The sequence below is a fragment of the Peromyscus californicus genome, unplaced genomic scaffold (genome assembly GCF_007827085.1).
Source record: "Peromyscus californicus insignis strain IS unplaced genomic scaffold, ASM782708v3 Scaffold_4__1_contigs__length_199733344, whole genome shotgun sequence".
NCBI lineage: Eukaryota > Metazoa > Chordata > Mammalia > Rodentia > Cricetidae > Peromyscus > Peromyscus californicus.
Window position 1 is genome coordinate 103,101,207 of NW_026294562.1, and position 101,788 is coordinate 103,202,994.

Sequence of the window (101,788 nt, forward strand, 5' to 3'; positions counted from 1 at the left end):
AATAGGATGGTTTGGGTTTTAAAACAGTAGCCCAGTGGGAACGGGATGAGTATCTGTCAAATGGGCAATCAGTTCCTTGGTGGGATCTCATCAGAATAGTTTTAGTGCATTTAGTGACTCCTTAACCTTGCTTAGAGACAATAGAGCTCTGTGATCTATGAATGTCACTGAGAAAGGGTCTGGGTCCCCTTCTAGTGTCTGAAAGAGGGCAAGCAAATCGCCAGTAGTGACCTATAGAAACGGCCTGATTCAATTAATGTCTCCCAATGGCTTTTGAAGAGCACCTAGCATGATTTGATTAGAAATTTGAAATTAAGGAGGGTTTACAGATATGATGTGTAAATCCATAAGGGATCCCAGAAGATTAAAAGGCAAAATTTGCTGTATTTTTGTCAGAGGCAACTTTGAGACCTCTAGTGTTTAAACTGGTCAGAGCTAATTGAAAAATTTCCTCTAATTTGTTAGAATCATAATGAGCAAGCAAAATATCATCCATATAATGAATAAATGTGACAGAGGGGTCATTTAACAAAGGATGTAAAGCCTGAAATACATAATGTTGACACATAGTAGGACTATTTTTTCATTCCTGAGGCAATACTTTCCATTGCCATCTTTGAGCGGGATATGCATTGCTTGGCACAGGTAAAGAAAGAGCAAACCTTTCCCTATCCTCTTGTTGTAGTGAAAGCAACCTTTGATATCTAAGACTATAATATATCTATTAATATGGATGGCAGTACCTTGTGGGAGACCAGGCTTTAAAGACTTCATTCTTTCATTTGTAAATTAATAACTCTTAAGTCATGTAATAATCTCCATTTTCATTTAGCTTTTTTGTTTTGAATGACAAAGATAGAATTCCAAGGAGTGAGTCTTGGTTCAGTATGCCCCAGGTATTTCTGTTCTTATACTAATTCCTGAGCATGTTGCAGTTTCTCTTTACTTAAAGGCCATTGTTCTACCCATACGGGTTCATCTGTTTTCCATTGAATGTTTATGGGCTCGGGAAGTGAAACAATGGCCCCTAGTATTGGGGGTGAGGAGGCAGTTCCTTTCTCATGATCTCTAGGTCCTCATAAAAGGCTTTATCAGCAGTGGTAAGCACGGCCCCAGCCATTTCTAATACATCTCTTCCCCAGAGATTATTAGATATGCCTTCAAAAATCAAGGACTTAGCTTTTCTGGTGGGCCTATCAGAGTCCTTCCATGTAAGAAAGGTCAAGGGTGTTTTAGAATGGACAGGACCAATACCTTCCACAGTAGGACCTGCAGTTAGAACCCACACAGGGGGCACCTCCTCTGCCCTAATAATGGAGATATCTGCCTCTGTATCTATAATACCCTTAAATAGTTTTCTTTCCCAATATATAACCATCAGGGCTTTACTGACTTGATAGTTACAGTCCAGTAAACCATAGGTTGTGACCTGTTCATATCCATCTGACTTGAGAGAGTCTTTTGGGGAAGGACCCTCAAATGTCTTTAATCCCAGTGCTTGGGAGGCAGAGGCAGGTGGATCACTGAGTTCAAGGCCAGCCTGGTCTACAGAATGAGTTCTAGGACAGCCAGGGATACACAGAGAAACCCTCCTTGAAAACTAAAACAAAAAAAAAACCGAATAAACAAACAAACAAAAAGACCATCTTGTGGGCGGGGCTGAGGGCTTCCAGGGTGGTGGTGGGGGGTTATAGGAACCAGGAGCTGTCTATCTTACCATATTTAGATTACAATCTTTTACCCAGTGCTTGCCCTTTGGACATCTGGGACATTTAGTAAGTGACTCTTTGGAAGTACCCTTTTTCTGCTTTGGGCAGTTGCTCTTAAAATGTCCAGTTTGTTCACAGGACCAACAGGAGGCATTAGACTTTAGGGCTGCCCCAAGAGCTGTAACACAAATTGCTAAATGGTCTTATTAATAAAAAACCTGGAGTCAGATATTGGGGTGAAAGCTGAAAGATCAGAGGAATACAACAAGCCAGGCACAAGTTCTTACCACTTAGGAAATCCTCAGCCCAAGAGAGCTACTTCCTGTATACCCACACCTCTATACCTTTCTGTGCCCTGCCATCTTACTTCCTCTCTCTGCCCAGCTACATCACTTCCTCCTCTCACCCAGCTCTATTACTTCCTGTCTATCTGTACAGACCTCCAGACCTCTATGATTAACTAGTGCTGGGATTAAAGGCATGTGCCACCACGCCTGGCTTTGTTCCCAGTGTGGTCTTGAACTCACAGAGATCCGGATGAATCTCTGCCTCCGGCATGCTAGGATTAAAGGTGTGTGCTACCACTGCCTGACCTCTATGTTTAGTATAGTGGCTGGCTTTTTCCTCTGATCCCCAGGCAAGCTTTATTTGTTAGAACACAAATAAAATATCACCACAAAGAGCCTCTGCAAAGACAGTGGCAGTATACATCCGAGTCCCTATTTCTTGAGATGTCAAGATCCAGTCACCCAGAGGAGCATTCTTTATTGGACCATCTGTAGCTGTGGTCCCATCATAAACAAGTGGGCGCACCAGCATGCCAACCGCCTCAATATGCTGTACTTTCCATTCCACAGAACTTTAGTCTCACCAGAAATTTAGTAAAAGGCTCAGTAGGTCCCTGTCTTAAATCTTTGAAATTTGCTGTGTCCCCTGAAGAGGGCACAACCTTCCAAGCTCTTAGGGCACACAGACAAACTTGGTTAAAACACTGAAGAGATCCAGAAGCCTGCTCAGCAGGTGGTGAGAATGTTACTTCCCTCTGTAACATCTCCACATTCAATGCTACACCTGAGTTTCCATTTCTCTCAGCCTGAAGTTCACATTGATGGTAATAATGTGCCTTCCAAATCAAAAAAATCCTGAGGGTTCATACACCCTCAGACCAGCTGTTTATAATCCTCCGGTGTTTTAATTCATGCTTATGGATTCTAATAATTGCATTACATATGGAGACTGACATCTGTCATCTCGGCACAGCCTGCAACTGCTGGATGGTTTTAAGGTCATGAGGATGCCATGTTAAATAAAGGTCTCTGTGGGGCAGAATTTAATTTCACTGGAAAAGCCGAGACTTTGGGCTGCACATTTGGCCGGCAATCATCACTACTAGCACAAAGCCATGAAAAAAGGATCTAAATGTGGTAGCAGCCGAGATTCCTCACCTTCCAAGCTACAGCGTTCAAGCAATGCAATCAAGGGAGGGTATAAAGAAGAAGGAGTTGCCGAGCGGCCTTCACCTGGACCACTCTTCCCACGCCTTACTGACTTCCTCCTTCTTGCCAGAAGTGTCCTTTCAGATGCAGCAAGAATTTCTATCAGCGCCATCTTGATTTCCTCCCTGTTCTTCTTCACTGACCTTATCTCTTTCTGCTACTAGAAAAGCTACTCCCTTAACTACGCCCCCACCCCCACCCATAGCCCCCACCCCCACCCCGCAGATATCCGATTATAGCCATAATAATGGGATAGAAAGATCCAGACAAGGAACGTCCAGTCCTAACTTCCTGCCTCCGTGTATTATTCAAAGCTCCCTGCCACAGCTCTAGATCAAAAAGCCCGTCTATAGAAAACCAAGGATTTATCTGTAGGAACTCAGACCAAAACTTTGCTAACTCCTCTTTTAGCAGGCGCTTTACTACCTGAATTTGAGCTGCTCCTTGACCCGGTGGCAAATTGCCCATTCTGCACCCCTCCCCCACCCGCCCGTTTCCTCTACCAGGGGCTGCCTTTACCCTATGTACTCACATGCCCCCACATTTGGGCACCAAATTGCTATGGTTACTGGGGTGTCCCCCAACAAGACAGCAGTGCCCGTGGGTTGGTAAAGGGTGCAGATATAAACCACTCCTGAGATGGTTTCAAGGGAACAGCAATTGCTTTAGCACACGTGAACAACTGCTTATACAGTGAAAGTCTAGCGACTGAGATTGGTTAGCATAACCTTGGACTGGATAGTGAGCCCTTATACTGTACGGGTTACAGCTCTGAGGGGAAAGGTTTCCTCAATACAAGTGTTGCAGCTTGAGGGGGAAAGGTATCCTGGTAGTCAGGAGCCAAGGAATACCACAAAGTCACACAGCACAACAAACTTCACGTAAGATTCACTGGGAAAGACACAAGAGGGTGGTTGCCTCTGCTTGGGCAAGAAGCCGCAAAGTGCTGAGCTGGAGGCAGGCTTTTTATAGATTTCTTGGGGGGTGGAGCTTTCCAGGATGGGCATTTCCAGCATAGGGATTGGTGGGATTTCAAGTCCTGAGCTTGAGAAGACTCAGGGATTGGTGGGTTTTCAAACTCAGCTGTGAGCTTGGATCTTTTACCCTGCACAAACCACCAGGGTCTCCGTGTGAAAGAAGTACATTCAAGGAGATGTGGAGAGTGCAGACTGGTTGGCAGGCCGGCTGCTGCTTACTGTGCTACTTCAGACTTCAGTGCTGCGGCTTCTGGGAATACTCAGGAGCGTGGTGGGCCCTGCTTCTTATTTAGAAGTGCGGTATGCCAAGTAGGCTGGCCGCCAGGGCATGCCTGCATTTTCTCCTACAGGTGCTGTCCATTCTGAGAGGTTACCAATGTGACTCCTGTCTAGACCTTGTGTTGCTCACCGATCCTTTCTCCCTGTTCTTTCCAATGTCCTAAATATCTTAATGAAGCTACTAGCCATTGCTGATAGACTGGCATGCACCCCTATCTCTTTGGATTTCACTTTTCAGGAGGCTAAACTTAGATGAAAAAATCAGAGACCCTCTCATAGACTGTGCCCACTGACAGCATTCATTTCTTTTGTTGGTGCCCCTCAGGACCCTCCTGCGTGGGGTTGTAATGCTGTCCTTGTTCATTTTTTAAAAGCCTCAGCATATTTTAAAGAAAGACTTGTAATTCCTTTCCTGAGGTCCACCTCCACCAAAGGATTTGATTCTAGAGATTTTCCCATGAGGCGATTGTAAGGATTATGTCCTTAATTACGTCACTAGCCTGTGATGGCGTCCCAGCCTAAAAAGCGAGCGTGCTCTTTCTGTGCTCTCTTTCTGTACTCTCTGCTTCCATTCTCTTCCCTCCACTCGGTCTCTCTGTCTCTGTCTCTGTCTCTCTCTCTCTCCCTCTCTCCCTCCCTCCCTCTCTCCCTCCCTCCCTCCCCCTCTCTTCCAATAAAGCTCTAGAAAGGTAACTATGGCTCGTGATTCTTCTGCCAACCAGCACTCACCTCCGTTGGCATGGCTGCCACAGGCAGCCAGCCACGAGCACCACCCCTTAACCAACAGCAATAGTTAGAGTTAGTTGAAAAATATGAATGCCATGAGACTGGATATCACTGAAGTCTGAACTGCCTGCTCATGCACCTTATGCCTTCTGGGTCTGTTTGAGCCTAATTATGACATCTATTCTACTTGATCATGTGGTGCTTTTGTACGGGTCCAATTTCCTATTGTATGTTCAAATTAATAACGAATTCATGGGCAGTAACTGGAGGCCTATTAGATCTGAATTTGAAATGTGCCCCACAGTTCATGTGTGAATTCTTGGCTCCTAGCTAATGTTGGTTTTGGGAAGTTCTAGAAACTTCCTATTTGGAGGAGGTAGGTCACTGGAGGTGTGTCTTTGAAGGTCATGTCTTGTCTTGGTCCTTTCATGCTTCTCCCACTTGGCTTCCTGTCTGTTAAGAGTTGAACAGCCTCGTTCTCCACATGTTCCCACTGCTGTCTGTTCTGCCTGTGTGCATGGAGACAAATCAGCACAGAGTGAGTCTTTGAAATCCTGAGGAAGAGAATCTGCCCTTTACGCTCTTCTGTTGGGTATTTTGATCACAGTTATAAGAAAAGTGACTAGTACAAATGTAGAACTTTTGCTGTCCCTAAACATGACCATTGCGTATCAGAAGCTAAGCGTAATGGGTGACTCTTGCCTTTCTGCTGAGCTACGTCCCCAGGGCAGTAGTATGCCTTTTTGTTTATATTTTTTCTGGTAGGATGTCTTTTGCCATGCAGATTTGTAAAAACTCTGTGTGTATTTGATCTGTGTGCATTTTTGTGTTTTTGTGTATGGTGTTAGGCACAGACATGCCCATGGCACTCGCCTGTAGAGGTCAGAGGACAATGTCACCCATCAGTCCTCCCTTCTACCTGGAGATGGGAGCTCTTGTTCACTGTGTGTGGCATGTTCTAGGCTAGCTGCTCTGTGACATTCTGGGAATTCTCTTTTCTCCACTTCCCACCTTGCTGTAGGGGTGCTGAGAGTCCAGATGGTGCTGCCACATCTAGATTTATGTGGATTCTGGTGACCCGAAATCAGGTCCTCGTGACTGAATGGCAAGTGTTTTACACACTGGGCCATCACTCTAGCCTCCAAGTTTTATTTTATTTTGTGTTCTCTAGGTGAATTTCTTGTTTACAATTTTTTATTAATCCATTTTTTGCATGTATGCAAACATCCTGACCACAGTTTCCCTTCCCCCCTCTCCTGCTCCCTCCCCTCCCCTCTCTTCCAGCCCCTTCTCCCATCCCCTCCTCTTTTGGCTCCCTTCAGAAAGGGAGTCAACAAAGCATGGCATATCAAGTTGAGGCAGGACTGAGCTTCTCCCCCAGCATCAAGACTGAACAATGTAACCCAGCATGGGGAATAGGTTCCCCAAAGCCAGCTCAAGTGCCAGGTCCTGCTCCCACTGCAAGGAGCCCCACAAACAGACCAAACTACACAACTGTGGCACACACACAGCGGGCCTAGGTCGGTCCCATGCAGGCTCCCGAGCTGTTGGTCTAGAGTCCCTGAGCTCCCACAAGCTGGGGTCAGCTGTCTCTGTGGGTTTCCCCACCAAGATCTTGACACACACACCTCACCCCTACCCCTGCTCTACAAGTCCTCCTCCCTCTCTTCAGGACCTCTTCACAGGACCCCTGGAACTCGGCCCAGTGCTTGACTGTGGATCTCTGCATCTGCTTCAATCAGTTACTGGATGAAGGTTCTGTGATGACAGTTAGAGTAGTCACCAATCTGATTAAAGAGATGGCCAGTTCAGGCACCCTCTCTATTATTGCTAGGAATCTTAGCTGGGCTCATCCTGTGGATTCCTGGGAGTTTCCCTGGCACCCAAAATGAAGACATCTCTTTCAATACTCTCCCTCTCCATCCAGCCCCTAGCCTGCCCAACTCTATCCCTCATGTTCACCCCCCACCCCTGGCCCCAGTTTACCCAGGAGATCTCTTTTATTTCTCCTTCCCAGGGAAATCCATGCAAACCCCTTTGGGCCCTCCTTGTTACCTATCTTCTCTGGGACTGTGAATTGTAGCCTGGTTATCCTTTAATTTACACCTAATATCCACTTATGAGTGATTTTACATACCATATTTGTTTTTCTAGGGCTGGATTACCTCACTTAGGATGATTTTTCCCCCCTAGTTCCATCCATTTGCCTGCAAATTACATGATGTCATTGTTTTTTTACAGCTGAGTAATATTCCTTTGTGTAAATGTACCACATTTTCTTTATCCATTCTTTGATTGAGGGGCATCTAGGTTGTTTCTAGGTTCTTACTCTCGAATTTTTAAAGTACACTTTGCTTATATAGAATTTTTTCTTGCCATGCATATTTTTTTTTGCTTTAGTAAATGTTTTGGAATTACCCAGTAGTGAATTTTTATACAACTTCAGATTCTTATAAAAATAAAGGTTAACATGATTTCATTGCACAAAGGAAAGAAACCTGAACCAAACTATAAAGACTGAAGTTAGGGCTATTTGCTTGAGTGAATTTTTATTGTACAGCATTACACTCATTAATTTGGCCATTCTGTAGTATTTATTGAGTTTCTTCTCTGAGCACTGGACCACTTAGAGTCTTCTTCTCTGAGATAAACATGGCCGGTTAGAGTCCTAGGGGTAGAGTTAGCTGCGTTAAGAGGCCAAACATTCACGTCACATTTTTGATATAAACAATTTTGGTAATGGCTGCTTTGACATCCTTGTTCCTCAGGGTGTAGATAAGAGGGTTGAGGATTGGTGTGAGAATAGCATACGCCACATTGCCCATGATGTGGAAGTCCAGGGGCAGGTCAGCCCTGTAGGCCACATAGGCTACAGCAATGGATGAGTAGTAGGTGCCCACCACCAGGAGGTGGGAGCTGCAGGTGGAGAAGGCTTTGGAACGCCCTTCCCTGGAGTTGATACGAAGCACTGAGGCCAGGATGCAGGCATAGGAGAGAAGCACCAGGAGGAGAGGGAGGAAGGATACCACCATGGCGATGCAGAAGCCCATGAGGGTCTGGGGGGTGGTGTCTGAGCAGGAGGACTGGACCAGAGCCAGGTGGTCACAGAAGCAGTGGTAGATGTAGGCGATGTTATTATATACCATCTGAGAGGTCTTTACTACTGCTGGGACAGGCAGGAGGAGGGCGGTGATCCAGGCACTGGCTGCCAGTGCAGTGTTTGTCTGTGGGGTCATGTGGACAGGGTAGTGCAGAGGGCGGCAGATAGCCACATAGCGGTCATAGGCCATGACCACCAGGATAAAGGCTTCTGAACATGTGAAGCTTTGGAAGAGGTACATCTGCAGTAAGCAGGAAGGGAAGGTGAGGAAGTGATCTCCCAGCAGGAACAGGGACAGCATCTTAGGGACAGTGGTTGTGGTGAAAAGGATGTCCAGGGCGGAGAGGTTGATTAGGAAGAAGTACATGGGCTTGTGGAGGCTGGGCTCTGTCACCACGGCCACCAGGATCAGGGTGTTCCCCATCAGGATGAGCAGGTAGAAGAGGAGGAAGAGGAAGAAGACAGGAAGGTAGAAGGGCTCTGGCAGAGAGGGGATGCCCACCAGGTAGAAGACAGTAGAACCATCTACCGATCCATTGCAGGTTGTAGCCTCCATAGTGGAACAGAACTGGAGGTCTGGGTCATGGGTGACTGGAACATCTGAAAACCAGAAAAAGAAACAATTCTGTTGTAATAATTCCATAATGTTTATCCTTAATTAATCTGTTATCATGTATTTATTTATATAAATAATATATATAAACAGTTATTTATAACCAACTCCAGAGGACTGGGGGTGGCCTGTGAGATTGGCTTCTACCATCTGAGCCCCAAATCTGTCAAATATCAATCAACAGTCTACTGTAGCATGAATCTTAGAGAGTCTTATTAATAAAATCAAACCTGAGGCCAGTTATTGGGGTGAACACTGGAAAATCAAAGAGCCAGAACAAGCCACAGCTACCTCACCTCACCAGATCCTCAGCTGGTCTTGTTTCCTCAGACTGGAGGCTACTGAGTCCTCATCCAGAATGGGTCTCTGCTGAACTGCTGCTCAAAAGCCTGAATGCTTAACTAGCCAAATGCTTAACCAGCCAAATGCTTAACCAGCCAAATGCCTTTAGTTTCTGGTCCTCAAGCCTTATATACCTTTCTGCTTTCTACCACCACTCCCTGGGATTAAAGGCTTGCTTTCTGGGATTAAAAGCATGTGTCACCATGCCTGGCTGTTTCCAATGTGGCCTTGAACTCACAGAGATCCAGAGGGATTTCTGTCTCTGGAGTGCTAGGATTAAAGGTGTGTGTGCCACCATTTTCTAGCCTCTGTATCTAGTGACTGTCTGTTCTCTGACCCCAGATAAATTTATTAGGGTACACAATATTTTGGGGAACACAATACCACCACAGTCTACCAAACAGAAGTTGTCATACATTGTTCAGGTGACAAAGCAAGAGAAGAAGACAGGACCAAGTTCCCGGCTTTCCTGTGGGAAAATCAGTTGGTTGGTCATTGAATCACTGTCATGAATGTGTTTGGAATGACTCCCTCTGGGGCTTATCTCAGACTCTACACTACATGGTTTAGGTTGGTGGATCTCTGACACCAAGTTCTTCAACCCACACTCTACTTTTGCACTCACTCAAAAGTTCCAGCATGTGGCTTTGGAGGGACAGCTTTGTCCAAGGTTCTCGGTAGCGCACTGAAGCTCACACATTCATCAGGCCTCCTCCTCGCTTGTGCTCCTCCACCTGGGACTCTTTGGACTGCATGGGAACTGGGTATCCGATCCTCTTCCTAGCAAGGTGTGGTAGGCCATGACAACCCAGCACCCCACTGTAACAACTAGGAAAACCTGGATAAACAACGTAAGTCGTCATTTTGTTGAGATAGGGTCTCACATAGCCTAGCCTGGCTTTGCATTCACGATGTATCTGAGGCTGATCTTGAACTCCTGATCCTCTTGCCTCAGCCTGCCAAGTGCTGAGATTACAGGCGTGTACCACCACATTCTAAAAATCAAACTGAAGAAACACAGATTCAGTAAGGATGGGATGAGTTGGACTTCCACAGGCTGGCGGACCTTCCAGAGTGCAGTACAGTGAATATACTTTCAGAGTGAATCTTTTTTTCCCTCAGAGAGTATTTGACTTGGTGACTATCATGGGGCTGGCTGGAACTAGGCAGGGGAACTTGGGTATGAGAGAAACCAGCAAACTTTGTCACTCAAAGGAGACTTCCAAAGTAGATTAGACAGTCAAAGTACTCTGAATGTAGGATTAGTCTTTCCCATAAGTCATCTGAATTCTGGGGCTGTGCAGAGGGGGCTGGAGGGCTAGGCTTTACCGTTCTTCTAGAAGACTAAGATCTCTCCAGGAGCCACTGATACTTAAAAGGCCAGAGGGGAGGGCTTGCCCCTCACATATACACTGCTCTTCTCTCAACATTTCCCAAAGATTTGAAACTGTGTGTATGTGGGAAGGCAGGGTGTGGAGGCAGGTGGGAAGGACAGCTAAGGACCTTACTGGTAGCCTCCAAAATGAAGCATATCTCCCACAGGCATCACTGAGGAGACAGAGCCATACCCCAGGAGAGGTTAAACTCTGGGACTTAAGCAACCAGAAACCTAAAACAGGCACCAGTTACACTGCCTGCCTAAGAGAGAAATGGGAAGTGTGACAGGTGAGGCATGTCTGTCATCCAAAGCGTCCGTCCAGTGAACCTACTGTTAATAATGTTCAGCCCATGATAATATTATTAGATATGCAAAATCAGGAAAATATGACCAAGAGGGAAAATACACTCTAAATGACATACAAATGATCTAAGGCTGAGGGTATACAAGTCCCATGGTAGGTAGAACATTTACCTAGCATGTACAAGGCCCTGGGTTCAATTCTCACTATTGCATAGTAAAATGAAGTAAAATGTAAAAATGGATTAATTTTAGAAGTCTAACTACCTGAATGAGTAAACAAAGACATTAGTACGAATGCTTATATTTTATAGAGGAAAATTTTGTAAAAATGACTAAGAAATAGAGAATTTCCACAGGAACTTGGAGTCTATTTAGAAATATCCCAGAACTAAAGTGTCCAATATTTGAAATTAAGAACTTGATGAAGAGGTCCAGGTCTGATTCAACACCGCCTGTCAGCTCCAGTGCTAGGACTGAGCCTGGAGCTCTCCCTACAGACCCTGTGTTTTGTCTTGCTCTCTTAGGGGGTCTGGATGGATGGATTCCCTTACTTTCTCTATTCCTGTGGCCAACGGTGCCGTTTCATTGGCGAATCACCGTGTTTCAGAGGACATCTGTCAGTCTCTTTAAGTGTGGAGTGAAGCCTGTATCTCCATTAACAATGAAGGCTGGTGACATGTTTTTCTGGCCCTTAACAAGCCCTATTGGAAGTGTCTGGGAGTCCCCTCCACGGTCTGAGCAGGAAAGCAAAACAGTAGAGAATTAACCCACAATGACCTAGACCCAGCCTGCCTGGGCCTGCCACCTGATTCCCTAACGCTGAAGAGAGGCAAACTTCATTTTCCTGAATGCCTTGAAAACTCAGAGAAGTCAACTGTGCATCAAATGTCATGGTCTTGGGTCAAGTTGGGTCTCAAGGGACAGAAATTCCAAGCTGTTGAATCCAACCGCATCCTCTCCCCCTCCTCTGCTCCATCTATTAAACAGTGAGAGAGGTCAGTGCCGAGGCTCAAGGCTAGAAATGGAGAAGCCAGCAAACTCCTTACAGAGACAGACTTGAACCCCAAATGTCCCAGCCTGATATTTTGGCCACCCACAAGCCCTTCCTCTTGCCCCATACTTCTGTGACACCATCTCAGATGTCACCTCCTTCAAAAGCTGTCCCCAGTCCTGCTTGGCTCAGAGGCTCACAAAGTCCCTGTGCTTCCCTTCATCACCATCAAATTACTACTGTGGCTCTGGCTGCACCAGCCAGGAGCACTTTCAGGGTAGTAATGGAGTCTGAGTGTTTCTACTGAACAAGGCACCCCAACCCTTCCCGGGAGCTGTTACTGCAGGCAGGAACCATCATGTGGCTCACTTTGCTGGTGCTCATGAGACAGTGATGAAGGAGCCATTAGTGATCAGATTGGTTTAACCCAACCCTTTCATTATATGGAAGGGGACACAGAATGGGGCTTGGAAATGGGCTGTGATTGTCCCAAGATCTCAGGGGAAATGGATTATCAATATCAGAAATGGACTATCAGCAGGTCTCAGTGATCAGCCCCCGCCCCTCGAGCCAAGGATAAGTCTTCAGTGAGCCTGGCTGCCCTATGGATCTGGACCACTGGGCAGCCTAATAAGTTGAGACTTTTCTGCAAGTTAACACTTTTGTGCTCACCCCCAAAGCACTGGAAGTATTTGCTCCCCTAAACTGCTGTTCTGGTGGAGTGTGCTGAAGCTCACAAGGTCTGGGAGCTCTAGCCAAGAGGAGCCCAGAAAAGGCTTCTGAAAGAATTTGGCATTTGATACCATATTTTAGAAAGCATTGGCATAGAGCTATATCATTAGATCCCTTCCTCCCTTTATTCTGTAACTCAGAGTAAACTATTTTATTCTGAATTGCACATTCCAAAGGTGTTTTGGGCACTTCAGGTTACTAAAGCTGTGAAGGGGCCATCTCTCTGATAGGGATTTCCCTGCTGGAATTCTCTAGTAATCCATTAGTGAGCCAGAGAGAGGAAGAGAGGACACAGTCATCCAAATGCCCAGGCTGATGCTGCACTCCGCAGACAGCATCCCTACCACACAGTCCTGCTGGGGAGTGGTCATGCTTCCCCAGAAAATGAAGGAACAGAGGTCAGAAGAGGTCAGACCCTCCTCTGAGGCCACAGCCAGAGAGGTTGTTTCTTTAGCCAGCCAGTCAGTCACAAAGCTCTGAACCCACCTGGTAACCAAGAGTTCTGGCTGCTGGGCCAGCATTCCACCTTGATTGCTGTCTTTGGGCCTCTGAGCTCAGTCTTCACATCTGTCAAATGAGCATTTAGAGAAGATGACCTCCTCCAATTCCATAAACCTTTTTGAGGTCCTCTGTGCAGCTGGCTGAAAAGTTTAGAGGTGGCTATCTCACGGCCCAAGCCCCTAAATATGTACACCAAGAACCTCCCCACTAGTTATTGAGTGTGTGTGTGTATGTATGTGTGTGTGTGTGTGTGTGTATGTGTGTGTGTGTATGTGTGTGTGTGTGTGTGTGTGTGTGTGTGTGTGTGTGTGTGTATTCAGTGTGTGTGCACTTGTGGAGGCCAGAGGTCAATGTTGAGTGCTGTCCTCAGTCTCTCTCCTTGCTTTTCTAAGGAAGATTCCCACTGAATCTGGAGCTCACTGATCCAGCTGCACGGGCTGGCCGGGAGCTCTGCAGAGGCCCCCCCCCCCCGTCTCCGTCCTGCCCTTCCCCTAGCACTGGGGTCATAGCTGGGGGCTACCATGCTGTTTTAACATGGCTACTGGGGATCCGAACTCAGGTCCTCATGCTTGTACTGTAAGCACTTTCCTGACAGAACCAGCTCCCCAGGCCGGGCTCCGTTTTTAAACCCCATTTGCAAGCTTGATTGTTCAGTCACGGGGGCATTGCACTTCACTATAATCTGGAACTCCACACATGCTCACACAGGCTCACAGAAAAGGTGCGTGAAGCCCAGAATGTAAGTCTATTAGCTTCCGACTTAGACCTGGTTTCCATCCTGGCTCTACCACTTCCCTCTTTTCCTCTCTGACCTGAAGTTCCTTCACCATGATTCTGAGTTGAATGTGCTTCCATTAAGTACCTCCAGGTCTCCACAGTCATGGGCTTTGCCTCCTGGCAAGTCCCTCCTCCCAGACCTTTAGTTATCTACAGATGCACGTCTCTGATTGGCCTGCCACAGTGTCTGATCCAGGGTCACATAGACCAGATACATAGCTGATGTGCCTTTGGGGACCAGGATATCCACACGTCAGGTGGGTGTCTCCAGATTGTACTCTGGCCCTACAAGTTCCCAGTGTCCTTGACTTTCTCCTCCACCCTAGCCTTTGTCTGTTTCTGGGTCCTCCATCCCCAGCCAGCTCACCTGACAAATCTGTTCTACCCAGTGATCTTCTGTGGAGTTGTCACACCTGGACTTGATGGAAAGAGCCAGAGAGGAGCTGAGCCTTGACTCATTAAACCCTCATCCCCTCCCTTAATCAGACCTGCTGGGACTCTTCCTTCAAGCTGGCTCTCCTACGGGACCACAGAGCTGGCAAATAGCCAACAACTTCACGGGGTACAGTAGGAGCGCTGGCTCTGGGGTTTGCTGATAATGAAAATGGCATCATTAACAAGCCTCGTGGGTCCAGAATCCATCACCTGAAACAGTGCTGTGCTTAATTTCTCATCTCAATTTCATAACCACCAGGGAACATGGCAAGACTGTCCGCCCCTCCCTTTTAAGTTTGAGGCCAAAGGAAGGCGTTGAGGGTGGCTGTCTCACGGCCCAGCCCCCTAAAGATGGACAGCAGAACTAGAGAAATGGAGCAATGTGTGCAAACTCACAGGAGCGCAGAGTGCCAGAGCCAGGGTTTGCACCAAGACTCAGAACCTTTTCTCAAAAACACATTTTCCTAAGCTTTTATTAGTTTTTTAATTATCATACAGAACAATGAGTTCCATTATGAAATTTCACACATGTATGTCATTATTCTTTGCTCCTAGTCACCCCTGCTACCCTCTGTTGTGCCCCATCTCACTAGTCATTCTCCTCCAAATTCTGGGCCAGCAGTTCAGCAGTATGTCATCTATTGACCGGGACCTGAGTTTCACTGAGCCTCCAATTCCATATATGCACAAAGGGCTTAGTGATTTCATGATGTTTCACATTGGATCCCCTGGAACTGGAGTTACATACAGCTGTGAGCCGCCATGTGAGTGCTGGGAACAGAACCCAGGTCCTCTGGAAGAACAGCAGTGCTCTTAATTAATGAGCCATCTCTCCAGCCTGCCCCCATTGTAGAATATTGAATCAGTGTGGAGCTTTGTTAGATAAAACCCCCCACTTTTCACAGCCCCTTTGCTGCCCTTCCTTTCCCGAGGTAATCACCCCTTGACTTGGAATGCTTCTTCCAGACCTTTCTCAGCATTTTTGTCTATGTTGTTTTTCTTTTATCATAAATGAAAACAATTTGTAGCTACTGACTGCTGACACGAACAGCTGGCAGAATCTCTCTCCCATTCTGTAACCTCTTTGCTCCATTAACAGTTTCCTTTTCTGTGTCGTTTCGTGCAGGCTCACTAGCCAATGCTTGCTATAACTTCTGGGTATCAGAATCCTTTCAGCAAGTCTGTTTATTCTTGCACCTTGAAGCTTTCCCCTGTGTTTTCCTCTAGCGGGTTCAGGATCTCAAGTCTTCCATTGAAATCTTTGCTTCATTTTGAGTGAGTTTTGTATAGAGTGAGAGGTAGGGATCTAGTGTCATTCTTTTGTAGGTGAACACCAGATTTTCCCACCACCATTTGTTAGGCAGGCCATCTTTTCTCCAACGTATGCTTCTGGCCCTCTTGTCGAAAACCAGATAGCTTCCTTTTTTTTTTTTTTTGTTTTTTGTTTTGTTGGTGTCTCTCCTCTCCTTCTCTCTGTGTGCCTTTGTTAGTGAGGGATGTTTCTTCTAGACAATAAACAGGTCTTTTCTTTTAAATCCAGTCTCCCAGTCTATATTTTCGAATCACAGCTTTAAGATTTTTTGCATTTAACATTATTGTTGAGAGGGATTTGCTGATTCCTGTAATCTTGTTGATCATTTCATTTCCTGTAGGATTAGAATATTCTTTGTTCTTTTCTTCTTTGCTTGTCTTAAATCTGAGCTCTATTGATTTAGACTCTTCCACCTCTGCCATACTTTAAAAATTATTATTTATTTTAAAAGACATTTATTTTTATCTTATGCACATGAGAGCTTTGTCTTCATGTATGCATGTGCACCATGTGCATGCCTGGTGCCTGTATAGACCAGAAAAGGACATTGGCTCCTCTCTATGTGCATGCACAGGCAAGCACAACTGTGCACTTGCATATATCACACACATTGCCCTATTCTGTCCATAGCTACTCACTCTTTCATGAATAGAGACTCTGGGGTTTGAGATAAATTTGTCCTTGTGGATCTTTGTTTTGGTGTCACAAAGGTAAGTATTGAGCTTATTTCAAGAGAGTTCTACTTACCCTTAAGTTAAAAATAATTTGATAGATTTACCAGACTGATGATTCTCTTGCTTTGTTTCTTGTTCCTCAGACATTACTACAGGGATCCCTAATCAGCGGTAGAAAGCCACCATTTGACAGCACAAGAATACCTGGTGGCTTTTTGGTGTGTGTCACTGAAACTAGGAAAATGACATAGGCTAGCTGAGCTCACAAGGAGGCAGAATTGTAGTAAGTAGGAAACAAATAGACAAAAACAAAGCTTTAGATTTCCTTTTAAAATGTTTCTTATGTTATTCTGTTTTCCATAAGATAGAAAAATGTATTGGCAACAATTTCTTTGTGAAAATACAACATTCTAAGACTGACAGTTGCTGGATTTCTGAAGCATCTTAAAGAGACGGAAGGCAGAATAGTCTAGAGCCTGGCACCAGCAGACTGTGCTGTTTGTTTCAAACATCGAGGGGCAGACACCGTGGGAGAGGGATGTTTGCCAAAGGGAAGGGGATACACTTGGGCTTTATATAGGAGGCTTGGGGAATGGGAAGTTAATGCAGCTTCAGGGAGCTATGTACCAGCCCACAGTTTCTCTCTCCTGGAGTTGTTTATCCAGACAAGGCTGTTTTATCCTTAGAAACTGTCTTGCCCTGTGGTGGTATTTTACTTGTACTGAAATGTGATTTTAATTGTATGTTAATAAATAAAGTTGTCTGGGGGTCAGAGCTCTTAGAGCCATAGCAAGTGCGTGGCGGTGGTGGCGCACGCCTTTAAGGACCTGGAGGGCGGTACATTCAGGCAGTGACGAGGCAGTCACATGTTTGGGTTTACAATCAATGAGAAGGCAGAACAGGAAGACTTTAAAGACAGACACACAGGAAGTAGGTCCCTTTTCGGAGAGCTCTCTTGGCTGGAGAGGGTCCCTGAATCAGGAAGGGTGAGGCTCTTAGCTCTGACCTCTTGGCTTTCTTCTCTGAATTGGCTCTGTGTTTCTTATTTTATAAGACCGTTGGTTACATCTACATTTGGCGCCCAACGTGGCAAGAATCCATTAAAAACCGCTTAACTTGGCTTGGCGGCAGGTCCGGTTTCCCGCCAGGGCGGCCGGCTCCCTAGCCCCGGCCCAGGTCGGCTTGGCCTCAGGCCAGACTAACCTTGAGCTACTTGCTTAAAGCCGGTGCTACAGACAATTCAGGCCTGCCCTGCCGAACAGGGTCCCTGCCTGTAAAGCCAACGCACGTGGTTGGAGCTTAAGGTAGCCAGAGCCAAGGCTTGACTAGGCTCAAGCGGGAACACGTGGCTGGATTCAAGCTCTTAGGCAGAACTTGTGGCTACGGTTCTTGCGTGTTCTCTCTCTCTCTCTCTCTCTCTCTCTCTCTCTCTCTCTCTCTCTCTCTGGGTTCACACCTCGGACACTAGGTGGCTGTTTTGAAATTCCCTCGGATTGGTACTGTTCTAGGAGGACTTGGTAAGTCACTTAACATATCAGATATTTTAAAGGAAACTATTTAAAAGAGAAATTTTTTTCCACATTTAAAAAAAATGGGTTTTCTGTGTTCATTGGAAGAAAATTGGGCTTTGTTTGCAATTTTAGACAGTCTGACAATGGAACAGCTATATGAGAAGATTAATGTTGACCGAATTATGCATTTTATTACTATGCTTATTCTCATTTTACTATTTAAAAAGATAGTCAATTTAAGTGCCAGGGTGACAGCTTTGGAAAAACTTGATAAACCTGTAAAAACTCAGACAGAAGAAACTAATAGTGAAGTTGCTTCAAGATTGGATCATAGGGTTACAGAAAGAAAGCCTGTTTTCACACAGTCACCCTTAGTTTGTCCAGTAACTGTAAAGCAGTTGCCTGATCAAATGACTACACAAAATATTTGGGCTCCAATTGAAATGTTAGATTTACGAAGGTTTAAGGAGGCAATAGTATCTTATGGCATGCATTCCCCATATGTAAAGCAAATGTTAAACTCTTGGTCAACATATAATAGGATTGTACCACAGGACTGGCGGGAGCTGGCACAAGCTGTTCTTGAACCCAGTCAAAGGCTTCAGTGGCTAACTTGGTTCAAGGATGAAGCTAAAAACATAGAAAAACAGTGGAGGGATAAAGGAATACAAGTCTGCCAGGATCAGCTTATTGGAGAAGGTCAATATGCTTCAGCACAAGCACAAAGTTTATATGATGTCCAAACCCTAATTTTATGTCGAACAGCAGCCTTGAATGCATGGGACAGAGTTGAGGAACCAGGAAAAAAAACTGAGTCATTTACAAAGGTTGTACAAGGCCCAAAAGAATCTTTCACAGATTTTTTACAAAGACTGGCTTCAGCAGTAAAGAGAATGGTCCCGGATTCAGAAGCTAGTAAGATAATAATTGAAACTTTGGCCTTTGAGAATGCGAATGCAGCATGCAAAACAATAATCAGGCCGTTAAAGGCAAGATCTGCACCTTTGGAAGATTGGATTAGAGACACGGTTAATGTTGAGGCTCATGACTATGATGATACGTGGGTAGGAGAAGTAATTTCAAAAGGTTTGAGGAATGTTAGATGTTTTGGATGTGGAAAGCAAGGACATTTGAAAAGGGACTGTAAACAGGTCATTCCTAGAAACAATGTTTCCTCAAGGAACAATGGCAACAGAATGCCCCTTCCTTCTGGAGTATGCAGAAGGTGTGGTAAGGGAAAACACTGGACCAACGAATGTAGATCAACAAGAGACAGACAGGGTAATCCTTTGCCTCAGTCTTTGGGAAACTCCCAGAGGGGCCTCATGCAGGCCCCAATAGCAAATCCAGTTCAAACCTTTCCTGCAGTCGTAGAGGAAACCCCTACTCAGAGCAATTAAATAACCAAATGCCTATTGGAATAAGTCATGCTGGTCAGGATGATGAAATGGAGAGAATAGAAAATTCAGGAGAAAACATAAAGAAAATTTTTTGGCAAACTTCTATTAATGAACAAAGACCAAAATTATCGATAAAAATAAATGGTGTTTTGTTGTCTGGTCTGGTAGACACAGGTGCGGACGTTACCATAATTGCACCAGAATTTTGGCATTCAACTTGGCCTCTTCAGGAGGTAAACATTCAACTGTTAGGAATTGGGACATTATCTCAGGTGAAACAGAGTGCAAGATGGCTCGAATGTATAGGTCCAGAAGGACAGAGAGCAAAATTAAAACCATATGTGGCTAACATAGCTATGAACCTGTGGGGTCGAGACTTGTTACAACAATGGAATACTCAGATTAACATCCCTCCAATCTCAGAAACAAATCATAAACTAGCACATGTTTCTGAGAGAAATATTAGAAGGCATTATTCTGAGTGGTCACCAGCCATCCATATTATACAAGAACAGGGCACAACAACTGATGATCTTCCAAAAACAACAACAGCTCTACCCTTAAAATGGTTAACAGACAAGCCTGTATGGGTCCAGCAATGGCCTTTAACAACAGAGAAACTCCAGGCTTTAGAAGAGCTGGTAGAAGAACAGTTAAATGCTCAGCATATTGAAGAATCAACCAGCCCTTGGAATTCTCCTGTATTTGTTATTAAGAAGAAATCTGGTAAATGGAGAATGGTAACAGACCTTAGAGCAATTAACAAAGTAATTCAGCCAATGGGCTCTCTACAATCTGGAATTCCTTTGCCTACTCTGTTACCAAAAGGATGGCCTCTCATAGTTATTGATTTAAAAGACTGTTTCTTTTCAATACCCTTACAAGAAAAAGACAGAGAAAGATTTGCTTTCACAGTGCCTACTTACAATAATTCTCAACCGGTTAAAAGATTTCAATGGAGGATCCTCCCACAAGGAATGTTGTATAGCCCAACTCTGTGCCAATATTTTGTACAACAGCCATTGGAAGTGATACGTAAAAAATTTCCTAAATCTATAATTTATCATTATATGGATGATATTTTACTAGCTGACTCAAATGCAGATACTTTAGAAAGAATGTTTGAAGAAGTAAAGAAAATTTTGCCTTGCTGGGGATTACAAATTGCTCCTGAAAAGATACAAAGAGGAGATTCTATTAATTATTTAGGATATAAAATAGAGCTACAAAAAATTAGACCCCAAAAGGTGCAAATTAGGAGAGATAGACTACAGACTCTTAATGACTTTCAAAGATTATTTGGAGATATTTCTCATCTAAGAACTATTGTTGGGGTAAAAAATGATGAACTGCATAATTTGTTCAAAACCTTTGAAGGTGACAAGGACTTAAATAGTCCAAGAGAATTATCACCTGAAGCTGAGAAAGAATTGGCCTTGGTAGAAAAGAAAGTACATGAAGGGCACGTGGATCGTATTGATACAAAGCTGGATTGCATTTTGGTTATTTTACCTTCTCGACATTCTCCTACAGGAATATTAATGCAGAGGGAAGATATTATATTAGAATGGATATTTTTACCAAATAAACCAAATAAAAAATTAAAAACTTATGTGGAAAAAAATCTCTGACTTGATTTGGAAAGGAAAATTGAGACTTCGTCAATTAGCAGGAATAGACCCAGCAGAAATTGTCGTACCTTTAACTAAGGAGGATATTGAAAAATTATGGACAGAAAGTGAACCTTGCCAAAGAGCTTGCAGTAATTTTTTGGGAGAAATTAACAGCAAATATCCCAAAAGCAATAGAATTGATCTTATAAAGAGAGCTGATTGGATCTTGCCTCGAATTGTACGGGAAAAACCCATATCTGGAGTTCGTACATTTTATACAGATGCCAACAAACAAGGAAAGGCAGGTTACAAATCAGAAAATTTAAGTAAAGTGGTTCAAAGTCCTTATAATTCAGTTCAAAAATCAGAATTGTATGCTATTCTGTTGGTATTAATGGATTTTTCAGAACCTCTCAACATAGTAACTGACTCTCAGTATGCTGAAAGAATAGTATTACATATTGAAACTGCAGAATTTATCCCTGATGCTTCAGAATTAACTTCACTATTTATTCAATTACAAGATACAATCAGGAAAAGGAGTCATCTTTTATATATAACTCACATCCGATCCCATACTGGTCTGCCAGGCCCTCTAGCACAAGGCAATGATGAGATTGATAAATTATTGATAGGAAATGTGCTGGAGGCCTCAGAATTTCATAAAAAACATCATGTCAATAGTAAAGGTTTAAAAAAGGATTTTTCCATAACCTGGCAACAAGCCAAAGAAATAGTAAAGAAATGTCCTACTTGTTCCTTCTACAATCAAACGCCATTACCAGCTGGATGTAACCCAAAAGGTACTCAAAGGAATGAAATCTGGCAGATGGACGTGTTTCACTTTGCAGAATTTGGAAAACTGAAATATGTATACCACACTATCGATACTTATTCAGGATTTCAGTGGGCAACTGCTTTGAGTTCTGAAAAAGCTGATTCTGTAATCACTCATTTGCTCGAAGTTATGGCCATCATGGGTATACCTGCACAAATCAAAACTGATAATGCTCCATCATATGTCTCTGTTAAAATGAAACAGTTTTTTGCTTATTACAATATAAAGCTTATTACAGGCATACCACATAATCCTACAGGTCAAGCAATTGTAGAAAGATCAAACAGAACTCTAAAGGATATGCTAAATAAACAGAAAGGGGTAACAAAAACCCCCAGAAACAGACTGCATAATGCTCTATTAACTTTGAATTTTCTTAATGCCAATGAGAAAGGAACAACAGCTGCAGAGAGACATTGGATAATAGAAAAAACTACAGAATTAAATCAGCCTATATACTTTAAGGATGTGCTGACCTCAGAATGGAAACCAGGGTTGGGGACGAGGCTTTGCTTTTGTTTCTACAGGAGAAGATAAGCTGTGGGTACCATCAAAATTGATAAAGGTTCGATTTGAACAAGAGAAACCTCTTAATTAGAGGAGGTGATAGTTCTTCAACCAGCATGAACATCCAATTTAAACTAACTTATACCAGTAACACATGTCTTTTCATTTAATCAGATAATAACTTGCCAAAAAGGAACATCCCCAAAATTAGTCTTGGAGAAAGGTTTTTGTTTTTGTTTTTTAGGAGAATGAAGGTTAAGGAATCTGAAGAACACTGGACAAATGAGACAACTGAAGAAAAGGGACAAATCATCTATCCCAGGAAACAGAGTGAAATGGCGTATGGTTATATCATCTAAAAAAATTTATAAGTCTTCCTAAATGTTTGTTTCTGCTTTTCTCTAAAAATTTAACACTATTGGTCTTCTAATAGTCCCAGTTCAATTAAAATTTAAAGCTGACTTTAGAGTTGGAGAATGGCTCTCTCCTTCTTTAAACTCAAGCATGTTGTTAAAAGGAAAATGCAAACCCCCTGTATCATGCCAGAATAAAAGAGTCATCTTCTGCTATTTGACAGGAGAAAAGCCAAATTAACTAAGGGACTATTCTATTACTAATCTCAACTCTTTGATTCTATTCTGATTCTTTAAAACTTTTCTTAAAGTATAAATTTTATATCAAAATTTACAAGATTAATATATATAGATATATAGTTATATATACATTTTAAACTTTAAGATATGAATGGTCATATAGAGTACTAATTAATTCTAGAAAAAAGGCTTCAATTAGCTGCATATATATGTCTTTGTGTTCGAGTCTCTTATCAGTTTTCTGCAGGAAATCACGGCCAGGCCTAACATCAACTGAAGTCTCCAGGAAGAAGTTGGGGCCCTACAACAACAACAATTCCACGTGGACAATAATAACATCATTAAGCTGACAAACATCATCTACAGATCAGCTTTGAACTACAAGGTGCTCATAGCAATTTTGAGATGACTAGCTGAGATGATCCAGTCTCAAAGACTACTTGAATAAAGACTTGAGATAAACCCTGAACTTTGGCATTATACACAGACTGGATAATGAAGGATATGGTTACCTTTCCTAGAATTTGACAATTAACCTAAAATTTTTCTTTCAGGATAAAGATAACTTCGCCCATACCCAGCAGGAAGCAATTTTAAGAATATGACGCCCACATTCCCAAAGAGGTGGTGTGGGGCGGGTGGTTTTTTCGTCTTTTTAATGGGTTTTGGGTCTGGGATAATTTTCATTGTTTAGGGGGTTGGTTACAAGTTGTTGTCAAGGGTTAGGAAAAAGGCTAAGCAAAAGAGATTAGATTTAAGGTTCTTGTTTAAAAAAAAAAGAGAAAGAAAGAAGAAGAAAAAGACAATTACTAGTTTTAAATACTTTACATTGGATTGGATTGTTTTATATTGTATACAAATTATATATATTGAAATTGATATTGTTAGAAAATGCTATATGTATATTTCTAATTGTACTTAATACCATTCATTTAACAATGCAATTTTCTGATCCTTGAATGTTATTATTACCAACTATTAGGATATAAAGAAATGAAAGTTAGTAGTTAGACATTACAATAGAACTTGTAGTTATATTAGATATGTTTTAAAAATTGAGCAGATATATTTTAGACAGGTCATCTTCAAACCCTTCAGAGATCTACAGAATATGGCATTTAAAATGTTTTAATAACTTAGAAAATTTTTCTTTTTTGTTATGATTATGAGACATGTCGGCTCCTGGCAGTACCAATCTACTTCAGAGAAAATATGGGCATTGAAGAAACTGCATATGGAGTTAACTTTCATTGTGGCAAAAGTTAGCCACTGGACAACAAAGTATCCTCGAATCAACTGCTGACAAAATGGACAGACAGGACATGAAACAAAAAACTACTGATTCTTGCCAAAACAAGTGTGGTTATGGCTTTATCAAAAGGCATCTTCTGAGGCCAGGACAATATGGCACCATCCCTGAAATGGCCTTCACAATTCGGAAAAGGTACAGTGCCCTTTTCTTCGAAGGCAGCTGAATAGGCAGTGGGCCGATGGCTTCTGATGTGCAATGGAACAGCAGCTGAAACGGTTATTCTTGAAGAGTAAGTAAGCTCACGCCTCGCAATAGTAAACTGGCATTTGACAGAGGGATGTGGAGAAGAATGGGATGCTGAGATGAAGCCATATATACACAGCCAAGAAGAATGGACAGCTGAATTAAAAAATCAACAACAATTTCCAGAATTTAAAATCCTGAATCATGACATGACACTAGTGGAATTCAGGTGTTTCTGGTACATGGACTGCTCTCACCCAATGTGAGGTTGAACTGTTGACCTTGTGTACATCCTACTTCACAAATGAGTCTGTCAGATATGCTAAGCCTATAGGCTGAAGATGATGCCCCAGCATTGCGGAGAAACCTCAGGTGACTGTCCAGGCAGCTGGCTATTTCTGTCAACTCACAAATTTTTTGGAAGTTGCTTGCATGCACTTTCTGTTTTTATTTTTGTTAGCTAATATTATTTCCTTCTTGGGTCTCTGAGGGAGTTGAAGATTAGGTAGTTATAGTTGAAGGTTAGTTAGTTATAGCTGAAGATTAATTAGGATAGAAAGTGAATTAGATACATTTTGGACTTAACAAAATAGGTTAGATAATGAAATTATTTTCTCTGAATTTGTCAAATACAAATGGACTAGACATTGTTTAGACATTTATTACTTGTATATATTGTATATAGTCATTGTACTTTTGTATATAGTTTTTCTTTTGTTAGTTATAACCTTTTTCTTTTTTTTTCCTTTTTATTAAAATAGAAAAGGGGAAATGTGGTGGTATTTTACTTGTACTGAAATGTGATTTTAATTGTATGTTAATAAATAAAGTTGTCTGGGGGTCAGAGCTATTAGAGCCATAGCAAGTGCGTGGCGGTGGTGGCGCACGCCTTTAAGGACCTGGAGGGCGGTACATTCAGGCAGTGACGAGGCAGTCACATGTTTGGGTTTACAACCAATGAGAAGGCAGAACAGGAAGACTTTAAAGACAGACACACAGGAAGTAGGTCCTTTTTCGGAGAGCTCTCTTGGCTGGAGAGGGTCCCTGAATCAGGAAGGGTGAGGCTCTTAGCTCTGACCTCTTGGCTTTCTTCTCTGAATTGGCTCTGTGTTTCTTATTTTATAAGACCGTTGGTTACATCTACATTGCCCCAGCTATCTGGATGTGGGTCATAGTGGGTGACTGAATTTGGCAATTGTAGAGTTGGGGAAGGTGCTGGAGTTTCAGCATAGGGCCTTGGTCAAGGTCTGGAAGAGTTTGTTCACAGTTTATTCCAAATACTATTAAAATTCTTATATCTTATGAGCTGAGATAGGATTTGTTCTATTTCTTCTAAGAATAATACTGCTCTTGTTTTCTATGAAATGACTGACTGCAGTAATAGCAACAAATATCAGAACTTGTTTGAAACTTTTTGAATTATTCACTGATGGCTCCAGGCAAGCATACATACTCTGGAAGCTGGTCTCACAAACCATTTTACTCCAGTAAACACTTCTGCAGCTAGAGGTGAGCCAGCCCCCAAAGACTCCTACCTGGAAGGCCAACTCCTGGTCTAAATATGAAACTTTCAACATAGCCTCATGGACTGTGAGCCTGGTTGCCAGCTGCTGGAGCTTGGGGAAGTAACTGGGTTCTTAGGGTCTTGACCTAATCAATGGATTAGTTCCTTTTGAGAGATGGCAATGAATAAGAAGTGGGGTCTAGCTGAAGAAAATAGTCTGTGAGAGCTGTTCTTGTGACTTACCTTGGCCACGTCATCTAATTCTCTTCTCTCGCCCATCTCCTATCCTCCTCTTGGCTTCTCTTTCTCTCTCTGCCTCTCCCTCTGTCTCTGCTGCTCTCTGTCTCTGTATCTCTTGTTTCTGTCTCTCTTTCTCCCCTTCCTATCTACATTCTCCCATGATGCTCTGTTCAAGCACATACAGCTAATCAACCATAAACCAAACCCCCTGAAACTGTGAACCAAAATAAATCATCTATCCCTTAAGTTGTTTCTGCCGGGTATTTCTCTACCACCATGGGAAAGGTAAATACACCCTATTTCCACAGCCCTGTGTAATAGTAGCCAGTGGGGCCCAGAAGCAGACTGTGCCACACAGTACAGCATCCCCATGTGTAAGCTACTGTCCATAATCCATTTCCTGTTTCTGTGACAAAATACCCTGACAAAGCAATATACAGTATTTTACTGTAGTTTAGATCTGGAATGGTCCCTGAAGCCTGTATGTTTTAGGCTTGTTCCTCTATTAGAACAACTAGAAAGTGCTGCAAACCTTTAACAAATAAGAACCTTAATGAGAGGTTTTAGAGATGTGCCCTGGAGGTGACTATGAGTCCTTGGTCTCTTCCTCTTCCTCCTCCTCCTCCTCCTCTTCCTCCTCCTCCTCCTCCATCCTCCTTCATCCTCCTTCCTCTTTCTTCTTTCTGAGATGGGGTTTCACATAGCCCAGGCTATCCTAGAACTCACTATGTAGCTGAGGATGACCTTGAATTTCTGATCCTCTAGCCACCCCCTCCCAAATTCTGGGCTTATAGGAATGTATTGTCACACTTGGCTCCTGTCTTAGTCAATGTTTTATTGCTGTGAAGAGACACCGTGACCACAGCAACTCTTACAAAGGAAAACATTTAATTGGGGCTGGCTTACAGTTTCAGAGGTTTAGTCCATTATCAGCATGGAGGGAAGCATGGCAGCACGCAGGCAGACATGGTGCTGGAGAAGGAGCTGAGAGTTCTACATCTGGATTTGCAGGCAGCAAGAAGAGTAGAGACTCTGGGCTTGGAATGGGCTTTTTGAAACCTCAAAACCCCAATGACACACTTCCTCCAGCAAGGCCCCACCTCCTAATCCTTTCAAGTAGTGCCAACTCCCTGGTGACCAAGCATTCAAATCTATGAGCCTATGGGGGCCATTCTCATTCAAACCAGCACAGCTCCTCTTTTTCTTTTCAGATCCTGGCCACAAAGTAAATAATTTCCTCTGTCCTATGTGCTGTCTCAGACCCAGAACAATTGGATTAACACACAATGGAATCAACTTTCAAATACTCTGGAGCAAAAACAAGACCTTCCTCTCACTGAGTTGATTTATCTGGCATTTATTATAGTAACACAAAGCTAACTAGCATATGTCATTTTGAGTCTTTATCCTTTTGTGTTTCACTGCAAGATCTACCCGTGTTGTTGCACATGTATGTAATTACTTCATCTAAAAACACTGTGATTGTGTTTATGTCCATGAGAGTGCAGGTGTCCGTGGAGGCCAGAGGTGTCAGCTCCCTTGGAGCTGGAGTTACATTACAGGCGGTTGGGAGCTGCCCAACATGGGTAGTAAGAACCAAACCCAAGTCCTCTGGAAGAGCAGCAAGTGCTCATACCTGCAGAGCCATCTCACCAGCCCCAGTTCTCTAGTTGGTGTGTTTTCTGAACATTTCATAAGCTGAAGAAATGCTATTATGCTGGATCAAACAGTACCTGACTTCAACAGGACAAAATCATGTTTTCTGAAGTAATTGTACAGCTCTCAGCAGCATTACCCTGAAGACCAAGTCTTCAGTACCTGGGCTTTTCAGGGACATTCACCATCTGAACTATAAAAAATTGTCCACTACTGTAAGGTGGGATGTACAGGTGGAGGAGGGTTTTGAACACCCTGGGCTGGAAATGATGTGAGCACCAAGTTTGTGATTCAGACACAGAAAAGCAACACCAGGAAGATGGGGAGGAAGGACATCACCATGGTGATCTAGAACCCATGAGGGTCTGGAAAGTTTCTAAGCAGGAGGCTTGGGCCAAGGGTAAGTGGTCACAGAAGTAGTGGTAGATATAGGCAATGTTGTCTATACTCTCTGGGAAGTCTATACCAGTTCCAGAATGGGCAAGAGGAGGGCAGTGATCCAGACATGGCTTCCAGTACAGTGTTAGTCTGTGGGGTCCTGTGGATATCAAAGAGACACAAAGCAGCCATGGGTCATGGCCACCAGGAGAAAGGCAGGAGAAACTGTGGAATGAATACATCTGTAAGTGTGCAAGCAGACGAAGTGAACCCTGAACTTGACATGCTGTCTTTAGAGAGCAATTTTAGCAGAGAGAATGCCTAACTCTGAGAAGTTGATGATAAAGAATTATGTGGATGTCTTAGTTAGGGTTTCTATACCTGCGACAAAACAACATGACAAAAAAAAAAAAAAGCAAGTTGGAGAGGAAAGGGTTTATTGGGCTTACATTTCCATATCACTGTTGATTATGGAAGGAAGTCAGGACAGGAACTCAAACAGAGCAGAAACCTGGAGGCAGGAACTGATGCAGAAGCCATGGAGGGGTGTGGCTTACCGGCTTGCTCCTTATGGCTTACTCAGCCTGCTTCCTTATAGAACCCAGGACCACCAGCCCAGAGATAGCCCCACCTACAAGGGGCTGGGCCCTCCCACATCAATCACTAATTAAGAAAATGCCTATGGAGGCATCTTCTCTACTGAGGTTTTCTCCTTTCACACAACTCTAGCTTGTGTGTCAAGTGAACATAAGAATAGCCAGCACCATGGGTTTACGGACCAGTCTCTGCCGGCAAGATCAAGCATTCCCCACCAGGAGGAATGGGTAGATTAAGAGCAAAATCAAGACTGGTTGGTGGTACATGCCTGTAATTGCAGTGCTTGGGAGGCTGAGGCAGGAGGATAACAGGTGGGGTGGGTGAGGAGTCCTCTGGTTCATTACAGTTCTGCCATGAGTTCTTTTTGTACCTGTGACCAAATAGCAGCTCAAAGGAGGGTTTGTTAGAGCCAAAGTCTCAGGGGTGTCAGCCCCTCACTGGGACCTTTGTGCTTGAACAGAGCAGCATGGTGGCGGGAGCATAGGGCTTGAGCTTGAACCAGGCTTTGTCTTTTGGGGGACCACCACCCAGCTCCCAAATAAGGACACAGAGACTTCTTATTCTTTGTTATAAATGTCTGGCCTGTTTATGGCTAGCTCTTTTAACTTAAATTAACCTGTTTCTCTTTATCTACCCTTTGCCTCAGGGCTTTTTACTTTTCTTTGCTTCCTCATATCTTACTTTCACTGCTTCTTGTGTCTGCAGCCTAGTGGCCGTCCCGGCACGTCCCTCATTCTCTCCTCTCTTTTTCTGTTGTTCCTCTCTTCTCACTCGAGCCTAGAGTTCTCCTCCTATTTATTCTCTCTCTCTGCCAGCCCCGCCTATCCTTTCTCCTGCCTAGCAATTGGCCATTTAGCTTTTTATTAGACCAATCAGGTGCCTTAGGCAGGCAAGGTGAAACAAATGTAACACATCTGTACATAATTAAACAAACGTAGCATAAACAGAAATAACACACATTTACACAGTTAAAGTAATATTCCGCAGCATAAACAAATATAACACATCTTTACCCAGTTAAAATACTGAGCACACAACATGAGCACTTACCTCAAGGAGGACAAGAAGCACAGGAGACATGGACTGAGAACCATGGGTAACCTCAAAGACACCTTCCTAATCACCTACTCTCTCCAACCAGGCCCCAGCTCCTAAAGTTTCTACACCTCCCAACGTAGCACCACCAGCCCGTGACCCAACATCCGGGAAGTGACCCTTTGGTCATAGTCAACCTGTAAGAGCCTTCCATGGTGTTTCAGAGCTGGGGGGTCAGCAGATAGAACTAGGGAATCAGGACAAATCTGGGAACCAGAATAATCAGGGGATGCTTGAAGGCTTTGAGTAGACGCCACATCATCTTTCCAGCCATCATTGTTATCTAACATTTTCTGTGGGTGTGTTGGGGTAATACATGTGAACGAGGACAGCAAGGACAAGGACAAGGAAAGCAAGGATGAGGACAAGAACACCAAGGACAAGAACAACAAGGCAAGAACAACAAGGACAAGAACACCAAGGACAAGAACAACAAGGACAAGAACAACAAGGACAAGAACAACAAGGACAAGAACAACAAGGACAAGAACACCAAGGACAAGAACAACAAGGACAAGGACAAGAACAACAAGGACAAGAACAAGAACAACAAGAACAAGAACAACAAGGACAAGAACAACAAGGACAAGAACAAGAACAACAAGGACAAGAACAAGAACAACAAGAACAAGAACAACAAGGACAAGAACAAGAACAACAAGAACAAGAACACCAAGGACAAGAACAACAAGGACAAGAACAACAAGAACAAGAACAACAAGGACAAGAACAAGAACAAGAACAACAAGGACAAGAACAACAAGAACAAGAACACCAAGGACAAGAACAACAAGGACAAGAACAACAAGGACAAGAACAACAAGGACAAGAACAACAAGGACAAGAAGAATAAGAATAAGAACAAGAACAACAAGAACAAGAACAACAAGAACAAGAACAACAAGGACAAAAACACCAAGGACAAGAACACCAAGGACAAGAACAAGAACAACAAGGACAAGAACACCAAGAACAACAAGGACAAGAAGCGCTTGTTCAATCGTGCAGCTGCCGATCAGAAAATCAAGTCACTTCTTTAAGGACATGGTCAAGGCTAGTTCCTGCTGCCATGGAGGAAGGGCCATTCTGGTGTGGACATGTGGACCTGTCTCCTTGGATACAAACCCGTCCAGTATACATCCCTGCATAGTTGCTGACGAGGAATCTTCAAACTGGGGCCCTCTGGAGGTAGCAGACTCGCCGGGTAAGAGTGAGTGAAGTTAAGTCCTGGGCGTGTGGGGTGGGGTGGGGGTGATGCAGTTTACTCTGTAGTTCTCTTAACTGTACCTGTTAGCCCGGAGGAGTGGCACTGGCCTCGGTGAGGACTCAGCTCAGGAGGTGTGAGGCATGGCCGACATGCTCCCCTCTGCAATGGATTCCATTTCTCTTCTGACCTAACTTTCCTCCCCATCTGTGTGGGTGGGAAGATGCTGACCCAGTCTTGACTTGGCTTTGTTGCTTTGGCAGCTGTCCAGGGCAGGTCATGTCGACATCTGGATCACTGCTGCTTCCTCTCCTGTGATGTTTGAGCGGTTGCGCTCAACACCAGCACCGCCTGCAGCTTTCTCCCTTCTAGTGAAGACTCTTTCCAGCGGAAGCGTGGAAATGGCCCCACAGAGAACTGTGCCTGTGCCCTTTCTCATGACTGCACAAATCAGGCTGTGACACGGTGGCATAGATGTGTCACTACCCCCCAGAGTAGGGTCAGTGTCAGATCTTGCCTAGTCACCAGACTTCCCGGCCATGGCATTCGCTCCTTCCCCAGCAAACCAGTCTGTCTGGGCAGCTTAGACAGTCTTTCTGGTTTCTACCCAGAGAGAAATGAGGCCAACAGTTTTATTTTCTCCTCGGTTTCTCAGGCTGATATCTGAGACAGGTATAAATTGCAGTTTTGCTCTGAGAGAATTTACAACAGGTTCAGATGGCCTGGGTGATAAAGAGGCACTCTAAATAGTTAGGGGGAAAATGTTCTCAAATGTGACTTCAGGAAGAGAGAGACTAGTCATGTCTTCCTGAAGAGAAGTCCTGGAAGCCACTTCACATCTGGAGGGTAAGTGCTTGGCACCTGCAGCCCGGGTCACCATGAACCCGTGGCAATATTTTTTTATTGGTGAATTCATTGATAAAATGCCTAAGCTTCCCCCATAGATCAGTCAGCAGACCTGTTGCATCTTTTTTTTTTTAATTTTCTTTGCTTTTCTCATCTCAGTAAACACAAACCGGTACCTTCTCCAAAAGTGACAATTCTGAGAAGTGGTTCCTGCCGACTGGGACCATGTGCCAAGTTTTCTGGGAGAGTCTGGAACACCAGAGCCAGGGTTTTTGTTTTGTGTTTTTAAGCAAGCAGTTTTGTACAATATACCACTGGCATTTTCCCCTCCACCTAGCTCCCTCCACCCAAATAAAAATAGCCCAGAGAAGGGAGTGACTTGGTTGAGGTCACACAGGGAGTTGGTGGCACATTAACCAGAACCCGCACACCTTCGGCCTGCCCAGCCTCCCTGGGGCCCACTGTGGAAGAGGCACTGAAGCCCACATGTCTAAGGATTGCCTACCAGCTGTGCATCCATTCTCTCACCATCCTTGGAGGTCCTGGACCACTCCCTATAAAGCCAGCCTGCCAGTAATACTCAGGTCCTCGGCTTCCCACAAGCGGAGATTGGGCACTGCTGTCTTGACGGCTTTAGGGCTGTGTAGGAAGTTCTGCTGTAGAATTGGTGGCCAGTAAACTGCAGAGAGACTCTGGTCCAGCTCCCTTGCTGCTGCCAACGGGTCAGGGAGGCCCGGAAAGGGCTATGGCATAGTCTAAGACACATGACAACATCAGAGCAGAGCCAGGCACCAAAAATAAATCAGGGCAGGAGGAAGCAGCCATCTCCCTCCTCTGAGAGTCCCCAGATTCCTCACTGTCTGCCTCCCAGACATGCTCTCCCAGACCTGGGCACCTCCTTGGGCTCTACCCAGTTCTGGACATGTTATTTTATTTTATGTGCATGTCTTTTGCCTTCATGTATGTATGTGCACCACATGGATGCCTGGACCCAGGGAGACTAGAAGAAGCCATCAGATTCCCTGGAAATGGAGTTGTGGGTGGTCGTAAGCTCTCACACGGTGCTATGTAACTGGGTCTGGGTTCTCTGCAAGAGCAGCAAGTTCTACTGGCTGAGACATCTCTTCAGCCCCAGAACATTTGAACATTAGCTTTCCTATCTGGGACCTGTGTAGCTTGTCCCATGTCGGACCCAACCCAAGATGCTGTAGTGGATCCTTTCTCTCCCATCCAGTGCCATGGGTCTCCTAAGCACTCACCCTTTCTAGCTGCTGCCATCTTGGCCTTCAAGGATCTCTTACTGGGGCTTTGATTTACATTTTAGGGGTGCTCTTGGGTGGCTTGTTAGCTGCTACTACTGGGCTTCGTGAGTAGAACAACAAGATTAATCGTCCTCACTGGGACACAGAACTTTGTGTCCTCTGGGGCTCCCCCACCCATGGGGCAATGGCTGGTATCATTACCTAAGGATGCCATAGATCTGAAGCCCCACATTCATTAATTTCCCGTGTAGCTTCCATGCCACATGGGGATGTAATGAGAAAAGGTGTGAGGATTCACCCTGGCAGTGTAAAGTGCCCGTGCTCCTAGACCGTGAGGACCCTCAAGTGTTCTGAAGCTACAGGAACAGGTGTGACAGAATGGAGAGCCACTCAACTCCCAGGCTTCACTTTCTTTCACTCACCTGCCTGTTCTCTCTTGTTCACTCCCACTCTTTCTCAGCGACCTTATGAGTAGCTCAAGTGCAGCCTCTACCAGGGAGCCCTCCATGACTTCATCTTCCTCCAGCTGCGGGTGTGCTCCCTCTTCTCTGGAATAACCAGGCCGAGCTGTGAATGCTGCTATTTTAAATCATAGAGAACTCTGGTTCATCAACCATGATGTCTTCAGTGAAGCTGGCTTGATCATGGAGGACTGACTGACAATGGAGTGGAGTGGCCAGTGTCCAACCTGGCATCCTCACTGTTATGATCTGTGCACTAGGGGGCCCAGAGAAGGGAACAAAGCCAGCCCATGAGGAAGAGATCAGCCAAGCCACGGAGGGTGGGAAGCTCGGGAGGAGTGTTAGACAGATAGGTAGAAGTTTTTTTTGGAATGCGATATATGTGTCTTGTGTTTCCACACGTGGCCTCATGTAATCCAGGCTGGCCTCAGACTGACTATGCAGCTAAAGACGACCTTGAACCCCTGATCTTCCTGCCTCTAACTCCCAAGTGCTGGTTTTATAGGTGTGTTTCCCTCCTTCCTCCCTCTCTCTTGACAGGGTGTCCCCATATAGCTCAGGCTTGCCTGATTCTCACTACTGTACCCTGGGTTGCCCTCAATCTCTGGATCCTCCTGCCTCAACCTCCCCAGTGCTGAGGTTAGAGGCCTGCACTGCCACACCGGACCTGCTATCTGTGATGCAGCTGAAGGCAAGGGGAGACTCTGAAAAGATGAGGCTGAAGTGGACAACAAGCCAAAGAGAGAAGGGTCTCTAATTCCAAGAGTGAGAACTCATCGTGCGGATGTTGGGAACCTGCACTGGCTGGGTTTGTGCGTCAACTTGACACCAGCATCAAAGAGGAAATGCCTCCATGAGACCCAGCTGTAAGGCATTTTCTCCATAGTGACCAATGGGGGAGGGCCTAGCCCACTGTGGGCGGGGCCATCCCTGGGTTGGTGGCCTGGGTTCTATAAGAAGGCAGGCTGAGCAAGCTATGAGGAGCAAGCCAGGAAGGAGCATCCTTCTGTGGTTTATGCAACAGCTCCTGCCTCCAGGTTCCTGCCCTGATGAATAGCAATGTGGAAATGCAAGCCGAATAAACCTTCCCTCCCCAACTTGCTTTTGGTCATGGTGTTTTGTCTTGGCGATGGAAAACCTACCTAAAATAGAGCCAGACCCATCCTAAGCGAGACTAACACAGCCAGCTACAGGTATCGAAAGCTCACGGCTTTTGTGGCAAGGAGAGTAGATTAGAGCAGGAGAGGCTCCAAGAAGGAAGCCTGGCAGGATGCATGGTGGTGAAGGATGGGACAGGGACATAACTGGCCTCAGGCAGTGCTGACTTATGCCAACAACTGTGCCCTAGTACTCGCATACTTAATTTAACATGAGCAGTATTAATTTTGCTATATAATATGATTTCTGGGGCTAGGAAGATGGCTTCATTGGTAAAGGGCTTCCTATGCAAGCATGAGGACCTGAGTTTGAGTCCCTAGCACCCATGTAAGAGCTGAGCACAGCAGAGCATGTCTGTAACTCCAGCATTGATATGGGTGAGAGCACAGAGACAGGTGGATCCCGTAGTCCACTGGCCAAATTCAGTACTCCAGGTTCAGTGAAAGGCCGCATCTGAAAATAATGATAGTAATAAAGAGGAGGGTAACCAAGGAAGATGCCCAACATCAACCTTTGACCTCTACACACACACACACACACACACACACACACACACACACACACACACACACACATGTGCATGCACATGTGCACCATGTGTGAGTATGTGTACACTCACACACACGTGCACATGCCCAAATAAACACATTTGTACACAGCAAGAGAGACAGAGAGAATGTTATGTGACATGTTCCACAAAAAGACTCGTGTATTGCAGGCTTGTGCCTCTATTAGTGACACTCTGAGAAGCCAATGGATCACGAGGGTGCCAACCTCATCAATAGATGAATCTATTGGCACCCTCGTGGCTGAATAGGCGTTTAGGAGGTAATCTCCAGTCAGAGGAAGAAGGTCACCGGGGTAAGTTAGCTTTCCTTTGATGGGGATATCTTATCCTCAGATCACTGGCCCATCTCTCTTGGATACAGTGAAGAGAGCAGCTTTGTTCTGCCACATCCTTCCTCCCATGATGCTCTGCCTTCCCATAGGCCCATGGTGATAAGCCAAATGACCATGCACTAAAGCCTCTAACCCCATGAGCCAAAATAAACGTTTCCCTATTTAAGTTCTTTGATGGGGTATTGTGTTACGATGATGGAAAGCTGATTATAACACCTTGTTTCACCAACAAGAAAGGTCAGAGAGGTAAAGTACCCAAGCCTGCCAGGGTCCTCCTGATGGGCCAATAGTGTGTTGTTGTTAGAGTTCAATCCATCAAGAATTTCTGTGCCCTTTAACCATCAAGGATTAGAGACACCATGAAGAAATAAGAGAGTCGATTGTGGAAGACTTTGACGTGTTTGGGCTTGGATGGAAAGATAGACAGTATCGACATTGAGCGAGACTGAGAACACGTAGTAGGGAGCAGGCAGCTGAAGTGAGGTGGAGGATTTAGAAAATGAGGATGAGTTAGGCTTGGGACACACTGCATTTGGGGAGTCTGGGGGATATCCGTGAGAAAGCACTGAGATGCAGGTTATAACCCTGGGAAAGCCAATGTGAGGCTGAGACAGGCAAGAAATACCTGTAAACAACTTCCCAGAGAGGGCAACATGGACATAGGGGGAGGGTGTTGTAAGTGGAGGAGAAGGAGCATGCCAAGTTGAGTGCCATCGGGCAGCTGTGCCAGCAATACTGCACAACACTGACAGAGGCAATCACAGGGGGCACACATCTGTAATCCCAGCACCCAGGAGGCTGGCTCAAGAGGATTTAGAGTTCAAAGCCAGCCTAGCTACATATCAAGACCCTTAACTACCAACCAACCAATAAACAAAACACTACTACTGATGGGCCCAGAAAGACAACATCTGAACGTGCCTGTGAGATTTAGCAGAGAGGTCCCTGGTGACCCCAGTATGATGGGGTATCGTAGTAAAGAAGCTGTGAAAGTTACCCAAGTGGAGAGAAAGTAGGTAACACCTTCCAGATGTCTGGCTGGAATCCGAAGTCTCTAAGTACACCCTAGTTGCTATATCAAAAGACTTCAGCCTGGGCGATTGATAGGTAGCAAGTCTGGGAAGCTCAGGGTCAAGTGTCAGTGATTCCTCAGCTTCGGCTTCATAAACGCCGTCTCCTAGCTGGGTCTTCGCATGGCGGGGCCAGACAAGCTCCTCCTGGCACTTTGACAAGGCACTGGTTGCCTGTGAGGGCTCTGCTCTTATGACCTAATTGCTCTTCTCCCTGACACGCTGGCTGGGTTTCAGTGTCTGACCTTGTGGGGAACACTTTGGAGTTGAAGGTTGGTGGGATGACTGTTCTTGGTTGTCAACTTGACTGCATCTGGAATTGACCAAAATCCAAATGGCTGGGCACACCTGTGCAGAGTTTTTTGTCTTAATTAAAGTCTTTGAAGTGGGAAGACCCACTTCTAATTCGGATCTCTGAGGTGGGAAGATACACCTTTAACCTGGGCCACCCCTTCTGCTGGCAGCCTGTATACAGGACATGGAAGGAGAAGACTTGCCCTCTTTGCCTGCTTGCTCTTGCTCTTGCTGACAAGTCCAGTCCTTCACTGGCTTTAGAGACCATTTCTTTGGGATTCCAGTGTACACTGAAGACCAGCTGAGACATTCAGCCTTGTGGACTGAAAAACTACTGGATTCTTGGACCTTCCAATGGCAGACAGTCATTGCCAGACTCGCTGGACCACAGCCTGTAAGCCATTCTACTGAACCCCCTTTCTGCTGTTAGTTGGTAGGGAACCATGAGTAGAGGGTGAAGTGGGGCGGGGGTGTCAGTTGCTTTTCTTGGTGCTGTGGTAACATACCTAACTATGGTAAGGAAGGAAGGGTTTATTCAGGTTCTCGGCTTGTGGCTGCAGTCCTTCATGGTGGGGCAGGCATGGGAGCAGCAGGATCATGAGGTAGCTGGTTACTCTGCATCCACTGTCAGGAAGCAGAGAGCAATGGATGCTGGTGCTCAGCTCACTCTGTCTATTTTAAACCATCTGAGCCCCGGGGAATGATATTGCCCACATTTAGGGTAGGTCTTCCCATGCAAGTTAACTCAATCCAGAAACTCCCTCATGATGGATGCACCCAGAGCCTTGTCTCCTAGGTGACTCCTTTAATACATTTTGTCAAGTCAGCAGTATTAACCATCACTGGGAAAAAGGGATGGTGAGCAGAGCGTAAGATCTCTGAACCTAGGATCTGGGCTCCAGGCCCCAGGTCGGCAGAGGCAGGCAAAAGCAGAGAGAACTAAAGGGCTGTGAGCTGAGGTAAGGATTAGTGGCGAGGCTCCTTTGAGACCTGAGTGAGAGCAGAGGCTGTAAGGCACATATGACCACCACTCAGTGGGCTCGGAGACAGGAGTGGACCAGGCTCAGATCTTGGTGCTGAGCTGATTTAGACCCAATCCTTGCGCATCTGATAATCTGTTTCCTTCACTATGAAACAAAGGACTGTTCATCAAGTGAGGGTCTCTTAAATGTTATCTCTGTGCTGGTACCGTGCAGGTTACAAAGGGGTGAAAGGTGTAAGCAGACACCACAAACACATCTCATCCACATCGCTCTCCTCCAGGACCACAGGAGGTCCACATGCTCACTGTCCCTTCTCTCCCGAACTGTGAAATGGAGAGGTCCTGAGATGTCTCCAGGAGGAGTCACACATCTCAGGAGCATGTATACACTCCAATCAGAAAATAGCCTGGGGGGCCAGAGAGATGACTCAGTATATCAGGGCCCCTGCTGCTGAGCCTGGTGACTTGAATTCAAGCCCTGGAACCTATGTGGTAGAGGAAAAGAGCCAAGTCTCATGAGTTTTTCTTTATCTTACACACACACACACACACACACACACACACACACACACACACACACACACTAAATAAAATAAAGATGGAAAGAAGGAAAGAGACAAAGAAGGAACAGAAAAGAAAGGAGAGAGAGAGAGAGAGAGAGAGAGAGAGAGAGAGAGAGAGAGAGAGAGAGAGAGAAACCCTTAGCTCAAACAGAGGCCAGCTGGTCAGCAGGCTGTGCCCCGCCTGGACACCACTCTGCACTGGGAGAACTGAGATGGTGACGAGCTGTCTCTCTCTGTCTGGCTCCCACTGCTCCTCATCATCACCTCCACCCCCTTAGAGGTGTGAGGTTCTGACAGACATGACAGGCTGGAAAAGGAAAGTGCCAAGGAAAAAGGGAGTTAAAAATACATCTCAGGAGAGCCTGGGTTCCTTCCCAGCCATGGGCAGGAGGTCCACAGTGCTCTGTGGAGCAGATCAAGCTCAGCACTCTGAGTCGGGGCCTCTAGTGTGGCTGTCCTTGTCATCCTCACTTCCTCCAAGAGCCAGTGTGACCAGAGCAGAAGTCCTTTTGGCTCCAGGGCTAAATGCACCTGGGTTGGGATCTGAGCACCACCAAGCAGCTGTGCGTCCTGGGCACACTTCCCTCTGCCCTTCTTTACCTTTTGTAAGTGAGGGTGGTCAGACCGTCAATGTTGTCTTAAGTGAAAATCTAGTGAGATGCTTTGTGTGAATGAATACTTTGCAAATGGAATAGCAGAGCAGTCCTCTGTGCAGCCCTCACACCACTGCCACAGAGAGAAAACACACACACACATGCACACGCACATGCACATGCATGCAAACTCACATGCACACACACACACACACCTCCCTCTGAGGCTTTGTGCTGAAATGGCCGAGATGCTCCACTTGGTTTTCTTTAGGGCTGTGCTGCCCTGTGATAAGTGCCGCCAGGGTACCTCCATCCTTAGCCTAAGGTCTTAGATGAGGAAGAGACATCAGAACTCTGGCTTCACTGGGAAGACCCAGACTGAGGGCAGAGGAGCTGACTCAGGAGGTTTTGTGATGGGTGGGGCCAGACCACCAGGTGCTCTTAAGCCAAGGACCTAGGGACAGTAGGTGAGCCTGACTGCACCCATGTTCTTCCAGAAGCTCAAGAAACATTAGTCATCTGGGAGCTTAGGTGGCCCTTGAAGGATTCCGGAAGCGTGTTTGATCAAAGGAACTGCTCAGGCTCAGGCATGGAGATTGGGGGTGCATGGAGCAGCTCAGGTGTGAAGACAGGGTGTATGGAGCAGCTCAGGCATGGAGCCCAGGGGTACATGGAGTTTCGGTGAGGCTAGGAGAGAGCTTATAGCTTGGAGGTGATGAGTTTGAGTGTTGTGTTAAAGAGCAAGCTTTGCTCCATGGAGTAAGCTGGACACAGGAAGTTGGGGGCTTGGGGATGCATGGGAAGGTGCAGAAGATACCCTGGGATCAGGGACGTTGGAATTACATAAAAGAGAGATGGTTTGACAAGGGTCTGGGAAGAAAGTGAAGTGGGCTCTAAGTAAGAGGTGGGACAGGGGCAGATAGGAAAGTGAAGGACGTTGCCACGTAGGTTGAGGGGAGAGACGATGGCGGGGGATAGGCCTGCTTCTGAATAGATTTGGGGCTTCAGTTCTGAAAGAGCAGTTTCCAGGTGAGCCTTGTGTACCTGAGGTTGACACAGAGTGAAGAGACACACAGTTCGGGAGGGCTCTGCCCTGGAGCAGGTCCCTTGGAGTCACTAGCTGGGGTTATGCTACCTGTCATATGTGGACACCTGAGATCTGACACGGGAAGTGGCAGGCCTTGATCTCCCAGACAGTGACCCGTGGATCAAGCCTGGATCCTTGTCAACAGCATTAACTCAGTACTCAGCTCACCAGTACTCAGCTCAGCACCCACCCCAAGATGTGAGGACTAGTGGCTGACCACCCAGTTCACGACTGGCCATTGACACAGTTAGGACGCTGACTACGCATTTGGCCACACTGACTAGGTTCTGGTCCTGACCTGCCCATTGCCAGCTGCGTGACCTTGAGCAAATGCTCTAGCCTCCCTGTGCTTCAGCTCCCTCGTCTATAAATTGGAGACTCTAGTAGGGGGTTGGCAGCATTACCTGAGCCGATACATGAACTGAGAAAGAACAGCGCCTGACATATGGTGAATGTCAGTCATCATCAATGCTCCCATTTTTATTACTTTGCTTATTTTGGTGATTTTTGAAGCAGGATCTCACAATGTAGCCCAAGCTTGCCTCAAACTTGTCATGTAGCCCAGACTGGCCTCGCACTTAGAGTGAGCCCTTGCCCCAGTCTCCCGAGTGCTGGGATTTCAGGTGTACAGGACAATGTCTGGCAACACACTGATTTATAGTCAAGGAGTCAGAAGCTTAGAAAAATCCAATAACTGCTCGGTGTCATGCAGCTAGTTATTGGCTGAGCTCAGGCCTAAATTGCTCCAAGGACTAGATCTGCTTGTTCACACGAAACTGCTTTGCTGCCTTGCTGCCCAGTTCTAAAAGGTGGTTTCATATTTTTAACCTAAGAGACTGTGGGGCTGGTGAGATGACGGAATGGGTAAGACGCTTTTAAAGCAAGCATGAGGAACTGGATTTGGATCTCTGGAGGCAGTGTGAAGCTTTGCACAATGGGGTGAGTCTGTAGTCCAGGCACTCCTGCGGTAGCAAGAGAGGCAGAGACGGGGGAATCCCTGGAAGCACTGAGGCCAGCTGCCCTAGCATATGCTGGAAGAGATGCCCTCTCAAACAAGGAGCAGCGTAAGGATCTGACACCCCTGGTTGTGCCCCACAATGCTAACACACACACACACACACACACACACACACACACACACACACACACGGGGGTGGGGGGATCCTCCATCCAAAGGCAGGATTCTGAGGCCCTTTTTTTGGGCCAGTTTTGCGCCCAGCTCTCATTCTAGCACCCACCGTCAGTCCTACTTTCTGGGGCAACCCCCTGCCCTTGCCTTGGGGAGGCCACTCCATCTGAAAGACCTGAGACCTGGTTTCTTTCCATGTGAGGGTCATTGGGTCTGCTCTCCCTAATAGTGAAGAGAGGACAGCATTTGCATAAGGCCAGCCTTACCCAGGACACTTTAGACATGTGTTCCAGAACCTAAAGTGACCTTGTGTGCTGGATGCAGGGCGTGTCCTGGGGTGATGGAAATAAGGCAGTCTCCAGATGCGAGCTGACGAAACCCTGAATAAACAGCAGTGGTGGAGATGAGGACCCTGGCCCAGCTCCCGCCTTTCCTTTCGCCATAGTGTTGGCAACAGCAAACAGGTACCCTGCATAGCCCAGCCTTGGCTCCAATGCCAGGCCAGTCCTTCCAGAAGTGCCGTGTGACCCAGGCCCTCTGAGTGAGCAGCCCAGAAGCCACTGCAGCTGTGGATCCACCAGGATTCTCGCCTTCCACCCTCAGACTCATGGGCTCACAAGCCATCAGGGAGGAAGTGAATCATCTTCCTGGATGAAGCTGGTGGTATGCTTCCCAGCAGCTGTCATAACCTTTGAGAGCCTGGTAATGAATGCCGCAGCACCGTGGCCATGGGTTTCTAGACATCCCTGTTGCTTTTAGAGAGGAAAGCAATTAATTGTGGTGTTGGATGAACACCTGATACCCCTTGATAGCTCCCCACACAGCACAGGTGCTCAGTGCCACCGAGCTGTCCACCTGAAAGTGGGCAAGATAAGATGGGCATGGTGGCACCCACCCGTAACCCCAGCCGCGGGGAGAGAGGAGGATCAGGAGTTCGCTCCTAGCTTGGACTTACATAGTGAGTCCAAGGCCAGCCTGGGCTCCGTGAGACCCTGCTTTAAATATACAGTAACGACAACAAAAAGGTGGAGTGGAAGAGGCATGGCAAGTTGGCTGCGGTAGTTCACACCTGTAATCCCATCACTCAGGAGAATGGATGCGAGTTCTAGGCCAGCCAGGAATACAAAATGATTGAAGACAAAATACAAAAAGATAAGAATTAAAAAAAAAATTGAAGAATGCAGTGGTAAATCTCGTGCATGCTTCACTACTATAAAGTGAAGTAAAGCGGCTGACAAGCGGAGACGCCAGAGCTCCCACAAATAAAGCATCCTTGTTTGTTTGAGGCTGGTGCTTCCAAAGGCCGCTTCTGCCTTTCCTGGAATCTGGGAGGAAAGGTCAGGCTGCAGACTTCCTCTCTGCCTCCAGGGGGCAATGTTGCAAAAATCTTCGGGGGAGCCAGGCTTTTCCTCCAAGCTCTTCCTCCCTGGCCTACTCTGGTTCGCACTCTACCCCACTCCGTCCCCACCCTCTCTCCCACCCTGCGTCCCTCCAGCTTTGCCGAACCTCTCCGTGTCCTCTCCCAGGACACAAATTATTAGTAACTATAACCCCACACTTGACTCTTTTGAACACATCAGTTTATGTCATCCTTCCAAGGTTAGAGAAGAATGAGACCCCTTCCAGCCATCTCCCCATTTTATAATAAGGAGGCTGACAACCGGGCAGAGGCAGGACCTGGCCAATGCCAGCATAGAGATAGCAGAGTGAAAGCTGGGGGTCCCAGGCTGCCCAGCTAGATTCCTGTGAGCGACCCCCCTAAAGCACCCACAGAGCTCTAGCTGTTAACACTGGCACCCCCCAGCCAGTCTGCTGAGTTTCCAGTTTGCCCTTGAGCTCCCTTCCATCCGGTGGGGGCGGGGAGGGGGGCTTCCTTCCTGGTGATTTATTGATGCACACCTGCTGTGATTGACTCCTCCTTCCTCTGCTTCCAGAATCTCAAGTCATCACCGTCGTCATGGCTGCCATATTAATAACGAGCCTGCGTCAGCTCAGCTTTCAGAACTTAGCAAGCACTAATCCATCCATCAGCTCATCCCGGCCTTGACAGCTCCAGAGAGGCATTTCACAGACAAGGGCATGGAGGATCAGAGAGGGCAATCAACTGGCCCCGAGTCACCCAGAGAGAGCCTCTCTGGGGAGAGAATCCTGCCTCCTTGGAGAGAAGCTGCCCACTCTCTAGGGAGATGGGGCACAATGATGACGTTCTGTGTGGTCCTGCCAAGAGGTTCCTTATGTTTTTTTACCGCCGAGGAGGACACCGGCCCTCAGAGAATTCTTGCTGGGTCAGGATTGAAGCATCTAGTGCCTAAAAGGTATCAGGTGACCAAACTCCTGCTCTCTGGGAAAGAGGTCTGCCACTTCTAGAGGAGGATGCCGTTTCTAGCCCAGCATGGAGGCAGTGGGACCAGAGGAAGGCTGCTGAGACGTAGAACCTGGGGCGACACCCCCATAGTCTAGGAGGTGGAGAACAGTGTTCAGGTGAGTTAAGCCGCCTCAGCAGGCACAAGAGTCTGAGCAGGTTGAACGTGCCAGGGGCTGTGCTGAGCCCAGTGAAGGAGTTCATGGCACAGCTATTCCCAGAGCCCCTTCATCCAGCTGGCCTGCAGACCATGATTTGCTGGAAACAAAGCTGTGTCTTGTCAGGATAGAGAGGGCCAACAAAAGGGGAGGCCTTGACTCTTAGCAAGATGGAGGCTGATTCTCCTCTACTGGCCAGGTAGAGAAACCCAGGGAGAGGTAGACAGCTGCTCCTGTGCTCACTGCACACCCATAGCCTCAGTCTCCCAATCTGAAGAAGGGAGAATTGAATTGAATGAGCTCCCCATTCCTTCCCACACTGACCTCAACGCAATACACCCACCTTTGATTTCCTTAACTCACAGCCCACCTCCTGCTGTAAAGAAACTAGAGAGAGAGAGAGAGAGAGAGAGAGAGAGAGAGAGAGAGAGAGAGAGAGAGAGTGTGTGTTGGGTTGGTTCTGAGCAAGTCACCTTTTTGAGTGGCAGTGTCCTCATAGGAGAAGCAAGCATGACCTTGCCTTCCCTGGACAGAGCTAACGAGGCATACATGGAGCAGGACTATCGAGCAAGGATCTGAGCCAAAGTCTGCTTGTGAGGCTAGGAAAGCCCAGGCTCCCCAAAGACCTTCATTTGCCACCCAGCTAGCCTAGAGCTCATTTATAGATATCCGCTCCCGGACTGGGAGGCCAGAAGGAAGTGAAAAGGAAGGTGCTGAGGGCGCAGTCGGGAGTGTTTGGGGGGAAGGCGCCTCTAACGTTTTGTCCCCTTCTTTATCTTCTGAGCAAGATCATGGTGATCATCAGGACCTTCTTGGAGGTTGGTGGTTTGAGGCCAGGATTATTTAACAGATGGTAAACCTGGGTCCTAAGGAGCAGAGGATTTGCCCAGTATCCCGCAGCAGGGCTGTGACAGAGCTGGGACCAGAACAGAGCTCAGGAATCTAGTTCCCGCATCCTTCCCCTGTACCCTGCAGCAGGTGGCTCCACAGATGAAGTCTCCTGTTGTGTCAGGTTTACAGAAAGACCTGTCTCTACGTGGGCTAGCTACTCAGAGAGAAGAGAAGGGCTCAGCTTCCGCCAACAGCTCGGGGTTTACAACAGTATCAGGCTTGGCGTGAGCCACCGGGCTGTGAGAACGTCAGGGACCCTGGGAGCTGCAGCATTTTGCAAACCATGCCAACAGCAGGAGACACTAAAAAAGGCATCAAGTTTCACAAACAATGGGAATCTGCAGATGGTGTGGAGATCGCACGCCCAGTGGGGGCGTGAAAAGCACAGGATACAGCAAACACCGGTGTTCCCAAGTACACTAAGGCACGGAAGGAGGCAGGCTCATGAAGCTTAGCGCTCCTGTAGATGGACTCTCCTGTCGATGGACCAGGAGCTGGTCTGAGGGCCTGTCAACTCAGGTTTCATAAGCTCATGTAGGTCCCCGCCCTTTGCTCCAGCTCCTGAACTCAGGAATAGTCTGGTTCCATATAAAGAACCTCTGAGGCCAAGCCAATGATAAGAGAGCTTCTAGAAGTCTAAAGGGACCCCCCCTTCCTGCCACTGTGCACCTATGACTTGAAATCTGGAGGGTTCCCGCCTCTGCCAGTCTCTAGGAAGACTTGGGGCCGACTGCGGACTGAAGGGCTGAGAGCCCAGATCTAATGTGGCTTCCCAGGCGGGACTAGAGTCCGTTCTTTCTGTCAGTCCAAGACAACTGTTGGCCTTCCTCCACTGTCACATGCTCACATGGCTGGTCCTTCAAGGACACCTTCATCCAAAAGGTGTTAGGCATTCGGCTGAGCGCCTTGTAAGTGCCAGGCAGATCTGTAATCCACATGCCCCTGCTTTCTATGGCCAAGTGGGCTAAAGAAAGCTTCTCTCTCATTCCAGAGGAAGCTAGGCTCTAAACCCACATCCCTATTGTTTGCAAAGGCCCTCTTCTGGAGATGGCCTTGGGCTCATTTTTGTATCTAAAATCTGGGCAGAAACTCTTCCCCTGAGAAGACAGCCTAGGTTGAAGGGTGGAAAGCCTGATTCTAGCAGCAGAGGGCCAGGACATGCTGCCCCAACTAATGGGGTACTCTGTAGCAAGTGACTGAGTGACTCATCTGTGAAATGGGGGGCGGGCTCCCAGCCTGCTGGGTATAAAGGGCCCTAGGGAGCCTCACATGCAGACTCTCTATGCAAACCAACTGTTTTCTCCCCAGCCTGGGAGTGGCCCTGCCTCCTGCCATGCCCTCCAACTCAGCCTCTGGCCTCCAGGCTTGGCCTCTTTATGTATTTATTGCCTCGCTATTCACATCAGCCCTGCAAAGGAGGACTTCTCTTTGACAGATGAGGTTACTGGCACTCAGAGAGGTGCAGAGACTTGCCTGTGACTCCTCGTTCCTTGGCTGGAGCCAGCTCTGGGATGGGACCGTTCCTCCAGCTGTCCAAGGCAGACATCGCTAAGAATTTCACATTCACCCTTTTGTCTTACTTCCTTCTTCTCTCACTTCCTTCCTCCCTCCATCTAAGTGGCTGTGCCTGATGGCGCTTTGGGGGCCCATGATACTTTGAGGGGGCAGTTGTTCGTTAATCTGAATCCTTGAGGTGGATGGGAAGGGGCAGCTGTTAGTGAGGGATGAGGAGGACAGGGACAGGAGTGTGGTAAAGGAGGACCAGGGCTCAGTGGAGGCTTGCTTCAGAGCCCATAGACGACCAGGGAGACAGCAGCCCCACAGGAAAGGCGGCTCAGATGATTGGGACTGCAGCAAAGAGACTGAATGTTCTGGAATATCTGTCTTCTGAGTGGCCCTGGATTTAAGAAGAGCCATCAACAGCTTCTTGCTCTTACTTCTGCTGCTTTCCAAGGGAAAGAGCTAGGAAGTAACCCACACAAGTCTCAGGGCGGGAGCCGCTTCCTGCCAGCCTGGGGGCTGGACCAAAACAAACCCGCCTCTTTTACAAGTCCTGGACTGTCCCAGCCAGAGATCAGAGGAATTAATTCATGGAGCTAAAGAAGCAGACACAGTAAGGGTCAGGGTTAAGAGCCGGACAAAGGAGCAAGCGCCCAGAGACAGGAGCTCTCAAGAAGGGCTCAGATTGAGCAGGGTCCCCACCACCTCTGCCTTGAGGGCAGCTGCTGTCCAATGTGGCCAAAGAAATAGCCTGAGGGACAGCTGCTGCTCCCTGCTGCTGCTCCCTCAGAAGCTGTCTCCAGGAAGCCACTGACGAACTCACTTGCTCTCTGCTAAGCTCCAGGTTGAACTAGAGGCCACAGTTCTCCGAATTGCCCCATGGGGCCCAGAATAGGTAAGTGCAGGTGAAGGACGGGAGGGAGCTGGGAGGGAGCCTGGAGGCTTCATCGGACATATGAAAGTGTGAGACTACAGTGCCTTGTTAGTGTGCTGGGAAGACAGAGGTTCAGTTCTGCATAGAGCAACCTACCGGTCTGTGGAACACTGGGACGGGGTATGAGTGAATGAGAGGGGCAGGAAGGGAAGCCATTTACTCAGCTGGAGGCAGGGAGCCCAGCCAAACCACCCTGGTAAGCGAGAGTCCTGAGACCTGCCCAGCCACCATCAAGCTGATGCCCCAGTGTGAGAGAAACAATGTAGGGATGAATGGTCAAGGCCGAGAACCACAGAGACAAAGGAGAGAGAGCGAGAAAGGAGGGGAGAGAGCATGTGCAGAGACGCGGGACCAACAGGTGTCAGCAGAACTAAGGGGTAGCCTGGGAGGGTGGCCCTGAAGGAGGAGACTCGGAGAGAGGCCTGCGTACACTTAGCTAGGTAGATGGCAATGGGGTGTGAGGAGGCTAGAGGGGGAAACGTCTGGAAGGCTCCAGAAACCAAGCTTGGCATGGCATAAGAAAAGCACCAAGTGGCCAGGGCAGAGTGGCACACCCACCTGTGACAGGGTGGCTGGGCTAGATGCCCTGCAGTAACCCCTGGCCTCCCTGTCTGCTGCAGTGTCAACCTCGCACCCGGCCAGGCGAGGCCAGGCTTGCTCCCAGGTGGCCACACGAAGGCGTCAGGCCAAACAGACTCTGCAGAATCACAGACACAGCTTGGGGACCCTGGCACACCAGGAAGGGTGGGGATGGATGCTTCCTCTCGGGAGGCCTCATAGAAGAGAGGAGCATGAGGTCAGGTGTGAGGGGATAGGGTGGGGTTTGTTTTGGTTTTGGTGACACAGGATTTTGCTTGTCCAAGGCTCATCTCCAACATGCTGTCCTCTGGCCTCTGCCTCCCGTGTGCAGGGAGCACGGGCGGGCACCACTGAACCTGGCATAATGAGATGGTTTCAATGGGCTTATGGGCCATTGACAAACAAAATTCCCATTCATCTTCTCAGTATGAATGTGGCGGGGGGGGGGGGGGGCTTGGAGACCCATGGCATGGGAAAAACTAGCACCCTCAGTTCTGTACGTGCCTCTGCTCCCCGTAAAGGCTCAGCTCTGGGTCCTCTAGCGAATCCCTGACACACATGTGATAGGAAGCTGTCCCAAGCCCTCCCACGGAGTCACCAGAAGCCATCTCCAGCTGTGCCTCCACAGCTTCCATCCGGCTGTGGCCAGGCTCACTACAATGGGTAGAAGGATGAAGGAACGCAGTTGGCACTCAGTCTTCGAAGGGTCCAGGGCCAGCTGCTCCACTAGGGACAGACATACGTATCTCCCACAGAGGTGGCCTGCCAGCTTGCAAGTGCCCTTAGACGGCAGAGTTCTCCTGTGTGTATAGGGAGGAAACTCAGATCCCCACACTGTCCCCACGGTGAGATCCAGGGAAGCCACTCTCTGGCCTCGGCACCCTTGTTCAGGGAGTCCCTGCCCACAGTCTTTTCTTGGGAAATTTGATACTTCCAACACCTCCAAATGAAGCGCCTTCCTCCAAGCTAGAGGAAGCCTGTTAGCCCCACCGCACAACGGACACCCGCCCCCCAGGCCATCTTTCCTCACTCTAGGTGCTTGCTCCCTGTGGCCCTCCGTGTTCAAATGAGGTCTTCCCAGGGCAGATATGGGAGGGAAAGAACCATCAGCCTCATGTTGGAATCCCGGCTCTGCCCATGGACAATATGAGAACTCAACAAAATCTTCCCTCTATTTTAATAGGTGAGGAAGCAGATACTCAGAGAGGGCAACTGACCAGCCCAAGATCACCCCGTAGCTGACCCGCAGAGTAGAGGCCAGAACACCAATCTTCCTAATATTAAGGCCCTCTCCTCTCTGTCACTTGCCTGGGGCTTTCTCTTGCCTCCTCACTCCATATCAGTGAACTCTGGCCAATGTTGTATACTGCTCCACTGGCTCCTCACAAAGCAAATTATTTTCTGGGTGCCACTGACTGGGGAGCAGATGTGGGGGTATGTGTGTTATTTCCCCCCTGACTGGTCTAGGAAGTGCCAGGTGGTGAGCTGGCCTTGACCTTAGCATAGGGCACCACGTGGTCAGTCAGTGCCAGTCTGCCTGGCCCTGTTGCTTGCAGGGACTGTTTCTCTATGTTCACAGTAGGTGGCAGGGATAGTCCCTTGGTCCCCAGTGTGTTTATAAGCTTGTTCTGTGGAGGGGGCAGCAGAGCAGAGGTTTCTCTGCAGGGACTGGCTGGGCCTTTACATCGGTGTGGGTGACTTATGCATGGGGAGCCATGAGAATGGTGTTGCACCCCCCATAGGCTGCAGTCAAGGCCTAGCAATTGCTCTGGAATGTTAAGGAGCCCACCCCAGTGAGCCGAGAGGGCTGGAGGATGAGGCTTGATTCCATCCATTCTTGAGGCCTTGGACCCATCCAGGACTGGACAGAGCTGGGATGATAAGATTGTTCAGTGAGTAAACAGCTCTGTGTCCCGGGTCCCAGCTCTGTGATGCCCATCTGTGGAATCTCTGTGTCCCGGGTCCCAGCTCTGTGATGTCCATCTGTGGAACCAGAAACACAAGCCACATGAATAAAAATGCCGAAGTTTTCAGCGCCTGTGATATAGGCCTGTCATCCCAGCTACCCCAGAGGCTGAGTCAGGAAGATTGAAAGTTCCAAGTCAGCCTGTGAACTATATCAGTGGTAGAGCATGGGCCTAGCATTTGTGAGGCCCTAAGCAATGCCCAGGATCATAGAAAAGATAAAGAAAAAAGAACACCAGAGAAAGGGGAGGAGAGGGTAAACAAATATATCCTCATGGAAGAGAATATAAAACTAATTGTTTTCCTAATTTCAATTATTATGTTTTTCTTTTTTGTGGTGGATAAGTGCCTTAAAAATATAATTGATAGTGAAAGCGTAAAACCCTAAGCAAAGCTCCATGGCTTCAGAATGGCTTACTTCAAACTACACAGAAGTTCACTGAGATGTACAGTTTGGAACTGGGCAAGTATTTGAGTGACTGCTTTAATCTAACTGCGTGATATCTTTATTTGTAATTCCATTACAATAAAGTGATTTTTGTTTAAAAATAGTACCGAAAAGAAGAAAAAGCCAAAGTATGAAATCGGCAAAAACAATTGGCCTGCAACTGGGAGGGTGGTCTATCCCCAGAGCGGGTGGAGGGTAGGAGTCTGGGCAGAGAGTACCAGCAAGGTTTGAACAGATTGTACATTCTAGAAGGGCAAATGGACTGGGCATGTTTGTGGGCTAAGAGAGCAACCAGATTAAGGGACGAGGTCACTAGGAGCTATCTCAGAAAATTAAGCCAAAGCCAACAAGCGCTCTGACATGAAGAGCCCATGTGAGAGTGTCACAGAGACTAGCTTAGAGGCCGTTGGGGCTACAGAAGAGGTGACCATCCTTCAGTGATCTGTGTTCTAGGGGTGCTCCCCAGAGCACTACTCGTGTGTCACAGTTTTGTGAGTCCAAGTGCAGACTTCTGTCCAGATGAGGGAAACAAGCCTGGGGGGACCATGACCTGCCTCAGGTCACACATCTAGAGGCAGAACCAGAGACTCCCGAGCGCCCTCTGGAGTCTGGGCTCTCAGTGCCGTCCTCTTCAGAAGTGAAGGCTCCCAAGACTCCACCTGGTGCTCCTTGGGGTGACCTTATGTGGCCACTGAGCCTAACCAAGGTCCTCAGACTCATGCTGTGGTGCAAGAATGAGTGAATGGATGACCTGTGAGGTCAGCCCAAGCCCTGAGAGTGATCGATGAGCTCCTCATGTGAAGGAGAAGCATGGCCTTGGGCCAATAGTTTCTTGTTTAGAGCTAAGGAAACTGTCCTGCTTCCCCATGGGCTCAGAACCCCCCTCCCCAAGCTCTAGTTGCTAAAGGTCATCATGGGTTTAGATGGGGTAGTCAGGGCCAGAACTGGGAACAGAAAGTCCCAGCACAGGGTCCCTGACCCAACTCGGAAACCACCAGATGCCTGCCCCCCCTCCCCGCCACCCCATCCTGACAGAGCTCCTTCAAAAAGCAACAGCTAGACTTCAAGATCCTTTCCCTGCTGGCAGGCCACCCAAGGGTCCTTCCAGAAGGAATTTCCCAAAAATGACAGCCAAGCCCAATTCCTGTCTGGAGACTCCCTCCCCATTTTCTGCCTTTGACTCTTCCTCCTTCACAGTGCTGGGCTGGGTCACACTGCAGCTGGAGCTTCAGGCCCCACAGTCACCCTGTGTCACCACGACTACCCCCACCTATAGCCTAGGCTCCAGTCTTGTTGGCTATCTCATTTGGGTGAGCTCAACTCAACAAGCTTGCTAGTCAGCTAGGCTGGGGCTGAGAGGGGAGACGTGGTAGGCACAGGTGATGAGAGGCGCAGGTGATGGAGGTGGTGGGGGTGATGGGCATAGGCAGTCAGTCAAGGGTGTGGCATGTACAAAGGCCGAGGGCAGCATCTGATTAGTTGGGGAATGGCAAGAGTCTGTTGGGGCTGGAGTGTTGTGTTCTATAGGAATGGGTAGATGAAGCCTGAGGCTCTCAGGGGCCTTGTACTTGAGACTGGGATGACTCAACCACTACCCACCACCTAGATGCCACCCTTCCCAGGCTCAGACACTGTGCTTTTAGTGCTGGGAGCTAGTAGCTTTTCTGGTGACACCAATCCACTCTCTTGAAAGGTGGATCTATGCTGGAGGTCCTCTTTCTGCTCTCAGCTGGGGCGCAGAGTAGAGCAGGTTCAGACACCGGCTTGTTAATGTCAGCCTCACAGGACTCTCAAACCCCTAGACAAGTGACTTCAGCTCATACCTTTTACCTGGAGGCATGATTTCCTAGAGAAACCCCTTCCTATGGCTATTCTACTCCCCCAACCTCATGTCCAGTGCTGAGCACACTGTCATTCTATCGCCCCCGGCTGTCAGGGGCCAAGCTCACCAAAACAGTACACCAAGACAGGCATCCGAGCTCCCCTTCAGCTTGCCCCGTCACTGGGTCCCTCCAACTCCTCCAGCCCCACACCTCTTCCGTTCTTTAGTAGTAGTAGTAGTAGATTTTGTGTGTGTGTGTGTGTGTGTGTGTGTGTGTGTGTGTGTGTGTGTGTGATATGTGCACACATACCATGGTACACTTGATTGTGCACTTGCAGAGGTCAGAGGACAACTTGCAGGAGTCTATTTTCTCCTTCCAACATTTGGATTCTGGGGGTAGAAAAGCAAGTGCCTCTCCCAAATCTTTGCTCTCACTTCTAGAACCAGAAGAGCACCCCCTCTCTGCCTGCCATAGTGTTTCTGGATTAGTTCTGGGCTTCCTGGCCTGGCTCTCCACTTTCAAAGTGGTTTTCCTAACCCAGGAATCATGGCCAGGGAGCTCCCAAGCCCAGGGTCGCTGAAGACGGACGACAGGGAAGCCCCCAGGCAGGTGAAAGGGCCCCAGGAAATGGGCCCCCACTGAGGTGCCAGCAGGGCGAACTGCTCTGAGCAGGCACAGCACCATGGACTGCTGAGTCCTCTCAGAGGCTCTGCATGCCAGATCTGCTGATCTTTCAAGACAAAAACATAAATCTGCAATTGGATGTGAAATTTCCTGATTTTTTAAAAATGCTGGCAACTGATTTTAAAAACATTCAGCAAGCCAGCATTTTGCAGGCTTCCAAACAAGTCCCAGGGCCTGAAGTGCCTCCAGGCAGGGAGTATCCAGAGGATGCCATCTGTCTCAAGGGACACCACTGAGTGGAGGTCTTGGGCCAGAGTTTCCCAGTCACAACCCCTGCCTTATTGTCTGTGTGTTGTGTAGGTCCCTTTGATGGCCTGGCTTGGTGTGTATGTGAGGGTGGCACAGTGTGTGTGGAGTGGGGTGGGTGTGGTGTTTCTTCTTGTACACCAAAGTTAGAGAGAAAAACAAACAAAGGAAAAAACAACCCCTGGAATGCAGCTGAAGAGTGCAGAAACTTGAGGTAGAGGCAGTGTGGAGACTGGATGGTGGGAGGGGCAAGGAGCTGGGGCGGGGCGGAGGGGGGCGGGGTGCACTTCCAGTGGGGTCTGTGCGTCTTCCTGGATCAGATGAAATGGAGTAAGCTGAGCCTTCCAGAAGAAGAAAAGCAAGTTGTTCGAGGCCGGGTGGCCAGACTTACAAACAAACTAACTGTTGAGTTTGGGGCCGAGGCTGACAAAGCTGGCCTCAGTGAGTCCCTTGGGAGTTGCCCAAGCACCTTATCCCACGCAGCCTCGCAGCCTCGCAGCGGGTGGGAAGTGGGTTTGTTGTTCTTACCTTACTGATCCTCGGAGCTGACTGTCTGATCACCAGCCACCAAGTCCCGGGATCTCCATGGTCCTAGGTCTTGCTTTCTGTAAGGTACTGGCCAGAACAGTCTATAGACAGTATCATGCCTTGACCCTCTCAGATAGTGAGTTTCAGGCCGTCAGATCTCTGTCTCAAAAGAAAGAGAGAAGGAGGAGGGAGGGAGAAAGAGAGGAAGAAAGGAGGGAAGGAAGGAAGGAAGGAAGGAAGGAAGGAAGGAAGGAAGGAAGGAAGGAAGGAAAGATCCAGAGAGCCCTATCCCTAGTGGGGCCCTACTGCTGCCCACAGAGGCAAGCTTCAGCCTAGCTCTCTGGTTCTGTAGGTACTGATACTTGGTGCTTCATAGAAGCAGGTGGTGCCTCATGGCAGGACAGACAGCTGATAGTAGGGTGGACTCCCTGACAGGGAAAAGTGTGCCATTTATCAAGCACACACCACACACCGTAGATTGTGTCAACACCAAACATGGCCAACAGGAGTTCCCAATGAGGTAAGGTTATTGTGAGCTGCAGCTAAGACCCTGAAGTGTCACTCTGTGCTTTGTCTATACCCCGGCCAGGCTGAAAAACTGGAAATCTGATTTGAAACCTTTCAGTGCAGTGGGGGAAGGGTGGCCAGAGACCAGAAGGCTGAGATAAGAATCGGAGTATGACAGTTCAGGATTGGCGGAAACTATAGAAAGATGTGGACTTGGGGCAGGAGAGATCAAAGACTCTGAAGAAGCTGGGTGTGACAGAGCATGCAGATAATTCTAGCACTCAGGAGGTTGGGGCAGGAGGCTTGCAAATTTGAGGTCATCTTGGGCTCCACAGTGAGACCCTGTTGACAGGAAAGAAAAGGTGTGGGGGGGGGGAGAGTGAAGGGAACAAGAGGGAAGGAAGGGAGGAAGGGAGGGAAGGAGGGAAGAAAAAAAGGGGGGACTGGGGTGGGGGGCAAGATGGAGGGAGGGACCTGAAGGCCAGTACTCTGCGGACGGCTCCCCTTGAAGAATGGATCAGATTAACGAAGTCCCAAACTGAACAGTTTAGCCATTTGCTTGAACTGGACGAACTAGGAAGAGACTACGAAGACCACAGAAGAGCAGTGCCATGTTAGGAGGGACAGGCAGTGGGTCTGGAGGCTCTAGAGGGGGGCCCCGATGTGCAAGTAGGCAGGTTGGGCTCTCGGGGTGCCTTCTGCCCTGGAGAGGAGGGGCTGCCGTCCCTGCCCTGCATGTGAGAAGCCAAAGTACCCCCGAATCTAAGGCTACAAGGCTGAACTGCAGCTTGCGCTCCAAACCTGGGTCGTTGCCTCTAGGGCCACTGAGTGTACTGGGGGAGAAGAGTGTGGTTCTCTGGGTTTTGTGGTTGACTGGAGCCCGGATGAAAGAGGGAGAGAGGCGACCTAGAGGTGGACAATGGCTCTGCCAGAACAAAGAGGAGAACTTGGGAGCAAGAGGCAGCTCCAGGTGAAGGGTACTCTCTAGGACATTTTGGAAGATTTATCTGGAATTAGTGAAAAATGGCTCCTGGTGGGTGTCGGTCAGAAGGCCTGCCCTGATAGAGACCTGCCTCATGGGCCTGAGGCAGTAGATTTTTCTTTCCTTCCCTGATCCTGGCTTCATGCCGGAGACAAAAGACAGATTAGCAAGATAAGAAGTTCACAGAATTATTTAGTCCAAAGTTCATAAGATATGAGAGTCTTCAGTAGAAGACATGAAGAAATGGAGAAGTGTGTGTGTGTGTGTGTGTGTGTGTGTGTGTGTGTGTGTGTGTGTGTTTATGCTAGGTCTGATGAAATATCTAATTGTAGAGAAGCACAATTGAACAAATGGAATACGACCTGATGGTAATAAACCAAAGGGATCTAGCCAAGCCTGCTTTGAAATGCTTCAAAGGGGAGGGGAGGGGAGAAGGTCAGTGAGTAACTTGCCGAGGCCACTGACCTGCTGCAGGGGAGGGGGAGGGGAGAGGGACATCTGATTTCTGCTGTTCATTGCCCACATGCCATATTTGGGAGCAGCGTGTCTTGGGTCCTGTCTGTAGATATTGTCATTCATAGCTGTAAGCTGAGGAAAATTGGGGCTCAGAAAGACCAAGAGATATGTTCAGGATCACCTTGGAGGCTTGCTGGGACCTGGGAGTTCAACTCAAGCTTGAGGAAGCCTGTACTCAGCTCTACGATTTCCTAGGGGTTGCCTTTTGCAACCTGACCCTGGGACGGACGTCCTATGGGTTGGGCCTGAGTCTTTCCCGGAAAGAATGAGCAGAGAGGGAAGGGGCAGGCTGGTCTCTGAAGTATTGCCCCTTGCCACGTGGCTGCAGCTAGACTGAGCTCCAGCTCCTGTTCATGAGGAGCACGCAGCCTCGCACCAGAGGCTTGCACTGACCAGCTCCGAGGAAGCAGAAGTTTTGGCTAGCAGATATTCCGGGATATGACTGCTCTCAGAGCCCAAAGCACATTGCTGGGCTTCCTCCCCAACCCAGAGAGGAAAACTTTGGACTTTGTGGGCCAGAAACCGTCATTTCACTAACGGATAGAATAAACCAGGAAGACTTTTTGGCAGGCGAGGCTGAAGTGGAAGCTTCAGGAAGACCCTGGCGTGAGGCTGCAAGTAGGCGCTTACCTAAGGCAAGTGAACAGAGCTCTGTGAATGAGCAGAGGAGAGGGCCAAGAGGGAGGGATGTGACTGGCATACAGGGAGGACTGTCCCCAGGGTCTCAGGAGCCCAGGCTGAGAATCCAGGGTCTGGTCTTGGGCTGGGGGATGCACGTGCTGAGGCAGCCCCCTGACCTTCCTTCCCTCCCCCTCTCTATCCCTTGCATTTCTTTCTGAGCTGGAACATCCTGTCAGTGACTTCAGACCTTCCAGCCTCAGCTGCAGCCCTGCTGTCTGGTTGACCAGGCTCTGGGGCATGCCAGCACGGCCGCCAAGGTGACCTGACTAGCTTAGAGTGGACCAAGCCAGAGAAGGGCGCTGTGCGTCCTCCCCCTGTTCAGACCTGTCCAAGGGACGTGGAGGGCTGTGGAGTTCAACATCTGGACTGAGCTGTTGGGAGTCCTCAGAAGAGACACAGAGGACAGAGGACACAGAGCTCTGGGGAGCATTCATGTGCTGGGGATGCATGTGAAGACCTAGATGGCAGAGGTGACAGGCCTTTCTGGTGACAGGGGCTGAGGTTCAGAAGTCGTGCCCTCGGTGTCTCTGGGGACAGTTGCCTTACAGGCCCTTACCCCCTCCTCTTTAGGTGACCCCTGCCATCTCCTCCTCTTCCTCTTTCCCAATGGCTCTCCGCCCCAACGCCCCTGCCAGGTGTTACCTTCCTTTGTTTCCTCTGGATGTCTGTACCCCCAAAGGAACTCCTCCCAGATGCACGCATTTCCGTTTCCTCAAATTCTTCCAGTTACTGTCTAGGCATTTCTCCGGAGAGTCATATAAATGACAAATATGAACATAAAAAGATGCCTGCCATCATAATCAAACCATACACGTCACCTCACACCTACTTGGGTGGCCATCACTGAAAAGACAGACCGTAACACACGAGAAAAGGTATAGCGAGACTGGAACGTGGTTGGCGGGCTTGTAAAATGGTGCATCGCTCCACAGCCCTTTCTCCATTTGGGCCGCTCAAACCTAGCCAAGTCACCGCACCCCCTTCCCCGCTCCTGCTCCCCGCAGCAGTGCCAGCATGCCCCGGGGCCCCCGCCAGCATGCCCCAGGGCCCCGCCAGCCAGCACAGGGCTGGAGCCAACAGTTCAGTGGTTCCTCAAATAGCCCAACAGAACTGTCACAGGACCCAGCAATTCCCCTCCCAGCGTATATGCCCGAGAGGACTGAAAATGCAGGCCACCCACGTAAAACGCTGTAATGACTGTTCCCAATACCCCGAATCACCCAACTGTTTATCAGTTGAGAAGTGCGTGAACGAAAAGCAATCCAACCACACAGAGGAGTGCCAGTCATCTGTAGAAAGACATGAAGCACTGACAGTTGCTATGATGTTGAGCGCCCTTGGAAATATTATGGGCTTTTAAAAATTAGTTACAGGTGACCAACCACATGTTAGAGTATTTCATCCGTGTGAAATGTCCACAGGAGGAAACCCACAGAGCCAGGAAGTAGATTAGGGTTTCCAGAAGTCTGGTAGGGAGGAATGGAAAGTGACCGCTAGAGATGCCAGGCTTCCTGCTGTGGGAAGGAAGAGTTTTAGGACTGGACCGTGGTGATTGCTGCACAATTTTGTAAACATACTAAGATCCGTGGAGTGTGAGCTTTGAGAGTTTTATGGCCTGTGAATTATATATCACATCAGTCATTTTGCTAGTTAGAGTCAGAAATACCTGACCATAGAGCAACTGACAGGAAGGTTTGTTTGGACTCATAGAGTGAGGCTACAATGTGTCACCATGGAAGGCGCAGCTGCGGGAGCACAGACGTCAGGTTACATTGTATCTACAGTCAGCAGACAGAAAGAGCTGAATGCCGGCTCGCTGGTACTTCCCTGCTGTCAGTCAGAAACCACAGCCCACAGGATGGGCCATCACACTTTGAGTGGATCTTCCTCAGTTAAATCTCTCTAGAACCATTCTCATAAGCATGCCCAAAGATATATCTCTTAGGTGACTATACATCCCATTAACTGGACAATCACAATTAACCATGATCGGGGCTAATAGTTCTCAGGGCTGGAAGGATAGCTTGCTTAGTGGTTAAGGAAGTGTACTGCTCTTGTACAAGACTTGAGTTCCATACCTGTCACCCACATCAGGCGACTCACAAATGTTTGGAACTCCAGCTCCAGGGAATCCAATGCCTCTGACCTCTATGGACATATATATGCGCACATGCATACACGCACACTTTAAAAAATCGTCTGCAGGCTCCAAGCTACCTTGTGTGAGGAGCACAAAACCTTGGCCTATGGAGGTTCAGGGTCTCAGGAGCCCTTTTAGGTTTTCTTCTGGGTATGGAGATGAGCTCCACGCCTGAGAGGTGTTCTGAGTCTTTAGCAGACCATGTGAAATAAAAGGAAACTGTAGCCTGTGGTGAGGGAGACATGGAACAATGGAAGAGGCTAGCCACAGGAAATGGAGGGGGGGTTAGAAGGGAAGCTCTGGTCTCCAGCTGAAAGGATGCTGTACTGCAGGCTGGAGTTCTGGGGTTTCCACTGAGAGCCAGAAGCAGGACAGAGTAACGGACGTGTTTCCATAGTTACTGTGTGAGAAAGCCACCATGACCGTGAGATCGGGAGTCCCAAACAACTTTGCTTCCTGATGGGCCTATTTGTCCAGAAGAAGATTCCGTGACATACATCTGAATAGCTGTGTGCTCTGATGTGTGATTTGCAGTCTTGACTGCTTAGCTCTGTGGCTACATGTGAGATGGTGTCCTATGACAGCAAGGGGTCTCTGTCTTATAAAGGGAAAGCCTTTATCCCTTGGCTCTGGACCCAACCTTGACCCCACCCCTGACCTAAAGCCTACTGAAAGACTACACAGCTCATACTTCATGTGAGGGTGGATGCTCCAGAGCTTGCTGTGGGGTAAGGGAACTGCTCCTGTTTAGGAGGTGTGTGTCTGAATGGAGTGAAGGTCTCCAGCAGGAACACATGGGACCCATGGCCTCTCAAGAAAGTCCCTCCCAAGGGTCTTAGAATCAGAAAGGCTAATAGACTGACTCTCAGACCCTCACAACCACCCAGGTCACGTTCTCCAGAAACTGTTTGCTCCTGAAGTCTACCTGGGTCAAGGACTCTTATCTGGGATTTTATCTCATCACCTGGTTGGATATCCCATTGGGCCCACAGGTGAGGGGCCCCAGATGCCAGACAGAGACACCAAGACTACAATGGGCACAGAAGACATGCCTGAAAGCAAAGTCAGCATGGAGCCTCGGGACTTACATCAGGATTCACAGCCCCGATGGCTGTTCCACAACATCAAGGTAGGCACTGTCGGGCAAGGCAGGGAAGGGCCCGCCAAGGCCAGCAGTGTAACACCAAGCAGCTTCCTTCTCACTTCCTTGCCTGTAGGGTGGGTTTCTGGATGACTCAGGGAAGCTCTTAGCTTGGCTCTGGGCACAAAGAAAGTGGACATGTTCTCCTTGCAGATGATGGGGGGAATGACCTCTTTGCCTCTCATTCCCTTGGAGAAATGGAGACATGCTCTGCATCCTAAACTTGTGTGAATACTGGAGTTCTGGCTCCGCATCAAGAGCCCCAAAGACTCACCCAGGAGGTGTCCAATCCTGTGCAGGGTGCTGCACACCTGATCTCTTCTCTTATTGTTTTAATGACAAGGATGGAAGTCTAGATCTTGCACTTGCAAGGCCAGTGTTCCACCACTGAGCCCCACCCCAGCCTTCAAGATCTGAGTTTCCTCGGTAATCCTAGGAGGCGGGGCCCTTGGCCTTGGTCTAATGAAGAGGCTGAGGCTCCAAAGTATTGAGCAAATGCCTTAAGCTCTGGCCTAAGTGCTCTTAGATTTTGGTTCTTTGAAGCAAGTTTTTCTTCCTCTAGGAATTCTGCCAGCTTTTTCCAGGCAGGCTGGGTTGTTTGGGGGTGAGATGAAGTGGGACAGCTTAGGGAAGTCGGAAGAGGGAATGTCTCCATAGCAGTTCTGTGAGAACTGGGTGAGAACAGGGTGGGGATGGGGTGGAAATGGGGTTGGGAGATCTAGGAGAGTCTTCTGGTGAAGGGAGTGGTGGTACAGAGCAGGGAGAAAGGGCCAGCCTGATGCCTGGGGAGATCAGAGGGTCGAAAGGGCTCTGATGCTCCTGTTTTAGTCAAGTGTGTCTCTGGTAGCACCCCTGTCCATAAGTTCTACCTTAACTTGTCAACCTGAATGAGATTCCACGGGTTACTCCAATTGACTCTCTCTCTCTCCCTCCCTCTCTCCGTCCCTCCCCTCTCTTTCTCATCTCTTCACTTCCCTCCCTCTTTTTTTTCCCTCTTCTCATATATCTGCCTCCCCTGACTTTGTTTACCCAACTTCTCTTCCTTGCTCATCTTTTGGCCTCACTGTCCCTCTGACCCAAACTCTGTCTCTGTCTCCCTGACTTCTGACGGTGTCCATCCACTGCCACCGTCACCTCTCCTACAGTTCTTTGTCCTGTGTCACAGTATACTGCAACTGGCACAGCTCATGATCTCCGGCTACCTCAAGAGCTCCATCTCCACGGTGGAAAAGCGCTTTGGACTGTCCAGTCAGACCTCAGGGCTGCTGGCTGCCTTCAACGAGGTACTGTCATCCCTAGCTTCGCCTCAGGAGTGCATGCTGGGGGAGCCCTATACTCCCACCTCTGATAGCCTCCTTTCCTACACCCGTGAACATTTCCTCCCTGTGCCCCCATGCAGCCCCCAACACTGCCTGCTCCCCAAAACTTTCATAGCTCCCCTCTCACAGCATGTTGGCCTAGGGTTGAAGCCCAAAAAAGCTTCCTCCTGCCCTGGATCATCCTAGTAGGAAAAAGGACCCAGCCATCATGCCCTTAGGAGCCCTTTGCTAGGGGACGCTATTGGCTGTCCCAGGAAGGAATCACAGAAACTCATTTCTACTGTCCCAGAGAGAGGCTTGAGTTACCTCCAAGACACCCTCTGACCGACCTTGGGGTGACAGAAGGGAGGGGTGATGCTGCGGCGGAGGTCTGACCCCAGGATGCCCTGGATCCACAGGCCCCTGCCTGTGGCCCTCAGCCAGGCAGGGAGAGGCTGAGCTGCTCCACGTAGATTTGGTGGAAATCAGTTCTGCTGGGCCTCAGCCATCTCTCACAGATGTTGTCTTTCTCTGGGAGGAAAAGTCTGTTCTCCCCAGTCCCATGGGATTTCTGTGAAATTCTCTTCCCTGGATAATAAACCACATTCTTCTAGACCCAAACCACCAGCTGCACAGTGTCCCATCCCCAGATGAGTCTCAGCGTGATGCTACTCCCAGATCTCACATGTGGGGAGGGGAAGTCAGTCCATTTGGTAAATGGGGATCATCCCTCTACCCCACAGTCAGTACCCGACAACCCTTTGATGTGGCTCACTCCTTTGAGGACCCTGGAGTTCACCCACCCGACTCCTAGCTCCCTGGGATTATGAGTCTAAGACTTGAAATTCCAAGCCTCAAACCCTTGGTTTCAGACTATTTGCGCCTCTCATTCTTGAGGCCCCTGAAGCTCCAATTCCCTTCCCTCAACTGCTCACCCGCCTCCAAGATGAACTTGACCAGCTTTCCTCATTTTTCTCCTCTAAAGAGGCAACGAGACCCTTCCCTTTCCTAGGAAGACTCAAAATCTGCATGATATTGTCAGTTTGTGTTGTGTTTGTTGTTGTGGAAACAGGGTCTCACTATGTAGCCCAGGCTGGCCTTGAATTCCCAGCCATCCTCCTGCCTCACTTACTCTCTGGAGTACTGGGGTGACAGGCATGAGCCATCATGCCTGGCTCAGAACCTCCATTCAATACATATCAGGATGGTTCTTTTTCAAACTAGCCAGTCTAGTGTACAGATGGGAACACTGAAAGGAGCCACAGAAAGGAAGGACTTTGCCAAGCTTTAATTGCTACTTCATCCCATTGCAGGTTGGGAACGTATCCTTGATCTTGTTCGTGAGCTACTTTGGCAGCCGAGTTCACAGGCCCCGTATGATTGGCTGTGGGGCTATCCTGGTGGCCCTGGCAGGTCTGCTCATGGCGCTCCCACACTTCATCTCAGAACCATACCACTATGACCACAACAGCCCTGGTAAGACATTGGGAAAGTGATGACTGAGGAACTTCTGTCCTGAGCACGGGGCCCTTCTCCAAGCCTGCATCCAGGTTGGATGTCACTCCAGTGTACCCGATAGACAGAGGCAGGTGGATTGCCACAAGTTTGAGGTCACCCTGGGGTGAGTTCCAGGCTGCTTGGGATACATTGTGAGCTCTTGTCTCTTATTTTTTAAAAATGCTGAGTGGGTATCTAGAGCGGAGAGGATAGTTGTCAACAGGGCATCTTAGGATGCTGAAAAGTAAGACTTCCTGTTTCTTTGCCCACAATTTCTGCTTTAGCAGAGAATTTTCTGTGCAAGGTCACACTTTGTCCTCCCTGCCAGCTCTGGGCTCTTCTCCTGCCAGAGCCTCAGCATTCACAAGATCAGGTCAAAGTTTGCTATGACCCTCTCCCTGCTCTGACATGCACAACTCTTTGCTCACTTTATCCTTTCTGCGGTAATCATGCAGCTGTGGGACAGGACAGGCCATCTACAAGACCCTGGACACCCAGGGACAGTAAAGGCAAATGTGACCTCTAGGATGACTATTGTATGTAATGTCTACTGGGAACGGGACACCGCTCACCATGGCATCAGTGTTCCCACGGGGCAGAGGTTACCACGATGGCCTCAGGACCCCAAGGCCGAAGAGGGAGGTGCAAGCCCAGGCCCACAGCTAGAACCGTACCTAGACCCCACCCAGAAGTATTCTGCTTTTAAACTTCTAATGTCTGCAGAATGTCTAATGTCTGGGAGACTCGCTTGAGGGGTGAGGACCAGAGAGGCAAGGGTCACACAGTGGGACAGCCCCTGATGACTTTGGTTGCATGGTTCTTCCCAGTACCAGGTGTGGCTCGCCAGGTGAGCTTGACAGCCTTGTCCCTGCTGACACAAAGGGATGGCCACTTCAGCAGGCTGGGGGCAATAATAGAACGAAGGTCTCACCAAATACTGGTGAGACCAAATATTGCTCACCAAATATTGGTCAAGGAATAAATAAATGTCTGGTACTAAATTAAGAAAATGCCCTTTCCTGTGCTCTGTTTCCATGTCCTGAACTGACAGCTTCTTCCCCAAAATGAATGCCAAGGACATAAGAGCCCTGCCTGTAGCCCCAGCCTGACCCTACTCTGTGACTTGTTGTCTGGAACATCTCATTTCAACACTGTGTCCTTTTGAGGCCCTGGGTTTACCTGACTGTGAACTCTCCCAGGAATATCCCTCCTTCCCTGTCTTTCTGGAAAATTCTTATTTGTCGTTCTCCACCCAGTTCAAACTCTACCTTTTTTGGTCACCCCTGTCCTTCCACCCAAAGAGCCACCACTGTCATGACCCTTCTGAATGTCCCTGCTCAGGAAGGTGACCTGTAGCAAGTTAAGAACAGGAACTGTGAAGTCAAACTGCAGAGCCCAGCTGGTTGACATGTTTCTGGTCTGTGAACCCTAGGTTTTGGGGGTGTTGAGTGACTTATATCCAAGTACTTACAACAGTTCCTTACATTTGGTGAGTATTGTTCGTCTTAGCTATGGTTGTATTCTTATTGTCTTCTCTCAGAAAATAGGTCACAGGACTTTGAAACTTCCTTGTGCCTGCCCACGACTGTGGCCCCAGCCTCTGTCCTTTCCAACGACAGCTGCTCCAGCCGCACAGAAACCAAGCATCTAACTATGGTGGGGATCATGTTCACAGCACAGACCCTGCTCGGCATAGGTGCTGTGCCCATACAGCCCTATGGTATCTCCTACATTGACGACTTCGCCCATCAAAGCAACTCACCCCTCTACGTGGGTAAGGATGGTCTCTTCCTTTAAGCTCTGAGAATGGGGCCAGGCCCAGGCAGGAAGAAGAGAGGTCAAGCATGAGGATGGGCCAAGAGAATTCTGGAGAAGCCCTAGAGAACTCCCCATCCCTGACCAGGAGACAGGACTGCTCTTGGAAGACTGGGTAGGCAGAGACCCACTCAGGGCAGGCAGAGATACCTACTCAGGGTGGTTAGAGACACGCTGAGCATAGGTAGGGACCCAGTAAGGATAGGCAGAGACCCACTGAGGTATGACGGAACGTACTGATGATAGGCAAGAGATGTTGATGGCAGGTGGTGCCACGGGATGCCCACCAAGGCTTTGTATTGCAGGGATCCTGTTTGCCGCAACCACAATGGGGCCGGGCATGGCCTACGGGCTGGGCAGCTTCATGCTACGGCTTTATGTGGACATTGACCGGATGCCAAAAGGTGAGTCTATAAAATGTTTATTCATCCTTAAAAGCACGCGCGCGTGTGCGCGCGCGCGCACACACACACACACACACACACACACACACACACACACACAGAGTAACTGACCACTGGTCTTACGGGAGGCACAAAACCAGGAACCCATATGGGAGTCCTGTCAGCAACACTGGCCATGGACAAACCTTTTCCTTCCCCTCTCTGGGCCTCAGTTTCCTCATTCTTGAGATAATTTCTAGCCTCTTGTCTCCCAAGAGTGTCTAGAATCTAGTGAAGTGTCAGAGATAAACTGTAAAGTGCTATCTTCTGAGGAGCTGTGCCCTCTGTCACCACCCTACCCTCCTGCATACCCTCCCTCCCCCAGGGGCACAGCCGTACTGTTGACAGACAATAATACAGGCTCCCTCTTAGCCTGTAGGGAGCACCATCTTCAGGAGGAAAGGCTTCCTAAGACCAGGGCCATAGCATGCTGAGAATTGAGGGTAGAGCTCGGTGACTGTGTGTTCCCCCGGGTCTCTCCCAGTTGAGACACAGCCTGGAAAACCTCAAAGACCCTTTTAGTGAAGGGACTACCTCAGAAACTGAGAAACTGCTGGAGGTATCATTTGGGAAACTAATCTCAGAATCAGCTAGAGGTCAGAATGGGCCAAGGAGTCTGGCTAAAGCTTGGTCTGAAGGTGGCCAGGAAGAAGGTGTGTAGGGGCCTCAGAGCCCTGGATCCCTGCATGTGCCGGGGGATGGGGCTGGGTGGGGTGGGGGCGTTCTATTAGAGCAGGTCACTGTGGCTTCTTAGTTGACTGCTTGTCATGCCAGCATGTGAGTTCCAGGTGTGCCTTCTGTCTCCTACTGCTCAGAAGTTCCGTCCCTTCCTTAGAGAGCCAGCAGCCACACATGTGTGACTGGGTGGTCATTCTCTAGCTTTTCCCCACGGGTTTCCCCAGTCAGGACAGGTCTGGACAATTCTGCCCGTATCTCTCCCTTCTAGAACACTGGGCCCCAACACCAGACCTGAGCTCTGTTACCAGCCCCTTGATACCCTGAGGGAAAGGCCCTGGGAGTTGGGGTGACCTAGGTTTCCTAGTCACCTCCACTTGGGAGACTTCTGCAGGGACCCAGGGCTCTGAGGCCCCTACACACCTTCTTCCTGGCCACCTTCAGACCAAGCTTTAGCCAGACTCCTTGGCCCATTCTGACCTCTAGCTGATTCTGAGATTAGTTTCCCAAATGATGCCTCCAGAAGTTTCTCAAGTCTCCCGCTTGAGAAACAGAATGTGTTTCCTATTACTGTTGATATCATCTTGGCATACAGGGTAGATGTTGGCTCCAAGCCACCTCCCAGGTCCTTCTTTCTTCATGGGGTGGGTGGTTCCTGCCTGCTGCAGGCACAGACTAGCCTGTGCATGAAGAGGAACTAGGCTCTGTCTGACATGCGGCCAAGGCAGACAAGCAATAAGGAAGGCACTGAGTTCCATCAGTGGAGAAGCCACCCCATCCCTGCTCTGGAAATCCATTTGCTAATTGTCAGCTTTGCTCCCTCATCCCCTGCCCGGAGAAGCTCAGGATCCAGCCCCTGGAGAACAGGCTGTGTGAGCTGCTGGGTGGTGTTGCCGGGGACTTGTATTTTTATAAAGTACCTGTGATGCTGGGGTGTTGTGTGACTTTCCCTGGAGAGAAGTGAGCGAATGTCTTCTCAGCTCAGATAGGGCCGTGATGACAGACCAAACTTAGGCGAGCTTGGTGAGCCACTGGGTTCACTGGAGTTACTCAGAGGAGCGTGGAGGTCTCAAGGGCATCCCCCAGAGGCCCACGACAGCGTATATGACAGCACGCAGAACCTGTCTCCCTGGAGCTTCCTACACAACTTGCAGACAGTTCTGCCAGGGAGGCTCCTCCCACCCAGAAATTGCTTATTGCTTTCATAACTGTGGAGAGGGGCTCTGTGGCTCTTGTAGCTTTCTCAGCCTCCTGAGTCTGACAATCCTCCCTTCAGTTCAGAGAAAATAGCTCCCCGACACAGGGAGACCGAAGGAAGATGCCCCCACCTCAGCCTTCTGCCTTAGAAGTTATACAGACAGTTATGCATCATGTTCTAATTAAGACAGGCAAGGGGCCGAAGCCATGGGGACAGGGCTTGCCAAAGGAACACATTCATTAGCTCCCTTCCCCCCAACCCTGTGGTCATTTGAATCATGTCTTCAATAACATCAAATATTTCTGTTAAGCAGTCCTAGTTACTTTAAACACGAGCATCGGAAAACAGCAGCAGTCCCACCTTCATTTGATTCAGTAGTAATACTTCATTTGATAGTGGAAATTGCACTAGGAACAGAAGCAGGAGAGGAGGAGCATATATATATAATATATATATTATATATATAATATATATATATATAGAGAGAGATTAGTTTCTGTAATTTTCCAAACAACCCTATCCTATGATGTATAAAACTTCATCTCCTAGTGTTATTGATACCTTTATGTCACAGTGGAAGAAACTGAGGTACAGAGATATGTTATCACTGGGTTCCAGGGATTCCCCTCAGCACTCCATTGGCTTAGTGGTTAAAGGTACTCAGAGGTAGAAATGACTACCAACTGTGACACTAACACCATCATTTTTCTTTTTTCTCTTCCAGGAGGTATCAAGTTGACCTCAAAAGACCCCCGATGGGTGGGCGCCTGGTGGCTGGGCTTCCTCATCTCTGCTGGACTGGTGGTATTGGCTGCCAGCCCCTACTTCTTCTTCCCCAGAGAGATGCCCAAGGAGAAACACGAGCTTCACTTAAGGCAAAAGATCTTGGCTGGTGCAGCGTCCATTGTCAGCAAGGTAAGTACCCCCACGTTACTGGCCCCAGCTCAGGCTCCAGAACCCACCATAATGCTTCCTGACACAGGGTTTATCCTTCCTGAGCAAGCTCCGCTGCCTGCTCCCAACGGGCCTGCACAGTGACCATCATGGGCCCCTTCCATAATCCAGATGTGGGGCCTGAGGTAGAACGAAGTGTGCAATTTCAACAGCAAGTCAGGGAGTCCTGTAGTGAGAACACAGGCTTGCCGGGGCTCACGTCCTTCAGTGTCGGTCACTTAGAAATTCTGGAGATTCCTACTGTGCTGGACAATGCTAAGAAGTGGATGTTGTCAAGCTTCGGTATAGGAAGAGTTCCTGAGAGCAGAGGGATCTGAGCTGGACACAGAAGGACACAGGCAAGCACAGAGAGGAGGGTCAAGAGACAAGAGAGTGCAGACGGCTTCGCCATAGGGTTCCACAGCAGACATGAACCTGGCCCTGTAAGGCACCATGATAGGGTTAAGTACACATTAAGCACTCTGGGCCAGGCTGGTGGGAGGCCTGGTCCAAGGTCACACATCTGACAGAAAAGCCAGGAGCTGTAACCCACAGGGCGGGATAGACGAGTCTAAGCCAAGGACTCCCAGTTTTCCTGGAATTCACAAAAATACGAGGGCAGAAGACAGTAAGTTGATTCCAAGTAAAAAAAGAAATGACAAAGAAAACACAGCTCTTTCCCCCCAATACTGGGGTGTGACCCTCTCAGGCCTTGCACATGCAGGACAGGGGCACTGTGTATGCCTGGCCCTGGACACAAGTTTTAAAAGTTTATTTTGACAAGATAATTTCAATTTCATTAGTATTTTTAATACATACACACTTGACTACATCAGAGGCTTTGTACAGTGTTTCCTCTTTTCCCAAATACGTAAGGTACTTGTTAAAACCTCCAACGTATAAATTAAGTAAGGTGCTTGCTACTAAGTCATCCTAATTACAAAAGAACAATTTATGCAAATCCTGCTAAATGTTCTGCAGCAAAAGGAATTCTACTTTCCACAGCCACATAGTGCTTTGCTTCTGGGAGTGTTGACTGCCGTGTGGGGGAGGGCCTCCCTCTTAGAACAAGAAAATTTGACCTAGGAAGTGGACCTGAAAAGGCCATTTCTTTTTCATCAATTTTTTTTTTTTTAATTAGCGGTCAATTTATTAGAATGTGAGTTCAAGTCTGTCTAAGCCCAGGTCCGTCTGCCCAGCTGAGCCTTGTGAACCACCTCACCCCAGGGCCAAAGACAGCTCAGGCTAGGACAGTCAGCAGGGGCCAGAATCACAAAACCTTTGCTGGCTTCAAGATCCTTGTGTATCCCTGGAGGGACCGGAAGTAAGGACTATCCAGCTGCTTTACCAGGTGCTGTGTGCAGAAGGACTGAAGGCCAGGAAGAGTGTGTAAAGAGAGGCCACTGCGGCCGTAATGGCCATGATGGGAGCAGGCAGCAGAGCACCGGAGGGCAGGGAAGAGAGTGGACACAAAATCTCCTGCTCTGGGACAGGACTTGCTCAGAAGTGGTGCTATTCTGCAGTGGCGACTCCCAGGCATAGTGAATGTCTGGGCTTACAGTACCTGTGCTGGCTCAGAGGCAGGGGGAAGGCATTTCAGCAGAAAATGAGAACTTGGCATCTCAGTTCTAGCTAACTTGGCCTAGCTCAGGCCAAGATTCAAATTCCCAGAACCTGGAGAGGAGTCTTTGGAATTAGAAATGTCCCTTAGGAGGACAAGAGGCTGTGTGGCTGGTGACAGATACTCCGAGTGGGGCCCTGTATTTGGACAGAGAACAATAGGAGTGGGTGGCTGTCTGCTGGACTCAGTCACAGGTCAGCCATGTGCTTTTGCGGCAGTCACTTCCCTGTGCTTGCTGTCATGTGTGGTGTGTATAAGGTGCAGAGGTCACACTGCTGGAACCCTGCGCAATTGCCTGGGGTTCTGAGAATGTGCAGTCCCGGCAGCTGTGGTCCCTGGAGTCTGCTCAGAGAGCCGTGTGCCGTGAAGCCTTGTGACGCTGGTCCCGATTGTGTGCCTGCCTGGCTGTCTGCATCCACGCTGTCAGCTCGTGGGGTTCTGGGAGACGAGGAGCTGAGCGGTTCTTAAGAAAAGATTGAAGGCTGAGAACATGGTGATCTGCTTCCAGCAGCTCTTGGGCAATAAATATTGATGTGGGAGGAATCGATCCTCTGCCTCCACCTCCTCGAGGCTGCCAGGGCTGGCCAGGCTGCCTGCAGTAAGATTGGCTGGCCTGGCCCCTTAGGGTCGCTAGTGAAGAGCCTGGAGGAGAAAGGGTCCCATAGGGTGAGGTTGGCCGCTAGATCCTGCATGTGTCTCTCCTGCAGGGAGGGGGATGGGTAAGAAGGAAGCAGTCAAAGCCAGTCTGTTTGGGAAATCTCTTCAAATGTCTTCTCCTAGACTTAGGGCCCAGGAACCCCCTAAGTACCCTAAAAATAAATGCAGCCATTAAAAGTATCCAAGAGATTGAGGTACACAATCTAAGGCTTGTCTGATCATGAGAAGGTCTAGCCTGTGTCTAACGGGTGGGCCACAAGTTAGACAATAACTACCAGATCTACAGACTGAGGCTATGTCCTCTAACTGGCTCCAGGTCACTGGGTTGTTTTTACAGGGGAGTTGAGGGAGACACCCATACACCTGCCCTGAGGAGTGGAGGATGGCCAGGTGCGGGGAGATGGGTGCTCAGGGATGAGGGCTCTGCAGGGTCTTTGGAGTAAAAATAGCCTCTGAAGGGCTCTTTGGCATTCATCATCATCAGATTCCTGGATGCATTTCCCCTTGGGTAGTGATGCCGCATTCACGCATTCACGGCACTCTCCACTGTTCACAGGTCCCCTGCTCTTGGGGCTGAGCCAGGAACTGGGAGGAGCCTGGCCACCTGCTTCCCTTCCTGGCAGGCCTCTTGCTTCTTGCATCAAGGCTCCTGGCCACGCCCAGACTCTGAGCACCACTGGGTGCCATGGACTTCTATTTGGTCATATTTCCAGATATCTCTGTGTGTGGGTTATTCCTACAATAATTCTGAGTTTAGAATTCCAAAGGTATAGTCTTAGTGTTCTGGGTTTTGTGTTTGCTGTTGACTGGTTGGGGTTTTATTTTTTAGACACTTGGGCCTCAATCTGGGCTAGCCTAGAATTTACTGTGTAGCCCGGACCGATCTCAAACTCATGGTGATCCCCTGCCTCACCCTCCCAAGTGCTGAATTGGGAAGTCTGAGCTACCACAACCAGATGAAGTTCTAATAGCTGGGGATTTTCAAGTGCTTGTCTTCTAGAATCAGAGGACCTTGTGTGTGTGTGCCTGTGCATGCAGGTGTATTGTATGTGTACCTGAGCATCTGTGTGTACCTACTTGTGCAAGCATATGTGTGTGCACTAGTGTGTATGTGTGTGTGTGTGTGTGTGTGTGTGTGTGTGTGTGTGTGTGTGTGCAGATGTAGGTACATGTGTATGTGCATGCCTGTGTAGACCAGAGGACAGCCTAGGTTGTCTTTCTTCGGTGTTTGAGACAGGATCTCTGTGGCTAGGGGACATGCCTATCTCCACCTTCTCTGTGCTGGGACTACAGTGTGTGCCACTGTACCCAATTTTTCACATGGATTCTGGGCATCAAACCAAGGTCCTCACATTTGCATGTCCCATATTCCCCCTGGGACTTCTGGGTTCCTGCCGCAGTCTCTTAGAGTATAAAGTGACACTGACCTCCCTTGTCACCTGTGCCTCCCCTTGTGGGCCCTGCTCTAGATTCCTCCCCACGAGCCTTGAAGCTCCCTTGTATCCCCCCATCCTGGCTGTGCAGGACTGAGACTGCATCCTTACATTCCCTCTAAGCCCCAAGACTTGAGTGATCATGCAGCCCCTTCTCCATCTCATAGGAGGAGGGACTGAGGCCTATAGAGGGGCCCAGCATGTGGTAGCCCTGTGTCTGTCTCTGTGAGGCCAGTTTCTGACCCAGAATGTCAAAGAAGAGTCTCCCTTTCCTCACATCAGGGCTAGAGTTCCTTTTGGGGTGTACTTGAATGGACTTCAAACTGTACCCCATATAATACCAAGGATGACAACATAGAGAATGAAGAATTCTCTCTCTCTCTCTCTCTCTCTCTCTCTCTGTCTTTCTCTCCCCCCCGCCTCTGAAATCCCACTTTGTGTTTTATAGTAATATATTTGCTTCTGTCTGTCCAGCGCTGGCTTCTGGTCTCACACACACTAAGCACATGGTGTACCACCCACGTGTCACAGCCTTTATCAGACATCACAATGAGATTTCAAATTGGATGAAGGTTTGTGTTGCTCAGAAACAGCTGGTCTAGGCACACCACAGTTTGGCAGAGAAAAAGACTGAGGCTAAAGAAGGGATGGAACCAGTTGTGGCGTCTCCTGCTCGTAATCTAAGCATTCGGGAGACTGAGGCAAGAGAATAGCCACAAGTTTAAAGCCATCCTGGCCAATGTAGTGAGTTCCACTCTTTACTGGGCTACAAGGTGAGACTCTGTCTCAACACACACACACACTAAACAACAGAGAGAGGGACTGCTCTGGCCAAAGAGGCCCCATGGAAGTCTCCCTGGCATCTGAGCAGCAGGAAGCAAGGCCAGGAGGAAGGGAGAAAGGTGGGGTACTCACGATGCCTGTGCCATACTGACCCGGCTCTGCCGCTTACTGACCCTGGAATCTACAAAGCATCTACGTTTTGGAATGACATAAGAATGAATGAGGCAAAGTGTGGGGTTTAGGTGGTCCAGTGCCTGGCCCGGGCTTAGTGAGCAGGGGGCTTATTCTTAGCACTTTTCTCTATCAGGTCAGACTTTAAGGGAGAGAAGAAAAACAACAAAACAGAAAACTACCTTTTTTCTAATATTCTTAAATGCTTTATTTTTTCCCTAATTAAAAAGACATTAGTTGTTTATTTGTTTGTTTTTTCAAATTGATTTTTCAACAGGCAAGTAAAACGTGTGCCTATGTCTGGTACACCAAACATTTTGATCTGTGTAGACAGGAGGCCAAGGCTACACCAAACTGTCCTGCAGATGGCTGTCTGGTGTGGACACTTAAAAATCAGTTCTTTGAGTGATCCTCAAGTTTCCAATACTATGCCGGGTTGCTTCGTCACCATCACGATGTACAGCAGTCCTCTTGACCTTGTCCCTCCTGTGGACCTGCGCTTTGTGTGCCCTCTGCGGCAGCTCCCAAGTCCTCCCCGACAGCCGCTGGGAACCACCACTGCACCCTCCCTTCCCTGAGTCCAGTTCCTTAGACTCCACCTACAAACACCTGTTTGCATCAGGCTTCTTACACTTAACATAATGTACTCCACCATCCTGAGAAATGAAAGTATGCTGTTCCTTGTTGAGAACAGTCTCACCTGGTCTTCATCCATTCACCTGCTAATAGACTCTTGCTAATACACTTAACTTGACTGTGACTCTCAGTAATTGTGAATAATGCTGCAGTGAACATGGGCATGCAGCTTCCTCTAACACCAGACATGGTTGATTTATTTTACTTGACTAGTTTACTATTTACTTTAGGGATTAAACCTAGGACTACATGCGTGCTAGACAAGCACTCTACCACTCAGCTAGATCCCCAACCCTATTTTCACCTTTTTTTTTTCTTTTTGAGACAAGGCTCTGTGTATTCCAGGCTCTTTATGTAGCCAAAGAGGCCATGAGTTCCTGATCTTCCTACCTCCACTTTCCATGTGCTGGGAAGACAGGCATGGGCCACCACATCCAGTTCATGTGGTAGTGGGGCTCGAACCCAGGACTTCGTGAATGTTCTCCAAGCAGTGTACCCAGGCCTATTTTTAGTTTTTGTGAGGCACTTCCATACTTTTTGGCTTACACTAATTCCCATTCCCACCAGTGGGGTGCGAGGGTTCCTTTCCCTGCAGCCTCACCAGTGCGTGCCGCCTTTTTTGACCAGCCACTCTGACTGGAGTGAGGCGATTGACCACTGTGTTCCTTTGCTTTTCAAAATCTTCCTTCCATTATATCCTGGAGAGCGTCTGAGCGCTCCCTGCAACCTCAGGTCTGGCGCTAGGTACAACAGTAGGAGTTAAGCTGACGGTTATTGTTTTTCCTGTCACTTCACTGGGTTCTGCCTGTGTGTTGTCTCATCCTACTTTTCTCCCACTGCCTGCCTGTGCTGCTGAGACAGTTCGGATGTTTACCCCTGAGGGACTTGAGTTGCAGAGAGTAGATAGCATAGTCACAGGGCTTGTAAATGCCGCTGAGGTTCAGTTCCAGGAAAACCTATTCCCATGCCCGTTCTCAACCGGTCAATCAATCAAGATGAAAGAGTAGCAGAAACATAAATATGAGCGAAGGGTTTGTGGAATGAGCGAGTAGTATGCTGATACATGAGTGGAGAGATCAACTCAGGAATGGCAAGTGAGCTGTTTAGTTGACACAAAGCTTCTGATGGCCAGCTTCAGTCTCACCGGATGCCCTGGTGCTCTGCTCCAATCCTCTGCCCCGCCCCCTTAGAGGGCCACCAGCTCTCGGAGAGCTGGTGCCTGTGACGACTTTCTGGGATGACACAAGGTAGGCATTGAGAGCTGGCAGCCCAGCTCTGGCTCCATAGGACTAGAACCCAGCCCTAGGATGAAGCCTTCAAGGACCCCACTGCCCCTAAAGATAACTTCAGGATGGCTGGAGGCCCACAGCAAGTCCTGTTTCACAGCATGTGTGTGCTGGAGGCTTGCAGTTGTCAGCACCAAGCCCCAAGAGAGGAAGTTCTACCAGGCTTGCTGACCTGGGCAAACCGCAGGCCAGATGGGCCACCCCGAGCTCTACTTTGAGCAGCACAGTGCTTCCTGTCTGAAGAACTCACTATTAGTCAGCAGTCCTCAAAACAGATGAGGACTGGAAGGAGAAACAGATTGAAAGCATAGGGCGCACGAATCTGGGGTGTTGGGAGAATAAAGTCTCCATCTCTTCATCTGGCCCTAGTCTGTCACTTGTCCCCAGCTGCTGCCCCCAGGGAGTGCGGGTTGTAGTCAGGTTGCAGTGGTGGCCACGGTCTGCCTCGATGCAGGCTCCGGCTCCCTCCACGCCTCAGGCCACATTGTGTCCTGCTCTGTCACCTTTTCTTCCCAGCCACACTGCTCTCTGAACCCCTCTTCTCACCCCCTGAGCCCCAGCAGATCTGTCTCTCCTCTCCTGTCCCCGACCCCATCTCCTCTGTCACAGCATGTATTGGGGGCTGCCAGAGAGCCTGAGTTTGCTGGCCCGCTCTACCACATCTCCTTGGTGGCATTTCACACTCAGGGTTGTCCTTCAGCAAACCAGTGCAATAAGAAGTCGGGCCTCAAACAGACAGTACCTGCACTGAAGTGACAAGGCAGATGTGACAGTGCAGGGGACCGGACAGGAATGTACATGCAAGGAGCGGGTGACACTGTGACCCGGGCACAAAGCTCACAAGGCTCCGCCCGCTCTCAAGGGTGAGTCTGCTCCTCGCTGGTGAGAATGTGGGGAAGTTGTCGGTCTGTGCCATCTAGCTTCTCCTGGTTTCTTCCCCTCCTGGCCTCTTTCCCTCAGCCCTCCTGGCCACACCACTCTCCCATGATGTGACCAAGAGAAAGAAAAGGTCCCCTGGTCCTCTGTATGGCAGCATGTCAAAGGAGGTATCAGACGGGTTAGTCCTGTGTGTGTGGTGCTAAAGTCTCTAGTAGCTGCATTCAAAAGTCAATGCAATTTCTTTTAGTAATAAATTTAGACTGGGCATGACGTCATAGGCTTGTAATCCCAGCACTTGAGATGTAGAGGCAGGAGGATCAGGACTTTAAAGTCAGCTGTATGTGATAGCTCATGGCTGTCGTCCCAGCACTCTGGCAGTTGAGGTAGGAGGACAACCACGAGTTTGAGGCATGGTAAGTTCTAGGCCAGCCTGAGCTACATAGGGAGATTCTGTTTTAAAAGGAGTTCAAGGCCACCTTCAGTCAACCTGGACCACATGAGTCCTATCTCAAAAAATAAAAATGCCTAAACTATTCCAATTTGGGCATATAATAATATAAAGAGTTCATTCCTATATCTTGAAAATACAATATATATTTTATACTTGTGACATATTCTGGTTGGACTAGCCATATTTTAAGTGCTTATTACCACATGTGACTGGTGGCTGCTGCATTAGATAATGTGGCTCTAGCAGGCATGTCCAATCTATAGCCCAGAGGCTACTATAACCCAGGACAGTGGTGAATGGGACCCAACACAAAACCCCGCGTCTTAACTGTACCACATTCTAGCTGCACGATGCCCATTCTTGGAGCATGCTTGCTCACATGTGAAGAAGCAGAGGACTCCCCACCCCCGACTCTCTTCAGGTACCAAGGAGGTAGAACAAGTCCACGCATCTGAGGTCTAGCATCTCCTAGCATCTCACTCAGTTCTGCTAGCCCATAATTCACTGCCGGATTCCAAACTATCTCAGTCTGAGGGCTGCCCCTGGTGTGACAACATCTCCTCTTGCCATTCTTCTTCCAAGAGCTTGGCACCGGCCACAGCACTGTTGGGAGCCATCTCCAGCTCTTTCAGTGGAGATTTATCAGTTGTGATTTTGCTTCGGGCCCCTGTAATGAACACCACGGTTCAAACAGAGGGAGATAAATGCAAAGCATACTTACACAGAACCCTGTCCAGCAGGGGACAACACAATCCCAGAACAAGTTTTGACTCAGACCTAAATGTTTGTAAAACTGATATTTATTTCATTTCTAGCCGGGCGGTGGTGGCGCACGCCTTTAATCCCAGCACTCGGGAGGCAGAGCCAGGCGGATCTCTGTGAGTTCGAGGCCAGCCTGGGCTACCAAGTGAGTCCCAGGAAAGGCGCAAAGCTACACAGAGAAACCCTGTCTCGAAAAACCAAAAAAAAAAAAAAAAAAAAAAATCAAAAATCATTTCTATAAAAACCGATTTAATTTCTATTCTGAGTTCCCAGTCTCCCAGATCATTCGGAAAATCAGCCTTACTCTTTCCCAGGGCTCCCCCACCAAGGTACAGCAAATACACACTGTGACCACTCACTGCAGAGACCCCCAGCTCTACCCACAAGGACAAGCATCAGTCAAGCCTGGTCACTATGGCAATGCCCACCTGCCACCTTGGCCCATATGGTTCCCCTTGGCATGCTTGGAACAGAAGCATCCTGGTGTGTCAGGAGTCTGGGAAGCCTGCTTCTCTGAGCCAGGTCTCTGAGGTACATGGCTCCCTGCTACTTACAGAAGCTAAAGCTTGCTTGTTGCCTGCCTCACACTCATTTCCTGCACGGTCTCATTTCTGGTCTTCATCACGGAGAGAATGGCAAAACCTATTAGTGATTTCTGCCCTGCCACAACCCTTCCCCCCAAACCCAGGCCAGGAAACCCAAGCTGTGCCCAGCTAAAACGTCAGAAGATGGAAAGGCAACACCCATGGGAGAGGGCAAGCTTAGATTAATATCTGAGTGAATTGCCTGCTGGGACAGGTCAGGCTCTGGCAGCCAGTGCAGGGCAAGAAGGGGAGTTCAAACAAGTGGTCTGTGATAGAAGTGGCCCATGGAGTTCTGAAATGGGAGAAGCAAGCATAAGGCTCTCTTGAAAAAGATGGGAAGCCGGGGCACAGTGGCTCATGCCTAAGATCTTAGCTGTCAGAAGCAGCAGCAAGAGGATCACTTGGCCACATTTTGAGGACAGCCTGGTATACGAAGTAAATTCCAAGCCAGTCAGAGTTACATGGTGAGGCTGTGCTGGCTGGTCTTATGTCAACTTGACATAAGCTAGAGTTATCTGAGAGGAGGGAACCTCAACTGAGAAAATGCCTCCATAAGATCCAGCTGTCAGGCATTTTCTCAATTAGTGATTTATGGGAAGGGCCCAGCCCATTGTGGGTATTTCTACCCCTGAGCTGGTCTCCTGGGTTCTATAAAAAAGCAGGCTGAGCAAGCCAGTAAGCAGCTCCCCTCCATGGCCTCTGCATCAGCTCCTGCCTCCAGGATCCTGCCCTGTTTGAGTCCCTGTCCTGCCTTCCTTCAATGATGAATGGTGCTGTGGAAGTGTAAGCCTTTTGGTCATGGTGTTTCATCACAGCAATAGAAACCCTAACTAAGATAAAGACTCTTTCTCAAAAAGAAAAAAAAAATTAGATAAATGCATTGAGAAAGAGGTATCCATCTCTCTACACCCACAAACGTAGTTCCAAAGAACTGGCTTCTCCTTACACTGGGCCAAAGTCTTCTCCCCCCATGTTGCTGGCTGCTGACTCTGACCTCAGGCTGCACAGAAAAATGTAATGACATCAGACCCACGGGTACGATAGGGTGCTTTTCATGTTAGGTGATAAGAGTGGCAAAGATGTTGGTAAGGGTGATTGATGGTGACAATGATGATTGATGATAGTCGTGATGGTGTTGGGTCCGGGGTCACGCAATAATGGGGGACAGACCACCAAAGTCTACTAAACCAGAAGCAAACTTTATTTAAAACAAAATCACCACGGGGCACAGAAGCTTACCAGTTCACTGGGACCACAGTCAGAGTCAGGATTCTGAAGCTGTGGCAGAGGGGGCGGGTTTCAAGCCCCCTTTTATAGCAAAGGTAAGCATCAGACGTGGGATGCATGCTAGGAGTCACATAGAAACAACTATTAAAAGTTAACTTTGGTCCAGGCAGTTGTTGGCTATCCGATGCATGGGAGTTATCATTAAAAGTTAACCCCTGGCTGTTGACAGAGGAGCTGGCTGGAAAGCAGAGAGCCATTGTTAGTTAGAAGTTAAACTTTAGAGCTGATGACTGTCAGCTTTTATTTTATCTTATTTTAGGTTTACAATTTTATATTTCTATATTCCTGGACCCTTCACTAGGATAAATAAACTTGGTGGTATGTTCCAATTTAATTTCCTGTTGCTGGGATAAACCCCTCAAACAAAAGCAACTTGGAAAGGAAAGGGTTTATTTCATCTCATGGGTTACAGTCCATCCTTGAGGGAAGTCAGAGCAGAAACTCAGGGAGGGCAGTTCCAATAGGGGAAGTTCTTGAAGCAGATCTCATGGAGGAACGCTACTCCTGGGGCTTTCTTCCAGGCTCAAGATCAACTACTTTCTTATTGCAGCCCAGGCCCACTTGCCAAAGGATCATCCCGCCTACCATGGGCTGGTCCCTCCTACATCAATTGGCAGTCAAGAAAATGACCCACACACATGTCCATAGGCCAATCAGATAAAGACATTTCTTCAGTTGAGGCTCTTAGGTGTGTCGAGTTGATAAACAAGATTAGTCATCACATAGTGTCAGTGATGTTGATAATGATGTCAATAAGGGAAATGTTATTGGTGACTGCAGTGGTGATAAGACTGTGAGCTGAGATGTCCCTTTTGGTGGCATTAGTCATTTGGTGATAGAGATGAGGTTGGTGATGGTGACACCGATGGAGATGATTAAAGACAAGGGTGATGATATTATAATCACAACCTTGGCAGTGATTCTGAAGGCACAGGCAACAACAATAATGTCGGAGGTATCCTGGGGCTTAGACCGAGTCGGTGATGACCGTATTATGATATATCATCGTGAGCAAATTGGCCACCTAACTGGTTGTGAAGATGGTGCTGAAATGCATAGGGCTGTCAGGACTGATGGTAGTCCTGGCTGTGGTAATGACTGTCACCAGCACCATGTTTAATTTGGCATGTTAAGGTGACATGTTACAGTTTAACCACAAGAGTGTCATTCAGTCTTTCAAGTCTTCCTGTTGAGTACCTAGAGGGCCAAGAACCAACGGAGTAGTGGGTAGCCTGTGCTCCTGGCGAGGCACAAGAACTCCCTCGCCCATCCCCTGCCCTCTCTGAACAGGGTCCTCCTGCATCCAGCTTGACTGAACCTGGCTGTGTGTCTTTCCAGGGTAAGGAGCTCTCCTCTCAGCATGAACCCTTAATGAAAGAGGCTGGATTGGCCCCAGATTGCCCCAGGACTTGACTGTGGTCCAGTTTATCAAAGGTAAGTGAGCCCAGGGGAAAATGTAGGGGAGAAACCAGAGGTGCCTTTGAGATTATACTGCACACAACCCCTTAAAGTTTCTTCTTTAGTTAATTAATCTGCATCTATGGGCCTCTCATGAGCCCAGGCACTCCTAGTAAGGGTGGTCATGTACCCCTCTCTGCCAGAGCATCTCTTCTTACTGATGTTCATCACAGTCTTTCTTATCCCTCCAGGTGATGTTCCAGAGCCCTTCTGTTCTCTAGATATGCCTGGCTCCTGTCAGGAAATGAGGCTACACGCCTCCATCCTCTGGGCTCTTAGCATCCTTGGGGGCTTCTGTCTCAGTTCTGGCCTGTCTTTGCCCATCACCCACTTTCCTCTAAGCCTGTGAGCAGGAAGCCTTGAACAAATGCTCATCAGTCTCCAGGCTGTGGCATGAGTACAAAGTCAGGGACCTGGTTTCTTGGTTCTTTGTCCTTGCTTCTCTGTGGGCCCTTGGTTTCCCGGGACAATTTCCCAGTACAGTAAGAAATAGACTTACTGACAGAAACTTCATGCTACCCTGATCCTGACACAAGAAAATCAATCAGTCAGGTACCAGAGCCCACAGTGGGACCAGGCAGCATTCTCTAAAGAACTCAATCCTGTGGACATTGAATGCCTGCTGTGTGCCAGGCAAGTCAAAAGGGCCTGGTGTAAGGCCTTCCAGATGCTGGTCAGTGTGCAGTCTTGTGAGTTCTTCTCTGCTCTAACCTGAGTTTCCTCACGTAGAGATTGTGTTGGTGATGTTTATTTTGCCTTTCTCAAGGATTAGTAAAACTGTGAAGTGGGGGGGGGGGGGGCATGGATAGCCCTGCCTACTGTTTGGAAACTGCCTATGTAAGGTATGCGCTGTCCTAGGAACACATCTACCTTGCTGTTCTTATCCATGCCCGAAGAGAAAGTGGATCTACTGTGGTTTAGGAAGGTATTCTCCAAAGTGATCCTTCACCCTTCACCAAAGACGTTTGGAGCAGGAAAGAATTAGATCCAATTCTTGGCCAGTTTTCTAAGATTTGATGTTGGGTTATCTGGAGAAGCGAACATCGGAATTCCATGGGGCTGGGCTTAGAAGCAGTGACCTGCACCGTTGATCTCAGTCACCCCTGACTGCTGGAAGGCCTCAGCACACTATACCATGGAAGAAGATATTGATCACTGCTCTGCTTTCCCCCAGAGAGCAGCTGGGGCTGGTTGTACAAGTGAAACCCTAAAACTGGTCTGGGCCAGTTCATCTCTGGACCGTTCAGCTTCTAGAGGAGCCGTCTAGGACCTGGAGACAGGGCTATCTGTAGGCCCTGTGGCTGGTTAGCCAACTTGGCCGCTGGACAGCAAAGCCCTACCAGGGCCATTCTGACTCCAGGGCCTGGCTTTGAGCATCTGCCACCATGGGAGAGGGAGAAGGAAAAGAAACTCTTGGAGAAGATAATCCCTGGCTGGGGAAGTTACCCAATGGGGGAGACACAGTCTCTTACAGCCTGCAAATGAAGGGGGAAGGTGTCTGAAGGAAGAGACCTGGCCAGGATGCTAGAGAAGGGCCCCGTCTGATGGGAGCAACATGGTCCAGGAGTTAGGAGAAGCCTTTGACCTGAGGCAGGAAACAGCACTAAACCAAGTGTACACTCATTCTGTTTAAGGCCAGTGCCTTGAGGGAGGTCCTGGCATGTCTGCTGTGGAGACCTTGTGCTGAGTGAGGGAAGCCCTGTCTTTAAGAGAAAGCTGAGCCTCTGTGCGGGAGACAGGCCCTGGAATTCCCCTTCAGGTAGCTAAGGGAAAGACATGGCCCTGCCCTCCAGGAATTTTCCATCCTTTGTGGAGAAGGCTGTTGCTGCTGAGGAGAGATGGGGGATGGGCTTACAGTCCACAGTGTTGATGAGCACAGCAGAATGAGCAGAATGGAGGAGCCCTCTGGAGCCAGGCTGCCAGAAAGAACCGGAACAGAGTGGGAGGGGCAGAAGGGAGAGAGGTTCTGTGGTAGAAGTGAAGAGAGCCAGAGGTACCCTGGCCTCTCTGGACAAACCTGAGTGTGTCCCTGCCTCTCCCTGGGGCCCACCCTGCAGTGAAGGTCAAGTGATAGAAACGTCTCTCGGGTTCGTATGGAACTTCAGATGCCCCGGGAGACTCATGAAGGAGGGAAGGAGGAGGAGAGGAGGAGAAAGGGAGACTGGGAGGCGGAGAGGCGGAGGGGAGGGGCTGCAGTAGCTACCTGGACGGAAGTCTAGGGCCACCTACCCCATTCCAGATGCTAGCTGAGCACACGGTGGCAAGGGACTTCAAGAAGGATGCATCCACGGCGCTATCCCCTCTCACCCCACCCGGGCTGACTTCATTTTCTGGCTCTGGAGGACACAGGCCCAGCCCATGAGGACAGGGACCAGGCCACTTTGTGCTCTGAGGACTGATAGACCATGTCTCCTATAACTCAGGGACCAAGGCTCTGGTCTGGCAGGAATAGAAAGAAGGTCCTCTCACATGACCTCCGCGGCTTTGTCTGTCTGTACCAGCACACCCTGGTTTCTCTTTCCCTCTTCCCTACACCTTATGTCTAACAGTGGAGAACCCCATGAGTCAGGACAGAAAGTGTCCTTGGACACTCCTGAGCATCCCTACTCACCAGGACACCGAACCCAGGAGGAAAGGGACTTGCCTGCCATTCTGAACTCAAAGGTTTAGCACTTTCAGGCAGGGCGGCCTGAATGAGGCACCGAGGCAGGATCCCCCATGTCAGAACAGCATAACCACAGCCTGTCTCCAGGCTGGTGTCCTGGCCACACCCCTACTGGGAATACCTCTCCAAGTCCCCCGATTCTCTGCATCCTAACTCTGTCCTACATCCAGGAAGCCTCCTGGCCCAAGGCTGCCCAGGATTCATTTTCTCTGGAGACTTGAGATTCTGTCCCAGGCATTTGGACATTTGATCTGGTCCTCATTCATTAAACAGTATTTACAAAATGACTAGCGTGCCCTGGGCTCTAGAGATGAAGCAACTGATACCCTAAGAATGACTCTACTCTGAAGTAAAACGGGGGGGGGGGGGGGGGGGGGGGGGGGTTAAGGCGACAGTGAAAAGCTAAAGGAATAAAATGTGTGACCGTGGGGTACAGTGCTCTCGGGAGACACACACTCGCTGTGAGGCGTCAGGGCAGCAGTGGGCACCTGGGTCGAGGACAAAGAAGGGGGATCTCAAGCCCAGGTTGGCATGGAAAGACCAGGACAAGATGGAAGGGGCCTGGTGGGGGTGGGGGCGCAGGAGAATACTTCGACAGAAATGGAAAAAAACCTGAAATGAGATGTGGGTGAACGAAATAGACTCAATGAAATGGAACTGTATCGACTCCAACAGAACTGAACGGAAATAAACGCGTCAAATAAACTCCCATGTAACTCAATGAACTGGAAGACATGGGGAGAATTTCAAAACTGGAGCAGGATAGGAAGGAGTCAAATGTACCAGGATAGCCTGGGATGCACTAGAAAGAAATGGAATAATGGAATGGGAGAAGCAGAAAGGAACAGAAGCGGTGGGGTGGACAGACACTGAGGGTGTGGCTGGCTGCCCATGCTGACCTCCTTCCCACTTGTCCCCACAGTCTTCCCCAGGGTGCTGCTGCGGACACTGCGCCACCCCATCTTCTTGCTGGTAGTCCTGTCCCAGGTGTGCACCTCATCCATGGTGGCAGGCATGGCCACCTTCCTGCCGAAGGTCCTGGAGCGCCAGTTTTCCATCACAGCCTCCTTCGCCAACCTGCTCCTCGGCTGCCTCACTATCCCCTTGTCCATTGTGGGCATGGTGGTGGGAGGTGTCTTAGTCAAGCGCCTCCACCTGAACCCCATGCAGTGCAGTGTCCTCTGCCTGCTGGGGTCGCTGTTGTGTCTGCTGCTCAGCTTGCCACTCTTCTTCATTGGCTGTTCTACTCACCATATTGCCGGCATCACCCGGGACCTGGGGTGAGTAGGCACTTGCAGGGTGAGGGTAGGTCAGTGAACCACCTACCCCTCTCGCCTCCCCTGGGGCACTGTCTCCTCCCAATGCCTGCAGAGCTCTGTGCATGTCCCTCCTTGGGCTCAGGTACAAGCAAGTCACTGGATGGCATCCAATGCCGTAGAAGAGGCATGGAGGGAACATCAGGGGCAGGAGAAGGGCCAGAGGTTGAGTCAGGGTGCAGCCACCTGTGGGATGGCATTCCCAGGGAGACCTATGGACCAGCAGAAGTGGGATAAAGGCCATGCATAGGAGGTAGGACCCAGCATAGCCTGAGGGAGGCTTTTGCTCCCAGCTGAGGTTACATCTGCCCAAGAACGACAAGCTCCATGCCTTGGAGAAGGGATGAGCAGGGAGCTGGGCAGTCCTTCTCAAGGAGGCAGAAGAGGTTAAGAAACCCTGCCTCTTCCTAGATGACCTCATGTTCCCTGGAAGTTGTTGTAAGTTTAGCTTGGCCCAGCACCCAGCGAGAATTCCCCATCTTCTTCCTCCTTGGCACAGCCTCCCTTGCTCAAGGGCCAGGTTCCCTCTCCTGGGCTCCTACACATGATGGTGGACTTGGGGCCGAGAAACCTTGGGTCCCACTCTTATCACTTGGCTCCCTTCCTTCTCCTCCCTCTCTCCTTTTCCCAAACAGGCTCTCTGGAGTAGGGCCTTCCATATATGGATGGTGTCCTAGGCCCTGCAGCTGGGCCCTCAGGAAGCCCCAAGTCTGAGCAAGGACCAGATCCTCCCAATGATGTTTCAAGTGAAAAGCCAATGGGTATCTTACCATCAGTTTTTACGAGTCAATGGGGAAAGCGATAGAACAATGGTAGAACCCATTATAGAGATCTCACGGGGACCCAATGAAACATACAAGGGAAGCCTTGGGCCTGCTGGGTGTGTAAGAGACCTTGGCTCTGGACAGATGTCCGTGATGCTAGTTGTACAGGAACTAGCTCACTCAATTGGTCTCAGACCATGCTGCCTGACTGTGTGTTTTCTTCCTCCTCCTCCTCCTCCTCCTCCTCCTCCTCCTCCTCCTCCCCCTCAGCTCTGACATGGCATTTCACTCATATTCTCACCAAAGTCCTTATAAGTTAATTCATAGGTCCTGGGCTCTACTTCACTGATTATAAGTTAATTCATGAGTCCTGGGTTCTAATTCACCAAAGCTGCTGAGGCCAATTGATTTTCCCTCCACTATTCTGTTGAGTCCCATGTGATCTCTATGATGGGTTCTGTCATTACATTTACTGATGATACAATGTCACCTGGCAAGGGTGCTGTGTTTCCTCCTAGCATGAGGCCAGGTTACAGCCTATGTCCCAAAGTCATCCCCTGCCCCCACCCAGGGTGCTCACCCCTTCCACCTCTGCCTCTCTGGGCTCCTGCCTCTGTTCACCCTCAGTTCTCCAGCTAGGGCGCGAGCACTTCCAGGATCTTGGAGGAAGTAGGTGCTCTGGTGGGGGCCCCTGACTCAGTGAGCAGGACAGGAGAATGAACACAGAGGTCATGAGACTTCAGGAGGGTGACTGAGAAAGGAGCCCCAGCCCAGATAACAGAGAAATTAAGGTCCCAGAGGAAGGCAGGCACAGGTTGGAGACCCCACAGCTGCTTGGCCTCCTCGCTGGGGCCCCATCACAGCTGTGCTTTGCTGAGACAAGGCAGCAATTCAGCGCGTAGAGAGAATGGCCCCTTTATCTGACACTCACTTCTGGGAGGAATTTCTCTTGTGTTCCGTCCAAGCACAGGGATATTTGCAGAAGCTTCCAGACATGTAGAATCCAGGGTTGGAAGGGCGCGCTGCAGGCTCTGGCCCAGACTCCTCACTCCACCCACCCCCATTAGAAAGTCCCCCAAGTTTCACTGTTTCTCCCTCAGGGAAAAGCTGCAGCTGAAATCTCTGGCCACTGCTCTCAGAGTAGGAGCCAGGCTGCAGAGAGCGCCCTGAGAGAGGAGAGCCAGGCTAAACACATTTGCCTTCTCTCTCTAGTGCTCAGCCCGAGCCAAGCCTGTTTCCTGGCTGCGCAGAGCCCTGTTCCTGCCAATCAGATGGCTTTAACCCTGTTTGCGACACCAGTGCCCACGTGGAGTACACCACACCCTGCCATGCAGGCTGCACAGGTCATGTGGTCCAGGAGGCTGTGGGCAAAAGCCAGGTAAGGCCAGCCTCCCACATAACCTCTGCCTCCAGGCCCCTCCCCCTCCTAGTCTGGGCTGCCTATCATTCTGCCCCTCTCTGTTCTCTCTCTCTGCCCTGCGTCATTGTCTTGTTCCTCTGCTTCGGCAGACACAGGGCATCATTCTCCCAGTAAGTTTCATTGCCAGCCAGGGCCCAGGGAAGGGAGCCACAGCTGGCTCCCAGCTGCTCGTCTGCTCAAGGAAATGACCCACAGGAATTTCAGACTGCAGGTGGGCAGAAATGGTCCCTACCAGTGCATACAAGAGTAGAGGGGACACAGTCCACCTGGGAGGGTCCCAGAGGACTCCAAAAGAAGCAGCATCTGTGACAGATCTTCCAGGGTCATTAGACAAGCAAGGACTTGGGAAGGGAGGGCTTTCTAGGCAGGGGTAACAGCCTAAGAAGAGATTTAAAGAACACACAGTGAGCGTGAGCTTCCTGGACCCCAGGCCCTGCACTGAATGGCTTACCTGGGTGAGCTCACTAACAAGGAAGCAAGGAGCCACAGTGCCTAAGAGATGTTAAGCACTTAGTCTGCCCATTGTACAGATAGGAAGTGAAGGCCTGGGAGAGGACCAGGCAGTACCCAGGGTCTTCTATCTGAGCAGGGACTAGAATCAGCCCAACCTGCACTGGCTCCAGAGGTGGGGGTCTGGACGTAGAGGAGGGTCAGCACTCAGGGGCAGCTTTCCAGCCGTTGATTATCTCTTGCCATGTGTATGTCCTTGGTTCAACCCAAGCACCCGGGGGTCTGGGATGGGCTGGTCTAGCCGGGGTGCACTCAGGTGAGATGGGGGAAGGTAGACACCAACTTGATCTCCACCTTATAAGGTGAAATCAGCCCTGTGGGAAAGACTGAGACATCCGTGAGAACTTCCCACCATGGACATTGATGCCTAGGAGGGAAGCCTGGGAAAGAATCTAGAAGGCAAAGTGCCCAGCCTTGGTGCCCATCCCAGCTGTCTTCCCAGGAAAGGAGCAGTGTGGGCGCTACCATGCCAGTACCCTGCTTTGGCATGTTTCTGCACTACCTGGCTCCAGGGTGTCTCAGCCCAGTGCATCACTTGGCATGTAACTGAAGCCCAAAGGCCACTTTTTGGTAATGTGAAGTGGTGAGGGTTTAGGGTACTGGCAGTACAGCCTGGTCATATCTCTCAGCTCTGCATGGCAATAGGCGGGCATCTGGGATGGGCAGCGATCCAAGCCCCAGGGTCCTTCCTCTGCCATCTCACCTCTCACCTTTCATCAAGTCTATCCCCTAAATAACTCCGCCTTAAAATTCTTTCCCCGTGTACCCTGACGATGGGATCTTCTGCTTGCTCATCCATTCTGTCCCAGGAGCCACTGAGCTCAGATCCTTCCAAGGCTCCTAGATAACACCTTGGGTTTCTCAGCCCTTTCCATACTAGGAAATATCCGAGGTTTCTGTAGTAAGCAGTAGGAGACCCAGGTACCCTAGGCAGAAGTACCACCTTTGAGGAGTAACGGGACCAATCCCTGCACACTTGACCTGGTCCGTAGTAACTGTGGTCCCTCTGTCAAGGTCTGCCCTGGTGTTGAAAGATAGTTCCATGGTTAAAAGTGTATTGCTCTTGCAGGGGACCCGAGTTCAGTCCCCAGCATCCATGACCCACAGTTTACAAGCATCTGTAATTCCTCTCCAGAGGATCTGACACCCTCTTCTGGTCTCCATGGGTACCTACACTCACATACACATACACACACACACACACACACACACACACAAGTAAGCAAACACGTAGACACCCTGACCAATAGGAAAGGAAAAAGAAAAAGAAGCCCCAGCCTTGCTCTTTACAGGCACCAAAGTGGCAACTGGTGGCCAGACCACTTCCTAGCTTATCCCCGGCTGGAGGTTCTGCAGGCTGCCATCAAACACACCAGGGCTCGCCTAGGGACAGTCTCTCTGCCTCACAGCTGTGCCCAGTCTAAGCACAGTCAGTCTGCCTCCAGGCACCTCTCTAGACTCAAGTGATCACAGATCAACTGATGTCAGAGTCCGGGACTCCAGCCAGCTCTGCCCTGCTGGCTGTAGACACTTGGTAGCTCCCCAGGCCTGAGGCCCTTGGCCAGCTGCTGCCCTTGGAGGCTCCTGAAGGTCTGACTCCTCCTCCTTCTCCTCACTCCAGGTTTTCTATACCAACTGCAGCTGTGTGGCAGGGGATGGCACCGTGCCCGCAGGTTCCTGTGATTCAGCCTGCAGCCACCTGGTGCTGCCCTTCATTCTTCTCATCAGCGTGGGAGCGACAGTGGCCAGCATCACCTACACACCTTCCTTCATGCTCATCCTAAGGTGACAGGAGAGCAGGCAGGGTGGGTGGGTACCCGGAAGCCGTTCACCACAGCCAGGATGGGACGTTCAAGGGAAGAGTTGAAAGAATGAGGCCGCTCAAGTGTCCTAGCCACCTCCTCCCTGTTCTCTCCTTAGTCCCCTGGCAGCCTGAGGACATGAAGCTTTCTCTCCCACCTTGCAGACAAGGAGCCTAGGGTTAGAGAAGTTCAGAATCTGGGGCTACTTTTATGGCCTAGATGCTTCCTTGCCCAAGGGTAGGGGAGGTCTCAGGCACTGACCTGACCTCCCTGGGTTGGGGAGTGGGGAACCCTGTGAAGAAGAGGTGGATGGACACAGGAATGTCTAGGAAACCAACGGAATCTTGCAATGGATGGACACAGAAATGTCTAGGAAACCAACGGAATATCTGTGGGCTGGTCCTGCACACCCCTCAAGGCTCTGAGCATGTAATGAGGGCCTGCTGTGGACCCAGGACCTACAGGGTGCTGCTTCTAAGATCTTCTGTCCCTTGTCCTGAGAGTACCAATGGGCCTAGCAAATGGTCATCTAAGGTAGTCCTTGGGTAGGGGCTGGGACAAGGAGACCCGAGAGCAAGATAATTCTGTTGTCACTCTGCTGGAAATTTTCTGCTTGCTAACGACAGTCTAAGAGATTAGAAAGGAATATTAGGTACCGAATGTGGTGGCACATGCCTTTAATCCCAGGGCTCAGGAGGCAGAGGCAGGTGGATCTCTGTGAGTTCAAGGTCTGCCTGGGCTACATAGTGAGGAGCAGATGTCTACAGAGAGTTGAAAGTTCAGGCTGTGGTGACTTGAGTCCTGGCTCAACAATCTCTTTATCTGCAGAATAGGGTTGGTGACATGCCCACCTCCTGGGGTGAAGTGAGCTGAGTGCAGAATCCCTGAGTTATAGGGAGCACCCCTAAGTGCCAGCTGTGGGCACTGTTTAGAAGCCAGTCACTGCTGGCTATCCCTGGCCACAGGGATATGGCGCTGGGAAAACTGGACCTGGTGCATAGCTGTCCCAGTACCGGCTCTCTCCAGCGGGACTACGGGATGGGGGTGACTACAGTGGTGTCTGTGAGCCTGGCAGTTGGTATATGGGCCTAGGATGCAGGGAACTGGACTCTGTAGGTTGAGGGGTAACAGGTGTAGGCTCTGGGCCTCCCCGACACCCCTGACCTTCAGCCTAGCGGGGAGATTGGCATGGCAGGTGGAACCCACCTATGGAAACCTGCTGCTGTCTGGTGCTGGGACTGAGTCTGGGTCTATCCTCACACAACCATGTCTTTCTTGGTAGGGGAGTGAAGAAAGAAGATAAGATCCTGGCAGTAGGGATGCAGTTCATGCTCCTGAGAGTATTGGGTAAAGAGCCTGCCCGGGGACCTTGGTGGTGGTGATGGGCATCCAGATGTCTGCTGTGTGCCACACCTGGAAAACACAGGCCAGAGTGGGACCTTAGGGCCTCCAAGTGCGTGGGGTAACAAGACCTGACCATGTCTTTGGAGGTGATGTGCCTTGGCTGCACCAAGCCTGATGGAGGGCTCCCTCTAGATACAAGCTAAAGGGTGGCTGGAGGCCAGAGACTTCTGGGCCAAGAGACTTGTGGCTTGCATGTGCCGAGGGTGGGGGACTGGGGCATGGTGACCCTCTGCGCCCCCTGAGCCTCTCCTTCCCTAGCCTGGATGCCCAGCCCTGTGATCCATGGAAGTGCCATCGATACCACCTGTGTGCACTGGGCCCTGAGCTGTGGGCGACGAGCCGTCTGCCGCTACTATGACCATGACCTGCTCCGACACCGGTAAGTATGAGGACTGGAAGGTCCATGTCAGGGCACACCCATCCTCCAAACCAGAGACTACCTCTAAGAGAGATCTCACACACACCTGGTCTGGATCTCCCAATGTAACTGAAGCTGGCCTTGAATTCCTAATCTTTCTGCCTCTGCCTCCTAAGTGTTGGGATTACAGGCATGTGCCACTAAACCCTGGATTGTTTTGTTTTGTTTTTTTGAGTCAAGACCTCATTCTATGCCCAGGCTATTCTTGAACTCACTAGGTCAGCCAGGCTGACCTTGAACTTATGACAATCCTCCTGCTTCATCATTTCAAGTGCTGGGATTTCTCACATGAGCTACTACACCTGGATAGCTCTCCTTAGTATGCGTGAGGAAAATGTAAAGCTAAAGTAAGAGGCCCTGGGCTCTGATGACCAAGCCATCTCTAAGCTGTCAGTCAGGAGAGTCGCTGGAACCTAGGGGAGAGAGCCCTAACCCCTCCCCCAGGAGCTCAGTCTTTCTATCTGTACAATGGAGGGCTCAGAGAAGCCCAAAGACATGGATATCGTAGGCTGAGTGGATGTGGAAGAACTTGCAACCAGGCCAGAGCCAGCCAGGGAGTGGTCACCTCTAGCTCTGAGCTACAGGACTCAGTTCCTGCAGGCTGGGACAGTCTAGGGAGGCTTTGCCAAACAGGGGCCTTTAAGAGTCGAGTAGAAGAGGCCTAGCCTGGGTCATACATCCATCAGTAACAGAGTGAGAGGGATATTTAGTCTCTCCCCCACGCACCCAGGGTCCCTGCAGAGCTTCCCCTGTCCCCAGACCTCAATGTCTCTATACCATGTCTACTAACTCTACCATGCCCACCCTGAAGCTAAAGCCAGTTCCTGAAGAGTGGGCTCCTGAGTTCAAGGTTCCTCCTTCTTCCCCCAGATTCATAGGCCTCCAGTTATTCTTCAAAAGTGGATCCCTGGTGTGCTTTGCCTTAGTTGTGGCCATCTTGAGGCAACAGAAAAAAGAGGCCGGCGTCAAGGCCACTGTGAAGAACTCTGACCTACAGCAGCAACTGTAAGCATCAGGACCACAGAAGAAACCCAAGGATTCCAGGTCAACAGTCCCAGTCCCACCAGGCCAGGCATGGCAACCAAAACCTTGTATCTTCTGAACCTTTTGCCCAAGATGGGGTGTCAGAAGTACCATGTTCCAACTCTGGTTCCTCCACGAAACTGTGAAGTGACTTTGAACAAGCTTCTGGCTTTGCTTGCTCTTTGGAACCAAGGAGCTGTTGGGTTGGTCATGTCTCAAGCAAGAGGGTTGTCCTTATTCCAGCCAGATGACCAACCTGGAACCAAGCTTTGTTGGTGGGGAGGAACTGTACCGCATCTCTGTCCCACCCATCCCCCACCCCCGATTCCAGGATAGACCATGCTGTACTCCACACAGAGCCTCAGCCCAGCTCTGTCACTCATGGAGACCCTCTCCAAGGATTTCAACTCACAGGCTCCAGCTGTGCACATCTGTGAAGGCCTCCTATCCAAGTCCAGGCTGTCTTCAAGCAATGTCTATTTGGCGCCCCCTGGAGGCAGAGTTCAGAGACAAGATTAAGGCGAGTCCCAAAAGCAGGAAGGAGGAGGATACCATATTTGATGAGGTGTGTGCACAGGAGCCTTACTTAGCTGGGGTGGAAGAGGGGCTCTCTGACCCAGAATGTCTCAGCTTTTGTCCTCAGGGAGCCACATTTGGGGAAAGGGAGATCTATCCTTTTCTTTAGAGGTCTTGTAACTTCAGAGACCAGTTTATATTTGGAGTTTCTCCTACTAAATGTGTGTTGTCAGAATCTCACACATTTGACCAAGGGCCACCAAAGTCACTGTGGCTCTTGGGAATAGAATCCTAGGCCATATCTCTGGATCTTTGTAGCTAATACCTGATTCTGTAATAACCAAGTTGGGTTGACCCGTTCTCTAAAAATCCCTGGATCAGTGTGAGCAAAGCCCAGCTCTGTACAACGAGCTATGGTACAGCACTCTTGGTCAGACTCTCTGGAATCCCCAATTCTTTCCCAAGTCAGGCCTTGTCTGGTTTTCTGGCCAGTCTTATCTGGCCTAGTTGCTTCAAGGCAGCAGAAGAGCAAGCCCTGTTGTGCTCCCAGGCCAGTCTGTTGATAGCACACACACACACACACACACACACACACACACACACACACATACACACACACACACACACACACACACACACACACACGTGGCCACAAGGAGAGGGGAGAAGGGGCCAGCAGCTGTCTCCCTACTCTGTGTGCCTAGCTCTCAGTGAAGGGACAAGGTACTTGTCTCCAGTGCAGAAGAAGGGGATATGGAAGCCCTCAATTCTGTCAGGAATGGTGGCACATGCCTGTGACCCAGCACTGGGGGACAAGATCAGGAATTCAAGGCCTATCTCAGCTACATAGTGAGTTTGAGTCTAACCTGGGCTACATGAGAGTATCTCAAAAAAATCCAAAAGGAATAAAGAGAAGAAGGAAAGAGGAGAAGAGGAGGAGGAAGAGGAAAAAAGGAGGAGGAGGAGGAGGAGGAGGAGGAGGAGGAGGAGGAGGAGAGAAAGACAAAGAGCCTAATCATTATTCTATCCTACAGTTGAATGTTTAACCAATACCTGAGCCTACACTAATCAGTGCCAAGAATTTTGAAGTCCCTTCCACCAACACAAGGCTGTTAGCAGGTCTTCATTCTGTCTTTTCTCCTGCTCCCCAGGTTGTACAGGAACAACCTGGCTGTATACATACAGCTTATTATTAAATTTGCCTTTGCATAATGCCTCTTCCAAGACAAGAATTTATCCTTCTAAACTGCATTAGAGGTTTGCGTCAACCGCGTCGCTTCCAGTTACTTAGATTTCGACCTCACCGAGTTTATTCACTCTGGCATTTTGCATTGTGTTTTCTCTTTATATTCTGGTCTAATTTTTCCTTTGACTGGTTTATTTCCTCTAGCAATGGTTTCAAAAATGGAATACGATCACAAGGCTGTCCAAGTCCTTACTTGTTTCCATAGTAAGAAGAGAAATTGCCTCAGAAAGGTTAAGTGAGGTGCTTGGGGCTACAATAATACATATATAATTATATGATTATATATGTATGCACATACATACATACACACACACACACACACACACACACACACACACACACACACACACATAAATAATGGTGGGGTCAGAGCTGGGTCCAGATTTGTGGAAATCGAAGCTATCACAACTCAAAAGAGTTCTCTTTATGAAAGAAAGAACGCAGAATAATGAATGCAGGTTTACTATGGAGACTATATTTCATCAAAATGCCTGAGACCAGAAGTATTTTGGATTCGAGATCTTTTCATATTTTAAAATGTTTGCATCACTATCAAGAGATCTCTCAGGAGTGAGACCCTAATCTAAGTACAAATTCATCTGGGTTCCATACACACCTTACACACACAGCCTGAAAGTCATTTTATGCAATACATTTAGTGCTCCTGTGTGTGATGAGGACCAGTCACCTGAAATCAGGTCTGAAGTATTCTGTGTGTGTGGTTGCATTGGCGCTCAGGAAGTTTGAGTGTTACAGCCTTTCAGATGGTGAGTTTCATGTTGGGAAGTCAACATTTACAAAATTAAATTTGAAAGTAAACACCCAGAATGAGAAAAAAACCCACTCCATCCAGAAAAATGGCATATTTTTAAAAATTAAATAATTGCGCTGCATATCTGTAATCCATCCACACACTTCCATGGTTAGGATTCTCCACAGACTGGCTTCTGGCTCCATACACTTTCATATTTCTCCACTTCCTCCTCCGCTCCTTTTACGTTTCCAGGGCCACAAGCCACAAACAGAAGCCACGACATCAGTGTTTGCCTCTCCAACATCATAATGCCAAATGAGGTGGGCAGCAGCTGGAAAGTTCCCTGGAAGTCATTCTTTATGCAGAGATGGCCACAGTGACTTCCCTAGGCACAGCAGTAGCTGAGGTGGACACAAGGACATCTCGGGGACCCCCACCTCCTCCTCGACCACTTGCTGAGCCACGAGGGAGGCTGGAGTGGGTAGAAGTGGTTCAAGTGTCTCCCCTTTGCAAATTCCCCACTCTGAGACCAAGCAGCATTTCTGCAGGGCCTCACTGGGTCTGAGAAGTAGCCCAGACGCCAGCCAGGCATTCACCTCACTGGAAGCTAGCCTCTGGGGAAGCTGAGGGATGGAGATGAAGCCTTCATCCCACTGTAGGACCTAGCCCTTGCAGAAGCTGAGAGCTGGGGACCACGGTCTTCTGTTGGCCAGGTGAGGCGGCTTAGGCATCAAGCCATGTGCCAAGAGTAGAGTAAAGAACGTAAAAGAGTTTTCTCTAAACTGCGAGAGAAAATGCATACACACAAACACACAAGTATAAACACACATGCATGCACATGGCACAGACATACACATGCTCACAAATACACAGATACACATTCACATGCACAGGCATATACCTCCTAACATACATGCACACATGCATACAGCCAAATGTGCACACATGCAAACATGTATACATACACAGAAACATAAAAACTCACACAAGCCCCTTTGCACCCACTTAATAATGTGCACCCACTTACACACATAATAATTCACATGATCATGTGCACACATGCTCACATGATATTCACATATGGTCACACACGGACATAGATACTTACACACATGCATGCACTCACAAAACACAAACATGAACACACACAGAAGCTACACATTCTCACACACATGTGTACATGCACATATATGCCCACACTTACTGCATACACTCACATGCACACTTTCAGACACACACAATTTCACACATACTTACAGACATATTCACATGTACACACCAACTCACACTTAGAGTGAAATGCATACATATTCATGCACACACACAGACACTATGTACAACAGACACACACAAAAATGCACACTCATGTTCACATGATCATATATGTATACACATGCATACACAGAGGCACACATGCAAATCCACATACATGTATACACATGCACACCCATGAACTCATGTCCACAAAGTCTAACAAACATGAACGCCCACCTCACCTCCTGTCAACGAAGAGCCGTGAGCGTCTGCGAACCACAGTCTCTACCCTGCACCAGGCCCTACCCGCTTCACCGCTGGTGAAGCCCAGGAGCAGATGGAGCAGGCACCAGAAACAGCATCTCAGTGTCTGGCTTTCAGTTCCTTTTGCTTGGAGAAGCTGGAAAGCTCCGGGGCAGGCAGATGCCCCTGGGGACCTGGCTCCAGGAGCCATGGTCAGCTCACTCCACGCTCACCATTCATTACCTGCACATGCTGAACACCCCCCTTGACAGACCCAGCTGTCCTTTGTCCCTCTCGCCACCCCTTCTCCGTGAAGTCCTGTCCTCTATCGAGGCCCAGTTCAAAAGCCTCTACCTCGGAGGAGGCAGTATGACATAGCGGTGAAGGGTCAGGTTAGGGAAGTAGCCTCATTAAAGACACAAACGACCTTTAAAAAACCAAATTTATAAACCAAGCCAGGTGTGGAGCGCATGTCTGTAATCCTATCACCCAGGAGACAGAGGCAAGAGGATGGTAAGTTTGAGGGCAGCCTGGGCTACAAAATGAAACCTTGTCTCAAAATCATAAATAAATAAATAAATAAATAAATAAATTCACCGCCACTTCACTCCCCACACATACACAAAGATGCACAGTTGTGTGTGGTTTCAAAGGTGGGGGCGGGGCTCTAAAGCCCTGTACAGTCTTCCTAAGAGGCCAATATCTCAGGTCAAAGCCCTTCATATTGGAGCTGAGAGACATCAGACTTAAGTCCAGACCTGGAGTCTGCCATGTAGTCACAGCAGGACCCTGAACAACTGACCACATCCCTCTGTGCCCAGCTCCTTACCTGTAAGGCAGGTAGATCCGCCCTGTCTCCATTTCCCATGATTGTGGGGACGGGTAAGCTACCACCCTGGGCTCACAGGCTCAGCACCTGATGATTTGTGGTTTTCCCTTCTCCTGTGTCGGAGAGGATTTAATAAGCACCTGGAGCAGAGAGCGGGAGGGCCAGAGGAGACAGGAGGCTCACCCCCTGTGCGCTGCCCTGGTTGCAGCTCCCTTGCTCCCTAATCTCTTCTCCGCTGTCAGTGAGGGTTCAGCTGGCCCAGTCTTATCTCTCCCCACAGCCAGCTTGGGACAGCTTTTCGCCTCCCGATTTACATTTTTATTGATTTTCTTCTCCCTCCAGAGCTGCCCTTCCCTTCTGCCTCCCCTTTGGCTATAAAATGGGTCTACTGTGGGGCATCACAGTTCTGGGGCCAACAGAGGTGTGTGACGGGTCAAGCATGGCTTCGGCCCCATTCACTTACTCAGTCAGAAACCCACCCAATCAGTATGTCCCACAGGCATCTGGGGACACGGCCCCATGTCCAGCATAGCCTGCTCTTCGGAAAGCTGCTGAGGGTGCGTGGGTGCAGGACAATCAGGCCTTGGATGTCTTCCTTGAGGGCAAGGAGGAGCCCTTGGAACATTGATTGATGGATTATTCCATTGACTGGTTATTTTAAGCAGGGAATAACAAGCCGTGTATTTTAGAAAGGGCCACTGGCTGCAGCCATGGGGGCTTAGGGTGGGAGAGAGAAGCTGGAGGTTCAGCGCTTAGGCAAGTGGCTAGAGCGGTAATCAGGAGAAGGCGTTGAGCTACGTCAGAGGCGGCACCCTAGAAGTGGAACAGCCAGGTTAGGTTTTGAAAGATGAGCAGGGCAGAGTCGGGAAGGGTGCCGGGCGGAAGAGCTGTGGAGATAAGGGAAAGGCGGACAGAAAGCTCCTGGCAGGCGCGGAAATTTCCACTCACTCTGACTAGCTCAGCTTGACCTAAAAGGGCGGTGAGGGGCAGAGGCTGAAGAAGTGGGTCAGGGCTCTGGGCCCCTCAAGTCCTCTGTCCCCTGAACCTGGACACAGGTGGAAGTGGCAGGACACAGAGAGCTGGGCTAGGCTCTGAGCTCCAGGTTGGTGTGCTCCTTCCTTAAAACAAACCTTCCCTGTCCACAACACTGCAACATTTTATAGAAAGGAAGGCAGAGATGAATCGTTCTTCCCATGGAGTAGATAAAGCAACTGAGGGCCTAGAGTGCACAGATTCGTCAAGCCGAGCATCATGACACACATCTGTTTATCCCCGCATTTGGAAGGCGAAGGCAGAAGGATCAGAAGTTCAAGTTTAAGGCCAGCCTTAGCCTGGATGAGGCCCTGTCTCCAAGTATGTAAGCAAACAACCAACCAACCAACCACACACACACACACACACACACACACACACACACACACACAGAGAGAGAGAGAGAGAGAGAGAGAGAGAGAGAGAGAGAGAGAGAGAGATGAAAAGATGGATCAGCAGTTAAGAATGCTTGCTGCTCTTCCAAAGGACCCAAGTTCTGTGCCCAGCACCCACACTGGGTGGCTCACAACTGCCTGTAAGTCCAGCTCCAGGGACCTGACACCCTCTTGTGGCCTCCTCGGGCACTTGCACACACCTGTACACACGCATACACATATACGTAAATAAAAACAAAAGAAAAAGAGTTTAAAGACAAGAATCGCAGAGCCTTGTCCCAGGTCTTTTAAGAGCCCGGCTACCCCATTTTTAAGTCCCCGTGTGTGTTTTTGAATCCCACGTCCACAGCAAGTGGGATGGAAAAGAAGGAGGAGAGAAAACACAGCAAACAGCTTTGGCTTCGGTTTTTTTCATTTTTTCATGTCCCCATTTCTTCTTCAGCCTTTGTACCAGATATACATAGCCCAGCTCTGTCACTCCCCAGATGAGTAAAGTCACCGCACAGCTGTGTCTTGATTTTTTTCTTTATAAATAATAAATCCCAATCATCAAAACAACTGAGGAAGGAATAGAAAAGCGTAGCAGTGTAGTGGTTGCCTATTACTGAATAACAAATGACCCCAGATTGTACCAGGTTAGACCAACAAGTATTTTTTTTTTTTATCTTACACCATTTTTGGAAGTCAAGACTAGTGAGTTACATGGGAGCTGCGGCTCAGGGTCCTCACTGCGGGAGCTGCGGCTCAGGGTCCTCACTGAAGCTGCAGTCAAGTATCTGCCAGGACCATGGTCAGCAAAAGGCTCAGTGAGGGGCCAGGCATAATAACACACTCCTCTACTCTCAGCCATCAGGAGGCAACGGCAGGAAGATCGCCACAAGTTTGAGAGAGACTACAGAGCCAGACCCTGCCTCAAAAATAAACATAGGGTAAGGCGTGGTAGCACACGTATTTGAGGACAGCTCTTAGGAGGCAGAGTCAGGAGGATCTCTGAGAGCCTGGTTTATATAGTTACTTCCAGGCTAGCCAGGGCTACATGGTGAGACCCTAATAAATAGATAGGTAGATAGATAGATAGATAGATAGATAGATAGATAGATAGATAGATAGATAGATAGATATGGCCAGCAAAGTTGCTCAGTGGGTAGAGACACTGGCTGGCAAGCCTAGTGACTTCAATTCCATCCCTGGGGCCCACACGGTGGCAGGAGAGATTCCCGCAAGTTGTCCTCTGACCTCCACACACAAAACAAGCAAACAAACAGGCTCAACTGAGGCTAGAAGAGTCATCTCAAACCTAGCAGTGGACTGAAGTCTTCTGTTCTCTGTAATGGTCCTCCCCCGAGGCTGCCCATCCCGTGTAAGCCAGCTTCCCTCAGAATGAATGACCCAAGAAACAGACTGTGCTATCAAGATGGAAGCCTTGGTGTTCTGCAGGTGACACACTGCAACCTTTGCCACATTCTTTTGATCGTCAGACTCACCCTACTACAATGTGGAAGGAGAATACAAAATGTACAACTACCAGTTGTGTGCGGGCATCACTGGGGCTATTTGGAAGGTGTCACCCACATGCCCAGAATGACAGCTGGCACCCAGTGGGTACTTATTCCTTAGAGGCATCTATTACTCTCACAGTGATCACAGCTAGGCTGAGAAGGCAATATTGGACATGAGAAAGGAGAAAGTATTGCAACCGGGAATGCTCTCTAATTAGCTCAATTGCAGAAAGAAAGAATATTTAGATAAAGGGGTGCAACCAGGGAGACTTCCTACCAGAGGTGGAAAGTGATTCTGAAGAAGACAGAGGTGAGTATGACAGGCTGGTTGCCACTGGCCATGGCTTGGGTGTGATGTCCTCTCCCACACACAGCTCACGAGTTTGGATACTTGGTCCCATATAGTGGCACTGTTAGAGGAGCCTTCTTTTTGAGAAGTGAGACCTCCTGGAGGGAGTGAGCCCCTGGAGGGTGAGCCTTGAGCATCCCAGCCCAGCTCCAGTTCCACCTGGATTTCTCTGCTTCTTGCCCGCTGATGTGATGTAGCCAGCCTCTTCAAGCTCCTGCCACAGCCATGAGTCACTTCCACCACTGTGGTGAACTGCATCCCTTCAAACTGTGAGCCAAGCTAGTGCTCTCCTCTCTTTAGTTTCTTCTCAGATATTTGGTCACAGTGATGAGGAAAATGACTGATATACTAGCCCACCATCAATCTCATCTTCTTTGGTCTATCGGCAAGGTGCCCAGTCACAGGGATGACCCAGGTCAGCAGTGGCCATGCCCCCCTCTCTGCCAGTGACGGGTCACATGACTCACTTTGATGGACAAGATGAAAGGATGATCTGGTGGGAAATCTGTCTTCCTGGATGGGACAGTGGGTGGGAGAGGAGACTAATTTCCTTACCACCATATTCTTCTTTTGGTTGATGCCACATCAGACATTTGCGACCACAAGGGGTTGGGGGCTCCTCCACAGCTCAGGAGGAAAAAAACCTAAATCACCAGAGACGTAGTTCAACCACCAGATCAGGCCCGGGACCACTTCCTTCTGGCTTCCTTGTTAAATAAACATGCCACCGTGGGGCAAGCTCTGTTTCATGTGTTCTAACTGATCCTGCCTCCCTCTGGGGTCTTCTTTTTCTGAGGAAGATACAGAGAAGAGTGAGGCAGTGAAGGACCCTAGACTGAGAGGGAGAAGTCCTTGGTCTAACCCCAGCTCTGCCTCTGAGAAGCTCCGCAATCCTGAGTAAGCCCCTACCCCCACTGGGCCTCCAATAATTATAGCTAATATTTATCGACTGCCTGCTGCGTGCCAAGCACTCTGCTGAGAGCTCCCATTGCATGCCCTGCTCATCCTCTCAGCAGCCCTCTCACGCCGATATTGCTCTCTTTATCTCACGGATAAGGAGACTGGAGGCTGAGACCTGAGGTTGCCAGCAGGATCACAGTAGATCTCTGGCTTTCAAATCCAAATTTGTCTCCCTGAAACTTCGAGCTCCTAACCATAGCCACTGTACGGCCTAGCACTAAAAGGGAGCCTATGGTCAAGGTGACCTCTCAGGACCTTTCCAGCCCGAATAGTCTTTGATTTGTTGTCCTGTTTATAGCTAGATGATCAACAAGCCAGCTTAGCCTAGCCGAGAGAAGAGAGAAATAAGTGCCGTCTTTAAACATCCAAACAGCTGTCATGTGAATGGGGATTAGACTTACTCATTATGGATCAGAGGACAGGAGCTGGGCCCGTGGAGACACTACAGGGAGACAGAGGGTACAACTTACATAAGGAAGAGCTCTCCAGTAGCCCTTCGGCAATGGGTAGAGCTGACCCCAGAGGTAATGACTCCCTGTCATGGAAGTTATACAAACCTGTGTCTGACAAAGCTTTGTCAGAGGTCTGGTATGGAATAGAGACAGACATGAATGACTTGGGGTTTACAGGAATTAAGCAGGATAACATGACCATACTCCCAGCACCACAGTATGTAAGGTTCAAAAAGTGTGTGGGGGTGGGGGGTCAAAAAACTGAGTGGTTTTTCCTTTTGACTCTGAAACTCTTTGACTTTAAGATTCTCTAGTATTTTTTTTTCCTTCCTGGCTCTAACACTCTGCAGCTCTATGGTTTTAAGATGCCCCAATTCTTTCTGCCTTCCTAAGATACTATGGATTCTGATACTTTAGCTGTGACTGTGACTCAAAACGCTGAGAAGCCTGTGATTTTTTTGATTTAGTAGCCTCTAGCTTTAACGATTCATTAAAGTGCCTCTTGTCAGTTCTGGACACAAGAGGGAATTGCTCCAGATGGCCTGGACACGAGCTGAGCTGCTCTGCCCACCATGCACCTCTGTCACCCCCACCCCAGCCTCTGCCTTCCCTCCCAATCAAGCAATGGTCTCCTCAGTCCCTGCACCACCCCCACTATGCTGCTGCCTCTTATCCTACCAGATGGGTTCTTCATTCCCTTCATCCTGGGTGGCTCGTCAGACCGGAGTCTTCACTAGTTCAAAGGGGACAAAAGAGAATGAGGAACTTGGCCATTGTTCTTGAGGCACCTAAAGGTTAAGGATTTGTGTCTCTCCTTTTATTTGTTTTCCTTTATCTTCTTCTCCTCATTTTTCTCCAGGTAGCCTAGGCTGACTTTAAACTCACAGTCTTCTTGCCTCAACCTCCTGAGTTCTGCAACTAAAGTGCCACACCCAGTTTCTTGTTTTTATTTAGATCTAATTCAAACTTATCTCCACCAGGAAGCCTTCCATGATTGACACTAAATATCCCATAATCCAATTTATAAGTGTGAAACTCCATGCTCTTTGATTAGTTATTGTGCACACAGAAAATTCTGTGTGTATTCTGTCCCCCTATCTATGTACGAGATTACCTCTGAATCCTCAGCTAGGCTGAGAGCTTATCTTCCTATTAGAATGGAGGCTCCAGATAGACACAGTTGCATCTCCATTATATTATGCCTGAACTATAGTGAAAGGTTGAATCATGATCTTCTCCCAGTTCAATACATTCCCAAAGGCAAGTTGTGTCTCTGTCATTGAACTGAGGATTGCATAAAATTAGAAGCATGGGTCCCTTTAAGATAAGGAAGTCCCCAAGGTCAAGGACTGTGTCTCCAGCCTCGGGCTGCACCAGAAGCCTAACTGACAGCAAGAAATCTAGGGCTTCTCCAAGCTCTACATATTCCTTCCATCTCAGCCCAGAACTGGACACAAGAAAGAGTGTTTTTCTTAAAGCAAACAGACACAATTTTTAAGAAGGAAGATGTAGGAAGTAGCATAGGAATTCAATGCCTTTAGATCCTCTCTAGGGTCCACTCTGCACCCTCTTTTCTAGAAGCTGGAATGATCCTCTCCCTGCTCCTCCCAGGAACTCAGAGCAAGTGAAGATGTCAGCACCTTGGACAGCGCCCAACCCATTCC

At 48.8% G+C, this 101,788-nt stretch overlaps 2 protein-coding genes across 2 annotated transcripts; one reads left to right on the forward strand and one right to left on the reverse strand.

The window, feature by feature from the left end:
• Positions 1–7,892: 7,892 nt before the first annotated feature.
• Positions 7,893–8,843, reverse strand: LOC128123922 (olfactory receptor 2AT4). The gene has a single exon (XM_052760194.1). The coding sequence runs from the start codon at positions 8,841–8,843 to the stop codon at positions 7,893–7,895; it is 951 nt and encodes a 316-aa protein (XP_052616154.1).
• A 37,587-nt stretch (positions 8,844–46,430) lies between these two features.
• Positions 46,431–92,327, forward strand: Slco2b1 (solute carrier organic anion transporter family member 2B1). The gene is given in 15 exon segments (XM_052712203.1): positions 46,431–47,127; positions 59,258–59,394; positions 60,552–60,689; positions 62,018–62,180; positions 63,742–63,975; positions 64,322–64,420; positions 67,057–67,247; positions 79,154–79,219; positions 79,222–79,249; positions 82,861–83,218; positions 85,231–85,396; positions 87,570–87,733; positions 89,033–89,097; positions 89,413–89,533; positions 90,443–92,327. Coding segments are annotated over 15 exon segments (2,085 nt in total). The 5' UTR covers positions 46,431–47,111; the 3' UTR covers positions 90,582–92,327.
• Positions 92,328–101,788: the final 9,461 nt, after the last annotated feature.

What these genes read in the sequence shown, in the direction of transcription:
- LOC128123922 (XM_052760194.1), bottom strand. Translation starts at nt 8,843, where the DNA reads ATGGAGGCTACAACCTGCAATGGATCGGTAGATGGTTCTACTGTCTTC.